General features: G+C 45.3%; 1 protein-coding gene and 1 long non-coding RNA gene across 7 annotated transcripts; both read right to left on the minus strand.

The window, feature by feature from the left end:
• Positions 1 to 3120: 3120 nt before the first annotated feature.
• On the minus strand, positions 3121 to 87452 carry Abcc5 (ATP binding cassette subfamily C member 5). 6 transcript variants are annotated; one of them, XM_003477051.5, is made up of 30 exons: positions 87287 to 87452; positions 83518 to 83698; positions 57614 to 57771; positions 57277 to 57432; positions 56484 to 56631; positions 51676 to 51909; positions 51356 to 51529; positions 50650 to 50797; positions 49157 to 49305; positions 48672 to 48779; positions 44684 to 45040; positions 42955 to 43026; positions 40734 to 40858; positions 40544 to 40616; positions 38963 to 39166; positions 38257 to 38400; positions 35955 to 36057; positions 33287 to 33471; positions 32678 to 32824; positions 32297 to 32426; positions 27230 to 27383; positions 27018 to 27146; positions 20607 to 20793; positions 19115 to 19204; positions 17100 to 17289; positions 13529 to 13688; positions 7538 to 7616; positions 7091 to 7204; positions 6076 to 6240; positions 3121 to 4532 (listed from the first exon to the last, which is right to left on the minus strand). In XM_003477051.5, the coding sequence occupies exons 2-30, from the start codon at positions 83644 to 83646 to the stop codon at positions 4431 to 4433; spliced, it is 4314 nt and encodes a 1437-aa protein (XP_003477099.1). In that variant the 5' UTR covers positions 83647 to 83698; positions 87287 to 87452; the 3' UTR covers positions 3121 to 4430. The 6 variants fall into 6 exon arrangements, with proteins under 6 accessions (XP_003477099.1, XP_063117205.1, XP_063117203.1 ...); XM_063261133.1 differs by lacking the exons at positions 3121 to 4532; positions 6076 to 6240 and adding an exon at positions 6563 to 6760; XM_063261134.1 differs by lacking the exons at positions 3121 to 4532; positions 6076 to 6240; positions 7091 to 7204 and adding an exon at positions 12735 to 12845 and having other exon boundaries at positions 7554 to 7616.
• Positions 87453 to 100519: 13067 nt separating this feature from the next.
• LOC106029194 (uncharacterized) lies at positions 100520 to 101989 on the minus strand. The gene is made up of 2 exons (XR_001202862.2): positions 101860 to 101989; positions 100520 to 100674 (listed from the first exon to the last, which is right to left on the minus strand). It is a non-coding gene; the product is annotated as an uncharacterized LOC106029194 (long non-coding RNA).
• Positions 101990 to 144179: the final 42190 nt, after the last annotated feature.

Genomic DNA, 144179 nt, shown 5'->3' on the forward strand with positions numbered 1-144179 from the left:
CACACAGACACAAACACAATTTGCCTCTGTGTTATGGTGGGACCCAATAACCAATACCTGGAATGGCCCTGACCCTGTCCTCACCTGGGGCCGAGGCTCAGTGTGTGTTTACTCCAAACAGAAAAAGGGAGCCCGATGGCTACCTGAATAACTTGTAAAGCAAATAGACAGCCCTTCATCTAAAAATCCAGATGACGCCCAGGAGTGATGCCATCTCCTGAGGCCCAAACCCTTTGCTTTCTCTTACAGGCAATGCTGGCTTCTGTGTGGATCACTGTCGGATTTCTAACATGACTACACCTGTGCTAAACGACTGATAATCCCCACTAACCTTGGAAGTGGTCAATCATTCATTGGGACGATCAAATGGAGGTTACAACCTGGGTAGGATCAAAAAGTCCAAATTTTAATGTCCAGTCCTGTGTCCTTGTGCCCATTAATCCATGCCAAAATACATTGCCAGTATATTTTTGTCCCGCACAGTAAGAGGCAGATCATATTGTAATTCCTCAGGACAATATTTTTGTTCCTACTGGGGCTGTGAAACAGCTGCTACAGGATGGGACCCCAACATACCTGATAAACATCTTAAAGTAAAGTGGGGGCCATCAGACTGCTGCCCATTGTGGCACTCTGCCCATTCTCCCTCCTGATGGGATAACAAAACAGGCCAAATTTGCGATATAATAGATATAACCATCACCACCCCTGATGAAACTGGCTGGCTGACAGGGCGCACCTGGGGAATGCGATATCATGAATCTGGCTCAGACAGGGGTGGCCTTATTCTCATAAAAAAGGCTCCTCTACAGATTTCATCCGCGCCCATAGGCCCAAATCCTGTTCTAAAGCCAAACTACAATCCGTCCAATACAAATCCCGTTACTGCTGTCCAAAAAACCACTGTAAGTCACCCAACCCTGAGCATTTCCCGTGCCTTCCCATCTTCCCCAACCCCCATACACCAATCAGATCACATACCTATCTCCCAATATCCAAATTCTAACTTGTTCAATTTGATTGAAGGGACATACACTGCCTTAAATCATACCCAACCTGATCTCACCCAATCCTGTTGGCTATGCTTGGCTGCTCCTCCCCCATATTATGAAGAAAAGGCCCTCAATTTAACCTTTAACAGTTCTTCTAGCTCATCTGCCTGTGACTGCGGCAATCACCACAAGCTGACTTTTCCTGATGTCTCTGGTAGAGGGACCTGTCTTGGGGACTCCAGCCACCTACCAGCACTGGCAGCATGACTCTGTGCCCAGCTTCATTCAGAGTTCCAACCAAACAATTACCTCATCCCTCCGCCAGGAACGTCTTGGGCCTGCAATTTTGGCCTCTCACCCTGTATAGCAACTACTGTTTTTAACAAGTCTACAGATTTTTGTGTTCTTGTACAGGTTCTTCCTCGCGTAACATCCCACCCAGGAGACTACTACCTCCAGGCATCACAGATTAGATATATGTATAAAAGAAAACCTGCCACGCTCACCTTAGCTGTATTACTAGGGTTACGAGTCACAACAGGGATAAAAACAGGGACTACAGCTCTAGTGTTGGAAAATCAACATCTAGCTCAATTACAGGTGACAGTAGATCAAGATTTAAAAAAATAAAAACATCTGTAATGGCTTTACAGACATCTCTGAAGTCTTTATCTGAGGTAGTCCTACAAAATAAAAGAGGACTAGACCTCCCTATTTATAAAGGAGGGTGGCTTATGTGCTGCCCTCAAAGAAGAATGCTGTTTTTATGCCGACCACCCAGGAGTTGTCAGAGAGTCAATGACTAAACTAAGAGAACGCCTCAAAGAGAGAGAAAAGGAGTGCCTCAGAGAAACTACCTTCTCTTCCATGTGTGTGGGGGGGTCTCTTCCCTTATATTGCCCCCCTCTTGGGACCCCTAGTTGCTTTATTGCTACTCTTAACTGTAGGCCCTTGTATTTTCCAAAGGATCTTAACGCTTAACAACAGGCTTGACAAATTTATGACAAAGCCCATTCAGATACACTATCATCAGTTGGAGATGACAGATCGACAAACTTATCGGGAAACAATCCCTACAAATGGCCCATGTGACAATGTGGGCCAATTGCCCTGAGGCACTGGACAGGCAGCCAGAGACGGACAACTAGGCCACATATGTTACGCCATCGACCACCTAAGACAGGCACAGGACCAACTGCTGTCCTGCAGGCCCACAACGGGTAAGGCTCGATTGGGTTCATATGAAGAGTCCCTGACCCAAGACAGGTGCTGTCCTCACAGGGCCTGCCACACTCCTAAAAATATAATAATAAGGGAGGAGATGCAGGGAGCAGCTCAAAATTGCGGCTGCTGTCCTGCCCCTCCCACCTGAGGGCATTTTTGTGTCGGCCTACGTTTCCCATGATCCTCCTCTGCCTACAACATGCACGGCATAGGCACCCTTTCGCTTCAGCCTACATCTCCCATAATTCTCTCCTGCTCACATACTTCCGCTTCCGCTTACCTAGTTGCCTACACATAATTTCCTGCTAGTCTGATAGGTCCACATCATATGAGAAGATGCAAGCTGACCTGTCCTATAAAGCCACATTCCCTTGGACTTTATATAAGCCATGTACACTTCCTAAATAAGTGAGACTTGATTGGAATCACTCAACTTGTCTCCATCTCTCTTCCCTCTTGCCCTGGCCCCCATCCCTGTTCTCTCTCCAGGCAAGACCCATGGACTGATCCACGGGCCGAATCAGCTAGATCTCCACTGGCGGCAGAACGGCGAGCAGTTGAAAAGCTCTGTCTGCACTCAGCACAGCACAGAAACTTGAGAATGAGCACCCTTCAGGGGAAACCAGCTCTCACTGGGGGAATGTGAAGGGATCAGACACAAGGGCTACTGTCCAGCTGGCTCTGCTGCAAAGCCTCACCCAACCAACTCTTCATTTACCATGACTGCCTAGCTCTCGGCAACCTTCAGTTTCCCACTCTCCAACCTTCTGCTGCCCATGTGGGAGCTTCCTGTGGGGATCATGCCCACCAGCAAGGATCTGGTGCCAAGTCCAAGGCCCTGGTGCTCCAGAGTCACTCAGAGACACCTCAACCCCTCCCAGAGAACTGTGTTATACACCAAGAGTTTTACAAAATCCAAAATAATTTTATTCACTTTTTTCAGAGTTTTGCTTCCACAAGGTGTTCGGCGAACATGCGAAGGCGACAAATGTCTAGTTGGCCACGACATGCGACGCTGACCACTGGACAGACACAGCAGCGACCACGCCCACCCGAGCTGCGGCCCCGAGCGCGAGGCGTCTGCGGGCGCACACTGAGCCACGCGCATCGCGGCCACCTGAGGTAGGTCTCTTTACAGTACGGAAACTTCCACGCCAGTGCGAGACACGGATTCGCAAGAGCTGCTGAAAGTTGCAGACTTTGGAGAGGAGGAGACTGCACTGTAGCTGCAGTGAGGGAGGGGCACAGACCCCGGATCCGAGACCCGGGACTGCTCTACAAAGGGGCAGGGACGGGCGATGGAAAGTACCACCGGAGAGCAGCGGTGGTCGGCCAGGAGCTGGGGAGCTCTGCACGGTGGCCACTCAGGGACCTGAGGCAGTGGGGTCCTCTGTGCTCAGACCAAGGGCAGGAGGGGAAAAGCGGGAGGTCGGCCCCTCTGCACAATGTGCCCATGGTCTGCATTCCTGACGGGGGGAGAGGGTCTGGCCCCACTGCTCTCCTAACAGACATCGAGGGACTGGACCAGAGGGGACGAGAGGGGACAGGACAGGGAGTGACACCAGGACAGAAAGCAGGAGCCCTGAGAATACACAGCGCTCTGCAACCTTGCTGGGCCCACCCTGCCCGCCTGTCCCTGCCTGGTCCAGGAGGTCATGGAGGGGCTGCGGAGGGCCCGCTATTGCCACATGTCTTCCTCTGGACACCCGGAAGCCCAGCACCATGAAACCAGCTAGAGGACAAAACGCTACCCTTCCTACCACCTAATAGCAAAACCAGATCTCTAGTGCAGCAAACTGTACAAAAATGATAGAAAGGAATAGGCACTGTTATTAGCACAGTGCTTATTTTAATATAAAATAATCAGCTTACATATTCACTGTAAATATAGGCTATGTACAGAATTATATAGAGATATAGCTACACGTATAAAGCTTCATTATAGGCCTCTGATACATTTATAGTAATGGTTCCCTGAACCTTTTAGAGTGCAATTAAGAACAAAAACTAAATTTGTTTACATGAATATGGAATAAATACAATAATCAAAATAGGACTCTCCCTAAAAGTGAAACACACAAGCCAATCCTGAACTGCTGTGCGAAAGATAAAATCGGGAAAGGCAAGGTTTCGGCAGGAGGACGCAGTGGGGGGCCCGCCCCAGGCAGGGAATAGACACTCCAGGAGAAGGGACTCTGTCCAGGTGCGTGGCAGTCAGCCCTTGACAGCCACCTTGTTCTCCACGGCAGCAAACATGGCGTAGAACCGGGAGCTATCATTGGATAGCAGGACCGACGGGGTGTCGAACTCCACCACCTGCAAGAGAAAGAGGGGCATCAGGACGCAGCTGCAGGCATCTGGGAAGTCACAGGGGCCACTGCCGGGTGGCGAGGGAGGCGCAGCTCGGAGCCCCTCTTGGCATGAATTTTAAAATAACCAGTGTGAGGGAGTATGTAGGAAGGAAGACCATGGGGCTCCCGTGTATAAACCCCAGCTTCTCAGCCTAGAGAATGAAGAAATCAATCCACGTGGTCTCTAAACTGCAGGGAAGGGGATGGGACCCGAGGCTCACAGGACAAAGCACAGGACATCAAAGCACAGGACACATCTGTTGTGCAAGCTGTCCTAATCCCAGACAATGGGAGGGCTCTTCCCCGGTGGTAGGGGAGAAACAGTCATTAGGGATAGACTTTGTTGCCTGTCTGTCCCTCCGATGCACTTGTGTGCAGCTGCAGAAATCAGACTGTGGCAGAAGGTGTGACCCCAGGGCAGTGCCCCCCGCCCCCATCAGAGGCTGGAGCCTCAGCATGTTGAGGCTGGGTGAGGCTTTGGGCAGCAGGAGGAAGAGGGCAGGTACCCTGCAGCGGGAGCAGCCGAGCACCGCCCTCTATCTCCCACTGTGCACTGTCCATGCCTCTGCTCAGCTGGGGCTGAGACGGGCACAGGGAAACCCGCCTGCATGAGTGTCCATCTGAGGGCACCCTGGGGGGAAGCTCTGTGGTCCGAGCCAGTGCACTGCATGCTCCTCTCTAGGGTAAATGACTTGTGACCTTGTTTTTGCCTTTATGCTTGTTTTGTGTTTTAGGTTTTCATAAACTCGATGATTTGGCTGGAGTAAGCCATACACCTGGGTGCCCGTCGCCTGTCGCTGCGACAATGGTGCTGAGTGTGTGTTACTGCTGGGGGTGGCACTTGGCACTCTCAGTGTGTAACCCACCCTCACGGCAAAGGAGAGCTGGGGACTCTGCTTTGGAGGGAGGAGACGGGGCTCAGGATCTCATCCAGCTCAGGGCTACAGGAAGCAGAAGAGCTATTTAATTCACAAGAAAATAAGAACCTCACGGGAAGGGAAGGTTGGTGTCCTTCAATAAAGAGCAGAAACTATAGAATGGAGCCATTCCTACGAATGAAGCAAGCTGGGTTTGTGTTTTTGAAAAAGCATTCCAGCAGGCAATACGGGGCCCTGCTACCTTACTTATTATAGTCAGCACTAACATATGTAGTAGCATCTAACGGAAACACCATCTCAGGAAAGAGGGAAAGTCTGGGGCAGCAGGGCGAGCAGCCTGGCCCTGCTGTGTCCGCACAAAGTGGACGTGGCCAGCTGGCTGCTGTGAGCCCGGGGTGATTCTTATGAATGAATCACTGAGCACACCCACACGCTGCCACATCACAGTACCACTGCTTCCAAGCAAGAAAGAGTAAGTGGTGAGGCCAAGAGAACACAGTGAGGTCTCCACTGTACCCCCCGGCGCAGTACGCTGCTTATCTGACACCTGAGCTGCGGGAAGATGGCAGTGGGCCCACCAGAGGCAGAGGCTGCTGCTGCTCCCAGACAATGCCCGGAAGGGCTCCGTACCTGTCCCTGGGCCAGCACCATGATCCGGTCAGAGCCTAGAACTGTATGCAGGCGGTGGGCGATCGTCAGCATGGTGCAGTCTGCGAAGGCTTCTCGGATGGTCTCCTGGATCAGCAAGTCTGTCTCTGTGTCCATAGCAGCTGTAGCCTCATCTAAGATCAGAATCTACCCCGCGAAACCCAAGGGGAGGAGGGAGCCGATTAATTCCCTATGTGCTCTGCTTTCAGCTGCATTAGTCGTCATTCTCTACTACCTTGTAAGTACACAAATACATAAAAGTCCCATCTTGCTTAGAACTGATACAACTCACATTTGCCTTGATTTCCATAAGAGAAGGCACATGCAATCCTGGCTTTGTGAAACACAGTGACCTTTCTCCCCTGTTCTATGAGGAGGCTGTCGGTTGACCTGCAAGTCTCCTGCACTTTTTTCCTGTGATACGGGGACTGCATCGAGGGCCTTTGCACTGAACTACATCTCCAGCTTGTTTCTGAGATAGGGTCTTGGCCTCGTTGCCCAGGCAAGGTCTTGAACTTGTGATTCTCCTGCCTCAGCCTCCCAAGCTCCTAGGTTACAGGTGTGTACCACTGTGCCTGGCTACCTTGCAGTCTTTTAGTCTTCTGTCTTCGGCCTACAGTACTGCAACTACTCACTGAAACAAAAGTTGTCCTTGTGTTTTGAAGGCCTGAGGAAGTTAAAAAAAAAAAAAAACAACAAAAAACGAAAGATTCCTGAGAACCCAGCTTGTGAGGAGATTAACTTAGAAACATGGCCAGGTGTGGTGGTGCACGGCCTATAATCTCAGCACTTGGGAGGCTGAGGCAGAAGGATTGCTGAGACTTCAAGGCCAACCTGAGCTACAAAGTGAGTTCAAGGCCAGCCTGAACTGCATAGCATGGCTCGCAGACCTCCATGCCAGGCTGTTCCTGGCGTTCCCGCCCGTCTCTGCTGCTCTCTCCCCTGTCGCCACCCAACACCTCACCTTTGGTAGGCCCTGGCTTCCTGGTATCCTTACCTTACAGTGGCGCAGCAGAGCCCTGGCTATGCACAGGAGTTGCCGCTCCCCCACCGAGAAGTTGTCACCGTTCTCCATCACTTCTGACTCAAGTTTCAGAGGTAGCTGAGCAATCTAGGGAGGAGGGAATGCAGAGACATGGAGGGAAAGATCCAAACCATGCTGCTCAGAAATCCAAGGGCACAAAGAAATGGTTCTGAAGCAGCTGAAAGATGGCCGGCCGATGCGGAGGCTGACGTGACCACAGCTGTGGGGCAGGTGGAGCGAGGAGAGACCGACTGCCGTCTGTGCCTGAAATGCCCGGGGACCCTGCAGGCCACACTCCTCACAGACCTCCTGGGGTACCGGGGAACAGGGAGGTGACTGCGGGCCACAGGAATGTGAGCAGCCCCTTCCCTCCCATCCCCACCAGCACCCCCCTCGCCCGCTCCCCTGGCCCTCACTTACACATTCTTTCATGTGTGTCCTTTCCAGGGCATCCCAGATCTGGTCTTCAGTGTACTGGTTGAAGGGGTCCAAATTGGATCTGGCAAGAAGCGGAACAGGAATTCATCAGAGGCCAAAGTTTAAGCAACCAACGTGCAAGGACTCTCTGTGGGCAGAGCAGAATGCACACGTGGGAAGGGGGCGGAGTTACAGCCCTGGCGGTCATGAACGCTCATGCCTGCAGGGAGTCAGACAGCAGACTGCGCTCGCTGTCTTCCTCTGTGAAACCTGACTGAGACGTTTGTGCTTCTGTTAGGTAAGTAAATTAACTATGGGAAAATTTACAAACAGGCGCAAAACAGAACACAAATGGGGCTGGGGATTTAGCTCACTGGCATAAGCGCCTGCCTTGCAAGCAGGCAGTCATGAGTTCGATCCCCGGTACCGATAAAAAAAGAAAAAGTACCTGCCTTGCAAGCAGGCGGTCGTGAGTTCGATCCTTGGTACCGATAAAAAGTTAAAAAAAACAGAACACAAATGTTACACCCAGGAACAAACGCTGTCAGCATTTTGGCACACAGGCTTCTGGATATTTCTACACATACCTGTTAAACCCCCTCTGCCAGTACAGGCCCAGAGATGCACTGGACAGGGCCCTCAGCCCGCCCAGCAGGAGCGCTGACCCAGCAGTGGGGACGCAGAGAAGAGCAACTCAGGAGGAAGAGATGTTACCAAACAGGAGACTGATTTGGGAACAGCTCCTGCCTATTGCACCAACTATACCACCTCCCAGCAACCGAGGGAGGGACCCAAGGAACAAGACCGGAGGCAAGGACCATCTTGGGACAAGGATGCAAGAACCAGAACCTAGAAGCTAAGGGCCATCAGATGGCCATCAACCACCAATAAATAATCAGAAGCCAGAGGGGAAGGGAAATTCCCTCCCCTATGAGCTTCAGAGGGACCAGGACCCTCCTGCTACCGTGATTTCAGATTCTGGTCTCCGGAACCGCGAGGCCATGTGTTTCTGTTGTTTTAAGCCACCTGGTTTGTGGTACAGTTGTCCCTTACTGTCCCTGGAGGACTGGCTCCAGGTTCCCCTGAAGAAACCAAAATTCATAGAACTCAATGATAGAAAACAGCCCAGAGGGCTGGGCCCTGGGAATTGTTTGGTTGCTGCTCTGGAAGAAACTCGTATACATCAGTCCCCGAAATTCCCAAGCTGAATCCGTTACCACCCCAGTGGGTGGGGGAGGTGACAGGTTAGATGAGATCACCATGGGGCATCCCGGTAAGATCAGTGCCCTCGGAAGAAGAGCCACCAAAGCCTGCTCAGTCTCCTCTGCACATCCACACCAAGGAAAGACCACCATCACTAACCAGGAAAGGGGCCCTCTCCATGGGCCTCTGAACTATGCGCAGTACCTTTCTGTGGTTTATGCCACCCACAAGTTAAACAAGTTCTTCAACACCACTTCCAAAGAAGACAGCCAGGGATTTAACTTAGCGGCATAAGCACCTGCCTGGCAAGCGTGCAGTCATGAGTTCAATCCCTGGTAACAACAACAACAACAAAAAAACACCCCACACACAAAGAAGAGAAGACACTTTGCTTTAACCGAAAATTTGATCAAAAATTGACTTTTGTTCGTTTTATGATGTAGCAATAAATATAAAAAGGACAATCTTATCAAATGTGTCCAAGAATCTACTGATTGAAATGACACCTCCCCAAGTGATGCTCAGGATAAACTGCTAGGTGGTTAAAGACAAGTCTGAATGTTGCCTATAGTTATTTGAAATTTAGTTGGTACCAATTTTTCTTTCTTTGGAAACTACTAAAATTTAAGAGGAAATGGCAATATTACTGTTAGAATGATTTTAAAGAAGTCCAATTCTGTTGATCACAGTGAAAGGCTTTTCATTTCCAAAGAGAGGCAGCTTGGAGGCAAATGGACCTAAACTATGGGAGCCCATAGCTTTTAGGAAGCAGAACGTAAGGATAAGGGTAGGGTGACAAAGGAAAAGCTGCTTCCTCCTTGGTGACTACCTTAGCAAGCCAGGAAGAGGGATTTTATCTCTGGCACACATGCCGGCAGAGTCAAAGAGCAATCAGGGAATGCATCGGAGAGGGAAACAAGGCCAGAGTACAGTACAATGGCACTTGCCCAGCATGTGTGAGGTCCTGGGTTCTAGTCTCAGCATACAGAGACAGAGGGAGACGGGTATCACAAGATGAGCAAATATGACCATACGTGGCCATAAGGCTGAAAGGCACGCATAGGACCTGAGCGCTCAGCAGGCATGGTGACGCACGCCTGTAATCCCAGTATGGGGAGCCGCTCTGGACTGCTTCAAAGCCCAGGGTGTCTGAGGATGTGTAAGGACATGGCCCCCTCTCCAGCACAGGCACATGATGGGGCACACATGTGTGAGCATGATGTAACACAGACCACCACGCCTGACTATACAGTTATGACAGCACACATAAGTGTAACCCTTAAGAACGAGGGCCAGGGACAGAGCTGAGCAGCACAGCACCTGCCTGGCAAGCACAAGGTCCTGAGTTCGAGTCCTGGTACCAAACAAAGCAAAAAACCTAATAAACCCTAGCTGAAGAGTAAAGAAACTTGCTATTTGATGTTACTGATGTCTCTGTGCTTTCTTTTCTCTGCAGATCTCACCTGCGAAAATACCCTGTCAGCAGCCCCTTTACCCCCACCCCAGTGGCAAAGTTGGCAGGATGAGGCAAGCAGCCCGCTCCTTGGCGTCTGCCCTGGGCCTGTGCAGGAGCACAGCAGCCACAGAAACTGGGGTGAGTCCCCAATGCCTCCTGCCAGCGCTGGGCCAGTGCTAAGGACTGGCAACCCCACCGCAGGTGTCCCAGCCATGAGAACGAGGACAGTGATGGTGGCACATCCCACTGGCTACACCTGGAGTCCCCATCCCCATGCAAGAGACAAACGAGGACTTGGAACAACAGCTGGCTCTGTGGAGGCCATGCTGCAGGACACAGGAAGCTCGGCTGCCTCCTGTGGGTCGATCCTCATTTCTGGCAGGCTCCCCAGGAAAGTCCCCTGCTATTTCATGTAAGGCCTGCTGTTTGTCAGAAGGTGGAGAAAGAGGAGCCCCTAGCTCAGGGAGGGGGTCCAGGAGGACCAAGTGCCTTCCCCCATCACACAACATATTCGACCTACACAGCCTCGGAGTTAAGGGAGCTGGTGAAACAACTGAAACAAAGGGGGGGTGAAGGGGCTGATAGTGCACACCTAAATCCACAGGAGAAGTCCCAAGGGCCAGTGTAGCAAGCAGCCCCTCTCTGAGATGGGCTCTGCAGGATGTACAAAGGACAGCCTCGCTCGGGACAGGGCTTGCTTGTGACATGGTGCCAGGGTATGTGTGGCTGAGAGCTCAGCACCGAGGCTGGGCTTCAGCTGGGATCTGGAGGTGGCCACGAAGCATTGGCGCTCAAGCTGTGCACCACTGTGGTGGAGAGGAACAGACCTCAGTGACATCAAACAGGCCAGAGTCTGCCGGTGACAGGAAAACCAGGAGGCTCTAGGTATTGCCAGAGCCGAGCCAGTCCTGGGGCTCCGGCGGCAGGAGCTCCAGACTGTTCGAGCACCTGGGAAGACTTCCAACCTCATGCTCCTCTCCACTTGTCCCCAGAAGCTGCCTCCAGAAATTCTTTGTCCCCTTGGAGACAGCCCAGGTGATGCTGGGTATCGAGTGCTTTGCTCCGAGGCCTTACGCTGTGCTTCCCCAGGTGCTGAAGTAGCCTGGGGGAGGACACATGGACTGGTGCTTGGCTCAACACCGTGCAGGGAGAATTCCACAATCCAAGGGCATGCCCACCACTGGCTCCTGCAGGCTACGTGGTTGTGGGTGTGAAGCAGTATCTACTGCCTGGGCATCACGAGGAAGTAACACGAACCATCTGGAAATTGGAAGAGCTGGGGTGACTCTCCCCACACGCAGCCCTTTCAACCCCCTGCGTTACTGGAAGTGAATAAAGTGACTTCTCTTCCACACACAGCAGTGTCCAACACCGAGACTTGATCGATCATCTCACCGCGACACTGCAGGGACACCATCATCCATGGACCGGCTAATACCTTCTTCTCCATTGCTGTCGCGCCTGGTCAGGCCCAGTTTGCCTTCACTGGGGAGGGCAGCCGATGGCCCTCCAAGTGTTGCCCCAAGGCTATCTGCACTAACAATTTTGTGTCATAGCCTGGGGGCCCAGGATTTGGCCACCTGGACTGAGCCACACACTGTGTCACTGCCCCACAACATGTTAACCTCTGACTGCCTTACACATTTGGAAGCCAACCATGCAGTCTGAAGAAAACTCTGCTGGCCCGGGGATGGGCTGTCAACCAACACAAGGCCCAGGAACCTGGTCTGTCCATCAGATTCTTGGTGTTACCTGGTTGGATTAAGATGAAAGTATTCCTGATGCCATTACTGATAAGATCTAGGGATACCTCAGAGCCACAACAGGATGCCAACTTAGGCAGACTGCCACTGGCTACCCTACTGAGCCCTTTATACGAGACGACCTGGAAGGAGGAACATAGCACCGGGGCGGCAGACAGTGAAGTACAAACCAGATCCCTGACCGAGGGCTGGGTCCGTACACGGATGTCCTGCCACGGAGTGGAGCGGTGCAGGCCTGCACCTCCAGGCGCTGGAGGACACAGCAGAGGGCCTCCTTTTCGGCCAGCCTGTTGGCGGCAGAACCGGCAATGTGGTACTGGGACCGGTGACTTAAACAGCACAGGAAATCATACAGGGTGGTGGCTTACATGTTAAGACACCCAGCCCCTGTGCAGAAAGGAAAGGGGCCCCTGCAGCTGACGCCGGGTACACCCATGGGCCCAGCTGTGGCACAATCCCACCATGGACAGTGGTCGCTGACCAACTTGACTGTGAAATTCCCTGGTTTGAAACTGGACAGGCAGATCAAGCCAACGGGCAGAGATGCGGGTAGTGTGGTCACGTACAGTGCATGAAAAAGGACCTCAGGATATTTGCACGGACAGCCGGGCCATCTCTAGGGGGCTGACACTTTGGATGTTGGCCTGAGCAGCCCAAGAGTGGCAGACAGGGTACCAACCCTTGTAGAGAGCTGACCTAAGGTGAGACTTTCAGGAGGCACAGCCAAACAACTAACCATGTAGTATAGGATGTTCAGGACACAAGCCCCTCCACTCACCAGGAGACGACTCAGTAGAGCCTTGGCAGAGCACCATAGCGGCTGACCACTGCCTGTGGGATGCTGCTAGGAATGGCATCTGACCAGGAAGCCCATCTCACAGGGGTGCAGCTAGAACAATGGGCCAAAGACAACCATGTCTGATGGGAAAATATTCCTTTGGCCCCCTGACTCCAACACCCAGCATTCGGTAGGCTGACGCAGGAGGATTGCCATGAGTTCAAGGCCAACCTGGACAGCAAGATACTGTCTCAAAAAAAAAAACAAAAAAAGAATCAGAGCTTTCAGCACGCCCAGGAGGGCTTGCAGAAGAGAGGTGCTGATGAACTGAGGGTTGACTACAGTTTATTGATGCTTGCCATGGGGCAGACTCACTGCTAATTTCATTTGTATGAATTTTCTTAACTTATTCTACACAATGAGTCTTAAAAATCTCCCCATTTGGGCTGGGGATTTAGCTCAGTGGCATAAGCACCTGCCTTGCAAGTGTGTGATCGTGAGTTTGATCCCCGGTACCGATAAAAAACAAAAAGACAAAAAAAAAAAAAATCCCCATTTCCAGGTGAGGAAACAGACTTAGGAGGAGTAACGTGTTCAGTCAAGAGGCACAGCCCTGGCCCCCAACCTCTCCCGCCTCTTCACAGCCCACTGCACGACCTCCTGCTTGGTTTGGTTGATAAAGCAGAGCACAGCAGATCCACCTCTCACTTCCACAACAGAAAGCGCACAGTGCTGCAGGGATGGCGGTGGCCCTGCAGTCCCAGGGGAGGCTTGGCCACAACGCCCACCCTTACCTGACAGTGCCGCTGAACAGCACCGGCTCCTGAGGGATGATGGAGAGTTTGCTCCGCAGGTCGGCCAGCCCGATATCACTGATTCTCACACCATCAATCTTGATGCAGCCTCCAGACAGCTCCACCAGCCGGAATAGGGCCATGCCCAGAGAGGACTTCCCTGATGACCAGAGACAGGCAGGAGAGGGGTTCTATTAGGCTTCTGGAAGACAAAGCTAGTTCTATCCGAGGGCGGAATCTGGCTTTTTTCTTTTTGGTCCAGTCAATTATATTCTGATAGAGATAATGGATAAAATGTTAAGAAGAGACAAAATTCCAGCCACGGGTCAGATGTTTAAATGCCACAGCTGCAGCCTGAGGGGTGGGAAGGGCACCGTTTCACCTCAGGGACACAGGCACAGAGCCTACCATGCAGGTTAGATTTTGGGGGCAGAGTAGAGGCCAAGAGTCCCACCAGCTCCCTGACCGTGGCAGAGGGACAAATGAAGAAATGGCCTGTCATCCACTGCCACAGCAGCAGCAGGGAGAGGAGGTTGTGGGGACACACGAGGGGCGGTGGCTTGGCTTGAGCAGGTGGCAGTGAAGCAGGTCTGGTGGACAAACTGACCGGCCCAATCACAGGGACGGGTGGATTTTTATTGAATGGGCATCTGAAAAGCTATGCAAACCAAGATGTGTAATGTATATGTAAAGCTCCCTCGAAATGTATGTAATCATTCTGGGCTGCAAATGTGACTAAAAGAAAAAAGAAAAGAAAAAAGACAGACCAAGTTTAAACAAGTTTTTAAAAAAAGAAGAGAAAAGCTGCATGATACAGGAAGACAGTGTCTGCTTTCACAAACACTCTGCTCTAATTCTTCTTGCTCATTAGTCCAGTCCCCTGACACTGGGCATTTGCCTAATGTAAAACTCACTGTAATCATGCTGTGGCATTGATCTCAGTGCTCAGAGTTATCTGTCATTCAGACGATCTCCTTGGGGTAGATTCTGAGAACCAAACTACCATGCAAAAGGGTACAAACATTGAAAAGGCACTCACGCTCTCTCCATGCGAAGGCACACAAATCCCCACATGAACAGAAACAAGAGCAGAAGACCACTTTCTGTGCTCAGACCCTCAGTGTGGTTGGCGACAGTGCCTCAGCCCCTTCTGCTCAGCCAGACCCGCACACACTTCTGCCTTTGTGTTCTCAGACACCCCTTGTGACAGCTTAGGGGAGCTCTGCACAGCCGTCCATGTGGGTGGCAGAGGTACTGTGCTAAGGGCTAGACAGCCTGCCTGGTCCCTGGGGTCTGCAGCCACAGGCTGCCATCGGGCTCTGTCCACCGGGAAGGACCCTGCCACACCACTGCAGGACAACATGAAGCCAGCCAAGGTCAGGCTGTGGGTGGGTGACCTCCAGTAGACATGAAGATTTCAGCACAGGTGTACTCGTGGGTCTCTGTAAATAAGTGATATAACCCAGCGGTACACAGCCACTACCGTGCATTTTTGTATGAATGTAGACTGTCACGAGGGGTACAGAGAGATTAGCTGAGCGGTGAGCAAAAGGTGCATCCAGAGAGTGGGGAAACCTGGTCCATGCTGGGACGGGTCTCCTGGGAATGAGTAACTCTACTGAGAACTGGGGCATTTGGTAATTCCTCCTGCCTCATGTAAGGAGGTAAGGGAGAAGGACTGAGGCTATACTGTCCTGTATGATATCAGTGTGGGCTAGGTGTGGTGGCACACATCTGTAATCTCTGCACTCTGGAAGGCTGAGGCAGAAGCATTGCAAATTTAAGGCCTGTCTAAAGATAACCTATAAAAGGACTGGGGACACAGCTTAGTGTGAAAGCCCTGGTTTCAATCCCTAGCATTGCAACAAATAAAATAATAAAAGTGCAGGGAGGAATGGTGTTCACATCAACAGGTCAACTGTTTTCTTTGAACAAAAGATGCTAGAGGGCTGGGGATATAGCTCAGTGGCACAGCACCTGCCTGGCAAGTGCAGGGTCCTAAATTCAATTCCCAGTACAATTAAAAGAAAAAGTGGTGAGCTAGAACTGGTAAAAAAACCCAACAGGTGCTAGGTTTGGACCACTGGACCAGGTGTTCTCCCCGCCTCTAGGGCTACCTCTGCACTGGCAGACTGCCCAGTAAGAGGGGCAAAAGGAGACTACAACAGCACTCTTGACCACAACAATGCCAGAGCCAGGCCAACGAGCCTGAAGAGGCTGTCAGGACCGGAGAATGGACTGTACACCGGACTACGTCGTGGGGGTTTTGTTTGTTTGTTGAGACAGCATTTCACTGTGTAGCCCAGACTAGCCTTCAACTCCAGGTGATCCCTCTGCCTCAGCCTCCTGAGTGTGGGATTACAGGTGTGCGCCACCACACCTATTCTAAGGAGATTTTTAGAAGTAAACTGATCACAGCTAAAACATCTCTTCTTAGATTTTTTTTTTCTTCATGGCAAAGAAAAAAAAACAAAACAACAACAACAACAAAAAAAAAAAAACTAGAAGATTTATGACACCAACAACCATGGGGCCCAGAAAGAAAGCTGATGCTAACTGAAACACTAAAATCTCTTACAGGATAAACAGGTTACTTAAATAAGGGTCAATCTTTGAAATGTCATTGAACAAGAGAGAAAGAAAGAAATGACTTAATGTCTTGATCCTAGAAATCTAAAGAATATATATTAACACACACTAATAATAAAGTGAAATGTCTAAAACACAGGCGATTCTCTGTCTGTGGGTGCTTTGTTAAGACAGGGCCTCTCAGTCTGGGCTGGCTTTGAACTCACTATGTAGCCACACCAGCCTTGAAACTGTGATCCTCCTGCCTCAGCCTCCCAAGTGCTGGGATTACAGGTCTACAGTACTGCACTTGACTGAATTCTCAATTTCTCTAAAACTGTCATCAGATTAGGAAAACGATTTCTGTCTTCAGAGGACTAAGGGTCCTTAGATATGAAAGCTTATGCCAAAACTAATTAATTAAGACCACACTAGTAATGGATCATGCAGTCCTTAAAATTTTCCCCGTATTTTAACTTCACAGAAGAAGAAAAGCTCATTGAAGTGAAAATGGGCAGGTTCACTTCCTCATCACCAGGGAATTGGTCAAGTTACTGTGCGGCCCTTACGTGCATACGTTACGCTGTGCAGCCCTCAGTAAAGTGTTTAATGGGGAGATGACGATATTTTAATGTAAAATGACCACATTTCTGTAAAAGTGTGTTGGTAAGAAAAACATAACAAGGCACACCCACCAAGCTGTCAGCAGGGCTCACCAGGGTAACGGACAGGCTGCTGTCCCTCTACCGTACTTTGCTACCTGTCCCCAGTACTCTGTCCTGACAATGCAAGCCCTCACGACAACAGAAATCATTACATGTCATAATAATTGGGGTTAAGAATCAACCTGGAAAAGCTGGTTTCAGAGAAGCCTGAGACACACTTGTCCAGCGGGTCTGGCTCGTGAGAACAACAATGGCCCTCGACCAGCTAGTGAATGTCCACTGCAAACTGCACTCTACACAAGGCCTGTGAGCTCCTCCAGGGCCTGTGTGAGCCTCACCTGACCCCGTCCGCCCCACGATGCCAATCTTCTCCTTGGGTTTGATGGTGAAGGACACTTTCTTCAGGACCAGAGGGAGATTTTCTCGGTACCGCATTTCTGCATTCTCAAAGGTCACCTCTCCTTCCTGGGGCCAGTCGGGGGGAGGAGCTTTGTTCTTGATTCTCGCAGGTGCTTCCAAGGACAGAGTCTGGGGAGGAGAAGCGGCCAGTTCAGAGAGACCACAGGCTCGGGGCGGGGTGGGGGATAGGGGGCTAGCAAGGCTTTGTCACAGAGACGGAATGCAGGGTACCGCAGCAGCTACACAGAGGCAGCTGCCCCTGCCCAGCAGCAAATGGTCCCCACAGGTACGTTCCCGAGGGGCAGTCTCAGGAGGGCCATAGGGCCCAGACTGCCGGCCCGCCCTCGGAGGGATCCCTTCCCCAGCACTGCATGCCACACTGAGGCAGGAGCTGAGGGGCAGGGCAGGGTTGAAGCACTGGCCTGCTTCAACCAGTGTTTACTGGATTCTTTGGAAATACTCCTGCTGAAATCGGATCCCACCATTACAACACCTCTGGCTCAAGTGAAACCCACAGTAAAGAAACCAACAGGCACTGAACCTCTCATCCGACCCTCGCATTCTGCCCCATAAAATCTGGTTTAACCCAGGAGACGCAAACATCCATATTAACTGTGCCACTGACAGCTGTGTACCCTGGACATGCCACTCGTCATCTGCAAGTCACTGGGACTGAATTCAGAGACCCAGGGGACCCATTCCAGCATTGGAGGGCTGTTTTACAATTGCCCAGGTAACCCTGTCACCTCCAGGGCTTGCTATGCAGCTCTCAGCCTTACTGAGGAGGACAGTTGCAGGGCACTGGGGAAGCAGACTAAAGCCCTAGGCAGGGGACACTGCTCTGAGCCTGGCGCCCAAGCTGGGGACTGGCAGCAGGAGGCAGTGGTGACCGTTCTGAGCACGGTCCACTGTGCAGCAACGCAGACCACTGCTCTGCCTCTCCAGCCCGAGACAGCACCAGCACTATGCACCCAACCCTACACACCCCAGAGCACACCCCCATGTCCTCAGGCCAAGCAGCATGACCAGGTCCATCAGACAGCGACCTGGAACACTTTATGAGAACCGTCATTTTGTATGCTTAAGAAATATCTGGTAACTAATGAGGCTCACTGTCCAAACAAGCCAGGGAAGCAGCTGCCAAGGAACGCACTTCACATACACTCAAGTCTCAACTGCAAAACAGTTTTTCAAAACCCAGACTGTAAACTTGAATGGATTCCACCCATGTTAACAGTGACATAAATGTTGGTAAAGTCTCAGGGCAGTTCACAAAGCAGGCGACTCCTGAGAAATGAGTTGAATTTGAGAATCTAAACTTGCATGACTCTGCTTGTTTCTCTAGAAAATTACTTTCAGAATCCCAACTAGGACATCAACAAGGTGCCACCTCACAACAAGGCTGAAGAGTCTTCTTGGGAAGGTGGGAGGAGGTATACACTCTCAGTGTCCCCCAAACTCACTGGTATCTGACCTGAATGCAGAGTAGAGTTAGACATGGAGTCTTTAAAACTACAGAGGCCTGGATCCCACACCAGATTTATGGCATCAGAATCTCCAGAGATGAGAGGCCCACTTTGGTCTCTGCCTAAAGGTGAACAGCAGAACTTGGTGGTCACCCTTTTCCAAAAACAATCAGACTAGACCAAGAATTAAACACCCCGGGGTCTTACACAGTATGAGGAAAATGGTACATTAGTTAGCTAAACTGCAGTGGCAAGATGCTGGACATTCTGGAGAACACTAGTTCTCAAGTGGGCAGAGCTGACATGTATATTTAGAATCTGACGGCACGTTCTTCTTCACTCCAAGCATGCTGGCGAGACTGTTCATCATCGGTGGATTAAGACAGGCAGAGAAACAAGCCAATTCCTCGAATACCCTCTGCAATGGTCAGGAGCCGAAGACTGGTGGGGCGGGGGGCAGGTCACCCAAGGGCCTCGTGCATGCTGACCTTAATGTAGTGATTGATCCTCTCCACAGAGGTGAATCGAGCTTCTGTCTCGGATGCCAGTCTGACCGTAAACTGGAACAGTCCTGTTAACTGGTAACAGAAAGCAAAATTCCAAGGGAATTCACTGTCAGTATGTACCAGGCCCTGCACGAGCACTTCCTCTGTCGGGAGCCACCTGGGACATGCAGCGGCAGTGCAGGCCCTGTCGCTCTCCTACAGGAGGACCCACTGTCCCTCATCGCCTGCAGTGCTCAGAGAAGCTGAAAGAAGGCAGATGGCACTGTGCACCTGGTGGCACTGCATTCTTGGACCCAAGGTTCTTCTAGTCGTCTTTGTATTTATAACACACAGCTGCAGCTGGAGAATTTCTGGGCCCCTTACTAGTATCTGAGCCTGGGTGTGGTAGTCACAAGTAGATTTCAATCTATGAGGACTAGGGAAAATGCTTCCGGGAAAGTAAGATAAAAGAGATAAGGCGGAGAAAAACTAAACACAGAGCCTCTGCACTGCAGCCTGGGATTCTGAAGGGAGAGTGTGTAACACTGTTTCCTCCACCAACCACAGAGGAAGCCTGGTATCTGCAAAGACATAACACTCTGGAGCACCTCTGGCTACTTATTTTTATCTTTCCAAAATGGGAAAATGTCAAAAACATGGATATACAAGACAGTAAGCGTAACTAACTCCTGTGGACGGAAGCTCTACCTTAAATTCACGTACTGTTTCACCTACACTTCACTCTCCTGTTCCACCCCCCATATTATTTGGGACCAAATCACAATAATCCTATCATTTTATACACAGTATTTCAGCTTGTGTCTCTATAAGTACTCTTAAAAACAATTCCAGTACCATTATTTAAAAATTTTAATAATTACTTAACATCTTCAAATACCTAGTCACTTTTCAAGTTATCAACTGTTCTTTGAGCTATCTGAAACTCTTCAGTCATCCTTAAAGACCAGAAGGATTATCTATCTATCTGTATATCTATCTATCTAATTTATCTTGACATTGGGAAAATTGGCAGCCCAGGGAAAAATTCACAAAGCAGTGTACTGAGAGGACTAGAAACACACAAGGAAGGTGATGAACACAGAAACTCATGATTACAAAATTATTCTTAAAATCAAGTTTCTGTATGAACAGCACCTCATTCCTAAATGCACACAGCAGAATGAAACCTTTTCATTCCCAGGTTCCACCCCTACCTCTCTCCTATAGGGAGTGCCCTGAGTGTCAAATCCTGTCACTGTCAGAGCAGACCCGGAGATCCTCGGGGGCAATGATGGTGAACCTTCCAGAGCTCCCAGTGATGACAGACAGCCTGCTATGGCACACATGCCATAGGTCTTACCATGCTCTAGATAAAATACAGCTTTAGGATACAGCCCCTCCAGTACCCCCATTCCCGCCCCATGGACAGCTCTTGTACACCAGCACAGGAAGGTCTCAGACAAGCAACAGTGATGTTCCCAACCCAGACACCGACCTGGACAGCATAGGAGATGGCGAGACCTGCGTAGGCTGGGGGAATCTGCCCATGCATGAGAACAATCATCAAGCCAGTGGTCGTGATCAGGGCGATGCTGATGAGGTCCAACCGCACAGCCAGCCACCTCATCGCACAGGTGAACAAGAACAGGGGAGCCTGGTTGTCATCCAGTAGCTCCTGGTACCTGTAAGGAAGACAGAATAACCCATGGGCAAACCAGGTCCACATTCACAGATGATGTCAAAGCTTCGAAGAACTACAGAACCAGGGCAGATACGTAAGTATTTTCTGCTTCTGAGAGTGTGGCACGGGAAGTCCAGGAGCACAGGTACTCTAGGCCTCACACGGAAGAGGAGGTGGTGTTTTTTTTTTAAAGTAAGTCATCCTTTAAAAAAATACTAAAGATGTTAGAAAGAAGTATCTGCTGTAGTAGCATAGGGAACGCATAGAAAAGGAGACCAAATAGAGGCACTTATGCTATCCTTCAAAAATATCACAGGTCGGTCAATTGCAGCTGAGTTAGTTAGAAATACAGGCAACTGACTTCCAGGAGAACATGGTGGACAGATAGCAGCAGCTACCAAGGCTCTCTGAGAGACCCAGCTTAGAATCCAGGAATGGTGCGGAGTGAGGAATCCTAAGCAAGAGGAGATATACCCTGCTGACCCAAGAACGAACTGGGCTGAGAAAAACCAACTGGGAATGCAATCCTGGTGCTATAACAGGAAGAGATAAAACCTCAGCGTGGAAGCTGGAGCCCGCGCCATTGCAAGACGCGATTTGTGTTTCCTGCCGCCACTGCTGCGTCTGAATCGGCTCAGCAGGAAGAGAGACGCGTGAAAGCTCCGAGAACAGGAATTGGTGAACTGAGCTGAAAGTGGGACGGGCGGGAGCTGTGCATCGACCTGCGGTAAATGAGGGAAACTGGGACTCTTCCACAGACTAGGAGGCTCCAACAGAGGACATTCTGGGACCAAGCAGACTTGCCGAACAGGGTGCTGTAGTGACCTCAGTCACATATCCCCCTCTCTAGCGGGATTGGTGAGCAGTGCCTAGCCTACGTGACGCTGCTGGCTGAGACCCAGTAGGCTAGCACAACCCAGGTCCCAGCACCTGGAGGTGCACCCTAGCGGTGAAGCCTTCGGTAGGTTGACCTGGAGTGGTGGGTCCCACATAGGCTGCCCGGTCCGTAACTCCCTGGTGCGCTGCGGTGGGCGGGAACACCTAGCTGGCGCAATTCAAACAGACTGTGGCCGACAGGGAAGGAAGCTGGGGCTCCTATATATGCTTGTATTTAAGGAACAAAGAATATAGGAAGAGGGAGCAACAAGAAAGGCTCCTCGGCCCCCAATCCTGAGAAACAGGCAATAGCAGACACACCACCAATAGACATTAAGCGCTACCTTCAGAGCCTCATAGACGAGTTCAGGAATGAAGTTATTAATGACCTAAAGCAAGACATAAGCAGAATAGTTAGAGAAATGCTAAGCACTACCCAAGGAATGGATGAACAGAAAAAAAGGGAGAACTGTTTGATGGAGAAAATAGAGAAAACACAGAATAAGTGAAGCAGGTTCAAAGAGATTACCAGGAAACTAAAAGCTCTATCGAAAACTGGCATAACAGCTTGAAAGAAACTAAGGATAGATTATCTGAACTGGAGGGCAGATTTGTAATATGGGAGCATGAAATGAAAAACTTCTTAAAAATAACAAAGAAACAAATAGCAATAATACAAAGACTAGAAGATGATAAGAGGATCTATAACTTAAGAATAAAGAACATAAAAGAAGAGGTAGGGACACAAACAAATGAACTACAAAAGCTACTTGCAGAAATAATCCAGGAGAATTTTTCTAATTTAGCAAAAGGTAAAGATACTCAGATGTATGAAGCATACAGGACCCCAGCCACCTAAAACCTAAACAGAGCTACACCCAGGCATATAATAATCAAAATTCCAGAAATCCAATATAAGAACAGATTATTAAAAGCTGTCAGAGACAAGAAACAGATCACTTAGAAGGGAACACCCATCAGAATTATAGCAGACTTCTCAGCACAAACCATCAAATCGCGAAGAGCATGGGAGGAGATAATTCAAGCTTTGAAAGATAATAACCTCCATCCAAGATTGATATATCCTGCACAACTATCCCTGGAAATTGATGGAAAAACAAGGTGCTTCCAGGATAAAGAGGAACTAGGGGAGCATGCAACCACCAATTCAACCCTCCAGAGAATACTGCAGGATATTCTAAAAAAGAAAAATACGAAGAATCCAGAAATAGTGGCAGAGAGGCCACAATGAATGGAGCAGAAAACAAAATGAAGAAGACAAACTGACAACTAATGACAGAAAAAGAGCTCAACAGAAATGAGGCAGAGAAGATTGGATGACAGGAACAGCTATTTTGGAGAAAACGATGTCATAATAGGTAATGCTGATTTAATATCATCTTGTTTTGAAGTCCCATCAAGCTTTTGTTCTTCTGTCTCCATAGGTCTTAACATGTTGTATCTTATTGGATTTTATTATATATGATAGTATAAACAAAAACCTTTATAGACAAGGAGATTATACAAAACCATTGTTCATTTTCTGTTAGTTGATTCTAAATACCCTGTAATACTGTCATTCTCTTGAAAGGTTTTACATTGTTTTGATATATTTGATGCTACAGTATACGCAGTTATACTCAAAGATTTCAAGGAAAGAGACAATATGGTAACTACTTTTATGTTGGGATTATCTTGTGGTGAAACACTATTTTGCTTAAATGGTTATGTTTTGATCTGCGCTGTTTTGTTGTTATGCCCTCTTTTATCTCAATCTCCATTTTATTATTTACTTTTTTATTTTTATCCTTTTAATTAAGGGAAAAATAAAAAATAGCAGGATGTATTATAGTAACCCACTTTGATTTTCTGTTAACTTGATTTGAAGCCCTGTATTGCTCTCACCATCTTGTTTTGACTGATGTTCCTCTATTCTTGTTTTGCTTGATAGTACCAGGTTTGAAAGTTTAAGCAACAGCTGTGAAGATAATGGGATTCATTATAACGCCCATTCTGGTTGACTATTATCTACTTTTGAAGACCTGTAATGTCTCCAATGTTTTGGTTCTGTTGGTTTCATTCTTTACTGTTTTGTTCAATTTTATTATAAATGATGATATAGGCCATTCTATTGGAGATAGCAGGAGGCATTATGGTAACCATTGCTGATCACCTTGTATTGTGTTTTTACATTATGTATTATGTCCATCCTTTTGATTTGACTGACTCTGTTTTGTTATGTCACATTTGGTTTTATTCTCTTTAAAAAAAAAAAGTAATAAGAACTGTGGAAGTAATAAAACCCAAAAAGTGTAATAGTCATTGTACAAAAGAGAGGAAAAGAAAGTGCTCTAAATGATATAACTGCATGTATATTTAAGTGTATAAGATAGACAATGATATTACTGAGTTTTGTTGGATCATTGAACAGAACTGTTTGCAGTCTCACTGTTTGAATGTCTACTTTATATGCTTTAATTTTGTAACTTGAACAAATATTTCTAAGATGACAATATGTAATCCATTAACTAGTGATTTCCTACTGTTAATTTTTTTTTCTGAAATTCTGTATAACTTGTACCCTTTTTCTGCTTTTTTTCCCCCTTTTTCTCCTTAAATAAAATTTAAAAAAAATATATCACAGGTCAGGGTCCTGTTCTATAAGGAGATTACAAGGGCAAATAGCTCAAATAGTCCAAGACCAAGAAAAAGAAAGTCTCATAGCCAACGTGAGCCAGCAGCCACCGTGCACGGCCACTGCACCCACAGCCACAGAGCTTAACAGTAGCAGAAGCGACCTGAGCCATGCGAGTGGGACTCAACTTTTGCCACTGAAGGTACACGGTGCACTCGAGGAGCCCTAGCACCTCTTCAGACCCCTCGAGAGCCCAGGTCACCCATACAGGTATCAACTGTCAACAGAGTCAGTCAACTTCAAAGCAGGGGGTTTTGCTGGGCCCATGTGCCTTCTTCTTCTTCTTATTATTATTATTATTATTGTGGTTTTTTGAGACAGTCTTGCTCTGTAGTTCAGATTGGCCTTGAACTCCCCATGAAGCCCAAGATAGCCTCCAACTCATAGCAATCTTTTTGCCTCAGGCTCCCAAGTGCTGGGATTACAGGTGTATGCCACCACGCCCAGCTCCTCCTCAACTGCTTCCTTCTTCCCATCTCTAGAGCCCTGATCCTCACTTTTAGTAGTTTTTATTTTTAGTTGATTTTTAGCTCATGATGTATAATGTTTACCTTTGTTGTGCGTAGCTGATTTGCGCATGACATCTGTTATCTTTTTGCTTCCGCTTTCCCTCTCCCACTCCCCCTGTCCTGGGTCTCCTGGACCAGTTCCATTTGCATAAGCTCTGTCTCTGTTTCCTTTTCCCAATCCTTTATTTTGCTCTTTATTTGTACTCTAGCTTTCTCAAATGTGATACCATATGGTACTTAAGCTTACGTGTCTGATTTCAGTTAACACTGTATTGTGCAGGTGTATCAATTTATCTTTTATAATGGAATAGTATTCCTTTATGTATAGAGACCACATTTTCGTTATCCATTTCTCTGTTGATACACAGGCTGCTTCCTTCTAGGATTTAGCTATTATGAACTGCGTTACCATAAATAATGCCTCACTCCAGTATCAGGTCTTTAATTCTTTTGGGAAGAAACATAGAAAGTGAATAGCTGGATCAAGTGGGATTTCTATTAGTTCTCTGAGAAGTCTCCATGTTGATTTCCATAATGTTTGTACTAATTTATGTTCTCACTATAATGTCCCTTTTTCACTGCAGCCATTGCAAATGGTTGTTATTATTTGATCTTTGTCATTCTTCTTGGTATAAGATGAAATTGTAGAGTTGCTTTAATTTGCTTTTCTCATATGTTTGTTGGCCACTTGTATAATTTTCTGAGAAGTATCTATTCATTTCACTTGCCCATTTCCTAACTGGGTTTTTATTTTGAGGGGTCAAATGTGTTTTAGTTCTTTATATATATACTAGATATTAATCCTATGTCAGGAGTAGCTACCAAAAAAAAAAATTCCCCCATTCTATAGGTAGTCTTTTCACCCTGATTGCTTTCTTTGTTTTACTTTTTTAAAAAAAATCATGCTTCCTTTTTATGCAATTTTTAGATAAAATTTAGAACAAGAAATAAAAATAGGAAAATGTAAAATTCCAGTAAGCTTAGACTCATGGGTATGCATTTATCACCATATGCACGATATCTTAACTCTTGAGAAGATACATAGAAGGGAAACAGCAGAGTCAAATGGAATCCCTACTGCATTTCCTCTGGAAATTTTTCCATTCACTTACGTTTACTGTGTGTACATGTATTCAATCTATTCCACTTTTTTTTTCTTTCTTAATTTTTTTTGTGGTGCTGGAGTTTGAATCCAGGGAACAGTCTACCACTGAGTTACAAATTCATAGCCCTTTTTATTTTTTATCCAGACTGTGTCTTACTATGTAGCCCAGGGTGACCTTGAACTCAAGATCCTCCTTACTGGGGCTGGGGATTTAGCTCAGCAGCATAAGCACCTGCCTCACCTTCTTGCACGTGGCTCCACTCTCTGTTTAAGCCAGAAAGTGTTCTCCTGAGTCATTAAACATTCTGAAGATAAATTTTCCTACTTTGCTATTTGAAATTTTAAGAGACAATTATTTAATTTTTGGGACAGGCAATATATGCACAAGATAGGAAAACTCAAACTGAGAGAAAGCTTATCCGGAAATCAGCCTTTCTCTTCTGCCCAGCCTCCAGCTACTCAGTTTCCACTCCAGGGACAAGCAATGGTTTCTCCCATACTATTTCACAGATAGTCTAGCTGCTGCACACACAAACACACCCTCCAAAGGAAATAGGCTAAGCCCTCAGATCTGTGCCCTGTTCTTTCACTAACGCTGTCCCGCAGAGCTGCCTCATTCTTTAAGGCCCACACAGTAACCCACTGGATGGGTGCACCACAGATTACCCACTGGTCCTACAATACAGCACAGGTAGTTTAGCCCCACTCTCTGCTAATACCCATCTCCAGAATGGCGGTGCATGTAAAATTCGTAAGTGAATAATACTCAATGGCTAAATAAGATGTTGGATTAATGTCAGTAACCACTTTTATTACCTCCCCCAAAAGCAAAATAACATCAAATACACCATTTCAGGAACAAATGCCAATAGATGTCTATGTTTTTGTCTTCCCATTTGCATAAGAGAGTTTCAAACGACTGAACTTTAATTATACACTGTGCCTTAAACCACCCACACCCTTGGCAACGTGCTTTATCATCCCTAAACCAGAGACTCCTGTTAAAGCCTGGGGTGCCCCTGGACCCCAGCAGCACCCACCTGTGCAGAAACTCCTGCCCTTTACTGTAGGCATGGATGGTGGCGAGGCCCTGGATGCTGGACGTGATGTGGGAGAGGAATGGAGACTGCGTGATATTGTCCAGACGCTTGAGCTCCCGAATCAGGACCCTGCGAACGGATTCCAGGTCTCAATGGGCGCAGGTGGCCTGACTTCCTCTCCACCCCGGCAGACGCCAATGCCCCCAGCTTACCTGGACACGATGTGCAGCACTGAGAAGAGGATGACGAGGGGCCCCACAGCCACGAGGAACCACGGGAAGACCCCAGCTATCATCCCGACGCAGAAGAACACCAGGATGACGTTCTGGATGAACATCTCGGCCTGGAAGGGCAGGCGCACGTCGACTGTGGAAACCGGGAGGGCACAGACGTCAGAGCTGAGGCTGGCCACAAGCTACACGGCGCTCAACACCAAAAACAAACTGCACAGAACCCACGGGAAGATGCACTGTCTTTACGCTGCCACCAAAAGAAAGTTTAGAAATCTGGCTGCTTTTAATTTTTGTTGGAACAAGAAATTTAATCTCCCTCCCCCGCCCCTTTTCTTTTTTCTTTTTTTTTTTGTCTTTTTCCTTTTTATCGGTACCAGGGATTGAACTCACGACTGCCTGCTTGCAAGACAGGCACTTACGCCACTGAGCTAAATCCCCAGCCCCTACCTCCACCCCTTTTCATTTGGTCACTATCCTGCCTACCCGTTTGCGACACTTTTCCCCTTTACCAAATTCTGTGTGTTTGTTGTAAAATATTTGAAAAATAAAGAGCAAAATGAAGAGAACTTACATTCTTAGCAATATCAGAAAGTTGTTGCTAACATTTAAGAAATCCTTCAACAGGGAAAATGTAAACATACTCAAAAGTTGTAAGGATACAGACCCTTCACCAGGTATCAGCACTTTCTTCATCTCTCCTTGGCTATCTCCTTACCTCATCCCTTGCTTTCTTTTGGCTGACCGACTTCTGTAAACCCCAGATATGTTGATAGCACTGACTTTTTCCCTGTGTGTGTGTGTGTGTGTGTGTGTGTGTCTGTGCGTGTGCTTGCATATAACAGACACAGAAATATGTTATGGACCAGTTCAGTTGCCAGGTGGCTCTGATTCCTACCTCTAGCCATGACTTTGTACCGATTGTTGTGGCTTGGCATAACTGACACTATCTTGAGCCCTACATTTAACTAGTGCCTCGCATTTGACTCAGGACAATGGAAAATTACTCAGAGTACAAGTCCCTTGAGAAAAGCAGAATGAGCTGCACCCAAAGGAGAAAAATTAACCTGCTCAACAAAAGAAGCAGAGTACAGGTGTCAACCAAAACCTAATGTAAGATTCTAGCTAAACTGTTTCCAACAGGCTGTCTTTTTGTGGTTCTCTGTTTTAAAAGCTCTGAAACTTTCCAGTTCAGGACCACTTGTTTGGACTCTGAATCGGGGGTGGAGGGGTGGGGTGGTGGTATGAGTCCTGTATACAAGTGGTCCTGAGCTCAGCTAATTAAATTTCAAATTTATCAAGAACTTCCGAGAGAACATGGCGGATAGATAACAGCAGCTATGGAGGCTCTCTGAGATAGCCAGCTTAGAAACCAGGAATGGTACGGTGTGAGGAGTCTTAAGCAAAGGGAGATATACCCTGCCGACCCAGGAATGAACTAAGCTGAGAGAAACCAACTGGAAATGCAATCCCGATGCTATGATCGGAACAGATAAAATCTCAGTACTGAAGCTGGAACCCGCACCTCTGGAAACCGCGACTTGAATTTCCTGCTGCTGCTGCTACGTCTGAATTGGCACAGCAGGGATAGAAATGCGAAAGCTCTGAGAGCAGGAATCAGCGAACGGAGTTGAGAGTGGGACTGGCGGGGAGTCCCGCATCACTTGCAGTGAGTGAGAGGAACAGGGACCCTTCCATAGACTAGGAGGCTCCAACAGAGGACATTCTGGGACCAGGCAGACTAGCCAGAACAGGACACTGCAGTGACTTTAGTCTCATATTCCCCTCTCAAGTGGGATTGGTGGGGAGCACCTGACCTGGGTGAAGCCGCGGACTAAGACCCAGTAGGCTAGCCCAAACCAGATCCCTGCCCTGGTGGTGCGCCCTAGCAGTAAAGCCTTCAGCAGGTTGACCTGGAAGGGCAGGCCCAACATATGCTGCCCCAGTCTGTCTCTCTCTAGTACCCTGCAGTGGGCAGGAACACCTAGTTGGCAAATTCAAACAAACTGTAACCCACAAAGAAACTGGGCCTCCTATTATGCCTGTATGGAAGGAACAAAAAATATGAGAAGAGGGGGCTGGGGATTTAGCTCAGTGGCATAAGCGCCTGCCTTGGAAGCAGGCAGTTGTGAGTTCGATCCCTGGTACCGATAAAAAGGAAAAAGACAAAAAAAAAAAAAAAAAAAAAAGAGAAGAGGAGGCAACAAGAAAGGGTCCTCAGTCCCCAATCCTGAGAACACTGATCCAGGAAAGGTAAATGCAAAGGAGAATGAGGACAGAAAACATGCAATATCACACATGGCACCAATAGACATAAAGCGGTATCTCCAGAGCCGCATAGACGAGTTCAAAAGTGAAGTATTTAATGATATAAAGCAAGATATAAGTAGAATGGTTAGAGAAATGCTAAGCACCGCCCAAGAAGAAACAGATGGTAGAATGGAAGAACAGAAAAAAAGGGAGAATTGTTTGATGGAGAAAATAGAGAAAACACAGAATACGTGAAGCAGGTTCAAAGAGATTACCAGGAAACTAAAAACTCTATTGAAAGCTGGCATAACAGCTTGAAAGACACTAAGGATAGATTATCTGAACTGGAGGACAGATTTGTAAGGTGGGAGCATGAAATGAAAAACTTCTTAAAATTAACAAGGAAACGAACAGCAATAATACAAAGGCTAGAAGATGATAAGAGGATCTATAACTTAAGAACGTAAAGAAAGAAGTAGGGACACAAGCAAATGAACTACAAAGGCTATTCACAGAAATAATCCAGGAGAATTTCCCTAATTTAGCAAAAGGTAAAGATACTCAGATGTATGAGGCATACAGGACCCCAGCCACCTACAACCCAAATAGTACTACACCCAGACATATAATAATCAAAATTCCAGAAATCCAATATAAGAATGAATATTAAAAGCCGTCAGAGACAAGAAACAGATCACATCAGAATTACAGCAGACTTCTCGGCACAAACCATCAAATCACGAAGAGCGTGGGGGAAAATAATTCAACCTTTGAAAGATAATAACCTCCAGCGAAGATTGATATATCCTGCACAACTGTCCCGAGAAATTAATGGAGAAACAAGGTGTTACCAGGATAAAGAGGAACTAGGGGAACATGCAACCACCAATTCAACCCTACAGAGAATACTGCAGGATATTCTAAAAAAGAAAAATACGAAGATTCCAGAAACAGTGGCAGAGAGGCCACAATGAATGGAGCAGAAAGCGAAATGAAGAGGACAAACCGACAACTAATGACAGAAAAAGAGCTCAACAGAAATGAGGCAGAGAAGGTTGGATGGTAGGAACAGCCATTTTGGAGAAAACAAGACATCATAATAGGTAGTGCTGATTTAATATCCTCTTGAAGTCCCATCAAGCTTTTGTTCTTCTGTCTCTATCGGTCTTAACATGTTGTATATTATTGGATTTTATTATATGTAATAATATAAACAACATTTATAGACAAGGAGATTACACAGAAACCATTGTTCATTTTCTGTTAGTTGGTTCTAAATACCCTGTAATACTGTCATTCTCTTGAATGGTTTTACATTGTCTTGATGTGTTTGTTGCTACAGTATACGAAGTTATACTCAAAGATTTCAAGGAAAGAGACACTATGGTAACTACTTTTATGTCGGGATATCTTGTGGTGAAACACTATTTTGCTTAAATGGTTATGTTTTGACCTGTGCTGTTTTGTTGTTATGTCTTCTTTTACCTCAATCTCCTTTTTTTATTATTTACTTTTTTATTTTTATCTTTTTAATTAAGGGAAAAATAAATAAAAAACAGCAAGATATAGTAACCCACTTTGATTTCCTATTAACTTGATTTGAAACCCTGTATTGCTCTCACCATCTTGTTTTGACTGATTTTACTCTATTCTGTTTTGCTTGATAGTACTAAGTTTGAGAGTGAAGACAACTGTGAAGACAGTAAGATTCACTATGACGCCCATTCTGATTTGACTATTATCGTCTTTTGAAGTCCTATAATGTCTCCAATGTTTTGGTTTCATTGGTTTGTTCTTTACTGTTTTGTTCAATTTTATTATAACTGATGATATAGGCAATTCTATTGGAGATAGCGGGAGGCATTATGGTAACCATTGTTGATCACCTTGTATTGTGTTTTTACATTATGTATTATGTCCATCCTTTTGATTTGACTGACTCTGTTTTGTTATGTCACATTTGGTTTTATTCTCTTCAAAAAAAAAAGTAATAAGAACTGTGGGAGTAATAAAACCGAAAATGTGTAACTGTCATTGTAAAAAATAGAGGAAAAGACAGTGCTCTAAAGGATATAACTGCATGTATATTTAAATGTGTAAAATAGATAACCATATTACTGAGTTTTGTTGGATCATTGAACAGAACTATTTGCAGTCTCACTGTTTGAATGTCCACTTTATATGTTTTAATTTTGTAACTTGAACAACTATTTCTAAAATGACAATATGTAATTTATTAACTAGTGATTTCTTGTTTATTTTTTTTTCTGAAATTCTGTATAACTTGTACCCTTTTTCTGTCTTTTTTTCTTTTTCTTCTTAAATAAAATTTTTAAATATTTCAAATTTATCAATTTGGCTGCTTAGATTCCTATAATGCTGTTCATGAGCCCACCTCATGATCAGCACCAGAACAAACTCCTGCCACTGAGGCAGCCGAGGTGCAGTAAACACAAAAGTCCAGCTTCAGAGTCAGAAAGATCCACACTCCATTAAATCCCACCTTGCTCATCCCACAGTTGTACGACTGTGGGTGAGTTACTAGACCGTCTTGGACACCAGCTGCCCTAGGCAGGCAGTGGTTGAACTAGGGGAAGTGCAGGAAGCCCACCCTTGTGCGAAGGCAATGCTGTTAGCCTGCTCCCAGTAAAGAGGTGCTCTGGAATCCCAGACTCTATCCAAAGCCTCTCTGCTAACTCAGGCCTCTGAGGTCACACATCTGGGGTCATCTGAAAAGGTGGGAGATGCAAAGAGCAGGGCTGTGCTTGAAAGCATAAAAGAGAGGACAACCAGAAATACCTTCATCCAGGTCTTTGGAAAACCGGTTGAGAATCCTCCCTGTGGGGGTGGTGTCGAAAAACTTCATGGGGCTTCGAAGGATCCTGTGGAAAAGCTCATCGTGGAGCCGGGAGGAGGCTCGCAGTGTTCCCTGCAGGGCAGACAACGTAATCAGGGCCCTGAGACTCAAGACTCAGGCAGGTTCCATTCCTGCTTAACCAGGACACAGATCTGCAAAACATCTACTCCCAAAGGTAGGAAGCACATACAATCTCTAGCAGAATGTCTTTCTGACGGAGGCCACCCTGCTGCGAGGCCCCTAGAAACCCCGAGATGCCACACTGAAGCTGCCTGTGTGGTTGCCCGGGAGCGGAGGTGTGGCATGGGTCCACTACGGCGTACCTTGACAAAAACGACCCCGCGAATGGCTTTCAGGATCAGCATGACTGCCATGGAGAGGGCATAGATGCTGGCGTAGTACCGCATGAGGGGATTGTCCTTCATGCTGTCGCTCACGGAGGTCCTATTCCCTCGGGTCACTGTGGTGTTCTGCAGGGAGGAAAGGCTCTGTGAGGCAGGGCCCTGAAGACAGCCAGGAGCCCCTGTCCAGGGCAGGCCACAGGAAGTGACCTGGGAGCTGCCTGAGGAGAACACGGCCAGCCTCTGCCACCCCTTTCTCCTTTCTCCTCTTAGTGTTGGGCTGAGTCCTCGGCCTCACGAGTGCTACGCAACACGCTGTGCTGCTGAGTGCATCCCAGTCTCCCTTTCCTGCTTTTATGGAGGAGCACAGATGGCCTGTAGATACTCCACAGACCTGTGAGCTGGTCAGAGCTTTGTTTTGTGTTTCCTTTCTTGTGGGACTACGCGAAGGACTCGTCTTTTCATCCTGGAAAATCTCATTCATTGCTCCTTTTAAGTAAAGACTAAATGAGCCCCCCTAAGAATGGCCAGGAACCAGGGAGAGACAGCCGCATTCCAGACGCGCCACTCTTCCAGGGCGAGGAGTCTTACCCCACTTCCTTGCTTGATCCAGTAGCTCAGCCACCAGGTGCTGAAGGCAGTGCTGCCCACATTCAGCACAAAAAGGGCCATGATGACCAGAAATGCCAACGGGCCCCCTGCAGCCCTGATGTAGACACCATACACCGACCAGGGTACTGAGCCCTGCCCCTTCTCTTCCAGCTGCACAAGCTGTCCTAGTAAGTGAAAAAAGAAACGAACTTAGAAGAGAAGAGTGAAATAAATTTTGTAGGAGGCCAGGCATTTGGACTGGGTACCTGCAAGGCCACCAAAGACCCAACCAATACATGGCAACCACAGTAACCGAGCTCTGGAGGGTAGCAGGAGGATGTGTAGCTAACTGACTGACTGAGCTGCAAGACAGGCTGCAACCACCTAACTGGTGTTGCTTGAGCCGTTAGCAGGTAAGCTACTTTCCATGCATACTTCTGTTTCCCTACACAGTAAGCACTCAAGTCATACTGCCAGTTTTCAGAACCTGCTCTGTTCCGAGAGCTGCCAGACTGGTGAATCATTTTTGTTGTATTCAAATAGATCCTACTCAATTAAACTGATTTACCAAGTTTTCCTCTTAAGAAGAGCTACTCCCCCGAGTGAGCCAGCTATACAGCAGCAGAACCAGCCTACCGTTTCCCAGGGCTCTGGATTAGAATGACTTCTTCTTCGTCACCCATTCTTTCATCCACTTAACATTTACTGAGCACCTACTACACAGCGGCCCACAATGAGGCCCTGCAGGAGCAGGAAGGAGGCTTGAGACCAGGCCCAGCCTTTGAGGACCTGGCTAAGGCTTGTACCACACTCTGGAGGCCGGGCAGGTCAACATGACATGATAAAATATGCACAGAGCCATGGGCAGGGGCAGGGGGATCGGTAAGACTATCTGGACAACCTATGCTGCTTCTCAGCAAGCCAGTTAGAGTCAGCAGGCAGAGGAGACAGCATGGGGACGGGCACACAGGGAGAATGCCGCCAAATGGCACAGACAGCCCTGCCATGCACTGAGAGAGACACGGTGGCCCACGACAGGCATCCGAGTTTCCTCTCACAGCTTCCTTTCACTCAAGAGACTGGATCACATGTGTGTGCAGACTGGACTCCCCAGCTTGCTAGGCCAGGTGGACCAGGATGGCAGCACTGTAAGACCAGCTGTCTCTGTGCTCTCCTACCTCCCCACACTACCTACAAATTAGCAGAGAGAGAGAGTGAGTGTGAGAGTGTGTGTGTGTGTGTGTGTGTGTGTGTGTGTACACGCGCACGCATGTATGCCACACCAAGATAAAGGTAGAAAGCACTGCTTTGAAAACAGGTGGCTTCTGAAAGGCTTCCGGCAGGACGGTCCCTGTTTTTAAGTAGTTCTCTCAGCTGTCTGTGTGGAGGACTGATTGAAAAGGAGGCAGCTGTAATACTGGGTAAGAATCTGCCACACCTGGGGGGGCAATGCAGCCGGAGTGTCAGGAGACAACTGCCACAGGCCATGGTGACGGGCTGGCTGCTGGAGGAAAGGCTCTAGCACATCTCTTAGGGTCTTCCTGGTGTGGTCTGATAATTAATGCTGACTTGAGAATATACGAGACAGCCGTTCGGGAAGCCGCTGCCTCCTCAACAGACAACTTTTAACAACTCTGGGATAAGCAGTGCCTGCCTAAGCATTAGAGTTAGGAGGAGCTAGGTTAGCGGCTACATGAATGCAAGTGCTCCCTCCCTGGTGATGTGCTGACTTAGGCTGCTTGTGGCAGGAACTAACAGATGTCTCAGCTTTTTATGCTGTTTATTTTTTGGGTGTGTCAACAAAGCCCTTTAAATCATGCCTAAATTCAAAATTCATGCTTGTTCTCTTGAAAGAACAAGGCAGACAGTGATAAATCAGCATGTCATCTCCTAACACCGAATGTCTGCTCTAGTTTCAAGGACAGTAATGTGAAAAGAGGCCCATCCCTAACTCAGTGGTAAACCCAGGGAAGTCCCAGGCTCAGCAGTGTGAGACGGAGATAACCTCAAAACAAGAGAGCTTTAAGACAAGCTGCAATTTTTTTTTAGAATTTAAACGTTAACATGCAGCTTACAATTCACAAAGATGAAACTGCCCTCGTTATTGCAAACGGTCAAAGGGTTTAAGAAACAAGATGGCTAAGACAGGAGGATCACAAGCGTGAGCCAGCACATGAGCACTTTAGCAAGCCCTTGTCTCAAAAATTTTGAAAGGGTTGAAAAACAAAACAAAGCAAAAGCAAGGGCTCTGGATAAGGAAAGCCAAGTTGGAAAAAAATCACTAGCTTTAACTCTTATCAAAAAGTTCTGCTGTAAAAAAAAAAAAATAAAATAAAATAAAAAAAGTTCTGCTGTGCTATGGTCAGGACCAGATGCCCCCTGCCATGACACAGAGCTGGATGCAGCACACTTCTCCCCACCACGCCTGTTCCCTCGTCTGGGATCACTCAGCCTTCCCTACCCCTGCCCAGGCCGGCGCCTGCCCTGCAGAGGAAGAGAAGGTGGAGAATCCAAGGTCATGCTTACACCTCCTGTTTAAGCAAACACAAGGGGTCTCCCAGTACCATCTATGAATTCTGTGAGTCAACCAGTATGAAGACAGGGTGCCTGCGGCACTGTTCCTGATGGGCTTCAGTGAGAAATCTGAATGTTTCTACAGGGTCGTTACCTTCCTCTGGCTTCACTGCTTTCTCCTTCTTTACTGATCCTGTTTTAGGACCCTTGTCTTGTGATTTCTTCTGTGAACCACTGTTCTCCTTTTTTGAGTTGATCTAGTAAAAAATGGTCAAAAAAAAAAAAAAAGTGTCACGATACAGTCACCTAGATGAACATTCACAGCAAACCCATACCAGAATCATCTGCTGGCTTTGCTCAGGTTCTTCTATTTCAGCTCCCTCCATCTTTGAGATCATGGTTTCTACCCTGTCAGTTAGCTGACATTTGCTGTCCCTAAAGTCATTTGAGACCTAAATTCCAAGCACTGAAGACTTACTTCATTCTGTTCTCATTCCCTCCAAAGTATGACAGCGGGAGTCCACTCCTCCTGTCTCTGTCCTCCACAGCGCGTATCAAGTCCATGGATCCAATTGTTTTCCCCTCCGCCACAGGATAAACCCAGACCCTTCTAGGCTTGACTCTGCCCTACCCTGGTTCTCCAAGTTCCTCTCCTGTTTCACTGCTTCCAGAGGCTGCTGCCCTCTAGTCACCCTGGTGTGAAGACAATGCCCCTCACACTGGAATTTCCTTTCTGTACACCGCCTGGAGTGTCCCTGGCCTCATCCCAAGCCCAGTCACAGTGGCCCCCATTCAGATGGGTTCCACCCTTCCATTTTTATCTTTTATGGGGCAATGTCCACTTCTGTAGAGTGAGGAGCTAGCCCAGGCACTCTGATAGCACAGGGTATACACTACGCCTGTCGGTGTCAGCTCCCTGGGAAAAGATCAAAGCAAGGTCCTCCCCAGAATGCTGCCAGTCCCTGAAGGACAGAGATGACATCTGATGCAGGGCCACAGCCCTCACAAGGGCCTGCCAAGGACACGGTGTGATCCAAAACACAAGCACCAAGTTGAACCTGAGACAAGTGAAACTATTTAATGTTCTCCAGCCCAACTTCCTATTTCATCTTTATATAGGAAATTCCCTTCATATAGTTCAGTACATTCAATTCCAACATATTTTCAGCCTTATGCCTCTGGTGGACTTTAAATTGACAGTGAAAATTTAAAAGTATAAAACTTAGAGCCACATCTGGGACAAAAGATAGGGCTCTGAAAAAAAAAAAAAGATAGGGCTCTGAACTGTGTATTTATCACAGTGCATGAATACATGCACCATCTGAAAGGATACTACTCTGCTGACAACTTACAAGAAGAAAAACACTACATGTTATTTAATATAGTCAATTTGACAATTTTGAAAGGCAGACACCACCCTGCTCCTAAGACAAGGAAATAATCCACGGAAATCACAGGGCCCTGACAGCCACAGAGAGAGGCCAGGACAGCTCAAGGTGGATCAGGGTGTCTCAGGGAAATGTCTGATCCCAAGAAGGTGTGAGTTACAGAAACCTCTGATGCCAAGAAGGTGTGAGTTACAGAGGGTAGCCTAAAATTCACTAGGCTCAGCTGTCTGTATGGTGCCTGGGATGAAACCCCAAACACTGAGATAAGACTCCCCCAAAAGGTCCAAAACTGTCTGCCTTCATCTCACTCTGATACCAGAATGACCAGGCAGCCACAGGACTAGGGTTTAGACTTAGTCTAAGTCACCTTGGGACCCCCAGCAAGGACAGCTGATGAGGAGGAGAAACAGCCTCTCTGGCCGCCCCTAAGGACATACGCCCCTGACATGCAGCACCTGGCACCCCAGCGAAGGCATGGGGAGCTCTGGGTGTGGACTGAACTCGAGGCGCAGAGTACTGAAGGTCAGGTCACCCTCATTAGCGAGCTGCTTGGCTTTTCTGAACTTCAGTTCCCTCCTCTGTGAAAATGGAAGATAATCGTGTTTGACCACATAGCTTCAACCAAATGACTAAATAGGGTGGTAGCTATAAAACACCTAATCCAATGAACTGGAACGTGCCAGGTATTAAAGATTGCCGAGTGAGCAGTCAAGATGCCATGGATCGCTTCCACATGCACGCGGCACTGAATGTCCCTTCCCTGGCACCTTATTTGCTTATTTAAAAAGAGCTTCACACCCCTGCAACCAAGTTGATGGAGTTCAGGAAGCCAAGCTAAGACCACAGAACCTACTCATCTTCCTATTAGTAAGTTCTTGGTGACAGAAGAATCTGACTTACCTCCCCTACCCTGCTGCCTAGAACAGAATCAGCACAGTGCAGGAGCACCAGAACCCAGGGCCCCTGTCAATCAGGTGCAGATCCCTTATCAGCTGAGCTCTCTCCATCACACATAAATCACGCCTGCCCTGCATGGGAAGGACACCCCAAAAACCTAGCAGACCTTACCTCAACAGGGGGCGTCTCTCCCAGCAACAGGTTATTAAAAATGGTGGCGTAATCCCCATTTAAGTTCATCAGCTCCTCGTGGGTACCTCTCTCGGTGATACAGCCCTCTTTCATGAAGATCACTTCATCACAGTCAACAAGGTACTAGAGACAGAGGAGGGTCAACTGAGCATGACTGATACTGGTGCAATGTATTCAAAGGCTCAGTGGGTCTCAACGGGGGCGACTTGTGCACCCCAGGAACAGATGATGACATTGGAAACTTTTTTGTTATCAAAACTGGGGGAAGAGGTAGGTACTCCTGGCATCTAGAGCAGCACCTCCACCCCAACCAAGAGCCATCAGCCCCAAACTTCCACAGTGCGAGACTGAGAAGCTCTGCTTTACTGTGCCTTGGGTTAATAATTAAAGAGCACTTCCTGTTTCCAACATGAATCTGCTGGTGGAGCTACACAAGCTTCATGTTGTTTCACACCACTCAACTATACTCAGAAGTAAACAGAATTACAGTTTTCTGGGGCAGAAGGAAGGAACATTTAGCTTGAAAACAGCATCAACCTTAAGTGGCTTTCTAAAGTGGCTGCCTGTCAACTGAAAACCTGATTCCTGAAATCTGCAGTCACCCCACAGAGACACCTGCACCAAGCCCACCTCCCTACCTTGATCTCCCAGGCCAAGGTGGGCAGCCTGGGAAGGTGTGCTGTACCTGTAACTGGTGGGTGACAAACAGAACTGTCTTGGACTTGAGGTGCTTCCGGATAGCACTGTTGAAGATGTGGTTGCCCACATGGGCATCTAAGGCACTGAGGGGGTCGTCCAGGATGTAGATGCTCCTGTCACTGTACAAGGCCCGGGCAAGGCTGATCCTCTGGCGCTGTCCACCGCTCAGGTTGGCTCCTCGCTCCCCAATCTACAGGACCCAAGAAGCACAGCAAAGTCTTTAGTTAAAGTCCAGAATGGTGCTCTGTGGATGCCCGAGTCACATCCACACCAGCCTCACTCTCTTGAACACCACCTGGCTGTACTGCCAGCTGCTGTGATTCTTCTAGGAACTGGAGCCAGCCCATCACCCCCTGAGGACCAATCACTCCTACATCTGGCCTGGCCGCTGCTCCTGCCCACCCCTTCTGGTCCATTCTCTACAGGGAAGGAAGTGACTTCCCAAACACAGAACTGACCGCATCTTACCCGTGCTTAGCCCTCAGGAGCCCCGACAGACTCTGAACACTGCAACATCACATATAGCACAGACCCTTCACCCCAACTCCCTGGCAGCCCTCACAATCACAGCACAATTCTCCCTCCAAACCCTGGAATCAGAGGCACTTACAATCATATGTGCACCATGAACACACAAGACAAACGTCACTCCTGTTCGGTTCTGGTACCTGCTTCTCTGGGAACTCTCTGAACCCCTTAACTGCTCACATCCCAAAAAGGGTGTTTTTCCCTTCATATTACTAGGTGCCCACCTGCTGGGTCTCTTGTCCCTCAGCTGTATGCTTTACCCACGAGGGTACAGATGGTTGCCCTGGTCCTCTACCAGTGCAAAGCAGCTGCTGCATGTGTTGTTGGCACATGGCCAGCACCTGGGGATTGTTACCACATGGACAGACGAATCAGTGGCCAGGGTTAACTGGCTCTGTTTGTTATTTTTAAATCTTGTCCTTAAATGACATTTGACTAATCCAGAGGTTCTCAGGCTCGGCATGCACCATGGCCACCGGCGAGGCCTGTGAGAACAGACTGCGGAGCCTGGGTCTGGTGCGGCCTCACCAGCTGCCTTTCAAACATGTTCCGGGAAGGGCAAAGCTGCCAAGCGGATCCGGACTGCACCACAATTAGAACCTCTGAACGAATTAAGCCACTCGACAAATCTAGCTTGAGGAATTTAGCTGAAATCAGCTGAGTAAAACTGCGGACCATCTGAGGAGGAAGCAGCAGGCAAGACGAAGCCTAGGGGAGAAGCTCAGCCACCAGGCCAACACACCATCGTTTCCAAAACACAGTATCTAAGGAGAGTAAAAACACCAACTCCAAAACCACAATGGGATTTTGTTTAAAACACACATGTGAAATACTGATGTACTTAGAACTGGCAGTGTTAATGGTCCTGTGCTAAGGAATAGACAGATACCTTCCTAATATAGAGGCCCAGTGAAAGCACGCTCCCTGTGACATGAAGCCTTCTCCCCAGCATGCAGCACATACCTCCACAGTCCCCGCAACCCTCCCTGCTAAACGCGCTGCCCATCACACAGGGGGTGGGGCGCAAGGCCAGTAGTACCTCAGTCAGGTCGCTGTTGGGGAGGATGGCCAAGTCAGGCCTCAGGCAGCAGCTATTCAGTACTGAGTTGTATCTGAAGGACACAAAGCAACAGGGTCAGGGACATGGTTGGGACAGAGCCTGCTGACGGGTTGCCTTGTGTCTCACGTGGCCAAGATGGAAAGCATGACAGAAACCAAACATTCCTTGCCTTTCTTCATCAAATTCCTTCCCAAAGAGGATGTTGTCTCTCAGAGTGGCATTGAGGATCCAGGCCTGCTGGGCCACATAAGCGAAGGTTCCACTGATTGCAATGCTGCCCTCTAGAAGTGTCATCTAGGGAGACAGACACCGCCCAATGGAATCATCACTCACAACCATCAGCCCCCCTGCAACCGAGTCTCAAGCTTTGGCTATTTCCTGAGCTCCTTTCTGGACTCAAGTCTGGATCCCATCTCTTTTCCACAGGAGTTACAGCAGCAAAGAAAACTGAAGTTATCCTTGCTTAGGCATGACAGGAGCCCAGCATAAACACAACTCGGAAGAACAGATGCTTCACTCAGGAACCCACTGACCTATTTCCCACTCTTTCCTCCCTACCCCTAACTGTTTAGCTACGTGAAGCATACATGTGAGGGACCTTAGAAATTTCCGGGGGAGGACACTAAGGATTTACAGCAAATGCTTGAGGCCAGGGCAGGCCACCTTGGCCAGAGGATCTAGCCAGGATGCTGGCTACACCAGCTGCTTCGGTGAAATGAGGCCCAGGGGAAAAGCTCCATATGATCAACCTGCATTACACAGCAGCCATAGACATATATATGGTCCCCTCCACCTCAGAGTTGGTATGAGGCACCACGTGCCCTAGAGTCCACAGCCACAACCCACAGTCAGGACAGTCCCTGTGGAGGCTGATAATGGACATCTGTTTTGGGCTGGAAAGCTGAGGGTCCGAAGCACACTGTTCACTGACCATGTAATGAGTAATGAACCTGTCCCCTCAAATGCCATCATGCACATTGTAAATGCCAGACCCTGAGACTCAGCAGCATGGAATCACCCAAACTAGGAAGCACTCTGGTGTGAAGTCAAAGCTCCAGAAACCCACGGGGCAGCAATGCCACCAAGGAGTTAAACCCTGAGGAAGCAGGGCTGACCAGTACTAACACTGCTGCTCTCCAGAGACAGCGCTGCTAGGACCGATCCAGAAGCCAAGTGCCACCTGGCAGTCAACCCCTAAAAAAGCTGTGTCTTGCTGGGTTCCTGAGCGCCATTAGAAAGTGACCTTTTCCTAACCCTGGCCTGTGGGCTCTGTCGTATCAGTGGCCGGCAGATCTGGCTGATTATCAGAAGTCACCTAGGAAGCTGATGATTTTTACAAAGACTGCAGCTGGGCCCAAGGACTGGAGGGAGCCACAGGCTGGAAGGATGCCTTCTAGAAGGGCCACGGCTCACCAACTGTGCAGCTGACAGCAAACAGGACAAGGAAATACCTGCTAACCTGGAGGCTACAGAAACGCCACCTTTCCCCTGTCTGTTTCCGGTCCTCAATATAGAAAAGCAACTTAAGGGGACCTTGCCGTCAAGAGCTAGTAATAATCCTGTGCCTGTGCTCATGTCAGCCATCCAAGGCAAGCTAGTTTAGGCTGGTTTAAAAGCATGCAAGCACCGGTTCTTCTTGATCACCTGGCTCCAAAACACTGTAAAGACAACTTGTCTCAGGGCCCCTTGTCCCACCCCGCACTCTCAATGCTGAGCCATCAGATGGACCCTCTGTGCACAGCTCCCTCGCTGCCTTGCATATCCAGATGGCCCAGCCTCTGGACATGAACTCCTTGAGGGTGCAACTCTTTGCTGGTGAGGCTGAGAGCCAAGTGCAATTATGATCATGGATCAAAGCCTCCTAGTGCAACTGAACCCTCTGTCACAGTGCGGGCTGTCTGTCCATTTCTTATCCTTACTACTTCCCAACACTATCTGGCACACTGAGGGCACTCAGGACACACAAGGAAGCCGGGCGTGGTGGTGCGGGCCTATCATCCTAGCACGTGGGAAGTGGACGCAGCAGAACAAGTTTGAGCCCTACCTTCGCATAATTCTGTCTCTAAACAAAATCCTTCTGAAAAAAGGCTGGGGACACAGTTCAGTGTGAAGACCCCAGACTCAGTGCCCAATAGGAGTGAGGAATAGGGTAGAAGGGAACATGTGATGCCGGCTGGGGCATCCTTCAATCACTCATCAGACGTCCGCTGCACCCTTGCAGAGGGAAGATAAGTCAAGGGTGGAAATGGGTGCCCAGCACAGACCAAAGTTCTTTTGTCTCTGCCTCTCATGATTCTCTGTAGCAAATGAGTTATTTTCCCTAAGATGTTTGATATGCAGAGTCCTGACGAAAAAACAGAAAATACTGAGGCCCATAACCAAAACCTTACCTGGCCTAAAACAGCTGAAATGAGTGAGGTTTTTCCACTTCCCACACTGCCACAGATTCCAACCAGTTTACCCTGGACAGAGCATACAAAGACAGGATGGTCATGAGGTCACTGCTGATCACTCGCCCTAAGCACCCACGAAGGATTTCCTCGAGGAAACATGAATTCACTTTAGCCCTTCAATATGAGAACTGTCATCCTCAAGACTGGACAGTCCACTGTCCTTTATTTCCTCAGCGGCACACCTCGCGTGGCTTCTGTGGGCTATGCTGACGTGATGCAATAGAGGGCCTTTGAGAAAACTAAATGTGCCGCACACACCGCAGTATCCTACAGTGAGTTTTATAAAGTCTGCCTCTTTCCAACTTTGCTAGTAGTCTTTTTTTTTTTTGTACTGGGGATCAAACTCACGATCTCGAACTTGCCAGACAGGCAACTATGCCACTGAGCCCGGCTCCTGATAATCATTTTTATTTTGGTTTTTTTTTTGAGATAGGGTCTCACTGTGTAGCCCAGGATGACCTTGAACTTGCAGCAATCCTGCTGCAGCCTCCAGAGTGCTGGGATTAGAGGTGTGTGCTACCACACCTGGCAATGGTAATCATATATATATATATTTTTTTTTTTTCATCTCGAACTTGCAATGATCCTCTTGCCTCAGCCTCCCAAGTGCTGGGAATATAAGTATGTATCACCACACCCAGCTGTAAGGAATATTTTTGCAATCAATCCCAAATAAAAATGGAAAACAGCTGGGCATGGTGGCACACGCCTGTAATTCCAGCACTTGGGAGGCTGAGGCAGGAGGATAGTTGCAAATTCAAGGCCAGCCTGGGCTACAAAGTGAGCTCAAGCCCAGCCTGAACTGCATAAGAGATCCTGTCTCAAAAAAAAAAAAAAAAAAAAGAAAAGAAAAGAAAAAAAAGAAAAGAAAAAGGAAAACAAAGCCTGTGATTAACTGAATACAGGCATCCTTCAGTGTCTACGGGTGATTGCTTCCAGGACCTCAAGGATGACAAAATTTGTGGGCTCTCAAATCTCTTGTATAAACAAGTATAATATTTGTATGTCGCCCACATACATTCTCCAATATACTGTAAGTTAGCTCTGGGCAGCTTATGATACCCAATACAATGGAAATGCTATGAAAAGCACTGTTCATACACTTTTTAGGCAAGAAAAAAGTCTGTACACATTCAATACAGATTCAATTTTCCCCAAATATTTTTTATCTGCCATTGACTGGAACATGGTAATGCAGAGACTGCGCACAAAGGGGGCTGACAACACCATCAAGGAAGATAATGACCTCAACAGGCAGTGCTGGAAATCTACAAGGAAAGCCAGATGAGCTTAAAAGGCCACTGTGGGCCCCAAGGCCCGGAACTGGAGGAAGAAACGGGCGATGTGGACGGATCGTGGACTCTGGAGGCAGACAGGAGGCCTAGTGGAGACAGTGAGCTGTAGAGTTATAATATCAAAAGTAATTACTGCAGCTCACATAATAGCCACAAACTGATTTTCCAGGGAAAAAGCCTGGAAAATCCACTTGAATGTTTCATTTCTTTGTTTGTGAAACGAGCGTCTCATGAGATCAGCTGTTATTAATTCTGTCATTAAACGCTTAAATACCCCTTCCAGAATCACTCTTTGGCTCCAAATCGCTGGCTGCCAGAGCACCCTGCTAGAAGGTGTGGCTGCCACCTCCATGCCCCATCCGCACACTCACCTCCTGGATTTCCAGGTCAATGTTGTACAGCGTCCTCTGCAGGCGGAGGTTTCCCAGGTGGATGTGCTTGCTGTCCTCCTCCTCAGGACTGGGCCGCTCGTCACTGTCCAGGAGGAGGTGGCCCTTCTGCTCTGCCAGCACCGCTTGATGTTCAGCGCGCTGCAGCTGCCTCACCTTCTCTTTCTTGCCCCTGGCAGCCCTCTTGTCTTTTTTCATTTTGGGGGTCAGCTTGGGCGAGTTCTGGATACTGGAGTGGGAGGAGTCCCATGCTAAGGTGGCATTTTTCATCTCTATCTTGATGTGAGGACTGGCTGGTTTGTTCTTTATCATGTGAACCTCTTCCATTAGAAACAAACTCTGATAGGAGTTGTGAGAGAGGTGCAAAGATGAGACACTGGATCAAGACCAGGGAGACAAGCCTAGGGCGTACACTCACGTAGCAAAACACATCAGCTATACAGTGGAAGGAAGCTGAAGGGCAAAAGGTAGCTCATTAGTGTAGCCCCGCCTTGGGCCCAGCAAGGGGTCTTGGGAACACAGGGCAACATCAGCAGGTATGGGGGGGCCTTGACCACCGACCCACCCTTTCCCCTACATTACAGGCTAAGTTCCCTTCCCACCAGCCTAAGCACTGGTTTGCAGCTCCCTGCTTCTGCTCATGAGTTCCTGAGGAGACAACCAATCCCCTACGCAAATCATCTTTACTCTGTTTCCCCTCAGACCACTTCCATGGAACCCCAGTTGCCTGCCTCCCCTCTCCCATGCCTTGGCACCTGGCAGAGAGTAGGCTTACACAGCTATGGTTAGAAAACAGGATTTATTTACTATCACATCTTTTGGCCATGAACATCTTGTCTTCAAAGCTCTGCTTGGGACTTGTGATAATTCAAAGACGGGAATGGGCTGAGTGGAGGGACGAGTTCTTCCCTAGGCAGCATCCCTGTGGGGAGAACAGCTTTTCCACTCGGGCCAGGAGTTCCCCTGCATTCAGCTGAGGGGAAGGGAAATGCTGCTCTAAAGAGAGGAGTGTCTCTGTGACTGGATCTGAGACCCGGATGTTAAACCACAGCCCGGGACTTCCCTGTGGGACCTGGACCCCTTCCGAGGATCCCCTCTTGTATCAGTAATCTCTACAGATTACAGTGCTCCTGGGATTCCCAAAATGACTTTTAAAAAAGTATGTGAAATACAATATTGCACGATGTTAGGGAATTTTTATGGAAAAGATGCCTTTCAGGCCCTGGGCTTCTCGTGTGGTTACTGAGAATCCCCAATCAGCCTGACTCGGCAGGGGTTGTCAAGCGTAATCTGTGAGCCCACTGCCACTCTCCTGGACTTGCACTGCTAAGCCCGCTCTTTCCCGCCCTGAAGTGACCACATGTTTTCTTCCTTCCTGAGCCCCAGTCTTCCCAGCAGTGCCATCTTTCTGAAATTCCTAGATCATCTTTACTCTTGATCAACGTCGGTTTAGCCTTTACTTTCTGAAAACAGCTGTTGGTCTCATCTGTACAGAACCTGAGCTAAGGATAAGATAAATAAGAGAGACTGAGCTAAGGATAAGATAAATAAGTTTACCCTTCACAGAGCTAAGCCACAAGCTGACAATTTCCTTCATTTCTCTTCCCTTCAATGTTTAAAATGATGGAGCTCTTCCAGGCCTCAGCGAACCATTAAGAGAATGCTGGTGTCACTGGCATGTGTGGTCCTCTCCCCACGTCCTTCCCGCTCCCTGAGAGGGTCTCGGCCTTTGGTCACCCTGCTCTGACACACTGCAGTGGAAAAAGGCCTCAGTGTGTCAGTGAATCATACTTGATTCATAACCTCTTGGATTTGCACCTGCCAGGCTAACCAAATCCTAGAGGTACAGAAACTTCAACTTTACTGTGGGACACTGGCAGTGAAACACTACTTCCCTTCACTGGCAGAATCAAATCAGAATGAGTCGGCTGAGCAGCAGAGGGGAGACTCATACGGCTGCCACACACAGCACACGATACCCAGTTAAATCTGGATTCCAAGTACATAAGGAATGATTTTCAGTGTGTGTCCCATTCAGTATTCAACGAGCCATCTTGTGTTTTTATTTTGCAGAAGTCAGCCACTTTACACAGGTAACAATCTGCCTAGAAAAGTCAAAAGGTAGCTTTTCACTGCCTTTCTACAAAGTATTACTCTCTTTCTGTCCTTTATCCATGCCACCAGATAGGAAGTGACAGGTTCTCCAATAGGCGCTTCCTGGGTGGGTCAAACGGAGAAAGAACTATACCTGCTTGTCTATCAGATCCCCAACGCCAATTAAAAACAGAAAGATCATAATGCAAAATAAGACGACACACGGTTAAAAAGTAGGGTTCTGTAGCATCTTTCCTGAATTTCGAATTCTGCAAAATAAACCAGAGACAAGTCCTGCCCTTCTTCTCTCATCTATTACATACAAAATGATGGGACAGCGGATGCTTTTGGGATGATACAATTTCAGATAGTTTGGTTGTTGTTTTCAAAAGGCCACCTCAGGTGAGTGCCTCAGGATTGAGGCAAGGTTCCAGAACTCAGAAACATTTGTAAGAAACAGCTCTCTCTCCCCGCAAAGCCTAACGATCTCAGTGTCCTTCTAATTAGTAAGACCTAAGGTAATAAGAAACAGCTTAGAGCTGGGGAAGGCTTAGACAGTAAATACTTTTATCTTGGACCAAGCATCTGACTCATGGGCAGGAAATAAAAGTTGTGGGCGATTTTACTTCTATTATTAACTCTGATGCTTCCTGGACAGAGAAAGAGACTATGATATGAAATCCACCTTCTAATTCAAGTCCTTACTAATAAGTAAGGAACAGAAAATCCTCAAGGCGGGAAACAGAGGAAGAGACAGAGAGACCAATATTATATACTACTTTCTTCAACCAGTACCCAACCAAATGCAGGGGAGAGAAATTCTGGTCAAAACATTCGCTTTCTCCCTTGACTGGATGCTGTGGGTTCAGTGAAATGAAGCTCTGCCGGCTGTGGGACCATTTCTTTGCCTATGACTTGGCTTCTGACTCTCTGGCAGCTGGCTGGGGAGGGGAAGGGCGTGGAGATGAAGGCACAATCTGGAGGGCTTGCAGTCCTGCCCCAGTAAAAGTCACCTGACTTAGCAGACATTATAGATAAATTTCTGATCTGCTTACACAGGAAACCTAAACTGCTTCCTCCTGAGGCTCTAACGGAGCTTCAAGCCTTTGTCACACACAATCCTGTCTGTGCTGCTCTCTCTGGGAAGAGCAGCAGGGGCTCGGGAGCAGCACCGTCAAGCAGCTGAGGTCCCACAGGGCAGCTCCTTTTTTTTTTTTTTTTTTTAAAGTGTTGACTGCTTTCAAATACCTATCTCTAACCACCGCCAAAATAACTCTCCCTCTTGTATCACGTATTTGTTTTATTCTGAGGGCACAAAGAATGCAGCCAAGGTATGATAAACTAACCACTGCAAGGCAAAAAAGTCTGATACTTACTTAACTGCATTTCTCAACATGACCTAGTTTTATGACTATTCCATGTCACTGCAGCCCCTGCATCACAAGTGGCAACCACAGGGCAGGAGAAACCAAATCAAAAAGGTCTTAGCATATCAACCAATCAAAACAACAGTAGCCATGATTCAGGGGAGGAAAACCTGACAGTCACCGGCAGTTCTGTTTCCCCGGTTTAAATCACTCGGTCCCCAGGTAAGCTAAGCACATACCCACGTCTGGCCTGGGTGGAAAAAGCCCCTTCTGGGAGGGAACACTGAGCTTGGAATCAGGCTGCCCAAGAAAGGTTAGAAACTCACATCAGTGGCAAAGGTAACTAGCTCTGTCCCTTAACTGGTTTCCCCCACTGCCCCTTCCTTACCAACCCACCTCACAGCAAACCTAAGCCAAGCGCAGCGAGCCTGTGTGGCCGCTGGGAGTAGAGGCAACAGTTGTATCAGGGGATAGCTCCTGATATATGTGAGGGGCAAGGAGCCACTTACCTTAAATCTGTCAACAGCCACCGATGCCTCCGAGAGGGACTTCACTGAGAACGGCGTTACTTTCAGAGCAAAAGTCATGGAATTGAAGACAGTCACCACTGTGAAAGCCTTAAACCAAAAAAAGAGGAGAAACTGAGCTTGGTTAATCTGGCTGAGCAACTAAAAGAGCAAGACCCTGCCAATTTCCTTTCAGGTGGTAAGGCTACGACTTGGCTATCAAATTTACTACAAGTCAGACGCATTTCTCAAAGGTGAGACCATTAATTAAAATTCTCATAAATCTGAGCAACAGGTTGACCTGTCTTTTCAGAATTAAACCCACATACTATCTTGTACAGGGCCTGGCTCCCCACTCTCGCACTTCTCAGCTTAAGCACATAAATGAAAAACACTTAATTCTTGGAGGAACCTCCCAGTGCAACAGGAGGAGGCCCACAGTGTCTCTATCTTCTGTCTAGAACATCCCATCCCTGAGGTTCCCTGACCTGTGCTGCTGTCAGATCGAAGCCAAGGATCATGTGCACGGAAAATGTCACCACGCTGGCAATCACCACCACAATGGGAGCCACACCCACAGTGATACTTTGGAAGTAGCCAGCTTTCTCCAGTATCCGGCGCTCCTCCTCTCGAATTTCTAGAATAAAAAGCAAGAGACCTTCAAGATGAGTCACAGGAAACCTCAGGATAGTGTTCTCCAGCACTAAACCACACTTGGTCTCCAGGCCCAAGGAAGCTTTAAACAATCCTTTAACACCAATGTGCACATGCTGGTTTAATCTAACTACTGATGTTATCGCTAAAGGTGAGAACTAAAATGGATCAATTAATTGAAAAGACTCACAGGGGCTGGGGATTTAGCTCAGTGGCATAAGCGCCTGCCTTGCAAGCAGGCAGTCGTGAGTTCGATCCCTGGTACCAATAAAAGGGGAAAAAGACAAAAAAAAAAAAAAAAAAAAAAAAAAAAAAAAAAAAAAAAAACCTCACAGAAAGCAACCATTAGTAAATTCATCGCCTGCCTTTCTCTGATTCTTTCTCTTGGGTTTAGAAGAAACAAACATGTTAATTGTGTCTGCAACTGACAGCTTTGTGGGTTTACAAGGCTTGTTTTTGCCTTGGAAACTACAGGGAGGACTAACCACCAGCACTGGAGAACTGAAAAGAATTCAGATTTCTTACAATGCCTCCTATAGGTTGGCACTGGGAAGGAAGTTCCACACGAAAAGCTGTCAAGACAACTGGAAGATGGGGTAAGATTCAATTTCTATATGCGGAATGATTTTCCTTAAGTGTTTGCAAAACTGACACCCATCTTCACAGAGCAAGCACAGGGGACTAGAGATCACAGAGTGGGCTGTATTCTGAGCTGTTATTTCTCTCAGCTGTGTGGCACCTACACATTTGCTGTTTATGGCTGCACTGAGGATTAGGTCAGGAGCTGAGAACCTTGTGACACAATATAAATTAATTATTTAAAAACATATAAACAAGACTCTGGTCCTAGCTCTGCCACTCACTAGAGTCCAGGCATGCTGGTGTCCAAGCTTACCCCTACGGTCGCACAATCGCCTTTGTCACATTTGCAACCACAGAGTAGAGGGGGCAAGAGTGGAGGTCTCAGCAGTTATTTGATAATGTTTTCTGTGACACCCTTCCTCATGGCCAGGCTAGAAAACCACAGACAAGGTTAAGAGTATAATTAGGGGACTTTGTAATGGAAGTTTTCTAACTAGATATGTTTTCCTGGGGGTGGAAGAATCACAGTTTTCCCAGGTCTATCTGATATCGTCATTTGTGTGGTGAGGTTATGGGTTTGAATCTCTAAGATTCCCTTTGAATATAAAGATTTGATACTCTGACCCTAGACATCAGACACTGTAGTACATCTAACACACTCAGGAAGCAAAGTGCGCATGAAGGAACAGACCCAAAGAATCTAAAATCCTTTTAAGGCCTACCCACGGGAAATCTTTACACTCACTTTGAACACTCTGAGAAAACGCTTTGACCCAGGCATACATTTTGATAAACTTAATGTAGGTGAGAACTTCATTCATTTTCTGGACGCGCTCATCTGTGGCAGCCACACACTTTCTCCTAAAATACGCTGTTAGCCGAGATACAAACATCTGAAAGGACAAGCAACACATGTCAAGTCAGTCACTGGAACTGGAGAGCTCCTGGACTGCTCATGGTCATTCATGGTCATTCAAAGAAAAATAGGTGGTAGTATCCTGTTTTTCTGGGACAGGCCAGATTCCATGTAGTTGTGTTATTTTATTTATTCATTTTTTTTTTTAATAAAAAGGGCCAGCTGAGCCATAACGAAGTATTATTTAGTTCCTATCTCATGGTCTCACAGTGAAGACGAGTAACCTCGTGGTGAAAGTGGGAGGCCACGGAATTCACGTGGCTGTGGCTCCTGGGGCAGGGGCCCTGCTGGCTTTCCTCGCCTACACTCTGTTAATGCCACTAGGAACCTCTGCTTTATGCAGTGACACCATCCTTCTTCTCAAGTGAAGAGTCTGGCCATACGGACCAAGCCTTCTCTCACTTCAAACTTTCCCAGAGCAGGCACCGACCCTGAGAAAATTTCCCATCAGGGAGCGAGCCACTATAACTCGGCGGAAGTAATCCAACTCCTGTGGAGAAGCTGCTGCCGAGACACAGCCAGCAAGCTTACTCACCATTGCTGGGTAAAAGAGGATAAAAACAGCTGATCCCAGGAAGGCTGTTGGCCCCAGAATAATTCCATTATAAATCATGCCTAAGATGGCAACAACAGGTCCTCCAGCCAATAAACTGCCAACAGCGGCTGCCTCAAACATCCTCTGTCCATCGCTGGAGCAAAGATTGATAAGCTACAAGATACAAAGAACAGTGAGAGGCCCTCGAAAGGACATGGGTCATTTGTCTCAGCAGGAAAATAAAGCACAATGAGACCCAACAGGAAAGAAGCGGCTCCAGCTGGGCCTGCTCTCTGCCCCGAGCACACTGCTGCACTCACCTCTCCCACAGACTTCTCTTTGATGTTCTTCAGCTTAAGGATCTTCTTGAATGCCATGGTCAGGATGGCCCCCCGCAGGCGGACGCCAGTTCGGTAATTCAATGCCCAAGTCAGTGCAAGCGACCAGGACCGCACGACTTCCGTCAGGAGGAGGCCCAGGACCAACAGCAAGCTGTACTGCAGATTAGACTCTGTTGCTTGGGTGTACTCCAAGAGGTGTTTCACCACGAAGGCCTACAGGGAGAAACATACATCACTGTTAACACCCCCACAGCACCCACACACGACGCCACGGGGCTATGTTAAGTTAGAAAGAGTAGGCTGCTCCGAAGTGGAGGGATCAGTGTGCAAGCAAAGAAAGGCCATCTGGATGTCTGAGAAGCTACCCGCAATGATCCACTTGGGGTGTTTTGTGCAGGTCAGTCCAATTTGAAACTCCTGCCCATAGGGACATCATCAGAACCATTACTCTTTCTAATGTAACATAAGCCTATCCATGAGCTGAAATTAATTCTAAACACATAGTCATTCAAAAGTACATATTTGACCTTATTGCAATATCTCCACACATGGATACATTTCTTTAAATGAAATTAAGACCTTTCTTGGTAGTTCGAAACGTGCTTATTTGATAAAAAGGAACAGTGTACCTACAGTTGTACTGGGGAAGAGTGAGAAGTGCATTTGCAAAATATTCCTGTAAATAAACATCAGCAGTTTAATAGTACAGAAGTGAGCAAACAAAACAGACTATAAGAATCCAGAGCCCCCCACGGGCCCTCCCCACGCCCCCTCCCTCCCCAAAACGAAAACGTATTACCTCAGGTAGCATATGTCTAACACCACCTGCAGGAAGGGAGGCAGCCAGCCCCCAAGACCACCGAGCGCCACCTCCAGCTCTGGGGTCCTGTAAACGCCGGCGCACACACTCACACAAGCACATTCAGCAACAGTATCAAATACCAGAAGTGGGAAGTAATGTACTTTTATTGAAAATGAAAAAATATAAAGGTATCATCTTCAAAGAGCATCTCACAAACACTGTACAACAGCAGGAGCATTGTAGTAACATACAGTGGAACATACAGAGTCAGTGATACAGGGCGGGCCATCCAACAGGTTGTCTGGCCTCCAACTGTTTTAACTACACACAGTGGAAATACAGAACAGAACCAGTATCTGTTTCTAGAGTCCGAAGTAGTACATCAGGCCGACGGCACTTAACCAGTTAGGGCTCCCGAAGCTGCAGTGATTCTGCAATGGAGTGGATTCTCTAGGAATAAAGACCTCGCTGCTAGGGAAAGAGAATTTTAAAACAAAGCAAAATGGAAAGCGCTCTGAAGAATACTCTGCTTAACACTGCTGGTGCTGCTGGTACACTAGGTTTAAGGAATGACCTCTGCTTAGGACAGAATAAAGCTCTAGGCTGCAGGAAAAGCTGCTGGCATCCTTGTAGACAAAATTGATCTTGGCAAAAATAAAACAAATCACACCAAAAGCAAGACAAATCTGTCCCCCACCCTCTAAAGGGAAAAAATACCTAACTTGAACCCCACCTACCCATCTGCCCTAGCTTCTCCTCACAAAGCTCACTGTAGCTGTAAACTGGCAATGAATGATGGCAACAGCGGAGGCCATACACCACCTCCCTGACTTCTAGACCCCCAACACTCTAAGTTCATCTGTGCTCTTGCTCTTCCCGAGAGGTCTCAATACTGGGTGACCACTGGGCCCTGGAGAACCCCACCCGTTAGAATTATGTCAAATCCTGGTAAATAAAATGAACAAATAGGAAGGCTCAGATCCTAAGAACTACTGTATTCCACTCCTCTCCTCCCTTAGACTTTTTGGGCTTAGAGGCAGTATAGGAATTCCCTCTGCATCCAGCTGGGCTGCTGGTTTACTAGCAAGAAGATTGGCTTCTTCTCCAGTATGCATCCAAAATGTGGAACTGAGGCATGGGGTCAGAGCCCCTCCTCCTCCCGTGAAGCGACTCAGTAGGACGGCGTGCAGTGAGGCACGTCCTCACACCGTGGCACTGACGAGTCTCCCAAGGCAGGCGTGCAAGGATGGCAGCTGGTGGCTCCTTCCGCCCCACCCCTTAGAGCGCCGTTTGACAGCACCAAGTTGGGGCACCAGCCTGCCCACAGAGGAGGGGCAGGGAGGTAAAAGACATAACCAGTGTTTACACTTCGTAAAACTTTCAAAGGGGAGAAGAGGAAATAGCAGATTAAAGAACTTCCAACACATAGTGTTTTTAAAAAGCAATGACATTTCAAACAATTTCATATGGGGCAAAGTAATAATGGCTTTCATGAAAAATCCAAACAAAATGCAGTTTTTTTTTAAAAGTTGCACATTTATCATTTAAATCTAAACAAACTGGGAGAGAACTCGAGACTGTCAGCATAACTGTCTGGCTGTGAAGGCATTCCCAGTGAATAAACATTACCTTACCTGAACTCTTGGCGAGAGATTCTGCCCAGCTTGACTCTCATTCTGACCGCAGAACACAGCCATCCTGAAAATTCTAAAGAACAGCTTCTGTCACTGGTTCCACTACAGAGAGACTCCCCCCAAGTCCAGATCCTGACAGCACCAAGTGAGCTGCAGCTGGAAAGAGGCTGGAGGGCTGGGAACTTACCTCTCTAAAGACTGCACTGCCCTCCCCAGAGCCCTGGGGCTGAGCTGGCATTCTGTGCTAGCCTCTCTTGCAGGTCTAGGACAGACGCTAACTCTTCACATGTGGACTCTTAGGGCTGGCCTGGTCTTTTAAAAAAACTTAAGTCTAAGAAGGTCCTAGTGTCTCTAGGTTTAGGGAAGATTGGGTTCTCATCTGAGTCAAGACCCTGCCGTATCAGGTACTCGGGTTAAAATTCTTGGTCCTGCATTATGTACAAAGCGGTGTTCACAGCACCACCAGAAAGAACCCTGCAGCACCTTGAGGCATGAGTGCCCAGCATCGGCTGGTCAGCAATTTCAAAAGACACATCAGTCATGACAACATGAAACGTGTCTCATCTGTTCTGTGTATGGCCACCAAAGCTCCATGAGACCTGAGGTGGGGGGAACAAGAAATAATAATGCTCTTTTGGGTAGCCAATAATTTGGGTGTATCTTAGGTAGATTTCAATAAGAAGAGAGTTAGTTTAAAAGCTATGCCAAATTAGAAAACATGCAAAAATCTAAAATGGATGTTTCTCAATAAAACCAAAATCCACACACAGAAGTTTGCTTGCCGCTGGTACTGCTCTAGAAAACAGTCTGGTGTTTCCATTTCCAGGTAAAAAGAAACAAATCAGAACTGGGGTTCCAAAAAAGAAGTCTGCACTGCCTATGCTTTTAAAGTTCTTTCTCAGTCAGAGACGATGGGTGGGTTGGAAGCCTGGAGGCCACACTGGCTTGTGGTGCACCTTCTGAGGGCAGGCAGAAGCGCACTGTTTTCCTGTTAAAGGAAGGCACCAGTTTTCCCTGGAACCGGGAAGGGTTTACTAGCATTCTAAATGAGAACTCAGGGAAGCCAGAGTGTACCCTTTAAGGTCACTCAAGGGAGTGACAAAGTCACCAGCTAAGCCTGCAGAAGTCACTCTTCCCCAAGTGACAAATTAAAACTCCAACAACCCATGGAATGTTTTTTTTCTTTTTAGAGGAAAGGAATCAAGAAAGCCCATTGTCGTTTTACGTTGGAAGCCTACACTTTGCGCTCTCGAGGTCAAAGAGCTCTAGGAAAAATCAAGGGTGGCCACCAGCCCTGTAGGGAAACAATGACAGAAGCTCTTCTTGGGGGAACTGGCTCTATGGAAATGGTTGTGATTTTGGTCAATAACATAACATTCCAGTTACATGGACCCTTTTACTGAAAGTTTATATAAAAGTGTGTTAGTTGGTCAATTAACATAGAAACCCAATGCCAGAAAAGTAGTATTCTCTGCTTCAGACAAGAGCTCAAAGTTGTTTTTTTTTAAAAAAAGACATCAAACATTTAAAAAGGAAAAAAAAAAACCAGAAACAGAAAACTATAAATTAATTTACCTAATCACACATGCATGTGTGGCACATACTTACCAAAACCATGAACCTCCAGTTTACCCACACACGGAAACACACAGTAGAAGCAGTACTACTGCTCCGAGCCTCAGGGCAAATATGTAGAAAATAAATTTAATCACAATCTCAAGTGTAAGGCAGCACAGCAAGTGTAAGAAACAGGCGCCCAGGAAACTGTGAATACCAAAGGCTCCCTTGCCCACTCTGCTTTCACACAGACTAGGAGACCACAGCTGCCCCCCCAACGCTGGCCACGGTTCACTCGATTCACCAAAACTCGCAATGGACTCTGGGTGAGATCCAGAAAAGCCTCACAGTCCTCTGGCTTCTTCATTTGCCGCAGGACTATCAAACGTGGTCACTCGGCCTCCAGGTGTCTGATGTCACCAGCACCAGACCGCGCCACACAAGCTGCACTCCCCCACTCATGACACTGCCCAGACTGAGACTGTCACTTCATGTCAACACACAACCAAGAGCAAGGTCCTGTGCAGAACCAAGTCAGCTGGGCTTCGCCCCCGCCCCGGGAAAGCAAGCCAGCTGCTCCTTCTCTTGAAAGGCTGCCCTCTTCCTTTTGGCTGCCAACAAGCCACCTCTTGTCCCCAGATCACTGACCCCTTCCAGCAGACCTGAAGGCATCTATCATCTCTAAGGCTGCTAACTAGCCCCAAGGGGAGCACAACCCCTGCAACAGAACGAGAGGGTTAGAGCTGGCCATGCCGGGCCCCTGCCGACGGTTAGAATGGACGGTTAGAACTTACTGGTCCACTGAAGCCAGCCAGCTGCGTGATCATCAGGCACACAATGGACAGCACGAGCCGGGTGCGGCAGAAGATCCACACGACCCTCCGCAGGGAGGCGGCTCCAGGCCCCACTTCATTCAGCTCTTCTTGCCACAGTCTTTCTAGTCTTAACAAGGGCACATGTCCTCAGTTACACACCTCCTCGGGGACACACACTCCAGTTTCCCCAGCTTTGTGTCCAGAATGTCACAAGCCTATCCTTTATTTTATTTATTTATCTCCGTACCAGGAATCAAACTCAGGACCTTGCGCCTGCCAGGCAGGCACTGTGCTGCTGAGCTACATCCCTGGCCAAGCCTTTAAGAATCATGCAGTCTTCATCTCCTGGAGAAAACTTCCCCTCCTGAGCAAGAACATGTGTACCCCACTAGGGAGCCCCCGGGGAATGAGAGTGGCGTGAGCAAGAGCTTCTCCTTCCACCCCTGGAAGTTATCCTTGAACTCTGTGGGTAAGTTTCCTTCCTTGAGGATCCCCAACCCTCAATCAGCTACCACAAAAATGTATTCTGTCACAAGGTAGCGACATAATCTCCCTGCAGACTCAGGAAGAGAAGTGGGACTGAGAGAAAGAGAGAGAGCCTGTGGTTAAAACAGGATTAAAGGAAAACAGATGACAGAGCAGAAGAGCAGAGGAAAAGCCTCCCCAGCTGCCCACCTTTCCCCGCACAGGGGACACACTGCAGGACCCACCCTCCTAGCCTGGGCCCTGGCACCCAGCATGTGGGAGACCAGAGCAGACCAGAAATGCCTACCTTCTGCAGTTCACATCGGAGGACTCGTGCTTGGATAAAGACCACACATCCTCCATTAAGAGCTCCCCCTTCTTGTGGGCCACGCGGGCCAGAGGGGAAAGCCACGAGAAAGTCATACAGGAGAAGAGCCCAGCATTGTCCACTGGGTGCTCGTGTCTGGGGGAAAAACACACAAGACTGTCACCACACACCGAGCAGTTGGCCGGTATTCCAGTGCATGGCTTATTAAGCACAGTTCCTGAGGAAAGAGGCCCCCCCAGCCGCCTCAGCCTTAGCTCAGGGCTTCCCCAGTGCTGCTGGTGCTTGGCACACAGGCATTTGCCAGTGAGTCTCTTACTTGGACGTGGTCCGGATGGGCTTCAGTGCACTCAGGCCATGGTGATACTTTCCCTTGGGATGCTCCTCATCCAGGATTCGGAGCTGCGAATGCATAGAGACATCCAGGGAAAGGCCCTCGGCTCTGGCTGCTGTCTCCAAGGCATCCTGGCATTCCAACTGTCCCACACAGGAGAGAGAAAAGGGCACAGTCAGTAAGTGCCAGACCACAGGAGACCACAGCTCCACCCACACACAGTGCTTCCCTAGACAGAGATCCCATGAACAGGAACCCCTAAGGAATGTTAAGCCAGACATGCGCAGATTTTTAATACACAGGTTTTTAGGGGAAAGGAGGGACTTTTAGGATTTCACAACTGAACGGAAAGCACCTCGTCTTTTCCTGCATCTCCTGGTTCTTCCCCATCCCCTCCTATTATTAAAGTCACCCACCAGATGATGCAGCTGAGAGACCAATACCGACAATTTAGTTTCGTTTAATTTTTTGTTAGTATAGGTTTGCAATACATAGTGTCGACATTCATTTGGGGAATTGACACACAGCCCTATCATACTTTGATCGTTTTTATTCCCCCTGACCCCCAACTTTTCCTCTATTTTATTTCACTCCTTAAGTTATATTTTGGTTCTCTCAGAGAAGCCATGTGATCACTGTAATGGACTTATTTCACTCAGGATTATGGTCTCAAGACTCACCCATTTTCCCACAAATAACTCAAGTGTACCCCTCCGTATGACTGAGCAGTAGTGCCTAAGTACTACATTTTCTCAATGCGTTCATCTGTGGATGGACATATAGACCAGTTCCACGATTCAGTTTTTTGAGCTGTGCTACTATAAATGTGGCTATGCACTGTAATACGATGACCTTAGCTCTTTCTGGAAGACACCCAGAAGAGGTATAGCTGGGTCAAATGCGAATTCTAGTTTTAGTTTTTCGAGCAACCTCCACACCAATTTCTAGAGTGGTTGCACTAGTTTACTTTCCCACCAAGAATGTCAACACATTGTCATTAACTAAAGAAGCCACAGGTCAAATTAGTTTCAGTGTTTGTGCTGTACCTTCTAAAATTCCTACTCTGATCACCAAAATCTTTTATCTTCTGCTTCCTAGTATGTATTGAGAATCAATCACTTCACTGCAAGCTGCAAATTCTATTGCTCGTTTTCTTTTTTGGGTACCAGAAACTGAACTCAGGGCCGTGTGCTGGCCAGGCAGGTGCTGTGCCGCAGGCTATGTTCCCGGCCCCTACAGCTCATACTGTAAGACAAAAATGCCATATCAGCCCAAATTAAACACAGAGAGAGCGGGGCACACACCTCCTGCCTCCACCTTGCAGCAGGGAAGACTGAGCACAGGTTCTCAGCTAACTGCCCGGCTAAGAGCTCCACTCCCACCTCCTGCGACTGCTGCAAGGCCATCATGAATAAACGCCAAGCCACATGTACTACATGCTTATAAACGTTAGTAAGTCAGATTAACAGATGTGTACTTAAAAAGGTCCAACTGTGGCAGAAAAGGGAAGAAATATATGGACGTATCTATTCCCATTTACTCTAAAGGTCAAAGTTTACGTTTTTCTGTTGCAGAAGCTTCCATTTTCTTTCATTTCTTATTTTACTTTTTTCCCTGGGCAGGGAAATAGTATCATAATGTTTCCAGCAATTATCATGAGACAGCAATAAACAACAGATCCTCAATCAAGGAAAACCTAAACACTGGAGCATTTAAATACCACGCTTTACAAAATGTTAGTCTGTTTTTACACACTGCTTCCCATGAAACCACAACCCCAATACCTGCAGCACTGAAGGGGTAGGGCGTGTACACGGGGCCACTTCCACACCTGCTCGGTCAGAGGCGCCTGCCGGCTGAAGGTAGGGTTAGGGATCTCTAGGTAAGCATGGCCCAGGAAGCACACTCGCTTCCTTTTGTCAAAGATAAGGTAAATTAGTTTTCCAGAGGAAAACAGCACAACGTGGCAAACTAGGAAAACTCCAAGAAAAGAATTCCCTCCTAAATAAAGTCCTCATGTAGAGGTGAACATTTAATTTAGTGGTGCAGCATGGAACAAGGGACTGAAGGCTGCTGAGACGAAGGTATAAAAGTTAAAACACCTGGAAAAAAGCTTCAAACCTGTATCACCCACGGGGGAAGAAGAGAAAAAGCGATCAGGTCGAGAAAGGAAAAAATACACTGGAAGTCCAAACACACCTACTACACATGAGCAGACTGATGCAGAGACCCACAGCATCAGAAGACAAAGGCTGCGAGGAACGGCATACCCTCAGGACATTCTGTGTTACCGGCCCCAGTGGACACACACTGCCACGGGAGTGAACCTCAACAAACATCAAAAGGTTGATGTCATGATGTGCAGTGCATGCACTCTGACCACTCTGGATTCCAGTTGGAAGTCAGAAGAAAGAACACAAGAAAACCTCCACACATTCAGAAGTTACACAATACACTTCTAACTAGTATGAGCTCAGGAGGGCATCCAGCCAGGCATGCTGGTGCACACCTGGAGAAGTCCAGCGACCTAGGAGGCTGAGGCAGGAGGATGAGGGTTTGAGGCCAGCTGAGTTAACCTAGCAAGACCCTACCTCAAAAAAGAAAAAGGCCTGGGGATGTACCTCAGCGGTGGAGAGCCCCTGGGTTCTGTCTTCAAAGAAAGAAAGAAAGAAAGACAGAAAAGAAAAAAAAGAAAGAAAGAAAATCAAATAGAAACTACAAAATACAAATACTTTGAGCTCTGTGGCAAGAAACTGTAATACATCAAAATAATGAACTGCAACTAAGTAAGCAGGGCACACAGTGAAACCCCAACTGCTTTAGAGTCAATGTTTTAAGTGAGGGGTCAACATTTTCGGGAAAGGGCCAAAGAATAAATATTTTAAGCATGTGACAAAATGAAGGATATTGTGTAGATATTTGTATTATAAGAGAAAACAAATTTCCATAAAATGTTTATTGACAGTATCATAACTGTTCATTTCTGTGTAGTAAAAGTTTACCAATGAAAGTAATGGAATTATAGAGAAGAAACATTTCTTTTAATTGGGTTTTAAAAGTTTTCCTTTTTATTAAAATCAATTGCAAATCTATATCTGAGTCAGGCATGGTGGCACATGCTCGTAATCCTGGCGTTCTGGGAGGCTGAGGCAGGAGTTCAACCTCAGCCTGAGCAACTCGGAAAAAGGGGAGATAGCTGAGTACAAATGCCCTGGCTGGGGAGATAGCTCAGTACTGGCAGGTTGGGGGAACCCTACATCTGTTAATGCTGACTTATAATGAGATTTTTACAATTTCAATTTTGAAAATGTCTTCACAAAGACAGATACTACCGAATACTGAAACTGATCCATGAGTACATGATTTTAATTAATCATATTCACCTCTCAGAAAGCATTAGAGAATTTTATTAGATTTCTCTTGACATTTGCTTTTATCATGTCATTACATTGCACATTAATCACTGTCATTTGAAAGTTAGGTGAAAACTATTACACAGTTAAATGGATTATTTTACTGTAGCAAAACACATTTAACACAAAAATTGCCATTTACTGTTCACAGCATTAATGACATTTACAACATTGTAAAACTACTGTCATATTCTGTTTCTGAAATAACTTCTTTTCAGTGCTTGGGATGGGGTCCTGGGCCATGGGAACGCTAAGCAAGCCCCACCTTTGAGCTCTATGTCCCCAGGTCAATGGTCTCAAAGCAGGGAAATCTGCTCTGTACTTCAGTGAGGTCAAAAACACTGCTAGAATCATGGGAGAATAAAAATAATAAATGATAGGTTATAAAGGGGACAGGGAAATCATAACTAAAATAGTCTACTTTTAAGAAGACTACAGGCTGGGTGTGGTTAGCACTCAGGAGGCTGAGGCAGGAGGAGTGCTGAATTTCAGGACAATATGGGCTACAAAGGAAAATTCTATCTCAAAATAACAAAATTTACAAAGACAGAGGCAGAGAGAGAGAGAGAGAGAGACAGAGACAGAGACAGAGACAGAGAGAGACAGAGAGAGAGAGAGGCGTTACCAGTGCCACCTGTACTGAGTTTCATTTCTCTCTGTGCCTGTGCTCTGCTCCCATATCTCTATGAAACCCTTCTGGTGTCTCTTATGGACCCAGCCTGAAGATTCTTTGTCGAAGACAAGAGTTGCGAACCCACTGCGAAGGAGTGGGTTAAGCTCCATACTTCAGTCTCAGGGACCCTCCGACCCTGTCTTTTGACTGAACCATATTGCAACTCCGTGCAAATGTGTTCTGCCATGCAGATTTAGCTCTGCTTATCACAGGAAGCACATAAAGCAGCCTGACAATATTTATGGTTCTAACATTAGTTCTCATTGAAATTACCTCGCCGTGGTGTCTCTGCTAGCACTATATGACAGATCCAGCTTTTCCACATCCTCATGAGCACTTGGTACTGGCTATTGTTGTGGGGGTGGGGAGTCGGTCTAACCAGTTTGATGTCCTGTCTATCATATTTTCCTTTGAGCAACCCCAGTGATGGACAATCTCAGTGTCACTAGTTACTTGCCATCCACACACTCCTTTTGGTGACACATTGATTAAGTTTTTTTTAATTCATTTTCAAAGTGGCTTACTAGTGTTGAATTTAGCAAGTTATTGATTTATTCTGGATTCAAGTCTTTTTCCAGATATGAGATATTTTCTTCCATTTTATGGCACACTTTTATCCTTTTAATACGGCCATTCACCGAGCTAAAGTTTGTAATTTTAATGAAGTCTAATTTTTTTTGGATGCAGGGTCTCATCACTACATAGGCTGAACTTAAATTCACTATGCAGTCCAGGCTGGTCTTAGACTCATGGATCTTTCTGCCTCAGCCTCCTGAGTGTTAGGACCGAGTTTTTCTGTTAGTATCATGTCTAAGAACTCCTTGTCTAGCTCTAAGTTATGAAGATTCTCTTCTGTATTTTTTTCTAGAATTTAATAGTTATACTTTTTACGTTTATATGTACCATTCTTGGGGAGGCAGCAGGGAGTGATGCTGGGGATTGAGTCCAGGGCCTCAAGTGTGCTGGACAAGTAGTGCACCCCTAAATTAAGCCTGTTATGGCTGCTACACTGTGTCAACCTGAGACATCTAGAAGCTGAACTACGTAACTCAGTGGCTCTCCATCCTGGGGTGTAAAGGACTCGCCATTACCGCTCTACAATACTGTCTCTTGTGTCAATCTGAAGAAAAAGTCAGAAGTTTAAAGTGATTCAGCAGCCCCAGGTCCTTACTTCGTAAACATCTTCAGAGGGCCTGGAGATGGTGTAAGTGCTACCCGCCAAGGGGTGCAGCCTGCTTGAAACAGGAGGGAAGGGAGGAGGCTTGCTCCCCCTCACCCCTGCTCCTTTCTGCTCCCGTTGCTTTGCTGTCTCCTGCCATCTTGAACAAATACCCCCTGCCACGCCACCTGCCTTGGAGCCAGCTGATTACAGACTGAACCCTCCACAAACTGTGAGCTAAATAAACCTCTCCTTCCTTCATTTTAGGTGTCCAGTATTTTGTCTCAGCAAGAGAAAAGTAACCAAGACTTGTTCCTCAGCCCTTTCTAATTTTATTTTGAGACAGGGTCTTGCAGAGTTACACATGTCAGCATCAAACTTGTGATCCTTCTGTGTGAGCCACTCACCTCCTGAGTGGCTCGGATTATGGGAATGTACCACCATCCCTGGCATCCATGATTCATTCATTTTGGGTAAATTTTTATATAAGGAGTAAGGCTGAGGTAAAAGTTTATCTCTTTGCCTGTGAATGCCCCCTTGTTCCAATACCATTGGTAGAAGCCACCTTTACACCTTTGTCACAAAATTGGCCTCACCTGGGCACATCTATTTCTGGACTCTATGCCACTACTCTATTTGTCCCTTTCCTTGCTGACCACACTGCCTCGATTACCGTAGTTCTAAAAATAGGGTAGTGTCCTGTCTTCAGCTTTATTCTTCCTTTCCAAAATTGCCTTAGCTATCCTAGTTCTGTTTCTTTTCCAGGTGAGGCAAGCTTAAGACTTAGGAAAGTTCTGTAAGGATCTTTTCGACATTACAGCAGCAGAAAAGGAGAAGCTGACACGTTATCTGTCAGTGTGCTTATTACATGAGAATGGCACATAACATTAGGAAAAGGCTAGAGTCAGGCACAGTGGCAAATGCCTGGGGCCCAACTACATGGAGGCTGAAACAGGAAGACTGCTTGAACCTAGGAGAATGAGACCTGTCTATGAAACACAGCAATAACTCATCGAAGAGGAAGGAGAAGAAAGGGAGGGAGGGAGAAGAAGAGGAGGAAGAGAAGGAAGAGGGAGAAGACGGGTGGGGGAGGACGAGGAGAAAGGTATAAGAGGAAGGAAAGGAAAAAGAAAAGGAGATACTAGAAACTCCCTGTTTTTTCTGCCCATCTTTATATCTAGTGATAGTTTCTGTCAAAAATCTATTAATAAAAAAGTGAATGAGGGGCCAAGGCTTAGCAGCACAAGCGCCTGCCTGGCAAGCGCAAGGTCCTGAGTTCAATTCCCACTACAAAAAAAAAGTGAATGACCCCAATGACAACAACACCCTCTCACTGCATGAATTTTGCTCTTTAAGGCAGCAGGTCTGTTTGTACTGAATGAGCGGGCGTCATCCAGCGCCTCCATTCTTGTTTGCAGGAGATACACAGGAGGGTGCGCTTGTTTTGTGGCACATTATTTTTTCATACTTTTTTACTTAGAACATTGTATTTGCCTTTGATGTATATTTCTAGTGAAATCTAATAATAAGTTCTGATTATTTTCTTTTACTAATTTGTGTTTATTTTGTTAAAAATAACCTACAATTTTGAGCTGTAAAAACCATTAGATATCATTTTTATACTTCTCTAAAACTCAGTGATATTCTTTTACAATACAAAAAGGAATCATTTGGGGCACTGAGACTGAATAGGAAGGAAATGTCAAAAGATCTACAACAGAAAGGTGAAAAAGGGAGCTGTTAGTGTATCAGAGGGGAAAATCTGTGTTAGTACATGAAAAGACAAAAAAGATGTCTTCTTATTGTCAACTATTCATAATACTGAGATGACAGAACTTGAAGACACAAAACAAAAAATCCCACCAGTTCTCAATGATTATAATAATTCTACGGGTGGTGATGACAGAGCTGACCAACATCTAAAAAGCTAGCCTGTAATCAGAAAATAAAATAGGATTATAAAATATTTATGCACCTTCTGGACCAAACAATATGGACCTCATTTGTTAATTTAGGCAAAACAAGAGGGTTCAAAATATCATTTACAATTTAGATTACCAGAGTGACAAGCCACTCCCTGTCCTGGGGAGCACCGAACTCAACAGCTCTTTTTAAAACCTCCAGGCCAGGTGGCAGTGCTGGCTTCACTGCTGGAGGAGGAGGCTAGGAGGAGGGAAGCTGGGGGGAGGGAAGCTGGGGGGAGGGACGCTGGGAGGAGGGGCGCTGGGAGGAGGGACGCTGGCGCCTGTGCTATGATGAAGCTCAGGGCGCTTGTGCTGCCTCTGATCACAGAACAGGCACCTGGCACAGTCTCCTCTGAAAAAGACACACCCCCGTCAAAGTGGTCAAAGTGCCACTAATCCTCAAAACGTCATGCAACGATAATAAAACGCAGAGGAGGAATTCCTTCGCTATGGCAAAGTCTACATTGTTGACCAAGAAAGTCAAAAGCCTGCCCCTCTAAGAGACACGCTTCCCAAATCACACCCCATTATTGCTATTCCTTCCGAAACAGTTCCCCAGATTACTGATCCTGTCTCAGAATTAGGACAATGGGGATCCCCTTTCTCAAAAGAAACACAGTGCTTCCTGCCCAAAACCTGCACCCACTACCTTCAGACAGTTCTCTCCAAATTGTAAGCAGTCAGTGGCAGGAACACTCTGCAGTTAACATTAAACAACAAAACCCAAGAGAAAAGAAGTCTGACCCAACACAACCATTTTCTCTTCTGGCCTTAAAGCAGTAACACCTCCAAGGGCAGAATTTTCCCCGGTTTGAGATCAGAGTGAAGGGCAAAGATTCTGAACACAGACTTTAGAGATGGACCCAGGTGCAAGTGCTGATTCTGCCAGCCTTCAGCTCAGTGCCAGGCCGAGTTACTCACTGGTCCCAAGGTATAAGCACCCACCACACAAAGTTCAGGAGTTAACAGGATGGATAATGAAAAGTATTCAGCACACCTTAAATACAGATCAACTGTATCACATGGCTTTCCACTAGATAAACTTCAGGCCCCATCTCAACCACTACCTTCCCTTTAGCTTCCCCAGTCCCCTTTTGAGGTTAGGGAATTTATAATGTCAGCACCCTCCACGCCCAATTATTCTTCCTGGCACCTGCACCATGCCACAGGGCACTCCCAGCAAGAGCATCCAAGAGCAAGCGGTCTCACACTTGTTTGCACCTCTTGTCCCCAATGCAGCAAAGCCTAGCACTGATCATTCAGAAGTCAGCTCAATCAGCTCTAGGTTGCCCCATGACCTGCATGAAGAGCTGCGCATGATACACTACTAAGGGTACCTTAACGGTTCCACTTTTGATCAGATTCTCTGTTCTGCTTTTATTAACTGTGCAATAAAAAATAATAATTTTATTTTTCTTTCTGGATTATATAGAATTCATTCCATCAATGGGATTATAAACTTAAAAAGTATCACTCTGAGCAATTAGGCATTTATTTAGTTACCCCTAATCAGCTTTATTATAGAGTATTTGAATATATACTCTAGCATTACTGCAAAGGAGAACTACGATCAGCTCTGGCAATTTCAGTCCTATTTTGTTGACCTGAGGCTCTCATGCCATCTATCCTGGGTCACTGGCTGCAAACAGACAACACTAAGGCAATCTTATCGCCAAATCTCATGTGTCTACAAGCATGTGTCTACAGCATGTGTACAAAGGCAAACTGCCTGCTGGACAGTGACTAAAAAATCTGTACAAATTTAAAGCAAATTTAACCCAGCGGTTACTATGTGCCAGGTGCTATTTTGACTGTTTTACAGGTAACAACTCATTAATCCTCATAAAAACCTTCTGAGGTAGGTACTACTGTCCTTGTCTTATTGCTGAGGAAACTGAGGCACACAGGTGCAGCAGGAATTTGAACCCAGGCTCAAGTTTCTGAATTGCTATGCATGCATCTTTTAAAGAAAAAGCAAGCGAGTAAATCACCACAGTACAAGACAACCTCAGGTGTTCCTTCACAGAAGGCTGCCTTTCTTCCCCTGAGTGACAACTGGTTCTGACTATAAGTAATCCCTTAGAAGCAATGGTAGCAAAATCAGTCACAATTAGAATACTAGAACGTACACCTGCCTTACTTGTGAAAATGCACAACCTTAGTTGTCTTCAAACTACGATGAGCAGATGCTAGGGAACAGCTACACTGTAGACTTGTTTAAACACAAGACACCTTCACACCACAGAGCCAGAAACTCACAGATGCTCACAGTTATAATTACAGGCTTGGACATCTCACTTCTCTTCCACTCTAGGTTCCCTAAAAAGCTTACATGGTTGTCCATGCCAGGAGGAAGAAAGTGCCAGCTCAAAAGTAAAAATAAACATATCCTACAAGTCAACACTCTACAAAGTGAGTTATATACATTCTAAGTTTGAACAGATTGAAATGCAAATAAACTGAGAGGAAAAAAAACCCTAATACATTCAAGTTGTAAGAACTTACTGTGTGAAAGTATAAATAAGATAGCAGGATAGGGAATCGTGAGTGTAAGTATTACCAGGCAGACAAAAACCAGGTTGCAGGTGAATTAAGAGATCCAGGTTTCATACTGTTTATTAATCTACCTGGAATTAACCCTAAAAAATTACATTAAGATGAGAAACTTTAAAAATGAGGAAATCAACAGAAGAAAAATCAAACAGCACATCTAGCCTCTATTTCTCCCAACTGAGGAGATACACTCTATTCCCACCCCAAGAGCAAAAAATTCATCAAAGATAAGATGGATGGGTTTTAATATAAAAAGGAAAACTTTCTGCATAATGAAATTAGCATTAAGGGAACAAAGCTAAAATAGTGACCAGGTTAGCAATGTATTTAAAGTAGTTGGTTTTTAATTAAAAAATACTTCCTAACCCATTTCTTCAGCAATTCTTATTGAGGATCTCCTATGTGTGTGCACTGTTCTAGGTGCTGGGAGATGGGACAGAACAGGCCCAGTGTCACCAACTTAGAAACGTAAATTCAATTTTAAAATATAATGATATAGCTTAACAAAAATAGAGACAAAATCCAACATGGAAAAGAGGAAAACAGACAAACATGCACTACTGGAACACAGAATCATCTTTTTAAAAGCTATCAGCAGGTACACAGGAGAAAAAACTGGCAACAGGGACCACCTTACATGTTATATCTCCACAGTTTCAGTGTAAAAGGAAATTTTTCTAAGAAAAAAATCATTCAAGAATGCTTGCTGTTATGGTTTGAGAACTGGGGGTCAACATAACGCCAGCTAGATTACATCAGCATGCATTGAGAGAAGATGCTCCACCTGACGAGCGTTGCCAGGATAAACAGGTGGAGAAGAAGACAGGTGGAGAGAGGGGTTGAGGCGTTAAGAAGGCGTTGTGTGTTCTCCTATGAGTTGCTGTCTGAGCTGTTGGTTCTCCTGGAGAAGCTTTGGTCTTCACATTGAGCATTGCTTCCTGGCTCCGGAGGGGAAGACATGTGCTGCCTGGTCTCTAGGATGAACTCATCACGCTGCTTCCTGGCACGTACTTGACTGTGCTTGTCGGAGGAAGAGCTCGGGGCCTCTGTGTTGCTGAGGACAGCGTGGTGCCTTTTAGGACAGCCCCGCTTTGTTGTGAGTGTGACTTCTCGGCTCCAGCATAGAACCTTCATCCCACTAACACAGCGCCTTCATCCTGCTGGCATAGACATTCTGGCTTCCACTGCTGACCCTTGGGGTTCCCGGCAAGGATCCGTAAAAGAGACTGGCGTGAGTCCTTCTTGTGGGCTCTGGACTTCCAGTTGGACTCGTGGGAGGCATTGTCCTGAGCTCTGGGTTTTTATCTGGACTCATGTGGGACATGTGCTGTGGGGTTTAGTCCCTTGACTAAATAATCTATGTCTTTGGTGTTATGGAATATTTCCTGCATTTTCTGGTGTTAACTCCCGGTAACCATATATTGTTATATTATAAACTCTATGTCCTGATCTGAATTGTTCTCTGTGTACAGCCCCTCACTACAACACTTGCCTAAGGCTGCAGCCGCCCCAGGGGGAGAACCACCAGTGTCTCCTGAGATCGTGCCATGTTGGAACTTAGGACCCTGGGAAACCAAGCAACCAGCCTGCCTCCCTGGTAAGCAGCTGTGGTGTGGCAGGCTACTGCCCCTCCAAGGGGAGAACCACCGGCATCTCCTGAGATCCGCACCATGTTGGCACTTAGGATACTGGAAACCAAGCAATCAGCTCACCTCCCTGCTAAACAATAATGAGCCTACCGGTGCACAGACTGAGAGTCAAGCATCCCACTTTCCCTGCCACCTTTTAGCAAATGGGAACCAGAGATCTGAACGTCACTTGGGAAGTTGACCATATGTAATATAGGAAATAAGGGGGATTTCCTTCTACCATCTTTTTGAAGGCAAATATTTTTATTACTGTTTTGCTTTATTCTGATTAATGTGACTGTTCTATTCAATATTGTTTTGATAAGTTCTATAATGTTTTATACTTCATTTTATTTTGCTATACATGATTGAAAGAACAACTACTGTGAAAATAACAAGATATACTGTGATACCTATTACTGATATCCCGGTAACCTGCTGTGAGGTTCTGTACCAATTTCACTACACTGTCCCAATTGGCTTTGTTCTGTCTTGTTCTGTTATATTTTACTACCTTCAAAATAATATATTAAAAAAATAAAGAATAAGAAAAAAAATGCTCACCTATCACATACAAAACCCTTGGTTCAATTCGTAGTACAGTATGGGATACAAGGGTGGAGAGAATTTCAACAATAGCTTTAGGGGGATCTAAACAATTAACATATAAGTACTTCGTGCTAACTGATTGCACCCTGGAGCTCTTAAACAATTAATATAAAACAGCTAAACTAAAACACAGCCACACTGTAGCTCAGGACTGTGCAGCAGAAATAATACGCAAGTCACCAATGTAAGCCACATAATGCAACTTAAATCTTTCCAGTTGCATATTTGAAAAGTAAAAGGTAAACTGGGCATTATGGCGCAGGTCTATAATCCCAGCACTCAGGAGGCTGAGGCAGAATTGCTGCACAATCAAGACCCGCCTGGACTACGTAGCAAGACGCTATCTTAAAAAACAGACAAAAATAAAATATGCAAAAAGCAAAAGGTAAAATTAATTTTAATAACATACTTACTGCTACTTAAAAAGCATTATTTTTAAATGTACAATGAATATAAAAATGAGACACTTTACAAATTAAGTATGTGGTTTTGTTCTAACTCTTCAACATCCAGGATGCCTACAGCACTTCTCAATTAGGACTGGCCACATTGCAAGCGCTCAGTAGCCACATGTGGCATGGTATCAGGCAGTACAGCCCAGTAGCGCTCAAGGGAAGGTGCTTCTGCTTGCCTGGAGACATCTGGAGACATTTGTGGTTGTCCCCACTGGAGGGTGCTACTGGCTTTAGCAGACAGAGGCCAGGGATCCTGCCGAGCACCCCACAATGCTCAAGGCTGCTGGCAAGAAAGAATTCTCTGGCCCAAAAGGTCAGCAGTACTTAGGTTCCCTTGACAGCTAAGGAGCTAACACAGTACTCGAGATACACAAGGGCAGGGGCTGGGGATTTAGCTCAGTGGCAAAAGCAAGCAGGCAGTCGTGAGTTCAATCCCTGGTACCCATAAAGAGATACATGAGGTGTGACCGAATGTATGTGATGAAGCCATTGGTTTCAAGGCAAGTGCTCCGCCTGAGCTGCGTCCTCAGACCAACCTATCTGTGTTTTACATTATGATGCTGCAAAACCCTGTTCAGAAGTAACTCTTTTTTTATAATTTTATTTAAGGAGAAAAGAGAAAAAAAAAACAGAAAAAGGGTACAAGTTATACAGAATTTCAGAAAAAATAAACAGTAGGAAATCACTACTTAATTACATATTGTCATCTTAGAAATAGTTGTTCAAGTTACAAAATTAAAGCATATAGAGGGGACTTTCAAACAGTGAGACTGCAAACAGTTTTGTTCAATGATCCAACAAAACTCAGTAATATATCTTTTAGTTATATCTTTTAGAGCACTTTCTTTTCCTTTCTTTTGTACAATGACAATTACACATTTTGGGTTTTATTACTCCCACAGTTCTTACTACTTTTTTTTGAAGAAAGTAAAACCAAATGTGACATAGCAGGACAGAGTCAGTCAAATCAAAAGGATGGACATAATAGATAATGTAAAAACAAAATACAAGGTGATCAACAATAGTTACCATAATGCCTCTTGTTATCTTAAAAAGAATTGCCTATATCATCAGCTATAATAAAATTGAACAAAACAATAAAGAATAAGACCAATAAAACCAAAACATTGGCGACATTAGAGGACTTCAAAAGAAGATAATAGTCAACCAGAATAGGCTTCACAATGAATCTTACTGTCTTCATAGTTGTTGCCTATACTTTCAAACTTGGTACTATCAAGCATAACAGAATAGAGTAAAATCAGTCACAACAAGATGGTGAGAGCAATACAGAGTTTCAATCAAGTTAATAGGAAATCAAAGTGGGTTACTATAATATATCTTGCTGTTTTTTATTTATTTTTCCCTTAATTAAAAGGATAAAAATGAAAAAGTAGATAATAAAAAGGAGATTGAGATAAAAAAAAAGAGGACATAACAACAAAACAGTGCAGGTCAAAACATAGCATTTAAGCAAAATAGTGTTTCACCACAAGATAATCTCGACATAATAGTAGTTACCATAGTGTATCTTCCCTTAAAATCTTTGGGTGTAACTTCATATACTGTAGCATCAAACATATCAAGACAATGTAAAACCGTTCAAGAGAATGACAGTATTACAGGGTATTTAGAATCAACTAATAGAAAACGAACAACGGTTTCTGTATAATCTCCTTGTCTATAAAAGTTTTTGTTTATATTATCACATATAATAAAATCCAATAAGATACAACACGTTAAAACCAATAGAGACAGAAGAACAAAAGCTTGATGGGACTTCAAAACAAGAGGATATTAAATCAGCACTACCTATTATAATGTCTTGTTTTCTCCAAAATGGCTGTTTCTACCATCCAACCTTCTCTTTCTCATTTCTGTTGAGCTCTTTTTCTGTCATTAGTTGTTGGTTTGTCTTCTTCATTTCGCTTTCTGCTCCATTCATTGTGGCCTCTCTGCCACTGTTTCTGGAATCTTGATATTTTTCATTTTTAGAATATCCTGCAGTAATCTCTGTAGAGTTGAATTGGTGGCTCCAAATTTCCCTAGTTCCTCTTTATCCTGGAAGCACCTTGCTTTTCCATCAATTTCTAGGGACAGTTGTGCAGGATATATCAATCTTGGCTGGAGGTTATTATCTTTCAAAGCTTGAATTATTTCCCCCCACACTCTTTGTGATTTGATGGTTCGTGCCGAGAAGTCTCCTGTAATTCTGATGGGTGTTCCCTTGTAAGTGATCTGTTTCTTACCTCTGACGGCTTTTAATATTCTTTTCTTATATTGGATTTCTGGAATTTTGATTATATGCCTGGGTGTAGCTCTGTTTGGGTTGTAGGTGGCTGGGGTCCTGTATGCCTCATACATCTGAGTATCTTTACCTTTTGCTAAATTAGGGAAATTCTCCTGGATTATTTCTGTGAATAGTCTTTGTAGTTCATTTGCTTGTGTCCCTACTTCTTCCTTTACATTCTTAAGTTACAGATCCTCTTATCATCTTCTAGCCTTTGTATTATTGCTATTTGTTTTCTTGTTATTTTTAAGAAGTTTTTCATTTCATGCTCCCACCTTACAAATCTGTCCTCCAGTTCAGATAATCTATCCTTAGTTTCTTTCAAGCTGTTATGCCAGCTTTCAAGAGTTTTTAGTTTCCTGGTAATCTCTTTGAACCTGCTTCACGTATTCTATGTTTTCTCTATTTTCTCCATCAAATAATTCTCCCCTTTTTTTCTGTTCTTCCATTCCACCATCTGTTTTTTCTTGGGCGGTGCTTAGCATTCTCTAACTATTCTACTTATTTCTTGCTTTATTTCATTAAATACTTCATTTTTGAACTCGTCTATGAGGCTCCGGAGATACCACTTTATGTCTATTGGTGCCGTGTCTGATATTGCATGTTTTCTGTCTTCATTCTCTTTTGCATTTACCTTTCCTGGATCAGTGTTCTCAGGATTGGGGACTGAGGACCCTTTCTTGTTGCTCCCTCTTCCCATACTTTTTGTTCCTTCCATACAAGCGTATGTAGGAGGCCCAGTTTTTTTTTTCTCTTTGTCTGTTACAGTTTGTTTGAATCCGCCCGCTAGGTGTTCCCGCCCACTGCAGTGTACTAGGGAGACACAGACCTGGGCAGCCTCTGCTGGGCCTGCCCCTCCAGGTCAACCTACTGAATGTTTCACTGCTAGGGTGCACCGCCAGGCGCAGGGACCTGGTTTGGGCTAGCCTACTGGATCTTAGTCCGCGGCATCACCAGGCCAAGCACTTCCCACCACTCCCGCTTGAGAGGGTAATATGAGACTAAAGTCACTGCAGGGCCCTGTTCCGGCTAGTCTGCTCGTTCCCAGAATGTCCTCTATTGGAGCCTCCTCGTCTATGAAAGGGTCCCCATTTCTCTCACTCACCGCAAGTCGATGCAGGGCTCCCTGCCAGTCCCGCTCTCAACGCCGTTTGGTTCACTGATTCCCGCTCTCAGAGCTTTCGCCCATTTCTCTCCCTGCCGTGCGGATTGGGACGCAGTAGCGGCAGCAGGAAATTCAAATCGCGGCTTCCAGTGGCGCGGGCTCCAGCTTCTGCACTGAGATTTTATCTGTTCCTGTTATAGCATCAGGATTGTATTTCTAGTTGGTTTCTCTCAGCTTAGTTTGTTCCTGGGTTGGCAGGGTACATCTCCCTTTGAGTAGGACTCCTCACACGGCACGGCTCCTGGATTCTAAACTGGTAATCTCAGAGAGCCTCCGTGGTTGCTGTTATTTTCCACCATGTTCTCCCGAGGGTTTAGTTGAAACTAATCTTTTTTTTTTTTTTTAAGTTTTTATCAGTACCAGGGATCGAACTCACGACTGTCTGCTCGCAAGGCAGGTGCTTATGCCACTGAGCTAAATCCCCAGCCCCAGAAGTAACTTTTTAAAGCTCCTCTTGGGATGAGGCAAGAGCACTCATTCTGTCTCCCTAAGCACAATGCAAGGCTCTCACCAGCCAGATGGTCCAGCCACAGAAGAGGCCACAGAAAATGCTGCTGGATCCAGTGGGCGAGAGAAACCAGGATGCGACTGTATCTCTCCCGAGCCTATGTGGCTGGGAGACGTTAAGCTTTTCTTTCCCACCCAATCACAGTGATGTGGAAGGAGTGGAGACATACAGAGCTAAAAAGGGACAACAAAGTGCAGATTCTGCTGAGGTTCAGCAGTCAGGTGACCAGACAAGGAGCCTTCCACCCACAAGCGAACATAGTTGCTTGCACAAGAGACTTCCCTCGTCGGAGGCTCGCATGCCATCTGTGACTACAACAATGAATGCACCTGCCACACCGCACAGCAGGCTGCCCATCTCAGCTTAGGCTGGCACAGGCATGTCTGCTGCCCGAACAGTGGCAGGTTTTCCCACAGGACGCGATTCCCCAGGTGGAAGGGTGCACCCATGCCTGACAGCAGCATGACAGCGGTGGAGGCTGCTCCTGGACCACAGATGGCAGCAGCCACAGGCGACACAGGAGTAAGGGCTGTGGCACCTCTGCCTGCTGGTACATAATCAAGTCCACGGCTCAGCTCTTGCAGCCTGGCCACCCTCTCCCCTCCATAATTCACAAAGCTGAGCTGGGCCTCTCTGACACAATCTGAGACCCAAGGAGAGCTTTTCTGCGTGAGTCCCAGTCCCACAGCTGCCTTTACCACAAACTTCTAGAAACATAAACTTTTAAGGAAACTGTCATACCACGAGATATAGTTCTCAAGAGATGCCAATATTAAAAACTCAATTAAAAAGAAATTAAAATTCACTTTTAAATTAAAAAGCGATGTGTTCCCAACGTCTCCCTCACACTCTCTCCACGTGAAACCTCCTGAGAGACACTTCCTCTGTGCCCCGCACGGCACCCTTCTTTCCCAGCAGCTTGTCATCAGGACCCTGGCCATCTCAAGCCCTTCCCTTAAGAACTTCCAAAGAACGACCGCTTCGGTCAAGTGGGCCAGCAAAATTCTAGAACCAACTTTCACAGGGAGGAGAAAATAGGAAAAACCCACTCTTCACCTACTGTTCAAAGTCAGGTAACTTGCTAATCCCAGCCCTACCACTGGGCATCTTTGTAACCCTGAGAAAATGAGTTACCTTGGACATCAGCTCACTCATCTAGGTGGTGCTGTACTCTCACGACGATGGCCTAGGAACTCACAAGGGTGAATACATAAAGCCAGGGCTATCCTTTATACCAATATCATGGTCAAACGGTCTTTTGTTCTAGCAATTAGAATCTAGCATTACCCCCACAATAGATAGGAATCTGATGGGATTTTTGTTGTTTCATAAGCTTAATTCCACGCACCTAACTCAAAGTTCCTATTACACTGGGAGGTCCAAATTAACTCTGTTAATACCATGATAAGGTTTCAAAGGATTAAACTGAAAATGAGTCACAGGGCAGGGAAACACTCGGAGCCCACTGGCTGGAGAGACAGAACCATCTTTATTCCGTGAGCTGTAGAGCAGAGGTTCCCAGCCCTAGCCACTGGTTAGAATCACCAGGGGAGCTTTAAACATCACCAATGCCTTCTTTCTGCCCCAGAGATTGATTAATTGCTCTGAGATACAGCTACATAGATTTTATTTTTTTAGAATGTTCTTCAAGTGACTTTAATATGCAGCCAGGCCTGAAAAGCACTGCTTCAGAAGTAGTGGAATTTCTGAATTTGTCCTGTTGTGTTTAACAAAAATCCCTTCAACAAGATTTTCAGGCTTTAACTTAAAAAAAAAAAAAAAAAAAAAAAAAAAAACTAAAGTACAATTTTCAAGTAGAACTTCTTTCAGTGCTTAACACACACTGCTTAACACATCAGTGCTTAGTATAGGCATCAGAGGTCCCACTTGTGACCACTGAATGGCAGAGCTGGCTCACACTGCCCACTATGTGTAAGCCAAAACAGAAAGGTTCCTAACTCTCATGGGAAAACTAAGCTGTTTTTCTACCACGACATGATGTTAAAAAACTAAGTGATCACTCAATACCATACCTACACAACACCAACCAAACGTAGACAGCAGGTTGTAAAGTTTTCACAGGATTCCTAAAAAGCCAAAGAACCACATTTGCTGCAGCGGATCCTGTGTAAGCTCTAAGAAGCCTGCATGCCTCTCTCAACAACACCTGAATCCCTTTTGGCAATATTTGCCTTTGAAAACGAATATATCCTGAACCCCAAGGCTAAGGGGAGCTGTCAGGCCTGTGGGCACTGCTCCACACTCCTTTCAATAGCCCAGTAGTGACGGGCCAGCCCCAGGGCAGCCAGAATGAATGTTCTGAAGGGAAGGAAGGAAGCCAAGAGCTCGGCTCAAGGAGCAGCAGACCCTGCCCATCTCCCTCCAGGGAGGGGCGGGGAGGCAGGAGGGTCACTGTGAGTTCCAGGCCAGCCTGGGCTACACAGTGAATTGGAGGCCAGCCTGAACGACATAACAAGACTCTGTCTCAAAAACTACAACAAAAAAAATTAAATCGAGTCTTTGAACAGCTAATTCATAAAACAGTTTTAAATAATTAAAACATATATGAGGAGGGAGAAAGAAAGGAAAAGAAAAAATGGAAATAAAGCTTTTGTAAATAAAGAATGGAAGAGGGGCTGAAGAGAGAGTAGGGGAATGGGAAAAAAGAATCACACTGTATTATGTATAGGTACAAATTCCCTGTGATGAATGTGATCATTATGTACACCTAAAATGTACTAATAAATATAATTAATTTTAAAAATATATATATGATTATCTAAACAGCTTATTCCCTAAAAAGATGGCAGGGTGAAGAAGAGCAAGATGAGTTTCATTCTGCTAATTAGTGGGCTTCGGTGCACCAAATGAATTTTACATTAGTCTTAAATTTCAAAACTGCCAAGTCCAACAAAAGGAAGACTTGTAGAGACCTTGTTTCTTCTCCTTGGCATTGACCTTTTTATTTCTGATTAAAAGAAAGGGAAAATGGTTAAGACATTAAAGAGAGTATTAGCAGAAGGTTATCTAAAAATAGAACCAAAGTTTCCTTGAGTGAGTGACCACTGGCCATTTGTAACTTCCAAATTGCTTCTGTGCTTTTTTTTTTTTTGCAGTGGGGAAGCGCTGCACCCGCCAGGTAAGCGCCCTACCACTGAGCTGCGACTCCAGCTCCCCAGTTATCTTCCTGACTTACAGACTGAGGTAGTTAAAACTGCTTTGAGAACAGGAAGGCAGTTCTAATAGTTTCCTTCCCTTTCGACAGAACACTCTTTTAACTCATGCCAACGAGCCATATTTATTTCCCTTCAGTGGCATCTCCTCGGAAGGCAGTACAGTCTGGCTGCAGTCGGCAGCGTAAGGGAGCTCCTGATGGAGGCAGCAGGCCAACTTCGGGAGCCCCATCAGGCTGGAGCTGGCGGTGAGATCCCTAGCAGCAGAGCCACCTGGGCTGTGCACCAATGGCAGCGCTGTTGTCATCTCCACCAGGGAATTCTGGGCTGCTACTGGCGACCAACAGCTGGCACCAGGCCAGAGACCGTATCACACCCAGCAGAGCCTAACGGCCTTGCCAAGCTGCATGTGCTCACAGGGAGTAGGAAGAAAGGAGCAGGTGTTCTCACTCATCTCAGCACTGCTCGGAAAATCTGCTAAATCACTGAATACCAATTCAAGGAAAAACAGCGCAGAGCCATGAAACACTAACCTCCCTCAGCCTACTCACCTTCCTACCAGCGAGCAAACTCACAAGCAGTGTTCCTGACTCTGAGAACACAAACTCACATAACCTTAGTCTGTAAAGAAAAGCTTTCAGGGTCAACTGCTCTGTAGGTGTAACAATCCTGCACAGATTACTTTGGGTAAGGAAGAGCTGTCTCTGGGCAGAAAGGTTAAGACTCTTTTTTTTCTTCTTCTTTTTTTTTTTTTTTCCTGCTATAATCTTGTATACTTTGCACATTTTCTGTAATGAGCCTTATTTCTTTCCTAGTAATAGGTCTTAGAATCATTCCTGGTAAGAGATTAGACCTTAATGAACTTCTCCTCACCAAAATATTTCAAGAAGCTAATTAAGAAAACTGCAACCAAGGTGAAAGTGTGAGCCTAGCAAAGACCTTTAAAAAATGCTTAGTGGAAGATCCCTAGGTTTTATAAATACTTGCTTTGTCACCTTTTCTAGATGAAGAACATCCTAACATGGAGGAAAATTCCACCCACTGGTACTTTTGAGAGAAGGGAAAAAACAATGCAGTAATAATGGCACATGAACGTCTGCTGACTTCTGCGCTTTCCCACTCTTCCTCCTTCCCAGATTAGACATGTAGTGAAAACCGCGTCAGCCTTAGCCTTGGACAGAGAGCACCACGGAAAACCACTGGCACAATAAAGCAAAGCTTCATCAAAAATACCTGACAGGGGCTGCGGATATAGCTCAATAGCAAAAAGCACCTGCCTGGTAAGCACAGAGTCCTGAGTTCAATTTCCAGTATCCAAAAATAACAAAAAGAAAAAAAAAAAAATCTGACAACTCTGTCGTTTTTGCAAAGTATTAATTTAAAACAATGAAACCCCAAATTCCTTGACTAATTAAGAACACTCAGAATCTGAAACTCTGACTCAGCCCTCTGTTTGTATTGATTTTTTTTTTTACTTAGGCCTCTTTTTACAAGAGTTCACACACTTACGTTCAAGGCCGGCAGGGCCTGGCTGTCTCTCGGCCCACAACTCCTTCCTCTGCCTAGCGCGTTCAGTTCTACAAGTTCTACAGATCCCTCCACCTCCAGTCAAATGCTCCCTTAAGTCTTCCCTGAGGGAGAAGCACTTTCTTGTTAATTTCCACAGCATTTCAATCACCCTAATCTATGTGATATCTGTAAGCTAGAGGTCAGGCCAGCTCAGAATCAATTAATGTTTATCTGCACCAGACCTTTGGGTTCAGCACTATGCATGTATCTTGGAGAGTGCACAAATGTTTGCTAAATTTAAAAAAAACAAAACAAAAAAAATAAACATCGCATCTTAAAAAATGAAATCTGGGCTGAGGTGTAGCTCAGTGACAGCATGCGCGCCTGGCATGCGCAAGGCCCTGGGTTCGATCCCTAGCACCACCAAAAAGCAAAACAACCAAAAAATCTGGGCTCATGGACTCACATGATCTTCATGCGCCTAAAGAACACAAATATGAAAAAGGGAGCTGTGTCCAAAGAATCAAAGCCCCAGGTGCCCCAGCAGTGTCAGGAGTGGCCCAGATACAAATCTTCAAATGAGTTAGACTAGTGCCAGGCTAAAATCAGCCAAAGTCAGCTCTTAGGCTCAAAGAACTAACAGCAACAGAAGGTACTACCCTTACCGTGCAGATTGAAGGGCACCTGCTGGGTATCACGTTGCACGTGGCCTCAGACCCTGACCTTATAGTCCAAGAAAGAAGCTGTAGGTGGGCAGATGCCTGACCCTCACCCACACATCTCTGGTAAATGAAAGAAATTACCAATACGCGACTGATTAGACGGTTTTCTCAATGAGTATCCCAAAGGAAAGGCTTGGTCACAGCACTAACAACCAGGCAAGCGGCGAACCCTCACTCTTTGTTTGCAGGGTTGGCCTGTTTAAAATCAGAATGTGCTCTTTGGTCCTTCAATTCTGACATCTGTTTGACACAGTTCCACGCTACATGATAAATGGACCTATCAAAGGCTACTAGTGGTAAATAAAGCTATTTTCCAATTAAAAAAGCAAGGTGCATCCTCATCTTTTGTTACCCAGAGGTACCTCTGATGAGGACCTGGTGTATCTGACATCTGGAAGTCCAGTTTTAGACCACTTCTCTGACAACAGACACAGACACGGTGGTTACGGTGATGTGACATGAAGATGCAATGTCCTCCCAATTAACTGCTTGCTTAAAAAAAAACTGTATGCCTACACAGGCATTCTGCTTCCTAGCAAGTTAAAGTATACGCTTTTATACCATGTCAGGCAGAAAATGTTTGTCATCTTCTTGGCTCCCTCTGTGAGCAAACATAACATATGCACCAAGACCAAGATAAACAACAGGTGGTATTCAAGAAGGTTCTTGACAATAAGTGAACTTCTAAAAGTAACAGCTAAGCATTCATCTTAATGTGCATACAAAACTAGGTGGAGTAAACCTGTGATTTTATTGGATAGGTCAAGGCTAAGGAAAAAGCAAAGAATGTAGACTAAAAAGTATTTTAGGTAAAAAATGCCAGAAGGGTACAAAGTGGGTAAATGGGGTAAAAAAATCAGGAAACAGCACTCAAGTTTAAGTTCACAAAACAGGAAAGAGTGATGGAAGTTGGTTTCACAAGGGATCCTGAAACCCGCCCATGCCAGCATTCCTGCGGTTCAGATAAGGCTTCAGTCACACGGGAACTCTCACCATTGCTGACTGGGTTGAGGGACCCGGCCTGCAGCTCTGCACCTAGAGGAGCAGCTTGCTGCTGGCCTTGCACACCTTGTCCAGCACAGTGGATGGGGCCCTGCCCCAGAAATGTCACAGGACCACACACTAAATGCAAGCTCCACCAGTGTTCTGTGGGCAAGGCTCACTCTCTCCCATGGCTTCATCTGTGTGGACATACTCAGGGCTCCAAAGCTTTTCACTGGCTCTCCTTTTTGTCTGTGCTCTATCCATAGACAATTTAACTGGGATGCAGTTGGAATTCAACACCACTTGCTCCTCACACTTGATCTTAACCAAGAGGCTGGGAAGCAAAGTTATTCACTCTTTTCTCCCAGCTCTTTCCCCCCATGTCCATGAACAGCTTTACCACCAAGCCCAGAAGCCCCTCCCCTTCCTCCCCTTCCAGAGACCTTCCTCAACCTCCCACCTCCCGCCTCTCACTTTTACACACACATTACACACCAGCCTCTCTCACTTAGACTGACACAGTTGCCTCCTGACTGCTCCTGTATTTTGTCTCGTTTTCCCTACACAGGATTTTTCTGCACTGTTTCGAGACTAGTTTTTCTAAGATAAAAATCTAGTTTTAAAAATAACTTCTCAAAAGCCAGGCGTGGTGGCACACACCTATGGTCCCCAGCACTTGGGAAGCTGAGACAGGAGAATTTCCATTAGTTTGAGGTCAGCCTGTGCTACATACAAGTCAAGGCCAGTCTGAACTATGTAAGAAGACCCTGTCTCAAAAGAACAACCAAAAAACCTTTCTCAGTTCAATGTCAGTAGCCATTAGGGAGGGGCAAAGTAAAACCACGGTGAGATATTGGACATACCTACCAGAATAGTTAAAGATAATGATAATATCTGTGAACAAATACTGTGAACAATGCAGAAAAACTCCATCATTGCTGCTGGGAATGTAAAATGATATGACCATTCTGGGAAAGAGTATTGCCATTTCTTATAAACTAAATATGCACTTACCTATCTGACCCAGGAATTAAAGAGTCCTAGGACTTCTATCTAAAGAAATAAAAGGTCTGTTTACACAAAATTCCATACACGAATGTTAAAAGCACCACTATTTGTTAACTGATATAAGCCAAAAATGACCTAAGTGTCTTTCCATGGATAAATGATTAAACAAACTGCAGTACAACACAGAAGTTTCAGAAAGGGAAAAAAAAAAAAAGAATTATTGATACACCTAACAAATTAGGTGGATATCAGGGGAATTAGACTAAATGAAAAAAAACTCAAAAGATTACATAATCCATGATTCCATTTACATGACAGCATTCTTAAAATGACAAGATTACAGACACCAGGAAGAGACAAATGGTTGGCAGAGGGAAGGGCAGGGTGACAGTGGCTGTGAAGCGCAGCATGAGAAATTCTCGCAATGGGACTCCGATGTCTTGACTGTGGCAATGGTCAAACAATGTAAATGTGGAAAAACTGCGTGTGATGCATATACACACCCACATACACACACACAGGTACACATAAAATACACGGTTGAAATCATTAGGAAGTCAGTGCATCCTACTGTAAAGTGTATGACAGTCACACACGAGGCTACCTACCACGAGGAGGAAACGAGACGTCTACTAAGGACCCTTCTGTACTATTTGCTCTAAAACTGCATGCAAACCCACAGTTATCTCAAAGCAAAGGTTAAAAAAATTCTCACTAATTTCCAACAGTTCAGTTCCCCAGTGCTCAAAGATTCCTAGGCACAGCACCCAGAATCTTCTCCTTTACACACCCCGCACTCGAGTCAAGTGGTTCTAAGAGCTAACATTTGCAGAGCACTGGACACACCAGATAACAGTGTATTGTGTATGTATCATCTCACTTAACACACAGTGACCCTATCAGTTAGGTGCCAGTGTTGACACCGTTTTAAACATAAACCACGAAGACATGATGAAATAAGCAGCTCATCCACGCTTCCAATATACCATGTGATTTCTCTTCCTTGAGGTCTTTCCTGAAACAGCTCTCCAGCAAATCAACCCTTCAGGCACACTCCAAGGTTACCTTGTGACTACTTCACAATGGAGTCGTGTCTAGCACTCAGCTGTCTTCAATAATGTTTAATTAACATCAGGTCTAGACAGAAGGACACAATGAAGTTACAAAACTGGCACCAAAGCAGTACTTGACACTGCTTATACTCAATCTGTGGTGAGCTTAAATGGTAATTTAAGCTTGAAAGTAAGTACAGCACACTAAATCCACATTCCAAAGACCTATCAGAGAAAATACTCACTAATAAGCAACAGCTTCAGTGTACTGAAGGACATGTCGGTCATGTGGCGCTAAGGAAGGCCAGGTCAACCTTAAAGCCTCTATCATTCACATTGCTAAAGCGTGAATATGAACCTCAGTTTCCTAAACCTGGACATCCCTATTCTGCCCATAGCTACTTTTGCAATTTGAGAAAATGTATAATGCTGTTTTCTCAAAGGGGGAAAAAAAAGCTCCAGTTGATAAATATATCTTATTTCTTTTTTTTTTTTCCTTCTTCTTCTTCTTCGTCATTTCTATTGGAAGAAAAAAACTCATGAATTCACCTAAAAAACTTACTGGCAATTGCTGCTTGAAATCTGAGCATGTCTCCCCAAAGGATTCATATTTTAAACACAAACAGAGACAGAAGGAAAAAAACCCAATCTTGTTTAAGCACATAAATGAAGCTTAATGGTTCATACTGCTCTCTACCCAGCCTGCTCCCTTATCAGCTGTCTCCAGAGGGCATCAAAATAGAGTTAATAAAAAGGGAAAAAAAGATGTGACATTTCAATACACCCTCTTCTTTTATTTATTGAGTGTTTACTATGAGCCAAGAACTCCCTTCAGAAGTAATCATAAATTCCTTTCTTGGTGCTAAGCACACAATGCACCACTGAGCTATTGTTAGCAGAAATATAAAGCTAATAAAGAAAAATCAATATTTAAATTACGCATTGTACAGAGGAAGGCGGTGAGGTGTGTGGTCCTGAGTATAGCAGGCAGGTAGCAGAAGGGATGAGGAGCGGAAGCACTGACCTGCCGAGCTCTCTGGAACTTGGACTCCTCCCGCTCTCTGTGCTGCCCCGAGGTGCCACCTCTCTCTCTGACACTTCTGTAGCCAGGGCTGGGGATGATGTACTCTTTTCCTATGTCGATATCCTTCATCTTTGCTGATTGGAGGTGCCAGGGCTCAGGCTGCCAGTTTTCTTCACTATTTCTGGAAGTAAAAATTTATCAAGACCATCTCTTTCTTGAATTGTGCTTAATCAATGCTAAAGAGCTTTAAAATGCACAGGGGAGTGCAAAGATTATAAAGCTTCCTACCATGAGAGTCATACAAGTAATTTCCTCCCCAAAATTTCAAGTAACATTCCGTTTTTTAAAAAAGAAAAAAAAATTCCACATAATAAAAATCAAGAAAAATTACCTCTCTCTTCAAGGAGGAAGAAATAAAACTAGAGAAAAAATACTCTTCAACTAACCACAAATCCAAAGTACAAAGCATTTAGATTAAAAAAAAAATTAACGTTTTAGAAACAATCAATTTCAATTTGTTCCAAGCACTACAAACTCCACAATTTTAAAATGGACATCACTACTCTTACCAAATTTTACTAAATTAAAACTTATGAAACATCCTATATTTTTATAATTAGCTAGGACTCCCTAGCTAATTATAAATATATTAGCATTATGTTAAGCATTATGTTAATATTTTGTGAAGTTACAAGGTTCAAACATGAAACAATACGGTAACAACTTTAAACACAAATTCCCCATGGGGTACTGAAAATATTCCAATTAGATAGTAGTGATTGCTGCACAATTCCATAACTATGCTAAAAGAACCAACAACACTGAATTACATACATTTAAAGGGTAGGTTTTATATTCTCTGCTTTGGGAATTGAACTAAGAGCCTCACACTTGTCAAACAAGCCTTCCTATTGCTGAGAAACAACCTCATCCCTTTTTACTTTCTGTTGAGATGGGGCCTCCTGAAGTTGCCCAGGCTGGCCTGGATATCTCTCTTTCAGCCTCCCAAATCGTTGTGATCACAGCTGTGCATTATGCCAAACACAAATGTGAATTTTACATATAAGTTCTATCTCAGTAAAGTGGTTAGTAAGTAAATAATAAAGACTTAATTTCCACCCTTTACCACTAAGTCTTACCTAGTCTCTATCTGAAACTATTCTAAATCATGGCTTGCCTAATTCTAATCAATATCCTGTATCAATTCTAGCCACTTTTAAAAAACTAAGGCCAGGCATGGTGGCGCATACCTGTAATCTCAGCCCTTGGGGGGCTGAGGCAAGAGAATCACAAGTTCAAGGCCCATCTGGTCTGTGTAGTGAGTTCAAGACCAGCCTGAACTACTGTCTCGAAATAAGTAAATAAATAAGAAGTAAATAAAACACCTACATATCCTTTACTTCTCAGAAGTTTCACAGCTTTCCAGATACGGTACAAGCTGAGAAAACACTTTGCATAGCAACCTCACTAGAAATTAAAGGAGTGTAACTGTATTGCCTTTTGGAGTCCATAAATTCCCAGCTGGCACTGTTACTAAAAACATAACTCCTGCAGCACAAAACTCTGACAACTACAATTCATTCCTAAGTATCAAAAAGGAATATTTACTCCTCCTTTAAAAAATTAGAAGGACTAAATGTCCTTCAGAGACAAGTTAGGAGCACAAAGATTGCTTCTTCCTTTTCCTAATTCTAATCCGAGCACCCTAGGTAGTAGACACAGCTAAGTTTTTAATCTTTAAACAAAAATCACCTTGCCCAATGACGAAGTGCACCATAAAGAACATCGGCTTACTAAGCAAGAGCATGGTGATCACGTCACGGAGACCTCATTAAGGCTAAACTATAAACAGACCTGGCATCTGCCAGACCTCCACTGTCAGCTGCAGATAAGAGGAACCCTTCTTGTTACAGGGGTCACAGAAGTCCCCTCTTCCGTTCCAAAGATTCCCTCATTGGCTGAGTGTAGGGAAGAGGAAAATTAGTGCTACTACAAAAATACGCAGAAGGGAAGGAGGCAGAGGGAGGTCGAGGCAACTTGTACACAACAACACTAAGAATGCCTCCATTATCTAACCAGATTCCATCATTTTATTTCAAAGGATGAAGCAGAATTAGTGCAACGAATGAGTAGAGAATGGTAGGAATGAAACAACACCCTTGTTATGATTTTTAAAAAATATAAGTATTATTTGTGCCTTTGGGGACTGATGTAAGATACAGAGACTTCAGCAACCTACCCTAAGGGGCCTATCCTAACCAATCCTTAGGGACCAGGTTATGTTGCCTATGAGAGTTACCAGGACAGTTTTCCACTATCTTAAACACCTCCAACTCTAAATTTTCTGGAAAAACAAGCACAGTCATGAGAGTGGGCAAGCTCTGAACAGGCACAAAGTTACTGTATCTTGGCCTTGAACAGGAAACGACACTGTCCTCTGGGTCTCGGGAATATGACAGGCAGGAAGCCAGTGAGGATTTTTAAAAAGCAGCAGACCCCATCCCCCATATAAAGCAAGCAACTATGAAAGGATCACTAGCTCAGATTTTTCACTTTCTTTCTTTCTTGGTACCCTGCTTTTTTTAAATGTTACCTCTGGAAGTTAATGGAAACTCTTCAAAATACTATGTGGCCTAGCTATCAAGGGAGGCAAGCAAAGTTTTTTGTTGAAGGTTCTCAACAGAGATGGACAAGGAAAGTGGGATAATGATAGAAATAAGGGAACCCCCTAAAAAGTGCCCAGACTCAAATTCGCCAGGGTTGGGGTGCCTCAGTCATCTGCTTTCTGCATCAGGACTCTCCTCCCAGTGCTACCAGCAGGCTCTCTCCCTGCACAACAGGGGGGAGGGGTGCTGCGCAGAATCCTGACAACTGTAACCAGCCAGACTGGTGTCTCCAACTTGCCTTCTCACTACACTCCTGAGCAGGGTTCCAGCAACCTCAGGAACCGTGCTCCAGGGCTACGACTGCACACGGAAGCTTCAAAGCTAAAAGGACATGTACTTAACATGCCTCTAGTAGTCCACTACAATCTATCCATCTCCAAAATCTGAAAGTTTCCCAATGGTTCCTGCACGCATCTGTCTCTAGCCTTCCTACGTCTGGGTGGAAACCAAACGATCCCGGTGTGAAAAATGTAAAGCAACGCGTAATCTATAGGTTGTGGAAGTGAGAAGGGCATTGGATGACAATCAAGAGATCTGGGCTCCATTCCCAGCTCTGCCACGGGGCTGCGATGCGTGCCCATGCCGCGCACCTACCTCCATTTACCCGTCTGCTAAACCAAGAGAATGACTTATTCTGGAAGGGCACTCTGGGATCCCAGATCGGGGCGTAATCCAGGCCGCTTACCCACAAGCTCAGGATAGGGGTCTCTGCCCGGCCCACCTCGCCCAGGTTGCCCCGGCCCTAGGGCGTTCCCAGCGCCCACTCCGGCCTGGCCAGGAGACTGCGACCCACACCCGCGGGGCTGCGGACGTAGCACCCCCTGGTGGCGGCATCTGGGGATGGAACCGGCACCCGACCACTCATTCCAAGCCCACTAGAGCCCTTCGCCATGCAGGACTCCACCACGAGCCCTCAGGGGTCGTAATCTGAGGACAGGACTGCAGGACACTAGAGCGAGACCAGGCCCCACTTCTGGAGCTCGGCTTCTTCCAAACTGTTCGAACCCCAGAACACAGCCCGTCGCGCCTCGAGGAAACGCAAGGGAGTGCCCCCAGTGACAACAAGAGGACATGGTAGTGGTAAGGCTGGAGCCGTCACCTACCTGTGCCCCAGCTCCCAGAGAGGAGCGCCGACCACTCAACCACGCTCTCGAGCATCAGCATCGGAGCAAAACAAGCCTTTATAGCGGCATCGGCCGCCACACGGCGCAGGCGTGCTGTGCTCAGTTTGCGCAAGGCTGAAGGGAGACGTAGTCCCGTGCTGAGAGTTCCCGAGCTGCAAGCATGGTCCAGGACTACATTTCCCAGAATCCCTTGCAGTATCCCGGGAAGGGGCGCGGGCTGCCTGGCTGCTAAGCGCGCTGCCCCCGCCGGCGCGTCCTTCTTGCTTCTCTGTGAGCTCGTCTAGAATCTTCTGTCCGGTTGTGCGTCCCAGTGGGCAGCCGGGAGAGTGGCAGGTAGCCTTGCGGTTACAAACGGCTCAGTGTTCCTAGGCAGGATCTTGCAGCCCTTCGGGTAACTCATGTGCCAGAAAATATTGTGAAGGTCACCGCAGCCTGCTTCTGTCCCCAGAAGAGTGGGCATGGCCGCCGAGCCCCAAATCCTGTCAGTGTGGCCCGTGGCATTTCACATTGGCTTGCTCAAGATTCCACCCTGCATTCTGCACAGAGAACTTCCTTTCTCATTTTTATCCTAGCTGCCCATTGCATAATTAGCTGCTCATTTCTAGATAATGAAATGCGGGGATCGCAGTTTTAAAAGTGCCAGGAGCCTTCGAAATACTATGCTAACTCATCCCTTTCTTTTTAAAAGTGAAATTGGGCTCCCAGAAGGATCGATCTTTTTATTTGCGGTTTTATCTGTTCCTTCAACATCATTATCCTCGAGTGCCCCCTTACTCTATCTGGGGCTGCATGTTTGCTTGCATGTTTGAGGCAAGGTCTCATTGTACAGTTCAGGTTGACCTTGAGCTCACCATGTAGCCCTAGCTGGCCTCAAACTCAGGGTGTTCCTCCTGCCTCAGCCTCACCCTATGTTGGGATTATCAGGCATGTGCCACCACGACCGGCTTCTGCTTGAGGCTTTACTTACCAGTCTTGTTTCCTTTCATATAAACAACTGTTGTGTGTGGATATTATGATTAGGCATTTAAGAGATTAAAAGAGAAAGTAAAGTGACATCGTCAGACAAGCCAGTTAGCTAGTGTGAAGACACTAACATAAAGTAGAAGTTAACTGACACAGTAATCTCCAGCAGTAGACATGGAAATAGACTAGTCACATGGTAAATTTGTTCTGTGTTAAGAAAAACCTTACAAATCTGTGGGGAAGTGAAGAGATTTAGCAAATAATACATGCTAACAAAACAGAACCCCCTTGAAATGTACTGTGTTGTACAGTGTTGGTTTGGGGGATGGTAATAATGTAGTCTCCATCTCCAGGCAAAGAGCTAGAGAATCTCTATTGCACTACACAATTGTATGTCTTTAAAATAATATTAACGTAATGTAATAAAGATATTTGTTCATTCACTATTTGATGGAGAGTCAATGCAGCCAAAATAGAGCAGTTTCCTGCCCTCCTGGACCTGAGAGTTCCAAATAAATATTAACCAACAAGAAAAATACCAAGATTCCAGAAATAGTGGCAGAGAGGCCACAATGAATGGAGTAGAAAGAGAAATAAAGAAGACAAACTGACAACTAATGACAGAAAAAGAGCTCAACAGAAATGAGGCAGAGAAGGCTGGACGGTAGGAACAGCTATTTTGGAGAAAACCAACATCATAATAACTAGTGTTGATATAATATCATCTTGTTTTGAAGTCCCATCAAGCTTTTGTTCTTCTGTCTCCAATGGTCTTAACATGTTGTATCTTATTGGATTTTATTATATGTGATAATATAAACAAAAACTTTTATAGACAAAATTATACAGAAAGCATTGTTCATTTTCTGTTAGTTGATTCTAAATACCCTGTAATACTGTCATTCTCTTGAATGGTTTTACATTGTCTTGATATGTTTGATGCTAGAGTATACGAAGTTATTATACTCAAAGATTTCAAGGAAGGAGACACTTTGGTAACTACTTTTATGTCGGGATATCTTATGGTGAAACACTATTTTGCTTAAATGGTTATGTTTTGACCTGCGCTGTTTTGTTGTTATGCCCTCTTTTATTTCAATCTCCTTTTTTTATTATTTAGTTATCTTTTTAATTAAGGGAAAAATAAATTAAAAATAGCAGGATATATTATAGCAACCCACTTTGATTTCCTATTAACTTGATTTGAAACCCTGTATTGCTCTCACCATCTTGTTTTGACTGATTTTACTCTATTCTGTTTTGCTTGATAGTACCAAGTTTGAAAGTATAGGCAACAACTGTGAAGACAATAAGATTCATTATGACGCCCATTCTGGTTGACTATTATCGTCTTATGAAGTCCTGTAATGTCTCCAATATTTTGGTTTTATTGGTTTTGTTCTTTACTGTTTTGTTCAATTTTATTATAACTGATGATATAGGAACTTTTTTTAAGATAGTAAGAGGCAGTATGGAAACCATTGTTGATCACCTTGTATTTTGTTTTTACATTATTATGTCCATCCTTTTGATTTGACTGACTCTGTTCTGCTATGACACATTTGGTTTTACTTTCTTCAAAAAAAAGTAATAAGAACTGTGGGAGTAATAAAACCCAAAATGTGTAATTGTCATTGTACAAAAGAGAGAGGAAAAGAAAGTGCTTTAAAGGACATAACTGCATGTATATTTAAGTGTATAAGATAGATAACCATATTACTGAGTTTTGTTGGATCATTGAACATAACTGTTTGCAGTCTCACTGTTTGAAAGTCCACATTATATGCTTTAATTTTGTAACTTGAACAACGATTTCTAAGATGACAGTATGTAATCTATTAACTAGTGATTTCCTACTTTTTTTTTTTTCTGAAATTCTGTATAACTTGTACCCTTTTTTTCTGGTTTTTTTTTTCTTTTTCTCCTTAAATAAAATTTTTTTAAAAATTAACTAAATTTAAATGCCAGCTCAGCATGGTGCGGCACACCTGAAATCTAAGGGAAAGGACTGGAAAGTGAAACTCACATTTTGAAAACCCTATTGAGGCTGGCAGACTGGAGAAAGAAGGAGAAATGGCAAGAGTGGGAGAGAGAAGTCCAGCTAGGAGTAATTGTCTTTCGAGAGAGAAATAATGGACTCTGAGGGATGGGCTCAAGAGAAATTTAAGAGATAAAAGCAACAGAACTTGTAGATGGGTTAGAGGATCAAGGGTAGAACCACAAGGTTGGTGGTCAGTGCCTGAGGGGAACCTTTGTCCTCCTCTACCCAGCTGATGTGAAGTGGTAGCAACCTCCCCACTTCTGCTGTGACACTCTCATCCTGTGGAATGCTTCTGCCAGTTATAAAGACAAAGGTCCCTCTAGCTGACCAACTTTCCAATTGACCGGTGCAGCTCCAATGAAACAGGAGACAGGAGACGCTTTTGTGAACGACAGTTAACTGCTAGTTTATTTACGCGGGCTCTGGTTTATATATTTGGCCGTGACCAATCACAGGCTGCCACAAGGAAGCAGGGCGGGAATGGGATGCAGGCTCTGGCTACTATATCTAGCTGTGGCCAATCAGGAGTTGCCACAGAGTACGGAGTAGAGCGCGGGGTGCGCATGGGTTGGCTAATTTAAAGAGGAACGTAGCGCATTGCGGAAGCTGGTCCTTAGTCCCGGCTGGGGTATGGTATGTTGAGCGCCTGCGCCCAACACCAATGAAAGGAGTTTTGTTGTTATTTTCTTTTTTTGGTACCAGGGATTGAACTCACAACTTCGTGCTTGCCCAGGCAGGTGCTTATGACACTCAGCCAAATCCCTGGCCCCGTTTGCATTTTGTTAAGTGACTTAATAAATGGGGGGGGGGGGTTTGCTTTTGTCTTTTTGAGACAGGGTCTCACTATGCAGTTCAGGCTGGCCTTGAGCTCACTTTGTAGCTAGGCTGGTCTCAAACTCAAAACAATCCTCCTGACTCAGCCTCCCCAGTGCTGGGATTACAGGTGTATACCGTCCTCCCCAGCAAAGAGGTCTGAACTTAATTTCAGTTTGGGAAACACTGAATAATGGGATAAAAAACAAACCTTAGTTTGATGTGCAGAGCTTTTGTGATCTGGCTCATATAACACTGTTACTGTACGCGCCAAGCTTGTGGCCTCACAACATAAAGGGATGCAGTCTTAATCCAAAGGAGGAGGTTAGGAGTGTTTACCAGCTATAAGAGTTAAGAATAGCTTCTGGGTTTCCAGCAGGGGTCCTGAGTGAGTGACCGCAGGGCTCCTCCATCCAGAGCTAATTACAGATTTGCAAAGCACAGGACTTGCCCAGTTGCTTAGTAGCCGCCTGTCACAGATGGCTCTGTAGAGTTAAAATGATCATTTGGGACATGAACTCTCTAACCCAGTTCTGCAACATGTAGGGTATAAAGGAGCCTGGGACTTTAGAGAAAAAACATTATTTTGCATAGGGAGTGGTTGCACCTCCCTTTAGTAGGGAAGAGGCTACAGTCCTTGTGTTGCTTGAAGTTCATCCTTGGTCCAAAGTCCTAGTTCCTTTCATATTCTTATTTCAGTTTCCATCAACATAGATGATTAGGCAACTCCATCTCAGGCCTTTCCCCTACTTGCCTCTCTCAGTCTAAGTAGTTCATTACAATACTACAGCTTCATCTTGCCACTCAGATTTCCTCCCCTCAAATCTGAGGCCCTGCCAGCATTGTAATTTTTGTTTCCCCTCCCCCTGGAATAAATTTGCTAAATCTGCTTAACTGAAATGGACATGGTGACACACACCCTCACCTCCCTGCGTCAGCCTCTCCACTGCTGGGATTACAGGCATGCACCACCACATCTGCCTCAGGATTGGAAATTTTACTCCTCCCAGAGCAGTTAGGAGTTAGTCACGGAACTGAAGGAAATGGTGTGGTATTTCTGACATCTCTCATGATAGGATGTGTGTGGAGCGTTCTCCCACATCATCATGAAGTACGGACTTGGAACCTGCCAGCCACACTGTGGGATAGGACAGAATCCCTCTCGGCCAGGGAAGGGCAGTCTGAGAGTCCAGCCTGGGCAGAGACTTCTCAATGAGACAGACCAGTGCAGATTAGAAAAATGGTCACCTCCAGTCATTCCCCAAAACTTCTCAAGTACTTCCATCCAAAACTGTAGGTTTCGATCAGAAAAAGAGATCTACATTAACAATAATAACCTTTCGACCTGGATATAAAGGAAAATTAAAAATGCACGCAGCCTGCATTTACTTTTCAATCAAAATAATTCAATGATTGGGTCCATGAAGGAACAAAATGTACTCGTAAAACACAAATTATATATTTTATTGATTATAAGAGACATCAACAAGGAATTAGCATTTCTTTTCCACTATCGTTAATCTGTGGACATATTTGAGAGATAATAACAAAACATTTTTATAAACTCTCCTCCTAAAAATAAGCCCAGATGTACACATGTTACAGGCAGCTCAGCTAGCTAGAAATATTACAGGCAGTCAGACAGGGCTAGGGCCACAAAGAAGCTGGCACAAGGACCAGATGTCTTGTGACCTTGGAGGAGACACCGCACACCTCTTGCTGTGGGCCAGATCTCAAAGCAGAAGGCAAAAGAAATGCAACTACACCCTAAGTATAAACCTCACGGATTAGGTATGGATCCCCTTGAGAAGCCAGGGGTCACCATCCCAACCCCCTACAGGAAGAGTCACTGAGCCCTAAGAATGCTCACTTGCTACCTGACGCACTTTCCCATTTGTTCCTAATTTAATCAATTCTGCCTGAACAATTAATCTTATTGGTTGACTGGAGTTCTGTCCCACCTCATGCCCAGCTGCCTTTGGAGTTTCGTTTTCCCCACCTTAGACCTGCCTCACCTGTTGGTTTTACTCTATTAAAAAGCCCTAGAAAAGGGGTTGGAGATTTAGCTCAGCGGCATAAGCGCCTGCCTTCAAGCAGGCAGCCGTGAGTTTGATGCCCGGTACCGATAAAAAGGAAAAAGACAAAAAAAAAAAAAAAAATAAAACCCCTAGGAAATCCAAAATTTTTGGCAATCCACTTGGGACCACTTCTGTCTGTTTCAGACAGAAGCTTTCTTTCTCTCAATAAATATTTCTACTCTTAACCTCTATTGTTCCTAAAATTCATTCCATTCTTCGATTTTAGAGGATACGAACTTATACCAGACATATAATAGGTCAGGAATTTTATTCCCCTATATCAGTATGGCCTATAGCTAGGTCATTGATCTAAGGGAAAAGAAAAGAAAATTTTTACAGATTCCTTCTTGGAATATAAGCGGTTTAGGTTATTATTGCTCAGGAATTGAGAAACAATTTGAAGTTTCTATTTTATGTTCTACTGGCTTGTGGCTTTTTTCAGTTCAAATCAAACTTCTAGTTTTAAATTACTTATCTAGTATATTTTTTGGTTTTATTTATTGATATTGTACCACTTGGATTCTATATTCTGGATTCTGAAACAATTTTTCAAGATTTTTCTTCTTTGAATTGGCTCCAATTCTGAAATCTGTCTTGCTCTGTCTCTAAAAAAAAAGGTTTTTCTTTCTGATTTATCCTCTCTACCTAAAGCAGTATTTCCCAAAAATAATCCATGGAATAGTGGTTCTTCAAGATGTTTTGAGAAAAAATAATTTACAAAGTCAACTATGTTCTGGAAATTATGCATATATTTGAAAGTCACATTAATATTTTAAGTAAATTTGCTAAGAAATCTTACAGTAATGATACCTGCGTAGCCTCAGTTCAGTATTTCTCAGGCTTACTTGAACATGAAAGAAAACTTGAGTTTTAGAAATAGTATTGAACTTCGTGTAACCAGAGTTATCACCTTTCCGCCTCCCATCTGCCTCACTAAACACTCCCTTGATTCTGTAAACTTGGGTCTAAATTGCTTCTGACACCCTAAAAATATCAAAAGTTCACATCAGGGTCTGGGGTTGATTATACAAAGGAGAGCACACGACATATACACACACGCATGCACACACATGTATGTGTGCTTTTTCTTTTTAATGGCAGCAGAGTTAGTAAGTACCTGTTCCCCTTGGACGCAATGGTAGGCATTACACACCTTTTCAACCATGCAGTACACTCCAGAGTGACTTGAATGTATGAAAGGACCCTTAGCATTGCTCTGCTCACCAAACATTTTTGTCTCCTCTTCAAACTGATTTGCTAGTTACTTTTTTTTTTTTTTTTTTTTTTTTTTTTTTTTGTCTTTTTGAGATGGTTTCACTACACAGTTCAGGCTGGCCCTAAACTCATTTTGTAGCTCAGACTGGTGTTGAACGTGCCACGATCCTCCTGAGTGCTGATATTATAGGCTCCTGCCACCACACCCAGCTTTACTTTTGGAAACGATATTCAAACTGTTACAAGTGAGTAGGTGAAAAATAGTGAGATTCTTATGTAGACAAGGAAAGAATTGGCAAGCACACACCTCATGATAGATGTAGCGACATTTATTGAAGATCATGGGATGGCAGCTGGAACAGGGAGAAGGGTGAAGGGAAAAGGGACTCAATGCCAAGGGGAAAGAGAGGGATGGACTGTGACAGGGAAAAAGGAGCCTGAATATCTCAGCGCTCCAGTACTTATGCAGACACCACTGATCAAGATGCGTCCCACTGTTTCTCCCTGCTGTCAGCAATCCGCATGAGCTCCTGAGCTTAACCTGGATGATCATTAGAGTGTTGTGGCATTTACCGTGGAACATGGGAAGAGAGTGACTCAGCTCCTCTGTTTCTAACTGTACGATTCCCTGCTAAGAGCTCCGGTTCCCAAAAACCTCAGCGGGGAGTTGAGGCAGGCAGTTACATTTTCTGTAGCTACTTCGGCTGCTTAGGGATGTTGGCCCTACCTGCTCAGAGACCAAGGAACCCTTGCCCTGACTGTTCTAGAGTTCAAGGGAGCCAGGCCCGCCCTCTGAAGATTTCTCTGAAACTATGGATGTGGAAGCAGGTTTAAATCTTGAATTATGGTCACCACCAGTATTTAATGGTATTTGAGGCCTATTGACAAGGAAATACATTCTTCTGTTAGTGACTAACCTAGTCCGTTTGTTTTAGCTGTTAAGAGATCTAATCCCCTCTGATGTATGGTTATTGCAGCCCATGAGTCTGTCTGGTTTTGAAGGAAGGCAATATTCTGGGCAAGTTCGTCTGGGCTGTCTGCCTAGTACTTAGGTGGCGTGGATTGCATTTGTATGATCACTTGGGTTTTGGTAACCTCTAGGTGAGAGTGAACAAACTTTACCAGGAGAGTAAGGCCTGTGTGACCAAAGCATGAGTGCTAGAATGAAAAGAGATTGGGGAAGGAGACACATCAGACACTGTTCTTGTTCTTAAAGGATCAGAGTAGCACTTGTAACCAGCTGGCTCCTAGATCTGTCTACAGGGGTAGCTAGAAATAGTGAGCAGGGAGCAGTGATCGGAGCCCTCTTTTATGTTGAGCCTATATTGCTATTACTTTTATATGCCTTTGGTTACACTCCCCTACTGGGTGGTTAAGGCCAGGTTAAAGAGAGACCTGCATCAACTAACATTTACCTCTTGCTATCTCTCAAAGCCAGTTAAGTCTCTTAAGACATTACTTTTGGAACTACCTATAGAGATGGTTTTGAGTGATTCACCAAAGTTGTAGCATCCTATTGAGAGAGAGGTTCCCCCATGTCCTGGGTCCTTGTTGACCCTGGGGACCAGGGCCAAAATATTGGTTACCTTTTAAGCCTAGTTACTTTAACTTTGGTTTCCAAGCCTTAATCGTTGAACACCTAGAAAGACAGTGGTACTAGTATTTACATAGAGCAGGGAGTTTATATATTATTCATTAAATATCATATCTGAATATCTAAGCACTTTGAAATATAAAGTATAAAGGACTATTATTTCTAACCAGTCATGGTTGTTTTAGAAGTTGAATTCCTACAGACTGTTAACAGTAATAAAATTTCACAGGGAAAATTTGACATCAAGACCAGATGGCATTGCAACACTACAGTCATGATGACATTATCTTTTAAACACACATACATGTCCAGCATAGTATTGAAAAGCCTTTTTAGTCAGACATCTCTGTCTGATTGCAAGACATCAAATGCCACAAAGAAATGCTCACTTAGTTATCCTTTAGTAACGTGCTCTCCAAGAAGACAACACCTGTCTGTACATGTGCCTTAGGAGTTCACACTGTCTAACCTCTCATGTTTAGTGTGTGAAATTACCTGGACTGCTTGGTGCTTTGCATCTCTAAATATAGTGGAACATACATAATATATACACATACATCACATAAGCTCTTTTTCTTTTAAAAAAATTCTCATTTGGTGGATGGTCTCATGCTTTTATCAGAAGTAGTTGGAACACTAATAAGGGAGAAGCAAATATCTGAATCTAAAACAAAAATTTACCACCATAAACAACCCTAGTTTTACATCTTTGAAAACCTATACACCCAGAAGACATGAATATAGTTAGTACACCATAAATTAACAATAAAAATTCACAACCATATGGAAGCCTTTGCCTTTTAGTTTAGTTTTGTACCAAGAACATCTTTTAATAAAAAACTTTTATTGTTTCACCCACCAAAAAACAACTTTTTGATGATAACCAATGTAAATATATTACGTATATGTTTAGAAATGTATTGGAATCTGTCTCCCATAATGCTAAGGAAATTATTGGTGGATAAATACTTTAATGTTTCTAGGAAGCTGTCCTTTATTCACCAAGGGGAGCTTTGTCTAGCAGTTTTCTTAAGCCCAAGAGATGCCCATTTAGTTTTCTTAACAGAATATTTTTTATTTTTAGATGACCTATGAGAATTGGATCATAACAATTAACACCTTAGTTTAGACCAGTAAAAGATTTTCAAGTCATTGTACACAGACAACAACAGGCATTGCATTTGTAAAATCAGTCTTGACATCATTTTGATTGACTGGAAACCTGGTTGGAAGCATGTCCTTAACTTTACTGACTTAAGTTGTAGACATAAATATTTAAACCTATATAAACTGTTTTCCATGGAAATCTCAAAAAAAAAAAAGACAAAAAGAAGAAAAAGTTGTTGAGTTCAAACAAAACCGTTACAGATGTTGCAACAGTCATTAGCACAAATTGGACAGACAGATGGACAAGCACACATAAGACAACTGTTTATAAACCAGAGTGCACTCAAATATACTTGGCTATGGGCCCCTTTATGAATCAGCCATAACTATCATTTTAGTAAAAGTAAATGTAATAACAAGACAATAGTGAGACTTTTTACATAACCTACTTGAATGGGGAAAACCATTTTATCTCTGTTTTACCAGAATGATTGATGTTTTCTCTCATGAAAAGAAACTTGGGGTTGTTTACCGGTTCACAGGAGTATGAAGTTTGTGGTCTCTGTCTTTTGATGCCTCAGACAGTTCAACTTTTACCTTGAAGAGCTGAACCCAACAATCTAGTTTCTGAATCTTAATGATAAAAGAAGTGGTTAATAGCATTGTGAAATCTTATATTGGGTAATATTTTCCTGATGGCTCTTCCATAGTTTGAGTCTGAGGATCCCCAAGGGTAAAATGAAGAATTTAACCAATTCCTTTATTTTTCTTTTCTTTTTGAAATAAAATGGATTTGCAAAAAGGAAAAAAAAATCAATTCCTTTAAAATAAGTATGTGGTTTTGCTAACTTCTGTTATGGAAAAAGAATTTTCAGGACAAGACAGTAAAAGAAGCCTGAGAAAGATTCATCACAGGCAGATAGATACAGGGCACACTTAGAGCAGACTTTGGGTGCTCAAAGAAATAAGGCACAATACAGTTGGGAACTGGGGGTCTTTCACATGGTTTGGGAGGTAGGAAGCGATGGAATTTCATACTGTATAGACTAGCTTTTAGTTTTAGTCTTAGTCCTAGTCTTAGCTGGGGTAGAGAATGGTTCACTCCTAGTGAGATTATGGTCTAACCCTGGGAGAAATTCCAAGAAAGGAGGTCCCTTCATGAGTGAAGTTAAAAGAAATGGACAGATTCATTTATAGCTGAAGAGGTGTTGTTCAGGTTTGTTGTTTGGTGAGAAGGAAGGAAGTAAATAAACTGGGCTGATACTCAAAGTTATGGTTTCTCTTTAATGTACAATTTTTAAAATTTTTATTTTCTCCTCTCCTTTCCTTCTCTAGTTTGTCCTCTACTTCTCATGGTTACTGAACATCAAAGAAGTTTCACCAGCCAATTGGCTTTTTTCAATTTGCAGGCCCAGTGAAAGTTTTTCGGATCTTTTTTTCCTAAGCCCTGGAGCTGACTGACTGATAAAACACTGCCTTGGGATGATCTGACCTTATCTAGACTCAGAGTCTAAATTAGTATATTTTAGAGAGCCTCTTCAAGTGGAAGCTGAAAAGCAACTGGCTTCTCACAGGGCCCCTGACTAATAGATCTGATCACATCACAGTTCCCAGGTTTGGGCATCCCTGTTACACACCAGCTAAAATGGTCTTGATGTATATCTCTCCCTTCATTTTTCCACCTTATGGTGTAGTTCCACTCAGGCCCTTCCTGAGGCCCTAATAGTGCCATAGTCAGTTTCTTATCAGAGAGTGAAGGTGCAAAGGTTTTCTCATTGACCTAATTTATACCCTCTATCATCCTTTTCCTTTCTGCAACAAGAAATGAGGAAGAATTAGTCACCTTGCCTGGTCAGATCAGAAGCCACCATTGGGGCTTGGAAACCATCTGCACACTTTTCAGGATCCTCAGAGCATCTACCCAGTTTCTCCTCGCACTGTTGAATATCTGTGACTGAAAGGGAACTGGCTCACAGACTGTATCATCAGTGCCTGCCACTTCTTGAAGGGGTAGAGCATGGTGCGCTCAGACCCAGGATTCTCTGAGTCTAAGGCCCTGTGGTAAGTAGGCCCAGTCCTGGTAGGAGGAGGACTCCAGAGATGGCATGTGTTTCCTGAGGGTACTTACTGAGCAGCCGACAGGAGGGACTCCTCTACTACACCACCTCCTGAGAGATGATGACTCCTAGGGCACAGACAGGCCCTGGGACGGGGCTTTAAGACCTGAATATAAGGTATCTCTATTTGTCTTGCTCTTTATAGTAAAGATGTAACTGAAATATGGCCTTATAATTCAGGCTGGGGGGGCTATATCTTATCTTCTCTAAGAGGATACATAGGCCATCTGTTACCACACAGAGATACCGGATGATCTCTTTGAAGGGTTTTAGTGTGGGACTCATCCTGATGGTTAAGACAACATCAGGACTCAGAAGGAACAGATGAGGTGGTTCCCATTCCATTTGCCAGGAGCAAAAATCAGGATCTAAGTTTAGGCCCCCAGGGGGTCAACCTGGTCAAGCTGCATTTCCCTCCAGGGGTTTAACCTGACAGAACATTTCCTTCCAGGAGTTGAACTGGTAAGGTTGAATTTCCTTTTTAGGCCCCCAGGGGTTTTATTATCTAGCTAAACTGAATTCCTTTAGAGTGATGAGGAGATTAACCTGAGTAGGCTGAGTTTCTTGGGACTGGACACCTGGGACCCCAAGTAAGTACCAGGGCTACTACCTTGGACTCATTGGATTTTCCTTATAAGCACAACTCATCTGTGTGTGTGTGTGTGTGTGTGTGTGTGTTTAAAGATTAAAAACTATGGAAGTTTACTGGGCACTCAGCGTGGCAGATGGAAAAACCCTACATATCACTGAGACTCATCCATAATTGAGTTTAAAGCAAAACCATTCCGAGCAAGGAAATTTCCTTCGCAACGCTTACAACTCATGTTCTTGTTGAAAAGCCCATACATAGGGTAGCTTACTGGCTGAATGTCCCTTAGCCAATGGAAAGGGAACAAGACCCACCCCTGGCAAAAACTCTACTCACTAGACTAAGCCATAAAACATACACATGGGGTGACAGACTCTCAAAAAGCAGGCGCTATGCCACAGTTATTGCAATGAAAGCAAGACTGAGTAAAAAGAGAGGAAATTGGTATCAGCAAGCTGCCCAGGAAGCAGCCGCTCTAGGTGGGCATCTTGGACCCAGGTTGGATGAGTCAGAGAGGACTCGCTGGGAAGCAGTGGCGAAAGGTTTAAACAGACCAGTTCCTGTGTTCCCTTGTGGGAGGACATTGTGTCTCTTAACCCTGTTCTTGAGTTATCCAGAACCAACAACTAAACAAATGAAACGCTGATGTAGGAGGCAACTGTAGCAACTGCCCTTGCAGAACAATTGCTGCAATATTGGTTAAATCAGGTTTATTTCCATGTACTGATGTGTACAAAGCTGGCTGTGGTGTTTCCTTCTCTCTTCAACTGGCTCTAAGCATTGCAGATAAGGCCAGCTGAGGTACTGGAATGTAACCTCTAAAGTCTCCTGTTTCCTCACATGGTGCTCTCTGTAAAAGATAAGAACACAGCAGGATGGCAGAGCCAGTTAGCTCCAGGAATGTCAGCTGGGTAGGAGCCTCAAAGCAAGAGCTATGAGTCCCCATGCCCAGAAATATACATATCAGAAACTGAAGCAACATTGACAATTCAAATGTTGTTTTAATCATATTTTGCAAATTGATCTTTCATATCATTCTGCCTACATTTTGCAGAGATGCTTGGCCAGTCAGCTCAAGTTACGGAGTTCCTGCCGTCCTCAGTCACTCATCCTTAAGCTACCCCCTTCTTCACAAGATAATAAATCCTGGGAGAGGCCTAGGATCAGGGCCTTTGTCCACATGTCCTCATGGGGATTGCATTTAGGATGCCTTGTCTGCTGATAACTTTGAATCTGTCTCGGTGTCTTTGCTCTCACCATGGGTTGCATTGGAGGTGGTAGATGGGAATTAACTTGCTGGGATTCCAATAACGTCTCAAGGGGATTATAAATATAACTTTTTTGGATTGTGAGGAAGACTGAACAAGGGATCATAATACTCAATGTTTGGGATTACAATACTCCAAACCTGAGAGGGAGAGGGAGAACCAGGAGAAGGAAAGTTACTAAACCTCTGGAAAGGAAATGCTCCATGTGAGTGTATAACCCACAGGGAATCACAAACACCCTGAGCACTAAAGAAAGGGCTGCCCACATTCAGGGTGAGCTACTAAGTACCCCACAGAAAAAAGCCATCAGTCAGGTTCACATCTCCTGGTCCCCGGCTGCAGAGAGCTACACCAGAGCATCTGTCTACTGGCAGTCTCCGCCCTTGCCCTGCAGCCTGGTCCCTCGAACCTCTCAGCTTACGCCCATCCTCCCTGAAAGCATCAGTCTCAGTGAACTTTCAACATGGTGTGGATGAACAACAGAATATAATCCCAACTGATGGGCAGGGCCCGCCTGTCCCCCATAAGGACAGAAACCTTTTGCCCCACAATCCAATCTTCTCCACATGGAGATTGGTTGGCATCCCCTCCTGAGAACCCATTCTTTGTCCAGAAAAGAGAGAAGAGACACAGTCTCCCAACGGAGTGGTGCTACCTTCCTCACTGGCTGGGTTGTCAGGTTGCCCACTGTCTTAATTACTTTATGCTCGTCGCTGAGACAAAATACCTGAAACCCAAAGTTGGGAAAAGAAAGGTTTATTTCTTACAGTTTTTGGAGGTTTCAGTCCACACTCAGTTGGCTCCAAGACAGGCAGGCATGGCTGGGCTGCAGTTCATGGTGGCTGCAAACAGCAAACAGGAACCAGCAAAAAGCAAGACCCACCTTCTTCCTGCCATTACATCACATCCTGGCTCCACCCCTATGTGGGTGGAGCACTGACACTATCAACCCAAGCACTAGAGAATGAACCAATAACAAATGCACAATTTAAACTTGTGAGGCCTGGGGGCCACAGACATAAACCATGACACCAACTTCTGCCCAGGTCTCTGAAGGTCCCTGGGTTGCTGAGGCCTCTGCTGTCTGGTGAGTCCTCCCAAGTTTTGCTGGAATCCTCCCTGTTGACTCACCAGATTGAACAGACCCCAAATAGTTTAGTTCTTGTGTATGGCAAGGAACAGACAGACGAATGTCTACCTCATGGTGGGCAGTAAGTAGCTACATTCATTGAAGATCACGGGTCAGCAGCAGGAACAGGGAGAAGGATGAAGGGAAAAGGGACCCAAGTAAGAAAGGGAAAGAAAAAGGGTCCAGTGTGAAAGGATAATAAAGGGGCCCTCGATAACTCAGACTTCTAGTACTCGTAGAATCAAACCCCACCCGACCAAGATGCTCCCGCTGTCTCTCTTGCTGATGTCAGCAATCCGTGCGAGCTCCTAAGTTTAAGCCCAGATCATCCTCAGGGTGGTGTTTCTTACTGTACTATAAGTGGTTAGACCACAGATCAGTTATTTCTCTGAAACATTCCTTTGTCACTAGTTATGCTTGGTAGAGGAGGTGGCCAATGCAACCGGACACTGGTATGCAAAAGTAGGGCTCAGGGTGCAGCCCATGGCCTTTTCATGTTATCGTGGTCATCAGGTTCCCAGGGAAGGGCCTAGGGGAGGAGGATGGCAAGACAGGGTCTATGGGCCAGGAATCCTTTCTTTCCCCTCCAGCAGTGCTGTAGCTAAGCAGAGATAGTGCTCCCGGGAAGCAGAACCTTAGCCAGGCCTTTATTGCTCCTGGACTGTTTTGGGTTTGTTTTTTTTTTTTTTTTTTTTTTTTGCTGAAAATGAAAAGCCATGACACTCACAGCTACACACCTCTTCAAAGGGCCCTAAAAGTTGGTTGTACCTTCTCTTAAATCACCCAGTCCACAGCTTCTACTGCTTATTCTCCTTCCTCTATCCAGGCATAGAATCTATCCCTGTAGTTTCTGAGTATCAACTGGTGTTGAGGGAAACAAAAAAAGAAAATAAATTCTTTCTTAACTCTCTTGAAGCCAAATGAAATGGACCAGAGAAGAAGGTGGGAAAGAAGGTAGATGAAAAGGCCTGTCATGTAAGAGGGGCGCTTTTTTAGTATAATTTTTCCAGTCGAGAGTATTATATAATCTTACACAAGATGGAAAATGAGCCATGAGGGATCAACATCCAGAGACAGATAAAAATAGACTAGCAGAAGAGCTGGGTGTGGCAGCACACTTCTGTAATCCCAGCACTCAGGAGACTGAGGCAGGAGACTCTCCATGAGTTGGAGGCCAACCTGGGCTATGTAGTGAGTTCAAAATCAGCCTGAACTACACAGTGGGACCCTGTCTCAACAACGCTTCCCACTGTCTTAAGTTACTTTCCTCTTTGCTAAGACAAAATATCTGATATCCAAGGTTAAAGGAGGAAAGGTTTATTTAGCTCACGATTTATAGAAGCTTCAGTCCATAATCAAGCTGGCTCCAATGCAGGGTGGCATGGCACAGGGGCAACAGTTCATGGTGGACAAAAGGAAGCGAAAGCAAGGAGAGGAACAGCAGAGACAAACCTTGCTGTCCCTTATATTGTAAGCAAGTTACCTGCCCTAGGGCAGGGATAGCACTCACACCCTTAATCCCAGCCTTGGACTATGAGTCGATCACAAACTGTAGATTCAGCCACCTCCGAAAAGCCTCCCACCCTGCCGTCCATATGACTGCATGGGTCTTTGGGGGGACATCCAGACACAAACCAAAACATCCCCCAAAAATGCTGCCACATAATTATCTGTTTATGCACCAGAAACACTACAAATAGGTAAGTGGATATCAAGGGATATATCCTTTACAACACGGGTGTGGACACTACTGAGGGTTGGAAGACAACCGGAATGATGCATGGCCATGAAAAAGTATAAGTTCATGTCATTTGTAGGAAAATGGAAGCACTCTGAGACCATAATGTTAAGTGAAATACATCAGTTACACAAGCTTGAGTAACACATAACTTCTCTGATATGAGAAATCCAGAGCATAAATAAAGAGCTAAAGAAAAGGTATTCAATAAGGACTAGAGAGACAGAGATTTGATAATGACAGGGGATCTTGTGATGGAGGGAGGTTGGGGAAGGGGAACAAGAATTAGGATGTGTCATGTACATGCACCAATGCCCCACAGTGGGTACAGTCAGTAAGTACCGCAAACATGTATTAATAAACAAACACTTTAAACCAAATGTGGGCACATGGTAAGAGTCAATACACTGTAAATACTCAAACTGAGAAAGCTGAGCTGCTTCCTTAAGGGTGCATATAATTCACACTACCTGCCTGGTTACTTATCATTAATTCATGACTATCTATGCTTTATTAATAAGGTGAAGAGGAGAAATGTGGCTGCAAAATTTGTCTCTGACATCACCAGATAAGTCAAGGACAGACATGAGCACTAAAAGGACATCTCCATACAGGTATAGAGGTTCATGGTGATGTTAAGAAGATAACAGAACCTCTTACAGTGGTGGGCAGGGCTGAATTCGCACGCACATTTAAGAAAATTTTCCATGGAGACAGAAACTAGAATTTTTTATTGCAGGAACAGTCTCACTATGCAGTCCAGACTGGCCTTGAACTCACAGTGACTGTCCTGTCTCAGCCTCCCAAGTGCTAGGATTACAGGCTTGTGCCACCACACCTGGCCAGAAACTAGCATGAGGCCAGAGCCCTGACTCGGTTCACATCATCGACTTCTCCCACTTTCTACCAAGCTGGACTCACCTTTGCTGGCCCAGGAACACAGAGCCCACATGTCCCCCACTGCACATGTCTGTGCAGAACACCTTCCCAGCCCTGACCCTGGCATTCCTCTCACAAGATCCCTGCAGTGGGACAGGTGACACTTTCACCACCAATTGCTCAGGTTGAGCTCACACTGGTGTGTTCTGTCACCTCCTAAATAGTCATTGCTAGAAAGGCCGTTGATCTGGCCAGATAGCTCAGCTGACATCTTCATGCTGTCTGCTACTCCGGAAGTGGTAGCATTTTGATGCTGACCCCACATTGTGATGGACCAGTGGTGAGCACTGACTCCTATGATTGCATTCTGCAAAATAAGAGACAAAAAATTGGAGACTTGAGTGTAGACATTTCTCCAAAGAAGATGTATGTATAACCAATGAGCACAAGAAGAGACACTCAGTAGAACTTACCATTAAAGAAACATGGCTGAGTGTGGTGGTGCACACCTGTAATTCCAGCACTCAGGAGGCTGAGGCAGGAAGATCACTGTGTGGCCTACATAGTGAGACTCTATCCCAAAACACAAGAATAAAAAAGAAAGAAATGAAATGAAAGAAAAGAAACATGATCAAAACCATAATACCCCCTCATATCCTTTAGGATGACCCTTTTTTTTTTTTATCTTTTTCCTTTTTTATCGGTACCGGGGACTGAACCCACAACTGCCTGCTTGCAAGGCAGGCACTTATGCCACTGAGCTAAATCCCCAGTCCCTAGGATGACCCATTTAAAGAAAAAACAGGCCAGTGGCGTTTGTCGGCCAGAAGAAGAACCAAAAAGCTAACCCCCTCCTGTAAGCCAGCCGGTGCACAGGCTGGGAAACAAAAAGAGCCACGCCCTCCCCCTCCCCAGCTACTGACTGATTCAGAGGAACACAGGCTGACAGGATAGCCAGTGAAGTAAGGAGACAATGTAATGCTTGTTTTGTTTGATTGACTTTCCAGGCCTAAAGCTGGGAGTCTGAGCCTCTGTTTAGAGGATAACAATATGCAATATGGCAACTATGGGGGGGTTTCCTTCTGTCTTGTTTTTAAAATCCAATATTGTTCTCACCATTTTGTTTGGTCCCATTTTACTGTTTTGTTTTTTTCCCTTTAAAATAAAAATAAAGAAAAAAACAAAATAAGATAACAATTGCTGGGAGGATATGGAGCCCTCATGCCCAGTTGCTAGGGAGGTAACATGGTGCCACCACCATAAAAAGAGCGTGGTGGTTCTATAAAGTTAAAAACAGAGCTGCTACATAACTCAGTAATTCCTCTTCCGGATAGACACTCAGAAGAACTAAAAATAGGCTCTCAAAGAGGTATTTGTACGAGTTTATAGCAGAATCATTCACGAGGGTTAAAACATGGGAGCAACCCAAGCGTCCACTGACAAATCCATGGATAGACCAAATGGGGTGTATATGTATAGAAATGTTACTCAGCCTTAAAGAAGGAAAGTGTGACCCATACTATAACATGCATAGCTCTTGAGGATGCACACGGTAAGTGAAATAAGGCACTCACAAAAAGACACTCCACCACTCCATGCCTATGAGTCACAGTCACAGAACTAGAAAGTAGGAAGGCAGTTGCTGGGTGTGGAAGGGAGGAAGAATAGGGAGCTATTGTTTAACTGTTATTGATTTAATATTTATTAAGTGCAGAATTTCAATTCAGCAAGATGAAGAGTGGTGGCATGGAGTAGTGGTAACAGCTGTACAACAAAACAGATTTAGTTCATGCAGCCAAACTGCACACTTAAAACGGTTATATATTCTGTTATATGTGTTTTATCACAATAAAAATTGGAAAATTATGTTTTAAAAGTCTTATTTAGAGGCTCATTCATTTAGAGGTGAGGAGACATGCCTAAAGCCAGGGAAGGCTGTAAGGTATCCCTGCAGGTAAAGTGCACTCCTTTTTGGAATACTAGCCTGGCTTCATTTAACTTAGATTTGCCAGTAGCTTATATGGAAAATCATAATTGCCCCATGGAACCGCTTTGAAAATGAGTAAGGCGTGAATGGTAGCCTTGGACCTGCCTTCTCGGAATTAATGATCCTAGAAAAAAAACTGTTTTCGTGGATGCAGTTCAGCCTCCTCACAAAAGCCCTGCTCTTCCGCCCTGCCTGCTCTTCCCGGCCCCTGGGCAGATGCTCCCTGTGAGTCCTGGTCAGCAGCTTCTCTTGGTCCCAGAAACTCTGGGCTCCTGTGCCTGTCCAGGCTTCAGTCTCACAGCCCTATTTCTAACCCAGGTCTGCTGTGTGGTCCCAACCCAGACCTGGAGCGTTTCCTCGCCTGTGCTCACGCTGTCAGCTCCTCTCAGTACCCCATGAGCCCTGGCTCCCTGGCTCCCCAGATTCGGGGTCCTGAAGCACTTCCTCGATGGAATCACCTCCCTGCATCCCATCAGGAAAAAAAAAGCAAAACAACTTTGCAGAAAGTATTGGGTCTTCCCTGAATTATTTTACAGTCAAAAATCTTGGGGTTGAGCCAGGTGTAGTGTTATATGCCTGTAATCCCAGCACTCAGGAGGCTAAGGCAGGAAGAACCCTGCAAGTTCAAAACCAGTCTATGCTACACAGTGAGTTCAAGGACAGCCTGGACTACATAGTAGATCCTGCCTCAAAAAACAAAACAAACACTTGAAGCTGTCTTCCTGCAGAAACTTCTCATTACTCAAAATAAGAAGGAAGTTTACATGTGTGCACACATGTGTGTGTTAATTGTATCAGACGGGAAAGCGAGGGAAGGGGAGAGCTGGCTGTGGTGGTGCACACCTGTAATCCCAGCACTGGGAGGCTGAGCCAGGAGAAGCTCTGTGAAAAGAAAAGAATGTGAAGGGAGGAGAAAGAAGAGATCAAATCTATTAGAAGACATTACAACCCAATAAAGATCACCCATCTAAACCTAGTACTATGGGTTTAACCCTCAGGAATAAACAATGCACCAAAACAAGGCAAACTCACGACTGCCTGCTTTACAAGGCAGCCCCTTATGCCGCTGAGCTAAATCCCCAGCCCAACAAAGCCTTTCTTGCTTCAAGAGTGAAGCCTTTTTTCACAGCCAGGCGCGTGACTTTTGCATCACTAAGCACAGAGAGTGTTAACCTGATCCTGCGTGATGACCTACTGGTCTCAGCGTCTGTGCAGCCGCAGGCACTGCTCCCCACTTCCTGGTCATGTGAGGAAAAGAACATGAGGCCCAGGGAAGCTGGTTCGCAGATGGGGTCTACAAGCACCCCAGCTAAATAGAGACACCTCCTTCCAGCCCTGACCTTACTGTTTTGCAAATCTTTTTCTCTTCATCTGTCCCTCCCAGTGAAACTAAAAAGTTTAAATGGACCTTTAAAAGCTAAGTTTTTTTTCCGGTGCCATCAGGCTGAGCATGGAAAGTTCCACCCCCAGCGCTGGCACCAGGGAGATTTCAACAGAACCAGATTTTCAACATTTCTGGAACCTCAGCAGACGGAAGTTCCCTCTTTTATAAACTGAATGCTTCTTCACGTTCAAAGGGAGTGGAGCAGGCGAGCTGTCCTCTGACTTGGTCAAACTGTAAATAAACTCAGCTTTTTATTTTCAGCAGCTTTTTTTCCTGCAGTAGATGGTAGGTGTGCAAATGAGGCCAGACAGTCCGGGTCCAAATCCTGGCCTCCAGTTGGACCCCGATGACCCTGCCAGCTGCCTGGGGCAAGGAGAGGCTTCTCTCTGGGCATGAGCATGATTTGTTGAATACCTCAAGTCTAGAATTTTTGAGATCTGGTCTCTCTGTGTTACCCATGCTGTTCTTGAACTTGTGGGTGCAAGCAAAATGCACCCCACCACCACCACGGCTCAGCCTCCCAAGTGCCCAGGATCACAAGTATGCACCCCCACACCTGGCTTCTACTATTTTCCTTCTGAAGTCTATAATTCCCAAGACATAATGGTCCAGGAGGGAAAACAGAGTTATGGAATTGTTTGCTAAGCATTATTTTTCTTCTTCCCCATATCCACTGCTCTGCCTCGAACAGCTTCTTCTCCTTCTCCTTCTCCTTCTCCTTCTCCTCCTCCTTCTCCTTCTTCTTCTTTTAGTTTTTTGAGGCAGGGTCTCTTTTTTAGGTGATTTTTTTTATTTGTTTCTGTTTTTTTTTTTTTTTTAAAGTAGTAAAATACAACAGAACAAGACAGAATAAAGCCAACTGAGACCATGTAGTGAAACTGGTACAGAACTTCACAGCAGGTTACCGGGATAACAGTAATAGGTATCACAGTATATTTCGTTATCTTTACAATAGTTCTTTCAATCATGTATATCAAAATAAAATGAAATACAGAACATTATGGAACTTATCAAAACAGAATATTGAATAGAGCAGTACCATTAATCAGAATAGAGCAAAATAGTAACAAAAATGTTTGCCTTCAAAGAGATGATAGAAGGTAATCCTCCTTATTTGCTATGGTCAGCCTCCCAGGAGATGCTCAGATTTCTGGTTCCCATTTGCTAACAGGGGGACAGGAGAAGGGGGCTAGGGGAAGTGGGATGTTTGACTCTAGGCCGTGCACCAGTAGGTTCACTATTGCTTAGCAGGGAGGCAGGCTGGTTGCTTGGTTTCCCAGCGTCCTAAGTTCCAAGATGGTGTGGATTCAGAAGACACTGGTGGTTCTCCCCCTGAAGGGGCCATAGTCTGCCACACCACAGCCACTTACCAAGGAGGCTGTTGGGAGCCGCAGCCCCGAGCCCGGTCGCCTCACTTGGCGGACGTGAGGCCTGTAGTAAAGAGTAAAGCCTGAGGTAGATTACCCCTCCCATCGAGCACGTTAGTTTCCTGCTTACCGCGTAAGCAACCCGCTCAACAATATAGTCTGCCTGGCAACTGATGATGTTAGCCAATCAGCTTGCCTTGCTTACTTTAACATGATTGGACACTGTATCCGTATATATACTGGTGCCACCCCTGGGGGGGAAGAAGAAGCCCGGAAGTAGAAGCCCAGAAGGAGCCGCGGGGAGCGGACCAAAGGAGGCTTCGGCTGGGAGCGATCCCAGGACAGGCTGTACGGAGAAGAAAAATAAAAGAAAAGGTTGTCCACTGCCAGACTTTGTCGTGTGTCCTTCCTGCCTGCCAGGAGCGACATCGACATTTGGTGGCCCGCACGGGGACTGATCACCCCCGAGACGTGACAGCGGACAACGCTCCAGTACAGAGCTGCGAGACAGGTGAGTTGGGGATAAGCCTGGGCTCTGGGTGGCGCGCACCTACAGGGCTTTTAGACTCCCCTCAGGCTCACGCGTAAGTGGCGGATTCCTTGGGCCTCACGCGGTGAGTAACATATTAAAAGATGGGAAACATGCTAGGTAGCAACACTAAGAGCGAGGGTGGTTGTGGAGAAAGCTCTCAAGAGCTTACAAAAGTACGCAGGGTATTTGAGCAGGCCCAGTCGGGGAGCTCCCGAGAGGGGCCCGTCAAGGGGAACAAAGATGCTAAGGAGAAGGACGGGGCTCTAGCCTCGGAGTCGTCTGACTCCGAGGACGAGGGAAAGTTGAATGGCAAGGAGGCCAAAGAGACCAGCTGTCAGGAGCCTAAGTCGCTCGATAAGGAGTCGCAGGGTTCTTTCCCAGCGTTGCGCCGTGAATTGCGCTCCGCTCAACTTGGTCTGCGGAGGAGTAGAGAGCTCCTGAGCGCTCCCCGGCGCGAGAGGGAGGCGAAGCCTTCCGCCCCACCTTGGGGGCTGTTCCCGGAAGCGATCCCTCGCCACGAGGCGGCCGCCCGGGAGCTCCCTTCCCCTTCGCCAGAACAGGAAGTGATGCACGGGCCCCCATTTTCCGCCCAATCACGGCCGCCGTCTTATGCTCCGCCGCCGGCGGGTCGGTATTTTTACAGGCGGCTTTGGCAGGGGGGACGTTTGTCTCATGAGGTACATCCACCACCTGGGATAGATAGTGGCCCCTACGGGATATTTCCTGTACAAGTAGCCATGGGCCAGGGACGTAATGCATGGGAGCCTTTTGAGATAAAGCAGATTAGAGAACTTAAAAATGCAGTTACAACCTTTGGGCGGACTGCGCCTTACACCATTGCCATGCTGGAGAACCTGTCTTCTGGGCCCCTCACCCCCGCGGACTGGATTCAGCTGGCAAAGGCGTGTCTGCCCTCGGGTAGTTACCTGGATTGGCGAGCCTGGTACGCAGAGTTCTCTGCAGAGCAGGCTGAGAGAAACGCCAGTCGGGGAAACCGGGGGTGGAACAAGAAAATACTTATGGGAGAAGGTCGGCACGCTGATGATCAGACTCAGTTCCCCGGCGCTGTCTATGAACAAATCAACGCCATAGGGCTCCGCGCCTGGAAGCAGGTAAGTGGTGCCGGAACAGCCTCCTTGTGTCTTTCAAAAATAATTCAGGGTACCACAGAGCCATTTGTTGACTTTGTGGCCCGAATGCAAGATGCTGCCGATAAGATATTTTCTGATCCGGGAGTGGCTCGACCGCTGGTAAGGCAGCTGATTTTTGAGCAATGTACAAAGGAGTGCAAGGCAGCGATAGCTCCTCATAAGAACAAGGACCTCAACGCCTGGATTAGGATATGTAGAGAGATAGGGGGGCCGCTCTCCAACTCGGGAGTGGCTGCTCTCCTGGCCGCGGCTGTACAGCAGAGGGGACCTCGCGGGTTAGAAGGGGAATGTAAGGCTAAAGGGTGTTTTGCCTGCGGGGAGCCAGGACACATTAAACGTCATTGCCCAAACAATGCAGATGCTAGGCCTCGCCCTAGGAATGAAGAACCATATGTTTGTGGGCGATGCAAGAGGGGATCACACAAAGCTGAGGAGTGTAGGTCGGTCTTTGATGCTCAGGGCAACCGTATTTGTGGACGAGATGCTAGAGGGCCAAAAAACGGCCAGAGGGGGCCCCCTTCACAGGCGGGCCCCCGCCCCAGAGACAGGACAGCTCAGGATGGCAGCCTTCAACAAGGGCCACCCCTGGGTCAGCAGGTGTGGACCTCAGTGTCGCCTCCAGACTTATATTAGTGCCTGATATGGGTGTTCGAGTGGTTGAAACCACCTTTAAGGGACCGTTACCCGAAAATTCCGTGGGTCTGGTGATTGGGAGATCCTCCACGGCCCTTCGGGGTCTCATAGTAGTCCCGGGGGTCATAGACTCAGACTACACAGGACACATTAAAATTATGGTTCAATCTCTTGTGGGTACTATGGTAATCAATAAAGGAGACAAGATAGCGCAGCTCTTGCTGCTCCCCAGTCTCCACAAGAGATTCCCCTCAAAGCAAAAAATTAGAGAAAGTCAAGGTTTCGGTTCCTCAGGGGAAGTCTTCGAGGGACTCCATATAATACTTGATAAAAGGCCCATGCTCTCACTTAAGGTCAATGGCAAGAATATAACAGGGCTCCTAGACACAGGAGCTGACCGTTCCATTATCTCTAGAAAGGATTGGCCCTCCAACTGGCCCACCAACACTGCAGATAACACGCTGCAGGGCCTGGGGATGGTGTCAGCTCCTCAGGTTAGTGCTTCAACCCTGCTCTGGTGCGATGAGGAGGGTCATCAGGGCCATTTCCAACCATTTGTGTTGCAGTTGCCAGTGTCTCTATGGGGAAGGGACATCCTCACTCAGATGGATGTCACGCTTACGTCAAACTGCTCCCCCCAGGCTAAGGATATACTCAGGAACCAGGGATATACCCCCGGCAAAGGCTTGGGCAATGCCCTACAGGGTCAGACATCCCCAATACCAGTAGAGAACAAAAAAGGTAGGCAAGGGCTGGGTTTTTCTTAGGGGCCGCTGAAGAAGCTCTCCTACCCACTTCGATCAAAATCACCTGGAGGTCAAATGATCCGGTTTGGGTACCTCAGTGGCCCCTGCCTAAGGAGAAGCTATTAGCCTTGTCAGAAATAGTCAGTACACAACTTAGATTAGGACACATTAAGCCGTCAACCTCCCCATGGAACACCCCCATTTTTATAATTAAGAAAAAGTCTGGCAAATGGAGGCTGCTCCATGATCTAAGGGCGGTCAACGCGCAGATGCAGTCCCTGGGGGCGGTCCAGAGGGGGCTGCCAGCTCTCTCAGCCATCCCTCAGTCCTGGCCAGTTTATGTTATAGATCTTAGAGACTGTTTCTTCTCAATCCCCCTGCATCCAGAGGACACTCATAGGTTCGCCTTTACTTTACTCACCATTAACCAAGAAAGCCCTGATCTCAGATACGAGTGGATAACGCTGCCCCAAGGTATGGCCAACAGTCCCACTATGTGTCAGATTTACCTTGATTCCCTACTGGCCCCCCTACGGAAATCCTTTCCCAAGATAAGATGTGTGCATTACATGGACGACCTTTTGCTCAGCGGCAGGGACCCAGACATGCTAAATAATATGCTCGGCCAGTTGGTCGAGGCCCTGAGACAAGCTAATCTGCATGTTGCCCCCGACAAGATTCAGGGAGGAGAAATGGTGACCTACTTAGGCGCGAAAATCTCCCCTATGCTAGTCTCTCCACAGAAGGTCACCATTAGGACGGATGGCGTTAGGACCCTAAATGACATGCAAAAGCTATTGGGAGACATTAATTGGATTAGGCCATATTTACATATACCAAATTCAGATCTCAAACCCCTGTTCGACCTTCTAAAGGGAGACCCAGATATAGCCTCCCACAGGAGGCTCACTCCTGAGGCAAGAGCTGCCTTACAGAGAGTGGAAAAAGCCTTAGGTGGGGCTACCTTACACAGAATTGAACCAGGGCGACCCTTTGATGTCTGTTTGCTACAGACTAGTCTACAGCCCACAGCGGTGATTTGGCAGAAAGGACCATTACTGTGGATACACCCTAAGGTCTCACCTGCAAAAGTCATAGAGCATTACCCGGAGGCAGTCGCTTCATTGGCCCTTGAGGCGCATGATAGAGCTGTCCAACATTTTGGCTCAGGACCACAAGCCATCCGAGTACCCTATACCGCCAGCCAGATCAAGACCCTGGCTGCCTGCATAGATACATGGGCCATTCTGAGATGTGTTTTCCATGGGGATATAAACAATCAATACCCTAAAGACCCTATCTTGTCATTTGTCACTCAGCACCCTATAATTTTTCCAAAGGTTACTGCCTCTGAGCCATTAGTCCCAGCAACTACAATATACACAGATGGCTCCAAGACGGGGATAGGTGCCTATGTGATCCTAGGCAAGCCCCCGGTTACCATACAATTTGAACCTGATCAGCCTCAGGTGGTGAAACTGCAGATCGTTAAAATGATTCTTGAACGGTTCTCAGAAGCCATTAATATTGTCTCCGATTCTAGGTATGTGGTCAATGCTATGCAAGTGCTTGAGACTGCCGGTTTAATTAGATCCACTTCCACAGTGGCTGGGCTGTTCCTGTCCATCCAGACATTGCTTCAGAACAGACACCATAAGGTCTTCACCACCCACATAAGAGCACATACATCCCTGCCAGGGCCTATGGCACAGGGAAATGCGGCTGCTGATACTGCCACTCGCCCGTTATGGATTTTTACCTTACTAACACCAATCGAGCGAGCCCGTGCCTCCCATGATAAGTTTCATGTCAATGCCAGGACACTAGCAAACCATTTCCATGTTTCCAGAGCAGATGCACGAGATATCGTGCGACTATGTGACTCCTGTGCCATATACAAACCTGCCATACCGATGGAAATAAACCCTCGAGGTTTGATCCCTGGTGATGTTTGGCAGATGGACATCACACATATACAAGAGTTTGGGACTCTTAAATATGTTCATGTTTCCACAGACACCTGTTCTCACGTCATATTCGCAACAACAAAAACAGGTAAAAAAGTGTCTAATGTGATCAATCATTGCCTGGTGGCTTGGGCCGCATGGGGCAAACCAAAAATATTAAAAACTGATAATGGACCAGCCTATATAGGCAAAGCCTTCAATGAGTTCTACAAAATGATGGAGGTTCAATTAAAACATGGTATCCCATACAATCCCCAAGGTCAAAAAATCATTGAGAGGGCTCATAAAAGCCTCAAAGAAATTTTACAAAAACAAAAAGGGGGAGTAGGCCAAGGCCTGGCCCCAAAGGCACGATTATCCATGGCACTATTCACACACAATTTTTTAAATTTAAATAATGATAATTGCTCCCCAGCCGTGGAGCACTGCAACCCTTCCCCCAACCATAAAGGGTGGGTGAAGTGGAAAGATGTCCTGACAGGACAATGGATGGGCCCGGATCCAGTGGTCAGCTGGAACCGAGGCGCGGTTTGTGTTTTCCCACAGGAATCGGGACGAGAACCACTGTGGGTACCGGAGAGACTGACACGGGCGACAAAGCCCTCGACTGAAGATCAGACCTGCCCTACCGGAGATCCATCACAGACCAACCAACAAGATGAATAGAAATAGCGGTAGCCCGAAATGGACAAAAAGATCCTCAGGCATATGCATGGCTCGCTCGCCTAGCCTACGACCGAGTCTAGGGGTGGTGAGCTTCCCACACTCCTCCTCTAAAAAATTATGACATAGCTGGGTAGGAGAGTCAATGACGGGTAAGAGCGTACTCCCCCGGTGCGACTCAACCTAAGCCAGGCCCTACCCCATCCTGCACGTAAGCCGCTGGACTGTTAGATGCTGCCCAGGTCTAAATTTCTCTCCGAGGGGATTTCTTTACGGAGAGGAAATGAGTGCAAGCTTGTGTGCATCCAGGTTCCGTCCAGTTTGTGCCTGGCCCTAGAAAAAGGACGAGGGCCTCAGGGCCTTGGCAGACCATGGGACGGCCGACCAGGGTCTAAGCCAAGGACCTACGGTGGGCCTACGCATAGGGCATAAGCCTCTGCACCCAGTCCAGAAAGGGCTACGATGCGCACATTCATAAAAAATAAAAAAGGGGGAGATGTTGGGAGCCGCAGCCCCGAGCCCGGTCGCCTCACTTGGCGGACGTGAGGCCTGTAGTAAAGAGTAAAGCCTGAGGTAGATTACCCCTCCCATCGAGCACGTTAGTTTCCTGCTTACCGCGTAAGCAACCCGCTCAACAATATAGTCTGCCTGGCAACTGATGATGTTAGCCAATCAGCTTGCCTTGCTTACTTTAACATGATTGGACACTGTATCCGTATATATACTGGTGCCACCCCTGGGGGGGAAGAAGAAGCCCGGAAGTAGAAGCCCAGAAGGAGCCGCGGGGAGCGGACCAAAGGAGGCTTCGGCTGGGAGCGATCCCAGGACAGGCTGTACGGAGAAGAAAAATAAAAGAAAAGGTTGTCCACTGCCAGACTTTGTCGTGTGTCCTTCCTGCCGGCCAGGAGCGACATCGACAGGAGGCGAGTTGCTTGCTTGGTTTCCCAGGGTCCTAAATTCCAACATGGCACGGATCTCTAGAGCCGCTTGTGGTTCTCCCCCTAGAAGGGCCTTATAGTCTGCCACACCACCACCCCTTACCAGGGAGGGAAGCTGCTTGCTTGCTTTCCCAGTGTCCTAAGTTCCAACATGGCATGAATCTCAGGAGACACTGGTAGTTCTTCTCCTGGAAGGGCTGCAATCTGCCACACTGTAGCCGCTTACCAGGGAGGCAAGCTGCTTGCTTGGTTTCCCAGAGTCGTAAGTTCCAACATGGCCAGTCCAGGCTGATCTTGAACTCACTATCTAGTCCAGGTTAGCCTTGAACTCAGCTATCCTCTTGCCTAGCCTCCCAAGTGCTAGGTCCTAGGTTACACCACCAGGCCTGGCTTCTTCCTGGCACTTCTGGAGCTCCTTCTGGCCACTGCAGATGTCCAAATGGCACCTGAAGGGTTGTTGCTGGCTCCACCCACCAAGCCTGCTGCAGGGGCCTCTGCTTTTGGAGCAGCACCACTGTAGCTCATCCCTGCACCTGCCCCCGGCTGGGTGCTGAGTCAACAGGACCAGCCGTGACTTGTTCTTTCCTTGCAGTGTCTCCTGGTGGAACTCAGACATCTGCAGGAATTTCAGGGGATGAGTCAGAATCGCTCTGCAATTTTCCGGATTGCTCCCTTCCCTCTGGCCCATGCCTCCCCTCCTCTGCCGGGGAAGAGCTGACATTCACCGTTCCCCCTCACCAGCCCTGCAAGCAGGTCCAAAATGCGTCCAAATCCTACATACAACCTACACTCAGAGGGAAAGCCCCGGAACCCAACTAAACTACAGCTCTAGCTATCATCTTGGCAGCTCCTCAAGTTCCAGCTTTCAGTGGGCCATCAGGAATAACTCAGTGAGAGTGGTCCCAACAACCAGCCTTCACTAAGCCACTGACAGGTGGCAGGTTTTCCGCTGAGTGTGCTGCGCGAATGGACACAGTGAGTCTTTACATAACCCTGCAAATTTGTTTTGGGATTTGAAATTTCTCAGATTTTTAAAAGGGTGCTAACTGTGCATGGATGGTACAGTTTGTTTGCAGTCAAACTCAGGCTGGTGTTTGATCCCCAGTGTAACCACCCTGAGGACTGGTGACACCTTTGCTCCCGGAAAAGGCTGAGGACAGTTCCCACCAGAGTGGGTTCCTTATCTTGACGGTTTGTTGTTGTAAAACATCTGTCTTCTTTTATTCTCTCCTCCTTTTTGCATCTTGTTTCTCTTTCACTTTTTTTTTTTTTTGTCTTTTATGAGTCCAAGTCGGCCTATGTGGCCCAGGCTGGCCTTGAACTCACTATATAGCCCAGGCTGGCCCCCGGACTCATGGTGATCCTCCTGCCTCAGCGTCCTGAGTGTCTCTTCTCCTTTCTGCCATGCACTGAAGCAACATGAGGCCCTCACCAGAAGCTACGATGATGCTGGGGCTTTTTTTTTTTTTTTCTGTCTTTTTGAGATTGGGTTTCACTATGGAGTTCAGGTTGTCCTTGAGCTCACTTTGTAGCCAAGGCTGGCCTCAAATTCACAATGATCCTCCTGCCTCAGCCTCCCAAATGCTGGTATTATAGGCGTGAGCCACATGTCTGATTGATGCTAGAGCCCTTGGACCTCTAGAACTATGAGTTAAATAAATCTCTTTCTTTATAGATTACCCAGTTGCCAGCATTCTGGTAGAGCAACAGAAAATGGACTAAGACACTTTCACCATTGCTTTTGGGAGAGTATATCCCTGGAACTAACTTGGGCAGCCCATTTTTCCTCCATGTTCCCTCTGGATTTAGGTTTGTTTGTGGGTTTTTGCGAAGAGGGGGTTTGCTGCTGCTCCATATTCCTCTAGAAACTTCCAGATCTTCTCCTCCTATCCTGTCCTGGGATGGTCATCTCATCTAGAAACCCTTTTTTGGCTTTTGCTGAGTAGCTCATTTGCCCAGTTTTTGAGGGGGCTCTGAAATTATTTAACATCAACTTGCATCAGCCTCCCAACCTTTCCTTCTATACATTTCCCTGATTCTTTTCTCCCTTATATGTAGCTTTTTTTTTTTTTTGTACCAGATTTGAATTCATGACCTCGCACCGGCCAGGCAAGCACTTATGCCACTGAGCTAAACCCCCAGCCTCATTATATAGCTTTAAGTTTTACTTGAACAGAAAAACCTGCCACTCATCTTTTTTTGACACATGGGTGGAGAGAAGAGTAAGAGAAGATCATGACATAATCACAGTGATTTTATGCTCTCCAAGGGCAAAATCCAAACACGCGATCCTTACACACAAGTCATAATCACACACAACCTTTGATACAGAAGCCTCTCCCACAAAATTAACAGGGACACTTGCTGCTCGTGGTTTTACCCTCCAGAGTCATACAAGAAGACACGTTGTCCTAATGACTTTCCTTTTGTTATCTCGCAAACCTCTGAAAGGCTTTGCAAGGTAATTGATGACCTCCCTAGGAAGAGCTACTGACAGGCAGCTGGCCCTGCCCTGCCCAACAGCTGCCCAGCACCTTGCCCCCACCTCCACAGTGCTGACCTGTGGTTTCCACACCCATTTTCGTTTGCTTTCTGGGTTCTCCAACCCATCAGAAGCAGTGTTTTCCCAAGTCTCCGCCAGTTCCTCTGGACTCCACGGGAGTCTGCGGTTAGGATATCTCACCTCACAGCCAGCTTTGCCTCCCTGACCCTCCCTCCAATTCCACTCAAGGAGCTGAGGTCATGCATTATATTTCAAGCAGGAACTTTTTCTCCTCCAGTTATCCCTTTAATAACAATTTTAAATTTGATCATTGAGGAGCCCTTGCTCTTCAAGGATGTTAGACATCTGGCAGCCCTCGGATGTTTGTTGGTAGTACTAGGGGTTGGACTCAGGGTCTTCCCATGGAGCTATGTCCCTAAGCCTTGTTTGTTTTTCTTTTATTTCAAAACGGGCTCGCTGAATCATTAAGTCGTCCAGACTTGGCTCTAATTTGCCGCCTTCCTGCCTCAGCCTCCCATAGGGCTGAGATGACAGGCATGCTCCACTACACCCAGCTAGCCCTGGGTTTTAATCTGACTCCTTCACTTGTGAGCTGAGTAACCTTGGGCCAAGAGGCTGACCCTTCCAAGTTTAAACTTCTTCATCTGTATAGTGGAATCAATAACATCGATCAATTATGTTTAAACTATTGCTTTTGAAAAATCATGTATAAGTTTATGGCATTGAAAAAGCTGAATGCGAAGCCCTGGAAGGCACTCATTTTTCACGCAGACTGACAGCTATGATGCAAAATCAACTTCTAAATGGGAGGCGACAGACATAAAAAATTACAGACTTCCTGCTTCAACCCTGTCATTTTTTAGATGAGAAGGGACAAGCACAGGGTCGCTACAACTCAACAGAGCCCGTACTACTGAAGCAAGTGTCACACATGGAAGCCCATCCAGAGGGCTGGATTCTCGGGTACTTTCAGGGGGCCCCCAGGGTCTCCTGCTCTCGGCGCTGAGCTGGCGCCCCCTACTGCCGTGGAGGTGCCGCGCCGCCTTGGTCCTCTGACTCCCTAGCCAGGCAAGAGCTCTGTGGATGACAGCTGTCTCTCTGGGTGATCCCCCTCACCACCTCCTTCTGCCACCAGACGCTGCTCCTGCCAGCTACGGCTGTCTCCTAAATCTGATCTGCTAAATCCCAGATGACCCAGGCCAGTCTGGGCCACTCGGTGTGATCCGGGAATAAACTGAGGAGACAGGTGTTGGTGGCAGGGACTTGCAAAACTACAGCTGCTGTCTCCACTATTTGCCCTTGTATCACAGCGATGTCTGAGCCCAGAGATTTCCCTAAGGAAAACTTAGGGGCCCAATGACCTCACTCGCAAGACTCTAGCTATGGGATCATGAAAAGAGCAAGGAAAGAACTGCATACATCTGGCTTTGTCTTTTTGAGACAGGGTCTCGCTATGCAGTTCAGGCTGCCTTGAGCTCACTTGGTAGCCTAGGCTGATCTCGAACCTGCAACAGTCCTCCTGCCTCAGTTTCCCAAGTGCAGGGATTACAGGTATTCCCCACCCTGCTTGGCTATATATCTGGTTCTGAATCTGGATTCTGCCAGTTTCTATCGTGGTGGACACTAGGTATGATTTTATTTTTATCTTTCTTGACTATGGGTTTCTGTCCTTTCCTTTCTGTCTTTCCTTTTTTAGGTTAGGAGAGTTTTATTGAAAATAAGAATACATTTGTTAAGCATAGTGGCACACACTTGTAATCCTAGCGCTCCGGAGGCTGAAGCAGGAGGATTGCTATGAGTTTGCGGCCAGCCTTGGCTACAAAGTGAGTACAAGACCTGCCTGAATCACAAAGTGAGACTCAGTCTCAAACAAAACAAAAAAAGAAGGAAAAGAAAGAAAAGAAAAAAAGGAAGGAAGAGAGAGAGAATGAGACTAGCTCTTGAGTTTTCAGGAGAGTGGCTGCATAGTCCCTCTAGCCAGAGCACACAAATTGCTCAGTTGTTTGGTAGCAACCTCTCGCAGGTGGTTCTGTGGATTTAGGGTGGGAGGTTAAAATAGAGTCTCATGCCAGGTGTGGTGGTACACTCTTGTAATCCCAGCACTTGGGAGGCTGAGTTAGGAGAATCATTGCAAATTTGAAACCAGTCTGGGCTACAAAGTGAGCCCAAGGCAGCCTGAAATGCATAGCGAGACCCTATCTCAAAAACACAAAAACAATAAGTATCTCTATGTAGCCCAGGCTGGCCTCAAACTCTCAGGGATCCTCCTGTCTCTGCCTCCTGAGTGCTGGATTATAGGTGCATACTACCACGTCAAGCTTGCTTTGTGGATTTAATGTGACCAACTGGAATTCAGGCTAACTTAGTATCTTGGAATATGGGGCTTAAAGGAGATGAATTTTAAAGAAAAACTGGTTATTTCACATGGTAGCTCCCCAGGACTCAGGAGGGTGGGTAGGGTGGTAGCTGCATCTCCTCCCTTTATGAGGGCAGGCTGCAGTCCATGTTGCCTATGGAAATTCTTCTTTGGACTTTGGTTTTCTTATCTGTAAAGTGTGAGTAAAAAAAGGTGACCTCTGAAAGCAATGAGCATTTAAATACTATTGGCAACCAGTAACAAATACAGGGCGCATGGCAACAACTCCCCTGGAATTCACAGTGTGGAAGCAACAATTAACATCGCTGATGGGGTCTCACAACTCCCGGGAGGTCCCCAGCACCTGATCCATATCTGCCTAAGGTCCCTGTGTCTCCTTTCTTCATCCGTGAGGAGTCCAGGCATTTAACAAACATTTATTTTTTATGAGTGTATGTTTTTCTGGCTGTATGTTTGTGGCAGACAAGGTCACATTTATTGTGGGGAGTTGGTATATGTACGTAACACATTCTGATTATCTTGGCTTTGTCTTTTTGAGACAGGGACCCTTCTGCTCCCTCCCCCCCCCCGCCTCTGTTTCTTCATTTCCTTCCCATTTGTGCAAGATCTATCTTCCTGTTCCCTATTATCTTTTATTTTTTCACTTTGACTTATTTCTATTTTGGGTTTCTCATGTATGAGAAGCCACGTGATATTAAAGCTTTGTGTCTGATTTATTACATTTAACATTATAGTCTCCAGGTGTATCCATTTTCCTACAAAGGACTCAAATTTATCTTTCTTTATGTACGAGTAGCACTCCATTGTATGTAAACACCATGTTTCTTTACCCATCGATCTATTGATTAATATATATAGTAGGCTGCTTCCAAGATTTAGCTATATTTTTTAAAAAATATTTATTTTATATGTTAACTTAGTTTGTTTTAAAACAGGGTCTCACTATGTAGTTTAAACTGGCCTCGAACTCACAGCAATCCTTCTATCTCAGCCTCCTGAGTACTGGAGTTACAAGCATGAGCCACCATGCCCAGAAACTGAGGCAAGAGATTAGGGTGTGGCTAACTGGCTGGGAAAGTGGGAATGACCTGTTGATCATGCAGTTGCAGGACTCATGCATAGAATATTTCCTGAAGCCCTGCACTTTGAAACAATCAAGGAGTGCTATCTTCAATTCTTCTCATGAGAACTCACCCAGGTTTTTTACAGGACAGGCTAGACCTGAGATCAGCCTGAGGAATGAGGGACAGACAAAATGGCTGCCCCTGAGCTCCGGCCACTGTGCTCTCGCTTTCACAGTGGTCTGCTTTCATCCTGTAGAGTGCACATTCTTTTCTACTTTTAGTAGCCTGAACTTGCTCTGCAGAGCGAGCATGTATTTTTCATACCTTTAATAAATGCAAAACCTCACTATGTTTTTTTCTTGTCTTGACCAATTCTTTGTTCAGGATAAAAAGAATTTAAAAATCACTCTAGAAGGAAATCCCAGCCCCTAAAACCTTGTAATACAACAACAAACATTTACTGACTACCTACTATTATATGCTATACCCTGAGTGTCCGAAGAAGAGGCTTCCTGAGCTCCAAGACATTGCAGAGGGGATATGAACATTAAAGGGACAGGCTGGGAATACTCAGCAAGGGCCTTTTGCACCTTGCTAAGGAGTTAGCTTTCATCCCTTTAGGCCTGTGGTTCTTCAAACATGGTCCGAGGTCAGCAACAACCAGGGAGCTTATTGTAAATGCAAATTTTCAAGTCCAGCAATTGTAACCTAACTGCTCTAGACACTGGAACCCAGTGAAAGATTACAAGTGTAAGAAAGACATGCTCAGATTTGCATTGCAAAGAAATCATATCGATTACACTATGAATAATAACTAGCAAATATCGAACTAAAAGTGAGACCACTGAACAGATGACTGGATGTGAACTGGACCGTCTCGGTTGGCAGAGAGATTCTTCATCATAGCTTTCTCACTTCTGGGAAAGGCTGACTATGGCACATGAGGCCATAGCCATCCTTCAGATGGGGCACTTCCAGAGTGGGGATAATGATTTGGATTCCAGAGGCCATGTGGTAAAAGCTTTGGGGAAGTAACTGAGTCTTAAGGGCTCTGACATTATCAACGGCTTGGCCTATTGATGGGTTCAGAGTCTAATGGCATTCCTGGGAAGTGATAGAAACTGAGGAGCTGGTCCTAGTGGGAGGGAGTGGGCAGGAAAGCATGCCCAAGGGGTCCTGTCTCTAACTTTCCCTCTCTGGCACTCTGTCTCTGCTGCCTTGCTGCCATGGTGAACAGCCCTCTGCCATGAGGCTCTGCCTCCCCACAGGCTTACCAGCATTGGGTCCAGCCATCCATGAACTGGAACTGCTGAAACCACGAGCCACAATACATGTTTCCTCCTTAAATTGACTGTCTATATTTTGCCATGGCAACAGAAATCTGTGACACAATAGGGCAGCCCTAGATGGAAAGAAATACTTTTTTTTTTTTTGAGACAAGGTTGCACTTTGTAGTCCAGGTTGGGCTTGAACTCACTATGTAGATGGAGCCTCCGATGCTCACTGATCCTCCTGATTTAGCCTCCCAGGTGCTAGGGTTACAGGCATGCACCACTCTTTTGAGGTGAGTTGTAGACATCTATTGTAGAGCTGCAATCAAGGCTAAGACATGTGAAGGCAAAGAAAACATTTCTAGAAATGCCCACACTTGATGGCATCTTCTAAAAGACCCACAGGTGTCCTTCAGACAAGAAGGCCTCAGAAACCCAGCCCAGCAGTGTCTTTAGCACAGACACAAATAGCTCTGCCGCTCCCTAGCCCAAGTGCTCCTGTGTCCAGACGCTCCCTCTTCTGGAATGTCCTGGCTCTGACTGTTCAGCCACCCTCGTAACCCTCAACCAGGATAGGGTGTGTGCCCCAGGTCAGGACAATACTCATCTGGTGCCACCTCAGGGTTTATGGAACTAACAGAGGGTGGCCAGCTCGCTGGGGCTCCTACACCCTGTGCCTGTGCCCCTGCCCTGCTGAAGACACTTCACTTTGTTATCCTGAAGCCATCGGGGAGCCCTGCCCATTCCTGATCCATCAGACTGCAGTCAGTGGGGTGGAACTCGGCAATCCCATGACACCTGAGAAATCTCAAGTGACCGCTCACTGTGAACACTGGGTGTTCCAGGCACAGTTGTTCCTGGAAGAAACTGTCCTGCCAGTCAGAATGGGGAGTGAGGAAGGACATGGTGATCATTCTGTAATCATTCCGTTTTTTGAAAGTGTTAAAATGCTAGGGTACAAGTTATCAGTTGTTCTCAAATGCAATTTTTTTGTCTCCAAGGGAAACTTTGGCAATGTCTGGAGACATTATTAATTTGGGTGGGAGATACCACTGGCATTTGGGGAGCCAGAGATCACACAAAACACTTTACAATGCATTACAACAGTCCTCCAACGAATTACCTACCAAAATGTTGGCGGGCATTATGGAGGCAATCTTGCCATAACCAGTCACAGAAGAACAAGTTCTGTGTGATTCCATCTATGAGGGAAACCTAAAATAATTAAACTCACAAAAACAGAGAACAGAATGGTGCTTCCCAGATGCTGCAAGGAAGGGGAATGAGGGGAAAACCTTGAAGTAGGTAATCTTGGGCTCTCAGGTGTCCTAATGAGCCCCAGAAAGGCCTGGGGAGGTGGTCAAAGCCTAAATTCAGAGATTCCACCTCCCAATATTTTCCCAGCTGAGTACTCAAGAATCCTAGAGATAAGTGATCCCAGTGGCCCCAGTAATACCCAGAGAGAGAAGAGAATGGAGAGAGCCCCTGTGATCCTACAATGACCTGACACATCAGCTAAGAGATTCTGAACCGCTGAGACATCCCACAGTTCAGCTTAGCTTAGTTTAGCCTAGCAGAAACGTGTGCTAAGAGTAAACACGTCTGTACTAGTGATACCCTGGGACAGCCCAGCGAATGCTGGGGAAAAGTAGCCCCAGTGGACTTAGAAAATGATTTCTCAGTTACTAAAGCTACATCTAAATAGGATTGACCCTGTTAGTATCATCAACCTGCCCTTTCTTGATCCACTGACACTGTCCTGGAGGCGGCAGGCACACCCAGCAGGGCTTGTCCAAGTGTATTGCAACAGGAATCTGTCCTGGGATGAACTGCAAAGGAGAGCGGGGGTGAGCAGGCATGCCTCTAAGGTAGCGTGCCAGAGTTTACCGTCCGTGTGAGACGGAGAGCTGGCCAGTGGGACAGGTCAAGTCACATGGGTTCTGTGAGTACACTGAACACCCTAAGGATTCCAAAGGCAGAAGAGACCTGATGTCCAGTCCAAAAAAACTATGCAATTTTTAAATTATTTTATTGTGCTAAGAATATATGACATGAAATCTACTCTCTTAGCAAAACGTTACATGTGCAATACAGTATAAGTAGCACAGGTACACTATGGTAGGGCAGATCTCTGGGATCTATTCATTTCGCCTGAGTGAGACTTCACATCCACTGGAAATCCATCCCCATCCCCATTCTTGCAGCATCTGGGTAGCACTGTTCTGTTCTCTGTTTCTGCATGTTTGATGATATTAGATCTCTCTTATAATTGGAATCACACAGTACTTGTCCTTCTGTGACTGGTTACAAGATTGTCTCTAGACTTCCGGGAGAACATGGCGGACAGATAACAGCAACTACCAGAGGCTCTCTGAAAGACTCGGCTCAGAAGCCAGGAATGGTGCGGACTATGGAGACATAAGCAGGTGGAGATATGCTCTGCTGACTCAGGAATGAACTGGGCTGAGAGAAACCAACTTGGAATGCAGTCCTGGTGCTAAAACAGGAACAGAAAAGCCTCGGTGTGGAGGCTGGACCCCGCGCCACTGTAACCGCGATTTGGGTTTCCCGCCGCGCGGCGGCTGGCTGCCTCAACAGTGGCTCGGCAAGGAGAGAGACGCGCAGAAGCTCTGAGAACGGCAATCTGCGAACGGCAGGGAGGCGTGCACTGACTTGTGGTGAGGTGAGTGAGAGAAACTGACACTCTACCACAGTTTGACTCCAGCAGAGGACTTTCTGGGCCCGAGCAGTCCTGCGGGAGCAGGGCATGGTGGCGACTCCAGCCACACATCTCCCTCTCAGGCTGGATTGGTGAAAAGTGCCTGGCCTGCGTGACGCTGCCGGCGGAACTGGTAGGCTGTCCCAACCCAGATCCCAGAGCCTGACGGTGGCTGGGAGGGGAGACACGTAGGCTGCCTGGTCCGTAACTCCCTGGTGCGCAGCGGTGGGCGGGAACACCTAACTGGCGCAATTCGATCAGGCTGTGGCTGACTGGGAGAGAAGCTGGGCCTCTTATATAAGCTTGCATATATAAGGAACAGAGAAGAAGAGGCAGCATGGGAAGAGGCAGCAACAAGAAAGGCTCCTCGGCCCCCAATTCTGAGAAACAGGCAATAGCAGACACCACACCAATACACATAAGGCACCATATAGAGAGCCTCATAGACCAATTCAGGAATGAAGTTATCAACGACCTGAAGCTAGAAGTATGCAGAATAGTTAGAGAAATGCTAAGTACCACCCAAGAAAAAACAGGTGGTGGAATGGAAGAACAGAAAAAAAGGGGAGAATTGTTTGATGGAGAAAACAGAGAAAGCATAGAATACGTGAAGCAGGTTCAAAGGGACTACCAAGATACTAAGAAGTCTATCGAAGACTGGCATAACAGCTTGAAAGAAACTAAGGACAGACCATCTGAACTGGAGGGCAGACTTGTAATATGGGAGAATGAAATGAAAAACTTCTTAAAAATAACAAAGAAACAAACAGCAATAATACAAAGACAAGAAGATGATAAGAGGATCCATAACTTAAGGATTAAGAACATAAAAGAAGAAGTAGGGACACAAACAAGTGAACTACAAAAGCTACTCACAGAAATAATCCAGGAGAATTTTCCTAATTGAGCAAAAGGTAAAGATACTCAGATGTATGAGGCATACAGGACCCCAGCTACCTACAACCCAAACAGAGCTATACCCAGGCATATAATAATCAAAATTCCAGAAATTCAATACAAGAACAGAATATTAAAAGCTGTCAGAGACAAGAAACAGACCACTTACAAGGGAACACCCATCAGAATTACAGCAGATTTCTCTGCACAAACCATCAAATCACGAAGAGCGTGGGGGGAAATAATTCAAGCTTTGAAAGATAATAATCTCCAGCCAAGATTGAGATATCCTGCACAACTGTCCCTGGAAATTGATGGAAAAACAAGGTGCTTCCAGGATAAAGAGGAACTGGGGGAATTTGCAACCACCAATTCAACTCTACAGAGAGTATTGCAGGATATTCTAAAAAAAGAAAAATACAAAGAATCCAGAAATAATGGTAGAGAGGCCACAACGAATGGAGCAGAGAACAAAATGAAGAAGACAAACTGACAGCTACTGACAGAAAAAGAGCTCAACAGAAATGAGGCAGAGAAGATTGGATGATAGGAACAGCTATTTTGGAGAAAATGACATCTTAATAGGTAATACTGATTTAGTATCATCTTGTTTTGAAGTCTCATCTAGCTTTTGTTCTTCTGTCTCCAATGGTCTAAATAGGTTGTATCTTATTGGATTTTATTATGTAAGATAGTACAAGCAAAAACCTTTTAAAGACAAGGAGATTATACAGAAACCATTGTTCATTTTCTGTTAGTTGATTCTAAATACTCTGTAATGCTGTCATTCTCTTGAATGGTTTTACATTGTTTTGATATACTTAATGCTACAGTATACGAAGTTGTACTCAAGGATTTCAAAGAAAGAGACAATATGGTAACTACTTTTAGGTTAGGATTATCTGGTGGTGAAACACTACTCTGCTTAAATGGTTATGTTTTGATCTGCGCTGTTTCGTTGTTATGCCCTCTTTTATCTCAATCTCCACTCCATTATTTACTTTTTTATCTTTATCCTTTTAATTAAAGGAAAGAAATAGCAGGATATATTATAGTAACCCACTTTGACTTTTCATTACCTTGATTTAAAGCCCTGTATTACTCTCACCATCTGGTTTTTAACTGATGTTCCCCTATTCTGTTTTGCTGGATAGTATCAGGTTCGAAAGTTTAGGCATCAGCTGTGAAGATAATGAGATTCATTATGACGCCCATTCTTGTTGACTTTTATCTACTTTTGAAGACCTACAATGTCTCCAATGTTTTGGTTTTGTCGGTTTTATTCTTTACTGTTTTGTTCAATTGTATTATAACTAACGATATAGGCAATTCTATTAGAGATAGCGGGAGGCATTATGGTAACCATTGTTGATCACCTTGTATTATGTTTTTACATTATCTATTATGTCCACCCTTTTGACTTGACCGATTCTGTTCTGTTATGTCACATTTGGTTTTACTCTCTTCCAAAAAAGTAATAAGAACCGTGGGAGCAATGAAACCCAAAATGTGTAATAGTCATGGTACAAAAGAGAGGAAAAGAAAGTGCTCCAAACTATATAACTGCATGTATATTTAAATGTATAAGATAGAAAATGATATCACAGAGTTTTATTGGATCAATGAACAGAACTGTTTGCAGTATCATTGATGGAATGTTCACTTTACAAGCTTTAATTTTGTGACTTGAACAATTATTTCTAAGATGACAATATGTAATCCATTAACTAGTGATTTCCTACTGTTCATTTTTTTTCTGTAAATCTGTATAACTTGTACCCTTTCCCTGCTTTTTTTTTTCTTTTCTCCTTAAATAAAATTAAAAAAAAAACAAGATTGTCTCTATTTTTTTAAGGCTGAATAATAGTTTGTTGTACACATTTTCTCCATCCACTTATCCTCTGATGGACAATTATTTGGTTCCCTTTTCTCGGGTATCATGAATAACGCTGTAGTGAACATAAGAGTGTACGTCATCTCTTTGGGATCCTGATTTAATTTTTTTTTTTAGACCTGCCCAGAAGTGGAGTTGCTAGATTGCACAATAATTTTATTTTTAATGTTCTGAAGATCTGCTAACCCATTCTCCTTAGTGACTGCACCATTTATGCTCTCGCTGATTGCATGCAAGTGTTCCAATTTCTTCACATTCTTGCCAACAGTTGTCTTGTGGTTTTTCTCTCGTGCGCTCTTTATTTATGATAGTCCCGCTAAAAGAGTGAGGTAATATCTCACTGTGGCCTTAATTTCCATTTTCCTCACAATTAGTGATATTGAGCAACTTTTCATTTATCTGTTGGTCATGTATATATCTTTTTTGGAGAAATGTTTGAGTCCTTTGCCCTTTATTTTTACTTTATTTTATTTTTTGTTTTTTTCTTTTTGACATAGGGTCTCACTAGGTATTTCAGATTGGTCTTAACTCACTATGTAGCCTAGGCTGGCCTTGAACTCACAGTGATCCTCCTGCTTCAGCCTCCCAAGTGCTGGAGTTATAGGCATATGCCAGCACATCTGACTGCTTTGCCCTTTTGTAAAACTGGATTAGTTGGGGGAGGATTGAGGGGAGTGCTACTGAGTTATAGGAATTTTTTCCTATTTTCTGGATGTTAATCCCTTTTCAGATACAAGGCTTTCAATTTTTTTCTTTTTTGGTGGTACTGGGGATAGAATTCATGACCTTGCAATTGCCAGGCAGGCATTTATACCACTGAGCTAAATCCCTGGCCTGTGGCTTACAAATATTTTGTCCTATAAGTTGCCTTTGTATTCTTGGTTATGTCTTTGAGAAACTACCTGACTTTTATGGCTTGATATAAGCCATAAGCATTGTAAAACCTGCAATCCAGGTTATTTTAAGCACTATTATCTTTTATTGCTTTATCTGAAATCTCACTTTTATAAATAATACAAATAATAATCTTACATAAATTATAAAAATAAAACAATCTTATGTAAATAATAAGTAATCTAATTTATTATTTTATTTGTCTTTTTGTTAAGATGATCAGTCACCTGTGGTCAAATTCTTTCAGTTAATAATAAAATTTATATTTTCCTCCACTGTACTATCTCTTAAAATATAGTTGGAAAAGCAAAGCCAAGTTGCCTTCTCTCCATTTTGTGGGCTTTATTTCCTTTTTCTATCCAATATCTGCGGGGATTGTTCAGAGGAGGGTAATAAGTCAATTATTACAATGCCTAGCATACAATGAAGTGTTCCATGTTTTCTCTGTCACCTGGGATTTCTAGATCCTAGGGTTGAAATCGGGTCAGGTGTAAGCGCTCACCTTACTGCCTTTCTTCTCCTGCTTCCATTACGTTTCACTCCTGACAGCCTAATCAATTTTTTCGGACAACCTGGAGACCTAGGTCCACTCCAGGTTTCAGCCAACCTCAGTAAAAACAAGTCGCACACCATCTGTCTTCAGGTACCTGCGGAAAGGTCTGGCAGCCCAGCCTGAGGAAGGAGATTAAGGCAGGGTAGGCTGGCTGGAAAGCAGGATGTGGCCTGTCAATCACGGCAGGAATCCGTGGGCAGAGTGACTGGATCTGAGAGTCTGAAAGATGGTGGCCACTGACTGACTTTGCGGCCACTGGGACGGGCCTTCGTGCTCTGCAGTGGCTCGTCCTGCAGGCATGACATATCTTCACTTTTCTTGCCTCCTTTGCTCTTCTCTGTCCTTCACTTTTCTCCTTTTCTTCCTTTATCTAACAGTCATGTTTTGAAATTATGTTGTATTTCTTTCTTCTTTTTTTAAAATTTTTATCGTTGAAATAAAATAGATTTGGACAAAGAAATAAATGTCATGTTTACCTATTCATCAGTTCTCCCGGACAATTCTTTGGCTAGGTCAAAAAAAAAAGCCTGGCACCACCGGACACCCCCTATCAGACAATCAGTCTAACTATGGGACCCCAACAGTTCTCTCTTGGAAATCTGTCATTCTGTTAGCCAGAAGTCCAACCCGCGACAGTGTGTGGACACAGACACAGCAATACTTTGGTCCTATGTGACACGATGGGCCAATCTAAAGGACAGATGTTGTGCTCAGTGTCTGACTAATTGTTCAATCTTACTCTGCCTCTGGCTCCTTCCCTTGAAGAAGGAAACTGCCCTGAATGACAGACCATTTTTTAGGGGTTCCATCTCCTAAATTTCTGTGCCTTATATCCTAGCCCGAAACCAAAGGTCTTAGGATTTCATTTGCTCCTCTCAGTCTCAGGATCTCGCTTACTTCCGCTTATTGTCTCCTAGCACACGTGCGTCCGACTTCCTTCAAAGGTACGCACCATGAACACAGGAGCCTGGCTCTAGGCTGGGAAAGACCTGTAACCCCCGCCAGCTGCTCCCAGCCTCTGTAACAGCTGCCTCTTCCAGTACTGCACCGCAGGCTGCCAAGTGCCAAGCTGCCCCCTGGCTACACCCCTTCAAGTTACACAAAGGAGCTGGAACCTTGAGCAACTCCTTCTTCCCCTTCCCTCTCTCCCTTTTTATTCTTCCCACCCCACTACCTCCAGCTATCTTTCTTCCCTTCCTCTTCTTTTTCCTTCTTCCTTTCCATTCAGCCTCTGCCTCCGCTGGCCAAGTTATCAAAAGAGGGGAAGAAAAAAGATATGGTCAGGCTGAGATTGCAGGCAGACATAGCAAACCTCAAATAAAATAAAATGTACTGCAGCCCGGGCTCTTGTGCTCTCCAGCTTGGTCAGTCCTGCCTCACTCAGCACTTTCTATTTAAGGCTCTCATGATCTTTCCTCCTCTGACAAAGCTTCCTTTATAGTCGAGGTCTGACCCTTCCCCCTTTCTGCAAGGAAAAATTTCCAACTCTTTCTGGAAGTGCAACTAAGATATGCAATATAAAACTTCTCTGATTCGCTCATTTGATCTGTTTAAGAGAGATAGGTCCTAAGACTTTGTATTGCTTGACACATGCCGACAATATTAATGCTAGCTGAGATTACTAGTTTATAACAACACATAACATTACTGACAATAGAAAGATGTTAAAAATAGCTTGACTAACTTATTATCATGCCTTCAACACACGGAGAACATTGGTTTGGGGAGAAAATCTGTAAATAAGAAATCTAATTACCCTGGATGATGACTACATGAACAGAGCTTTATAATTCAGTATTTGGAATGATCCCCAATGGCAACAAAGGCTTTAAGATACTTCAGTGCTCATAACCAAGTCACTGGACATTGCCACATTTTCCAAACTACAGGTTTCCCGGCCGTGGAAAAATGTAATTATTTCCCCTGTCCATTGTCTGTCATTAAGGGAAGTTATTTTTGTCATTAATCTCAGCACACAGCTGCCAAATAGGATGCTTTTCTCCCAGTCTTGGTTCAACTGTCTGCCAGCTTGGAGCCTGGGGGGCACAGCTGGGCAGGGGCAGGGGCAAGGGCAAAGCAGGGAATCTCAACTGTGACCTCTGGCCCAGCCGCGTGCCAGGCAGTGGGCTCTCCCACGAGCAGTATCCAAAACCAGCAACCAACTTGTGGTCTGAGCTCTTTAAGCTCCAGGGCTTGGGGACTCCTGGTGAGTCTCTCCATAAGTGATTCTGGAAGCAGATGGCAGGGAGTAACCAGCTGGGAAGCTTACTCCTCCACCTCCCCACCAGCTTTCTCATTGAAGATACAATGGAGCAAGGACAGGGAAGACCCAAATGCAGGTCTGCACATCTAAGACGACCCCTTAAGCATGAGGTGGCATTCGGATTAAACACATTAAGTATTCCTTCCACAGTGCCCATCTCCTGACTACCTCTTGGTGACGGAAAGACGTTTCATTGATCAGCACACACAGTTCTATCTATTCCTGCCTTCATAGCACTTTACCAAACTCTTCCATCTCGCCACCTCTCCAATTCCGATTTCTCACTGACTTCTGCTGCCCCATCCACAGCTTCCTCTTGACCCAGTGTCTATGAGAAGAATGACCTCTGATTTTAGACATGCCTTGAGTCTGAAACACTGAGGGCAGGCGGTAAACTACGCAAAGCAAAAGGAATACTTTGCCTCCATGAGGGGATATTTAGAGATGGAGACAGATCTAAAGAAAGAGGTAGGGGAACAAAAGACTACATAAAGGTGGCAGTGGCACAAAGATTACTGCTCGGGACACACCCAGCCGGCTCCCTGTCGGTGGCGAAGAGCTAACACCTATACAGACCTCACTTTGTGACTGAACACAGGATATGTCCTCAGTGCTAGTGCCCAGTGGTCCTGATGCTGGAAATAACCCGCAAGATATATGGGTCACTGAATCTGACAGGAGCAAAGTAAATGCTTTGAACCAAGGGGAACACTAAGGCAGGAAAAGCACCCACTCTGCATTCCGACTGTTTCCTGTGTTTCCCAGTTAATGTGGTCTTTGACTTTTACTCTAAATAAATCAGTTCTTGCCTTCAGCAGACAGAAGTTCCTAGGAATTAGGAAGAGAAATACATCAGAGAACAAGTTTCTAAGGCACTACAAGTTTTAAGAGGATGCTACACCTGTGCTAATGCTAGGTGGAACTCAGGGCTCCAATGGATACATTAAGAGGCCCTCTGGGAGTGCTCCAAGAGGTCAAACCAAGGCTAGGTTTGCATACACATTTGGGCAAGTTTTACATGAGAAGGAAACAATGGGAATAAGAACAAAGTTCTACTGATTCAGTTACAACATCAACTCCCACTATTTGACTGCTAGCCCAGCTCAACCTCCCCAACGGTGGCAAGAAGGGTTTTAAACTGGAGGAGTTTTGGCTCACTAAAGAGGGTTCACCTGCTTTTCCCAGTAGGTCCTCTACTTTCTTTCTCTGCAGACAGGCTGCAGTCCTGGGAAATGGGTCTGTCTATCCCCCAGGGTCTCTGCTTTCTCTCCTTTTGCTCAGGCTTCTATTAGCATTGACTGGGCCTGCTGCCTTCCAGGCCATACTGAACCAGAAGGCTTCCATCCGGGCATTAATGACAGCGACTCCACTCTCGCCAACATCTTCCTCACCTTCGCCATCCCTGGTATCCTGGTGCCTCCATCTTTTCCATAGTCACTAGTAGGGAGCAAGGATCCTTTGTTCTTTGTCCCAACACTGCACTGCTCTGCAATGGGTTTTATACAGATTACAATTTCCCTGTGGGGAGGGCAGACAGGGAGAAGGATGCTGCAGTGATCAGGAAGCATTTGTCCTGCGCCTTGTCCTTTCTGTAACGCTCCAGGATGAAGTGATCTGTGCACAACTAAATTCTGAATTGTCCCTAGACCCAGGAGATAATCAAAGGACACTCCAACATCTAGAACTACGCCTGCTCAATATATTAATACGTATCTGTAATACAAGGAGGCAGGCACGTCCCAAATCTTTCTGTAATAATAATCCGAGGTGGCAATATCTTATCAGGAAGCACAGTTCTGGCCGCTGACATCATTCCTGGGGATGGCTCAGGTGAGGCAAACTCAGCAATCTCCTTCCCACTTCCTTTGCAGCCTTAAATAGGGGACAGGATGTAGAAGTGACATAAAAGTTTTCTAATACAAACCTGTAACTAACATATAAATCTTTGTGGGACAAAATAGACTAGAATTGGACTACTCCTGGGGACACAAATATCTCTGGGCAGTTTATGAAGACAGAAATGACAATCCCCCCAAATAGCCGTGTGGTTGAAGGCAAATATCTTGGTGCTTTGCTGGTTCAAATGGTTTTAGGCCATATTTAAAATCTGAAAGGAGAATAGGGGAATGGGGGGGAAAAAAGAAGAAACAGCAGCAGCAGCAAGATAGATCATATACAGGTACCAATTCCCTATGATGAACCTGAACATTATGTGTATCTAAATTGTACCAATAGAGAATCAGCCACACTGGAACTTGGAGGACCAACCCAGAAAGCAATGGGTCATCCTTCCTGGTAAATGGTGCGAGCCAGGGAGAGAACCAGTCAGTGTGTCCTGTGATCCTACCAGCGGCGGGGGGGGGGGGGGGGGGGGGCTGAGAATCAAATGTTCTGTACCTCAATTCCACTTAGCAACTGGATCGTTTTGAGGTCAGCTGGAGTTAATAGCAAATAAAGCACATAAAGCAACTAAATGCTTGTATTGTTGGGTTGATTATGCTGACCTGGAGCCAGAGGTCTGAGCATCTCTTGGGAGGATGATAGTATGCAATATAGCAAATGTAGGGGATTTCCTTCTGTCTTATCTTTGAAGGCCAATATCGTTTTCACTGTTTTGCTTTATTCTAATTGTTTTGCTCTATTCAATATTCTATTTTGATTGGTTTTACAGTATTCTGTTTTTGTTTGTGATTTTGCTATACCTGATTGAAAGAACAACTATTTTGAAGATAACTTGATATACTATGGTACCTATTACTGTTATCCCAGTAATCTGCTCTGAAGTTCTGTGCCAATTTCACTGCATTGTCTTGATTGGCTTTGTTCTATCTTATTCTATTTTTCTATCTTTTAAATAAAATAAATAAGTAAATATACTGCACCAATAAATACCAATAACTGCACATCACATCACCCCCAAAGATTCTAATTTTGTTGTCCAACGTGAAGCCCAGGCAGGATTAGCATCTCTGTTTCCCCAGGTGATGCCAATCAGGGGCAAGCTTAAGGACTACAATACTGGTTTATGTCTTGTCCCACGAGGGCCCCCTGACCCTGAGCTCCTGCATCTCTGTAACATGTAGGTCAAATATCTTCACTTGAATAGTTAATACCTTGAAATCAGCAAGTGGACATAACTGAGAGCCACCAGGTGTCACCTGCAGATTTAAATAAACTTATCATCATAATCAGCATGCCATAATCACAGTTAAAAATACTGACCTGTTCGAGTGGATCCACTCCTACAAACTGGGGACTTGAGAAAGGAAGTAGGAATGACTCCAAAGTCATTTCTCTCCCCTTGCCCCCAGTACTGAGGATTGAACCCAGGGTCTTTGCACTGAGCTATATCCCCAGTCTTCCTCATTATTCTTTATTTTGCTGTGTAATTTATTTATATTTGAGTTTTCCATACAAGACAACCATGTGATAGTTAAGCCTGTATGTCTGATTTATTTCACTTAGCATTACGTTCTCAAGGTGCATCTATTTTGAGCACAAATGATACATTTTTAATCCATTCATCTGTCAATGTGCATATAGGCTGCTTCCAAGATTTAGCTATTGTGAATTGTGTGGCCATAAATATGGGCGTGCACTCTCTTGTCCCTTTGGGGAAGACACCTAGAAGGTGAATAGCTGAGTTAAATGAAATTCCTATTTTTAGTTTTTTGAGGAATCTCCATGCTGATTTCCATAATGGATGTACTATTTTACAATCCCACCAACAACATAGAGGATTTCTTTTTTACTGCAGCCTCACTGGCATTTGTTGTGGACTGATTTTTTGATAATAACTGTTTTTTCTGAAGTAAGATGGAATCCAGAGTTGTTTTACTTTGCATTTTTTTTAATGGCTAGCAATGTTGAGCATTTCTTCATGTATTTATTGGTCATTTGTACTTCTTGTATGAAGTGTCTATTCTTGCTGATTTTTTATTGGGTCTTTATTCCGGGTGGTCTAATTGTTTTTCAGTTCTTTGCATATTCTAGATACTAGTCTGCTAGGAAAAAGAGTAACCAGCAAGAAATTTTTCCCATTCTATAGATTGTATCTTAACTCTGTTGGTTGTTTCCTTTGCTGCGCAGAAACTTTTCAATTTGATATGATCCCATTTGTTGAATCTTGGTGTTATCTCTCATGTAACTGGGATTCTATTCAGAAAGTCTTCACCTATGCCTATCTCTTCAAGGGCTTATTGTATCTTCTAGCAGATTAAATATTTGTTTTAATATTAGATCTTTGATCCATTTTGATTTAGTTTTGTACATGGTATGAGATACAGTTTTAGATTCAGTATTCTGCATGTGGAGAGCCAATTTCCCTGGTGCCATTTGTATGAGACTATCTTTCCACCAGAGTAATTTCTTGGCTCCTTTGCCAAAGATCAGGGAGCGGAATGTGCTTAGAGTTGTTTTTGCATCCTCCGTTCTGTTCAATTGACCCACAGTCTAGGGTTTGTTTGCTTTTTCCAATACTAGTATAGCTTTGTAGTGTGATCTGAAGTCCAGAATTGTAATTCCTCCTGCCATACTCAGTATTATCCAGGACTGCTTTTGCTCTTCTAGGCCCCTTCTGGTTCTATACGAATTTTAGGATTGTTTTCTCTAGTTCCACTAACTTCTAATTAATTCTAGTTAATTTCTAATTACAGTGACTTGGATCCCTCTTTTTGGTAGGATTGACTATGAGTTTTATTCATTTTGTTTTTTCTTTCACTAGAAAGGAATGCTATTGGTGTTTTGATTGGGAATGCATTAAAACTGCGTATCAGTTCTGGAAGTAAGGCCACTAGGACTATAGTGGTTCTGCCTAGCCAGGAACAAGGGGTGTCTTTCCATTTTTCTGATATTCTCTTCAATCTTTTTTTCAGAGTACTGTAGTTTTTATTATAGAGATCTCCCACTTACTTAGTTAGGTTAATTGCTTTACAGTGTTTAATTTTTCTTGATTATATTGTGAAAGGTATCGTTTCCCTAATTTTTTTCTTGGTGAGTTTATTATTAGTATGCACAAAACTATTAAAATTTGTGTATTGACTTTGTACCCTGCTATGCTACTGAATTGAGTTATAAATTGTAGGAGTCTTTTGGTGAAATTTTTGGATCTTCTACATAGAGGACCATGTCACCTGTAAGTAGTGGTAACTTAACTTCTTCCTTTTCCTTTACATATCCATTTCATTTCTTTTTCTTGCCTGATTGCTCGGGCTAATGTTTCAAAATCTGTACTGAACAGTACTGGTGTTAGTGGATATCCTTGTGTTGTTCCTGATTTTAGAAGGAAAGCTTTCCTTCTAACATCCTATTTCATATGATGTTGACCATTGGTTTGTCATAAATGAATTCTGTCAGATTGAGATAAGGTTCTTCTACACCTGCTTTCCTCAGGATTTTCATCATGAATGGATGTTGAATTTTGTCAAATGCTATTTCTGTACCAATTGAGATAATCATATGATTTTTGTCCTTGCTTTTGTTTGTGCGATGAATTACATTTATTACTTTGCATATGTTGAGCCATCCCTGCATCTCTGGGATGAATCCTACGTGGCCATGATGTGCCATCTTTTTGGTGATTTTTTTTACATCCTGTTTACTAGTATCTTGTTGAGGATTTTTGCTTCAAAGAAATTGGCTTGTAGTTCTGTTTGTTGGTTGGGTCCTTTTATGATTTTGAAATCAAGGTAATGCTAGCTTCTGTGAATTATTTTTAGAGTACTCCTTTTTCAATGTCATTAAAAAGTTTGAGGAGTATTAGCATTAGAACTTACCTCAAGTTCTTGTGATATTCAGTAGGGAATCCATTGGAACCTGGGCTTTTTTAGTTGGTAGGGTTTTTATTACTTCTTCAATCTCATTGCTTAATATCAGATAATTTAGGAGTTTTATGTCTTTTTGGTTCAGCTTTGGCTGTTCATATGTATCTGAGAATTTATTCATTTCTTCTGAAATCTCCATTTTATTAAAGTATGATTTCTTAAAGTAGATACTAATAGTTGAGATTTCAACACAATCCATTGTGATTTTGCCTTTTAATTTCTAATTGCAATGATCTGGGTCTTTTTGTTGTTGTTGGTAGAATTGACCATGAGTTTTATCTATTTTGTTTTTTCTTTCAAAGGACCAGCTCTTTCACTCAATTCTTTATATCATTGTTTTAGTCTCAATTTCATTAATTTCTGTTCTGATCTTTCTAGTTTCCTTCCTTGTTCTACCTTTGGATTTGGGTTGTTTCTGTTTTGCTAGGATCTTGAGGTATATTATTAGGCTATTTATTTGGACTTGCTCTGTTTTTCTGATGTGGGCATTCACAGCTATAAACATTCTTCTCAGGACTGCTTTCATTGTGTCCTATAGGTTCTGAGGTATTATACTGGCATTATTGTTTGATTCTAGGAACTAATCTCTTTGATTTCTTCTGTGATCCATTGATTATTCAAGAGGGTATTGTTTAATTTCTATGTGTTTGCACAATTCCTGTGGTTTCCCTTGCTATGGATTTCTAGTTTCATTGTCCTATGATCTGGTGATACGCATGGGATAATTTTGATTCTTCTGTGTTTACTTGAGCATGTTTGAGGGACTAGCTTTTGGCCTCTTTTGGAGAAAGTCTCATGTGCTTCTGAAAAGAATGTGTGTCCTGTTGTTGGATGGAACATTTTGTAGCCATCTATTAAGTTCATTTGTTTGAAGGGCTGGTTCAAGTCTGATATTTCTTTGTTGATCTTTTCGTCTAGTTCATCTGTCTATTTTTTGACTGTGGGTTATTAAAATTCCCCATTATAACTGTATTATATTTATCCATATTTTTATGTCCAGTAGTCTGTTTTATGAAGTTGTCCATCAATGTTTGGTGCATATATGTTTATAACTATCATCTCTTCCTGTTGAATTGTTCACTTTACTACTATGTAGTGACCTTGTTTGCCTCTCATTTTTGGCTTGAAATCCACTTTGTTCAAAATTAGAATAGCTATTCATCCTCTTTTCTAGGTTCTTGTTGCCTGGATTTTGTTTTTTCATCCTTTGACTTTTAATCTATGAATTCCTTTTTGGATTAAATGTATTTCTTGTATACTGTGTATCATTGTGTTTTGTTTCTTGATCTGTTCTGCCAACCTGTGTCTTTTGCTTAGGGAACTGAGATGCTTCAAATTGAGAGTTTATTTCTGAAATGTAGTGACAGTCCTGTCATTGTGTTATTTTCCTGTTGCCAACCCCCCCCCACACACACACCCTTCTGGTTAGCTGCTTGCCCCACCTTCTGTATTGATTCTGTGAGATTTTTGGCATTGTTGGCTTCATTGTCTCTTTCTGTGATATCCTTGAAAATTTTTCGTAGTGCTGGCTTAGTGGTCATAAATCTCTCACTGGTGCTCTTTGTCACAGAGATACCTCACATCCCCATCAGTTTTGAAAGAGCTTTGTAGATATGTAAATCTTAGTTAAAAGTTGTTTTCTTTTAGAGCTTGAAACATTTTGCTCCAAACTCTTCTGGCCTTTAATGTTTGTGTTTAAAAGTCTGCTATAATTCTAATGGGTTTTCCTTGATCAATGACTTGCTGCTTTTCCATGACAGCTTTTAAGATTTTGTGCCTTTTTTGGACTTCTGATATTTTGACTATTGTGTTATGTGGAGAACTTCTCTTTGATCATGGCTATTTGGGTTCCATATGCCTCACTTAGCTGTATGTTTAATTCTTTCTCAATATTTGGAAAGGTTTTTTCTACTATTTCTTTTTTAAGAGTTCTTTGGATTTTTTGGTTTTTTTTTTTTTTTTTTTTTTTTTTTTTGCTACCAAGGATTAACCTCACGATCTCACACTTGCCAGGCAGGCACTTATGCCACTGAACTATATCCCCAGTGCAAGTATTCTTTTTTAAGGCACATTTATTTAATATCAAAAGTGTTAACATTAAACTCCCAAATACAATGAAGGGAACGCATTTCCCAATAACACTAAAGAGGACCAGGGATTTAGATCAGAGGCATAAGTGCTTTCCTGGCAAGCACAAGGTTGTGAGTTTGATCCCTGGTACCAAAAAAAAAGTTAAACCATTAACACTAGAGATAATTTTTTTTAACATATGCTTGTTGAATGGGATGGAGATTTCATAAAATTTGTCACTGAAAAAAGTAAAATACAGTGAGTCTCATCATAGGCAAGGTCCTTATACAGGCTAGTTGTAAAATGAATGTTTATAATATTTCAAACACTTTAAACCTTTTAAGCCTGTACTCCTTGATTAAGATTATCTATAGGTTTTGAACCACTCAAAGAAAAAAAAAACATTGATGAAAAACCACATTGGTTTAGTCTACATTAAGCAATATAGGGACCTAAGCTAAATGGCTAAATGACCCGGCCTGCGGGTCAATCCATGGGGTAGGAATCCATGGAGGAGGAACAGGATTAACACAGACAGGGCAAGAGGCAAAGAGAGATGGAGACAAGTTGAAGAAGTCCAATCAAGTCTCGTTTATTGAGGAAGTGGTCACAGCTTTTATAGGGCAAGGGTGGACCGGTGGGACAGGAAGAGGCTGAGGGGTGATCTCTGATGGATCATCGTCACATCATGTACACAGACGATCATGGTTGAGGAGAGGATCATGGTTGATGTAGGTGCACTATGTGCCCATATAAGGGAGAGGCGGGGAGACAGCAGTGGGGCAATCGCACGGCTCCCTACATCTCCTCCCTTTTTATATATTTTTTAATCAGAAGTATGGAAGGCCCTGTGAGGACAGCACCTATCTTGGGTCAAGGACCTCTTTACATGAACCCAACTGGGCCTTACCCATCATTGGCTTGCAGGACAGCAGCAGTTGGTCCTGTGCCTGTCTTAGGCGGCCGGTGGTATAGCATATATGTCCTAGTTGCCCGTCTCTAGCTGCCTGTCCATTGCCCCAGGGCAGTTAGGCCATGTCGTCATATAGGCCATTCATGGGAAATCTTTCCCAGTAGGTTGTTGATCTGCCATATCCAGCTGAATGGGCTTTGCCATAAACGCGTCTATCCGGCTATTAACAAATGTCATGATCCTCTGAAAAACACAAGGACCCACAGAGAGAAGAAGCAACAGGGCACCTAGGGGCCCCAGGAGGGGCACTAGGTAGGGGAAGAGCCCTTCCCAGAGTGTGGAGAAAGGGTTAGAGGCCATCTGTTGTCTTCTCAATTTGAGCCGCTCTTCAATTACTTGAAGTTTTCCGTGTACGATGCCAGATTGGTTAACATAGAAGCAACATTTTTCCTGTAAGGCAAGACAAATTCCCCCCTGTTCTATAGTTAGGAGGTCTAGCCCTCGTCTGTTTTGGAGGACCACCTCTGCCAATGAATCTAGTTGATCTTGGAGGGTCCGTATGGTGGCGGACAAGGCCTGGACATGTTCTGACAGCTGGTTGGAGAGCTCAGTGTACTTATCTAGGGCGACACCCAATCCAGCTGTACCGGTGGCCAGTGTCCCGGTGACACTCATTCCTATCAGAAGTGGGACAAAAGCCACTGCTTGTTTTTGGCGGCCAGAGATGTAGGTTAATTCTGGTATGGGTATAGGCTCTTGTCCGGGAATTATATCAATATCAGACAAAATGGCAGCTAACATACATATTCCTGACCAATTGGATGGGAGAAAAGGGTAAGCCAGATTGGCTTCACAGACAAACACTTGTCCTGAGGGGCGAGGCATAAGGGATCAGTGTAATAGGCGGTTTGAGAGCAATTGGGGAACGTGAGATGGCCCACATCAATGATGGATGAGTCATTTTTAAGGGATCCCTAGATACATGGAACAGATAAATTGGTCATTCCCACCCGCTGGACAGGAAATGGCTGACCAGGCATACAGGTAGGGGGCTCTTCTAGGGAGATAGGTGTTGAATTGGAGGGGATAGCTATTGGCATAGGAGTGCCTAGAGCCATGCATAGCCAACAGTCCTTTGCTAGGTTAGGGTTGGTGACATTAAGCGCCTTTTGAGTGGCTAAAAGAATATCATAGGTAGGCTGGTCCGATGGCAGTGGGTTATCAGAACTTACTAACATTAGTGTCACTAAAGTTGGTATACCACCCCCCCACTGCTAAATTTGACTGACTTAAAAAAAAAAAGAATATCATAGGTCTGTGGATCTAGGTCCACTCTCTGAGGTGTGGGGAGTGCCAATGGGTGGTAATTGATCTTTGGGAATAAGCTATCATCTCTTTTAGTCGTTGGTGAACATATATTTTTGTCTGATCTTGTCTTGGGGGCCTCCCCCATCAGAAACATGGACAGGTGCCTCTCTGAACCAACATGTGGGTGCCCCTATATTGCCTTTACACCCTGCTTAAGAATATGGGGAGACACCAATGGCCTTGGGGTTAGTGCTCCAATCTGAGGCATATTGGGGTGGAGTAGTTTTGGTAAGGATGGCTGTGAAATAAATTTTGTTATTTGGTCTGACACATTCAGAAACTGTTGTATAACATGTAGAATGTACAGCTTCCTCATATGAAAGGCAGGAGCAGTTTGGTCTAACCTGTGAGTCTACAGGCTTTTGTTTAATTTGGGTAAGGGAGCAAGTCAGTTCACCTCTGGAAGGGAGATGCTTCCTAGTAGCCACATTGACTTGTGCGAAGAGGCCGGGATCTCATTTGGGCCTCTTTGGTGTTAAAATCCCCAGTTCCCATTAACATGGGAAGGATCCAGGGGTTTTGTTTAGCGGCATTATCTCTAGCAATATTTTTATATTGTTTTATAAATTCAGACTTCCAGAGTAAATAATTGCCCCCTGAGAGAGTAGCTTTAGCTAAATCCCTCCATTCATTTGGAATAATCCAACCTTGGGTCATAGAATCTAAAACAGCAAGAGTGAAAACAGCTGTAGGGCCATATTGAGTGACTGTTGTTTTTAATTCTTTTAGGGCTGCCACTGTGAATGGCATATGGGTCCTGATGACTTGTGGAGCTGGTGGCATGGAGCCGTCTTGAGACTGTGCGGCACTATTTTGGGGAGGCACATTTGTCTCCATCTCAGGATACGTCATTTTGGGGAGGGGCCCGCCATGATGTGGCGGAAGTGAGGCAAGCACCATTTTAGAAGCTGGCGCCATCTTAGGGGTGGCGTCCAATTGGCCCATCCATAAAGTTTGGAGTTGCAGAATGAGTCTTTGTTTTTCTTGTTCTAATTGGACCTGTTGTTGCAAGTCATGAATCTCTGACTCTAAGTTGAAAAGCATGGTAGAAGGGCTGGACAATTTGGGTGTCTTATTGTAGCGAGGGGGTGGTTTTATGGAAACGGGGGTTATGATAGGGTCTGAGTGATGTCGGCTAGCTTCTTCTGCTAATTGTTCCCAATCGACCTCTTATAAAAGAGCGAGGTCGGGATATAGAATGTTGTGGCGGGCCCCGGGTGATAGGGGCTCGGGTGGCAGTGAGCTGCCATCTGGGAGCTTTTTTAATATATCATTTGCCTCCTGGTCAGAGGGGCAAGAGACTTCAGATTTGTCTCCTGAGAGGAGCGGTGTTGGCGCAGCGGAAGCGCGCAGGGCGGCTTCACC

This window comes from Cavia porcellus, unplaced genomic scaffold (genome assembly GCF_034190915.1).
Source record: "Cavia porcellus strain 051 isolate PalLab524CR breed Dunkin Hartley unplaced genomic scaffold, mCavPor4.1 scaffold_14, whole genome shotgun sequence".
NCBI lineage: Eukaryota > Metazoa > Chordata > Mammalia > Rodentia > Caviidae > Cavia > Cavia porcellus.

What these genes read in the sequence shown, in the direction of transcription:
- Abcc5 (XM_003477051.5), bottom strand. Translation starts at nt 83,646, where the DNA reads ATGAAGGATATCGACATAGGAAAAGAGTACATCATCCCCAGCCCTGGC. An exon ending in AGTTCCAGAGAGCTCGGCAG is followed by an intron (nt 57,772 to 83,517) that starts GTCAGTGCTTCC and finishes TGTGTGGGACAG; the next exon opens with TTGGAATGCCAGGATGCCTT. An exon ending in CTGTTCAGCGGCACTGTCAG is followed by an intron (nt 7,617 to 13,528) that starts GTAAGGGTGGGC and finishes GCTTCTTGCCAG; the next exon opens with ATCCAATTTGGACCCCTTCA.